General features: G+C 41.3%; 2 protein-coding genes across 3 annotated transcripts; both read right to left on the bottom strand.

The window, feature by feature from the left end:
* Positions 1–2,863: 2,863 nt before the first annotated feature.
* Positions 2,864–35,794, bottom strand: LOC130860539 (cytochrome P450 3A29-like). 2 transcript variants are annotated; one of them, XM_057748875.1, is made up of 13 exons: positions 35,643–35,794; positions 31,996–32,089; positions 30,185–30,237; positions 27,738–27,837; positions 23,305–23,418; positions 22,956–23,044; positions 21,386–21,534; positions 15,318–15,445; positions 14,181–14,247; positions 10,890–11,050; positions 8,469–8,695; positions 5,959–6,121; positions 2,864–3,331 (listed from the first exon to the last, which is right to left on the bottom strand). In XM_057748875.1, exons 1-13 carry the CDS (start codon positions 35,711–35,713, stop codon positions 3,236–3,238), a joined length of 1,512 nt encoding a protein of 503 aa, XP_057604858.1. In that variant the 5' UTR covers positions 35,714–35,794; the 3' UTR covers positions 2,864–3,235. The 2 variants fall into 2 exon arrangements, with proteins under 2 accessions (XP_057604858.1, XP_057604859.1); XM_057748876.1 differs by lacking the exons at positions 30,185–30,237; positions 35,643–35,794 and having other exon boundaries at positions 2,866–3,331; positions 31,996–32,027.
* A 16,985-nt stretch (positions 35,795–52,779) lies between these two features.
* On the bottom strand, positions 52,780–90,077 carry LOC130829395 (cytochrome P450 3A24). The gene is made up of 13 exons (XM_057695897.1): positions 89,890–90,077; positions 85,438–85,531; positions 83,584–83,636; positions 80,910–81,009; positions 74,326–74,439; positions 73,988–74,076; positions 71,198–71,346; positions 64,121–64,248; positions 62,986–63,052; positions 59,332–59,492; positions 58,240–58,466; positions 55,841–56,003; positions 52,780–53,280 (listed from the first exon to the last, which is right to left on the bottom strand). Exons 1-13 carry the CDS (start codon positions 89,958–89,960, stop codon positions 53,185–53,187), a joined length of 1,512 nt encoding a protein of 503 aa, XP_057551880.1. The 5' UTR covers positions 89,961–90,077; the 3' UTR covers positions 52,780–53,184.
* Positions 90,078–117,349: the final 27,272 nt, after the last annotated feature.

Raw genomic sequence — 117,349 nt, 5'->3', positions numbered from 1 at the left:
GGACAAGTGGTGGTCAGCGCAGATGGGTTCTCACTTGCTGACGGGGAACTTTTTATTGGGTAACAACGAGCTGATGCGGAGGTACCAGTTGGTGTCGCGCGTGAGCCCCCTACCCCCGCTGAAGTCCTGATGGGAGAGATATGAGGGCTGAGCGTCGAGAACTTACACAGCTTATTATCAGCGCTCTGAACTATGTTCTGTGTCCACTTGGCCTGAGAAACCATGGATTATGTGAAAAACAAAACCTCAAGGGTTCTTAAAACTCAACAGAGGGGTTTCCCTGGTGGTGCAGTGGTTAAGAATCTGCCTGCCAATGCAGGGGACACGAGTTTGAGCCTTGGTCCAGGAAGATCCCACATGCCGCAGAGAAACTAAGCTTGTGCGCCACAACTACTGAGCCTGCGCTCTGGAGACTGTGCTCCGTAAAAAGAAGAGCCACCACAATGAAGAGTAGCCCGCGATCGCCACAACTAGAGAAAGCGCATGCACAACAACAAACACCCAATGCAGCCGAAAAATAATAAACTTCTCTTAAAAATATTTTTTTAAATTAAATAATAAAAACGATTTTGTTTCATCCTTTTGTATGGATATGTCCCAAGTTCTTTATCCACTCATTTATACAATTGCCTTGTTTTCATCCTTTGGCTTTTGTCAATAGTGCTGCTATGAACATACAGGTACATGTATTTCAGAAATTATTTCAGTTTTCTTACACATTTCCCCAGGAGTGCAATTGCGGAGTCATATGGTAATTTGATGTTTACCTCTCTGAGGATCTACCAAAATGTTCTCCACAGTGGCCACGCCATCTTACATCCCCACCAGCAATGAATAAGTGTTCCAGTTCCCACACATCTCACCATTTGCTTTTTCTCTTTTCTTTTGTGATAGCCACCTAGTGGTTGTGAAGTAGTAAAATTTCTGAAATCTTGACATGGTGCAGCCACAAAGTTAAAATTGTTAAGAACCTCTGAGAATTTGCCAGAGGAAGACAAGCAAATGGCGTGGCTGCAAACCTGGCCCAGGAGAACCCTGAGCTTTCCATGGACTCCCGGGACACCTATGCTCCTGCTGCGTAGACAGCTGGCTGGTAGGGACCCATAGGATGTGACTGATATGCAGCCCAGGTGAGTCATTAGACCCTCTCCGCCTCAGTGGTCTCATCTATAGAGTGTTAACACTTCTGTCTTTTCCTCCTAAAGGAGCTCAGACCACAACAGCCCCTGGTCTGGGACCTGATCTGCAAGTCAGCCTCCTGGTGGCTTTGAGTGAAGAGAACATGTGACCTTGTCCATCAGATACCTGACCCTCAGCAGACCCTCTAGAAATCTTCACTCATGTGAGCTCCTAAACTGTTCAACTAGTGGCTAAAAGGGACAAGAATTATAGAGGAACCACAAATGACAATGTATCCTTTGTCAGCAAGAGGAGGAGACATGAGTTCAAATTGTGGTTGAAAAGTAATTAAAACCTTGGAAGTTTGCTGACTTTGAAAACTTTACTTTTTTCATTCTAATTGATTGTGTCTGAATGGTTCTTTTTACCCCCTGCTGTGTGGGGAGCCACTGAGTCATAAATGTTCAGGACTCAACTTCCCGGATTCTCATTGCGGCTGGGGGTGTCTGTCCAGCAGGGTGAGCTCAGGGCCCTGAGCAGGACCTCCAGCCCCAGGTTTCCCACCCACCACACAGACACATGTTATCTATCTGTATCTATTTGTCATCTACCTACCTATCACTATCTGTCTATCTATATGAACTATTTATCTACAATGTATCATGCAACTAACTAGCAGTCATCTGTCTATAAAGAAAAGCATGGATTTACACCGATGCATTCAGTTCCAAGCTCTGACTCCACAGGGTTTATTCTGGTTTCTCCTTTTCTGAACCCTTGATTCTTCTCCAACAGGGAGAATCCTGGCTTCCATCACCCTTAATATATTACTTACTTGATCAATCCCCCTTTATGTAGCTGTTGCCACTCAATCTCTTTCCACTCACGATGTCCTCGTCAGCCTACTTGCAATCTCCACACCCTATTTTGCCTCTGGCTGCCCTTGCCAGGTCACCCTTCTGAGTGGACACTCTTTTCACCTTGCTTGGTTCCCGCACCCATGCCAGGCTGCTGTCCCTGTGGACACCCTCCCCTCCCTACTCAGTCTCTGACTAGGAGTCACTGTGCCTCCTTCTCTGCCCTGCAGTGTGTGCCTGCCCACCTTCTGTGCCCCACCTACCGGCTTTAGGGCTGGATTATCCAGGAAGGCACTGGCAAGGAAGGGAAAGGGGCAGGAAGGGGCAGAAAGGGGAAAGGAAGAGCCCTGTGCAGCTGCTGATACCAACTGAATCTGACCAGTGCTTGCATCCTTTCCGCCCAATCAACTGACCAATCAGCCATCGTTTAGTCCACGTTCATTGTGTTAAGACAGTTGGGGTTCGAGGATGGAATACAAAGAAGTTTGAAGAAAACCTGTTTCCTGCCTTCCAGAAATATCAGGGGAGAGGAGATGAAAATATTAAGTTAAAACTAATAAGACTGTAGTAAGTGTATCAGTTGAGTGTTACATAAAATATGTGTTCCAAAAAAAGTAGATTTAAACTACAAATATACTTTCTAAGCAATGGGCAAAATTACAGTGGATTAACTTTTACCTATTTAATATATCACATAATAGTTTTGAAAAAGGCCCCACCCACCAGGGCTTGTGATGGTCAAAAGCATTAGTCACTGCCTCTCCCTGATTCAGTTGTACACATTGCCCCTAATGTGCACGATGGTATCAGAGAATTCTTTTGCAAAGAGATGTTTATTGAGTTGCTCAATATAACATCTGACTCGGAATATTTAAAATAAAACCTGTGGTGTAAATGTCAGTGCTTCAGTCACCACAATAATTCTTGTTTTCCTTAATTTGCTGATTAAATTTTTGAGACATTTTCATTCTTGGTCAGTGCTCAGGAGGAGTAAATGGTACTAAGTGGGGGTGGGTGGAGATGGTCCCATGAGAACCAGATAAGCTGCATGTGTGTATCCGGCCCTCGTTAGTCACCTCTCTCATGTTACATTATATGGAACAGGGCATAGACACTGAGAAAGCTAAATCCCTCGTCACACAGCAAGCACAGTAGGTGACGCCCATCTTTATTTCTGGGTTTTATCACAAAGTAATCAAGTTTTCTGAAATTCTGGGTCACAGCTCCTTGCAGAACAAAGCCCAAGGCCTTAGGGAAAGTCAGGCTCCACTTATGGTACCATCTCTGGGCACAACCGTTAGAACAATGGGTTTTTCCGGTTTCAAAAGTCTCTGAGTGTTTAATTTCAGGGGGATCTGCAACAGGTAAACAAACATACGAGAACCAATGAATGAAGCACCGCCAACAAGGGCAGCAAAGTAGACAAGACACATTACAGACAGTAATGCTTTACAACCATATAAAAGCTACTTTTAGCATCATGTATCTTTGATTTTTTAAACTACCAATTAGATGTGTTTAATAGCTACAGGGACACTCAGGCTGTCAATATTTCCTTGATTACATTTTAATAGTTTGTGACTTTCAGAAAATTTAACTTATGTTATAAAATATATGGGCATAAAGTCATTTGTAGTTCTCCCTTACAATTCACTTTTAAAATAAAAAAAATCTACTTTTATTGACATATAAATGACTTACAGCATAAATATTTGACTTACATATATCAAGAAATTACTACTACAAGTTTAGTTAATATCCATCAATTCAAAGAGATAGAAAAAGAAAAAAAAACAATATATTGCTTTCCTCACAAAGGAACTTTTAGGATCTACTCTCTCATAGTACATAGAAATGTCAACTATAATCATTCTGTTTTACATTATATCCCTAATATTTATTTAACTGGAAGTTTGTACCTTTTGGTCCCTTTCATCAAATTTTTCCTCATCTTTGATTCTTTATACTTATTCTCTAATCTTTGTCAAGACTGGATAGTGAAAGCCTTCATCCACAATTCATTCCACAAAATATCAATTGAGCACCTATTCTGTACCAGGCTTGATACAAAATTATGCAGGCCTGTGTTCTTTATGGATTTAAATTTTAAGTATAAAGAGAGGAGTATTTTTTAAGTCACCAGATTCTTAGACATTATGGTAAACTATCTTGAAAAAGGATGTAGAGGTAATTTTGTATATGTTGAAACTGGCAAGGTAATCCTGAGTAGACATTATACATTTAATTTGACATTATGCATGCTCAACTTCTGCAGAGTCCAGTCACCTCTCCCAGTAGAACCCATCCACTTTCATGAAGGGAAGAGGGCTCTGTGAAGCGTTATGCTATTTTTTAACATCTCCTGTCTCCCAAGTGTAGTGCAAATGGTGAGCTTCTGATGACATACAGTGTTTTGTCTGAGACTTTTAGCCCCTTTCTCACGCTGTCATGCCTTCAGTCTTGGGGGAGCCAACAGAATGACTTCTAATCTCAACTGACTGAAGGGCAAGCAAACTGTCGTGGAGGGAGAAGCCCCAGCCTGTGGGTGACTGGGTGGAGCGTGCACAGAGCATCTGCCCTTCCCAGGTGTGCCAGAGGCCCCCTTTCTCCCAGGGCTGAGTCCCCTGTCTGTACACACTTACAGAACGGCCACGCAGATGCCCACAAGTAAAATGGAAACCATCTCTATCCTCCTCTTCCCTGAGAAAGCCTCCTCAAGGGGAGCAGCTTCTTACTCAATGTGTGACTCCTAGAAATAAGACTTATTGTAGGGCCGTGCTTAAAATGAATGAACAATGGTCACTGTTCTTTGTGCTCTGCAGAGGAGAGATTCCAGATCTTTCTATAAATATAACACTTGTAGTTTAAAATTTCAAATGCCATGCATGCATTTTTCTTGCAGACAAACATACCCGGGAAGTACACAAATGTCATTTGTTAACTTTTAAAAGTTAAAATGGTTCATCATTTGTATCCACGAGTTCTAAGTCAACTGCATCACTACTTGAGCATTTACTAGATGACTGTAAGCCACCACTGGGAGGTTATTAAAGAAATAAATTGAGGGGCTAGCATTAAGGACATTCTTAGGTACGAAGAAAACATAAGAACCAAACTGGACAGTTCCATGACAAAGTGCTAAGTTAGGTGGCGGGACCCATGCTGCCACCTTGTGGTAACTGATAGCAGAGAAGAGGGGAGAGTGGGCTCTGGACTGGGTGACGAAGGCTCCAGGGAGGGGCTTGGGACTGAAGTAGAACTTGAAGGGGAGAACAGAATGCAGGGTGTGCAGGAAAAGCACACGTAGTTCTTACTGGAATGTAAATGGAGCCCAGCTTGATGCAGCAGGACCCCTGGAAGGTGAGGGGGCTGTGGGAGTCCTTCACATCTGGCAGAAATGCTTCAATCAGGGAGCTCACCGTGGCTGCACAGGAGAGTCAACTGGGGTGCTTTGAATGCAACACTCTGGGCAAACAGTTTTAGAATAAATGAGATGACCTAGGCATCAGGATTTTTTAAAGCACCACAATAATTTCATTATACAGGCAGGCAGTGGCCGAGGACCGCTGTCAGGAGAGATTTTGTAAGTTCTGATGAAGCAGAACACCATTCAGAAGTCATGTCATGGTCATCACTGCCCTCATGACTGCACACACTCCCCTTCCTCCAGCGGACTTGAAACGAAATTTAAAGCCTTGCTGAGGGTGAAAAGGCTGCAAATATTCACGTCATGCTAACTTCATTGACTCTGGATGACCTTTACAGTTGGGTCTTTGTAAAGCCACAGACTTAGCCCTCCAGAGCTGCAGGACAAGGAATGGTCGCAGATGGCTCCAAATAGGTTCTCTGGCTAATAGAATAAATTATTCTTTGAATAGATCACAGTCTTATATATAGAGAGAGAGGAAGAGAGACAGACCTCCGCTCCTTTTAAAAACACTCTTAGTAAAACATAATTAATGCAGAAAGTTAACTGCCTGACCTGTGTTTCTTTACAAGGCTTGAAGGAGAAGTTCTGCAGGACTTTGACGAGAGCAAGTTTCATGTTCATGATAGCAAATCTCATGCCAATGCAGTTGCGGGGTCCAGTGCCAAAAGGCAGGTAAGTGTAAGGATTTATGCTGTCCTTGTTCTTCTTACTGAACCTGGATCCACAAAAGTAGATGAAACAAGTCAATGACACAGAAAACCTCAGGAGTTCCAGGTCTGAGGTTTTAACTTAACTCCTGGACCAGGAGCATAAGAGATACCTGTGTGGGCTAGTCTTTCATCCTGCTGTGGTGATTTTGCTGTGAGAAAGGTAAGCTCCAGATCCTTCCCATTCCCCTGACCCTACAGGAGCTTCCAGCCTCACTGAGATGAGATAAGATGAATGCTGTGTAAGCAAAATTTTCCTTTAAACAGTAAATTTACATTAAGGTGCAGAGATGTTCATGCCCTGAAAGGCATTTAGGAAATGAGGCTGGTTGAAGCAGACATGGGTTCCTGCCTCCACGCACACTTATGTCACTCGTGTTCATGGGGGAAGGAGCAGGAGAAAACTCTCCGAGTATTCAAATTGTTATTTTCCTTGTTTTCCCTTCCCTTCCACTCCCTTCCCCTTGTGTCACTGTCTGCTGTTTGTCTGTCTCTCTTTCTCTCTCCCACACACGCAGGATGCTTAAGTCAGAATATTTACAGGGGCACATGGCTCCACTCTAATATAATCACTGATTTCCTCATCTGTCTGTTCCACTAGCCTATAAATTCCTTGATGGTCAGACCTATGTTGTATTCAAATTTGACACCTCAATATTTGAATACATTAAGAAAAAAGTGTGGATTTGGGGAAAATGAGAATGGCATTGTGGTTCTGTATATTTTAAGGAGTCCCTATTTTGGAGAACATTCTGGGCTATTTACAGACAATAGGAATTGAAATAATATAGGAAGACGGAGAAGGGCTGCCGTGGCATATTTAGGGCGCAGAGACATGGCTCCATGGTTGCTGGGCAGGGGATGGGCACATACAGAGACATTAAACATGGCCCACAGACTTCCCTGGTGGTGCAGAGAGTAGGACTCCATGCCCCCAGTGCAGGAGGCCAGGTTCGACCCCTGTCAGGGAACGACATCCCACATGCATGCCACAGCTAAGATTCAGTGCAGCCCAAATAAAATTGTTTTCAACCAAAACTCATTTAAAAATTATAAAACATAAATAAACGTATTCCAGAGACTTGTGTCTGTAGAATACACTTGTGTATATTTTTTTAATTCTCCATAATGGGCTTTTTCCCTGACATTGGATTTCTCACTGCCTGTTCCTGTCCCTGACACACAGGTAAGCACTTACTCTCTGCTTGAAGACTGAACGAATCAAAGGGAAGTACATGGAGTGGGCTCTGGTTTTCGGTTCCTGAAGCTGTAGGAGGGGGAGCTGCTGAGCTTGGAGGAAACACAGAGGTTCCCTGGCCCAGAAAACAGAGGACTTGGTCCACTCTGACTTCCGCCTTCAAGAAGTGCTTTGTGCTGACGTCATGCTAGCATTAGGGACACCACAGCAAACAAGACAAAGTCCCTGCCATCAGGGAGGTTATAGTCACGGGCTCATAAAAGTCTAGGTCCCAGCTAGTGCCCTAAAAAGTTCCATCCAAATTTTGCTCAGCATACAATTAAGTGTGAGAACATCAACTCTTTCCTGAGTCCAGACTGTGTCCAAACCAGACCCGGACTCTGAACTCCCAGAAGAAGATGCTCAAGACCCCTCCAAGGAGGAAGTCTCAGACGTCTAGAGAGCAGAGGACTTCTCTTTGGAAGGTCATCAAACACTGAGGTAGAAGTGAGCCGGCCCAGTTCTGCAGCCACAGACAGAACCAGGGCACCTGTGTGCACCTCCCTCCTCAGGGAGGCTGCCTGGACCACCCAGATGAGACCTCTAGGTGCCCAGCCTGCACTCTCACGATAATGCTAGAGGAAATGGAGGATGATGTTTAAAGAAATAGAAATGTGGAAACATGTGGTGAATGCAGAGAGCTGAAGAGAACAGACAGAAAAACTTAAAGGAAATAAAAAGCCTATACACCTAAAATAAGATAGGGGATAGGTTAATTATGGAATGTGTATACAAGCACATAAACATAGAACGTTTTTAGACTTTACTGTTAAATCAAGTAATCAGTACAAAACCAAATTAACTATAATGCCATTCTAAGTATTAAGAATCTATACGTGCATAGAAAAATGTCCGTAAAGACATGCATTACATATTGATGAGGCTTATCTTAAGGTATTAGGAATGGAGACAGCTATAATTTTCTTTTTCTAGTCTACAGTTTGTATAATTTTGACTCAAATGATGAACATGCTTAAAGAGATAAATCCTCGAACAATAAAAAAGACGTAGAAATAAATGACTGCATGACTGTACATTTGTCACCTGTAACAAGGGCTGTAAGTATATGCGAGCTCAAAAAGGATCAGGGAGGGTTTCTATTCCCTGGATTCTCCTACCTTTCGGGGCGGAACTCCTCAGGCTCTGGCCAGAGCTCCGGGTCTCTGTGAATAGCGAAGACTGGCACCATCATCACTGTCCCTTTGGGAATGAACACTCCATGGATGTCCACATCTCTCTTACAGACCCTCTCAAGTCTGCCAATAATCGGGAACAATCTCAGAGATTCATTCAGCACCATGTCAAGATAGTCCATCTGTGCCAGGCCATCGTAGGTGGGAGGTGCCTGGAAGAAAGAAATGGAAGAAGGAAATGGATAAATTGAGATTGGGGGTCAATTTTCAATTCCATCTGCGTAGTAGTACCGAAATGTTAAGAGCTCTAAGGAATAATTTAAACTGGCAAATGACCTTGGCATTTACAGATGTTTTAATATCTATCCTGGCCTCTGACCTGCTCAACTGAGATGTGTGCAATAGAATCACAATGCTAGACCTTTGGAACACACCCTAAAAGTAGCTTGAAATCCTGCGTATTATCATATAGTGTTTTTTTTTTTTTTTCTTATGAAAAAAAAAATGTAACTACTGGATTATGACCCTTACCCTTAAGCGAAATTCAGATCCACAATTTCAGGTCCAGGGAAAGTTACAAAAGGATGAGAACCCCACCCTCAGCCCACCCTCTGCTGCTGGAAGGGTCTCCTATTGTCCCTGCAGGTGTGACTGTAAGGGCTGAAGGTCTAAACAAGCCACCCCAGCCCCAGAGGCCAGGGCTCCTCACGCCGCAAAGAATTCCAGTTTGGGCAGAGATCTGAGACCAGTGGGGGTGACATGTGGTATCACGTGGGGTTATATTTAAGGGGGACATTGCAGAGGGAAAGGGTTGGCTCAGGAGCCAGACACCCTGCGCATAGGCTGGCATTTTCACCACTAGGTACACGACCAGTGTATGAAAGTATTTCATCTCTCTGTAGCTCAGGTTTCTCATACGTTACACAGAGGTGGTTAGAGGTGACACTTCATGGAGTCGTGTGGCAGAGATACTCGCTGCTCACCCAGTATCCACACAGTCCCCGTATTTCCCAGCCCACTTGATGTTACAAGAAACCAGCTTTGCCAATGGGCAGTGAACTGAGGTGATTATGTCAGTTCAGGGACAAATCACTGGAAAAGCCAGTGAGCAACTCTCGCGTCCCTTATTCCCCAGGAAGGCCTCCTGTTCCAGATAAGGCAGCTACAAGGAGGTGGAGACTCTTAGCCCGTATCCCAGAGTAACTGTGTGGAGCAGAGCTGCCCACTCCCGTCCTCCACCAACCATCCATGGTGGACTGTAGATGTGGTTAGAAGTAAGCCTTTGCTCTGTAAAACCACCGAGATTTGAGGGCTCATCTGTTACGGAGGCATAACCTAACCTCTCCTGACTCATACAGAATTCTGTGAAGATTAGGTTCACTTATAAATAGAAAGCATTTAGAGCAAACAACGAAAGCAAGCAGCAAATGCTGGTCATTACCATTGCTGTTATTATAAGTGTTATCATAAAAAGGGCAGAACACAACACTTAGCTAGTCTCTGACTCTTAGTGACCTTCGCATCTTATTGCATCAAAAGAATCCCAATATGAGATTTACCAGAGAAGACAGATCATCTTGAACTTAGGTAGGCCCTACAATCTATCCTTACTTTGTATTTGAAGGACCCAGGGCTCCGAAAGGTCATAAAACTTATCCAAAACCAGAGCCAGGACTCAAATTCATGTCTTCTATCTCCATTCCTTAGGCCCTTTGTTGTCTAAAGGCTCCTCCTAGTCTGCAGTTTACCCTGAGTGGTAGGCTGAGAATGGTCTCAATTCTCCAGCCTACCTGTGGTCCACATGCCTTCCCACCTAACTCTCTGGTGCCCTCCCATTCTGACTCAGGCTGGCCAGGTGGCTCACTTTGAACCAGTGTAATGTTGGCTAAGTGTGATGGGAGCAGAGTTTTGAAAGTCATATGGTTGGGCTTCTTGCTCTAGACACCTACCATTGCCCTGAGCAGCAGACCCACATGTCTGTGGAGATTGAGAGATGTGTGGAGCATGTGGGGAGTTGAGTCAGCCCGGCCAGTTTAGCCAAGGCCAGCCTAGATCAGCCAACACCCAGACCAGATCCACTCCAGTCAAATCAGTGGAGAACTATGCAGACACTGGAGCAATAAATGCTTACTGCCGGATGCCACTGAGGTTTTGTGATTTTTATGAGGCATGTTGTAACATATGATATGCCAGTACCAGCACTTTTCCCACAATACCTACATTGCTGTGCGTAGCATGCATAAGCTATGTTTTCCTCTTTGTTCTGTACATTTTAGACCCTTCCTAAATAGCACAGGTAAAAGAATTGAGGCTCATGCTTTTTGCAAACATCTCCTAAGAAGTGATGAGGAGGCACTCTTGCTAAGGATTCACCTTCCCTCTCCTTCTCCAGGTATCATCACTCACCTTATTGGGGAAAGTGGCATCAATCTCCTCCTGCAGCTTCTGCTGGACATCAGGGTGAGTGGCCAATTCATATATGAGGAAGGAAAGAGAACTGCTAGTGGTCTCGTAGCCAGCAAAAATAAAGATAATACCTTGGGCCACGAGTTCTAAGTCAGACAGAGCTAAAAGGAGAGGAGACATATTTTAGATAAAGGACATCAATATAAAAGAGCGCAGTTTAGATGACTGAATCCAAATGAAACTACCAAATTCCTTAGGGGAAAAAAAGTAAAAGCAATTCAAAGTCATACTGGGAATGATTTTCACTCTCATGTCTTCCTTAGAGAGCCAGAAAAGAAAAAAAAAAAAAAAAAGAATTGTCCCAATCCTGTTTTTCCCAACATCTATACTATACTTAGCCATCTGCTGCTGGCTATGCCACCTCTCTGCCAAAACAGCTGGGTAAATTCAAGATACAGCATTTTTGTCTGACATGCACAGTGCTATTAGTATGTCTCTTGGAGCATCCTACAAGTACTTCAGCTATAAGTAATATGGGGTAACATTCTCTTCTAGAATAATTTACATTATTCTAACTAAAGAAGAGCTTGATTTTTTTGAGAGATTTTATAAGACTAAGGCTGTTTAGGGAAAACTTAAAATATCTTTGATCTAAACATGTTTGTGGGAACTTAAAACAATATTGGGCTACAGATAAACTGTGCTACTCAAAGTGTGGTCCATGCACCAGCAGCATCAGCAGCGTCTGGGAGCTTATTAGAAACGCAGTCTTAAATCCTAAACCAGACTGTGGGATCAGAGTCTGAACTTGCATAAGATGAGGTGATCTGTGAGCAAAACCTGGCCTGAGAAGCATGGATTACACCATTAGGAGGCATCAGGGAATAGGGGACCTGGGGCACGAGTCTGTACTAGGGAATGTTAGATATGCGCAGAAACTACAGAGATCAACAAAAAGCTGGAAGAGGTGCGATTGACCCTGGTCTAATCAATGGTATAAAAATAGCAGAAGAAAGAATGTGTCCTTAGGAGGGCATTGGCCAGAGTGAAATACAGGAAAACAGGGTCCGGGGCGTGGAATTAGCAGTGCTGATTCAATCATGGCCTGAATGTCATCTTCTCAGTACATGCCGCCTCTCTTTTCCTCCTTTAGGCTCAGCAAGCAGCCCTTGTGATTATTAATTGGTCTCTCTTTTTCTTTTCTCCTCAGAAACCAAGCATGGCCAGGTTCTAATGTACTTGATGGGACTTCACTAAGACCTTTAGATACCTATGCACTCAAATCAAAATGGCACCTGCCTCAACCAAGCAATTAAAATAATCATAATCATAATAATAATGATAATAATAAAGACTGTTAAAAAGGTCTACAGGGTTTGATTTCCCAATATGGTTTCTGCGATGGTATTTGGGTAAATTCAACTATCAGATTTGTTCCCCTCGTTATCATAAACCCCAGGTTTGAGATAACCTGGGGTTGAGAGCTGTGCTAAGATGTAGCTATTTAAATTTAAATTGATTAAAATTAAATACAGTGTAACATTCAGTACTTCAGTGGTGCCAGCTACATGTCAAGTGCTCAATAACCACATATGTCTAGTGGTTACTAGATTGAACAGTGCAGATACAGAATATTCCTTCATCACAGAAAGATGTATTATGTACTAGGATATAGAGACAGATTGACGTAGATGTACACACAATTTTAGATAATTTATAGTGATATACTGGCATCGGCTCAACTCTGCTCGAAACAAATTGTTAAAAATTCAAGATTTTTGTGAGATGGCTGTCAAACCACTGGTAGCTTGAAATGTAAAATATTGGAGTCTTCGTGTCATGGAATAAACGACAAATCAGGGCACTCCTGTTCAAAAGAGCGAGGAGAGCCTGTTTATAGCACTGAATGTGGGTAGACATAGCAATATCCATACTTATCAGTCCTGTGTAAATATATTTAATGTGCTGAGCTGTGTCCACTGAGAGGGTCTGGAAGCAAAGAAAGCCTAGTAGCAATGAGCATTCCTAGATCCCAGATTTTGACTTATGAATACCATTTCCCACTGAAGGGAACTAGAGCCCTTTGGAGAAACGGCTGCTTCAGGAGTACGAGGGAAATAGAAGAGAAACCTGGGCTGTCCTTCATCAGAAAATGAGGAAGCTCTCAGAGATGACAGAGGAAAAGGATACAGGATGTCTTGCATGCTGTAATGGTGGACATACCTCATTATACATCTGTCAAAACCACAGAATTTACAACACCATGAATAGCCCTAATGTAATGATGGACTTCAGGTGATAATAATGTATTAATCTATGTTCACTGATTGTAACAAGTGTACCACTCTGCTGTGGACTTTTGATAGTGGGGGAGGCTGTGCATAAGGGAGGCAGCATGTATATTTGAAATCTCTGTACGTTCCCCTCAATTTTGCTGTGAACCTAACAGCTTTAAAAAAATAGTATACTGAAAAAAGTGTTTTAAAGAAGAAATATGAAAAGGAAAAAAGTGTAAGAGCCCACAAGAAAAGGATGCAGTGGACAAACCTGAGAGATTTTGAGAATCAAAATGAAGAATGATGTAAGTTAGTTATACAGAAGATCATACTGATATAAGCAAATAAATGAATGTGGGAGAATGGCGAGCTCTCCCTGCAAAACAACTCATAAATACAGAAGAATGATGGAAGTACAAAGTCATCGTTTGCAACCATCACAGCAATGAACATTTTAGTCGAAAAACCATGCATGGATAATAAAACTAGTAGGTGACAATTTGAGGAGGAACAGTCTAATTACAGCCTCAAAGTCTTCTCCCTCAAGTTACTTCTTAAATACAAAGGCAAAACATAAACTTTACAGTAGAGGAAGCTCATGAACACAACCTCAACCACGTGTTCCAAGTTAAGGTCACCAGCACTGGGGCCATGTGCCTCCTGATGGGATGCAGCCTTGATGCAAATTCCCAGGCAGAGGTTCTGACTCAGTGGGTCTGGAGGAGCCTGAGAATTGACATTGGAAACAAGCTCCCCGGAGGTTCAGCAGCAGGTGATCTGCAGACCATGACTGATTTCTGGGCATGACAGCCTTGTTATACTTGCCCTTTGAGCTATGAAAAAATTGTGCCTGCACACTTGCAGGAAGTATCTCTGCCTACCATTTCTATATGAATATGTGGCTTTCTTTACTTAGCAAAAATTTTCATCTGTCTGGAAGACTTCCAGCACATTTTGAGAATCAGCCCCTACTTCTACACCTCCCCCCAGGCCCCTCAGAAGCTCCCCTTGTTACCATTATGGGTGTCAACTTCCTTGGAATTCTGGGAGTTAATCATCAGCTGCAGAAAGTCCACTCGGTGCTGGAAGCAGAAAGAGAAATTTCAATGATGGAAAGTCACCTGTGAAGTCAGAAATGAATCAGGAGTGCAGTATTTCACCTCTTTCCTGAGAATATGGCCCCTGAATGAGCAGAAGTCTGACTAGTATTGCCTGAGTCCTCAGTGAACAAAACACCCACCTACAGATCTCAGGGAGCATGATGTTTCCCAGAGAGAAACCCAGCCATCACGTCCAACTGCTTTTTAGTCCTCACTCTCTGATCCTCGGTGTCTCTGGCTTTTTAAACTGCTTCTTGGCCAAAGAGTTGTCTACCCCCTCTCCTGTCATACCTGTTTGCTCTGGAGAAGGTCCATGACTCTGATCATTCTCTTCCCTCCAGCTCTAATTCTTAATGAGTGGCCACATAAATGAATCCCCTGACATTTTCAGAGATCATTAGCAGCTTTTGTATAAGCATCTTCAAGAGCCTACCTTTCCAGAATGCTACACAGTGACATCCTGGGTACCCAGCTCTGTCCCCCTGACCTACGGACATCTTTGTGCTGGCCTCCAGGACTCATGAAGGCAAAGCTGGCTTAACCAGCTTGCAGCCTCATAACACAGAGAAGACCTCTGCCCCCTCCAGACTATGGGAGGGCTCAAATTTAACATAGACAAACTCCAACGGATACCTGATGGGGCCTTCAGTGGAGACTGTATAAAACAGGAGGCTTGGAGTTGAAGTGATTCCTTGCCAATCTGATATTTGGCAAAATACCAGTCAAATCATTTTAAATCAGTAACTTTTATCCCTTAACCACTTATTGAAGAAAAGGGGTAAACTTCTGTCTCAATAATCTTCATGCAGTGACATACTAATTGGCACGCCTATCATCGTATTTAAACATTGTTCTCTGGCTCATAGTCTTATTTTCTTCCCCAGCTTTCTCCTTCTTCATCCCCCCACCCCCAGATTTTAGAGCCCTCCTACTCTAAACTCTATAGTTTTCTACCAACCTTTAAAAAATGCAAAGATGTGCATGTCATATGTGTGCAGCTCAATAAATTATCAAAAGATGAACCCCCTCTTGTAACCCCCACCAGACTTTACCATTTGTTTATCTTTGAGGCGACTTTCTTTCATCCTTTTAACAGATTTTGTGAAAAAATTCACAGAACTTTTTGGAAACAGACTAATATTTAATGCTTCAAAGACTGGACCGAGGAATGGAAACAACACTGTAAGGAGAAAGATAAAAGGAAGCCACAGTGAAAATGCAAAGTGTTCCTGGAGCAATCATAAGTTGCTCTACTAATCAAAAAAGTAAAACCACCAGGATACTCAATCACGACCCATTGCATCTAGGACCTTTGCTCAGACTTCCAAGCCAATGGCTGGGTAAGGCCAAGTCCACATATAGGGCCATCACTATAGCAGTGAGATCAGTGGCCCCTTCTGCATCTTTGGATTGACCAAGGAACTGGATCACATTCGGGGGCCTCATGGCCTTTCATTCTTGGACTAGCATCTCTTTGGATAAACCAGACCATAATCTGTTACTTCCATTAATTGTGCAGTTTAAAAAATAATAGTCATAGAAATAATACAGTGCATGTCTTTCTACCATAATGGAATGTAATTAGAAATCAATAACAGAAAGAAATTTAAGAAACACACAAATATGTGGAAATTAAATAACACACTCTTAAATAACCAATAAGTTGCAGAAGATATCAAAAGGGCAATCAGAAATTACTTTTAGATGAATAAAAATGAAGACACAACATACCAAAACTGATGGGACATAGCAAAAGCAATGTTCAGAGAGGAATTTATGACTCTACATGTTTACTTTTTTTAAATTTTTATTTTATATTGTAGTATAGTTTGTTAACAATGTTGTGTTAATTTCAAGTGTATAGCAAGGTGATTAAGTTATACATATACGTGTATCTATTCTTTTTCAAATTCTTTTCCCATTAGGTTATTACAGAATATTGAGCTGAGTTCCCTATGCTATACAGTAGGTCCTTGCTGATTATTTTTAAATATAGCAGTATGTACATGTCAATCCCAAACATATTTATATTTTAACGGAATGAAGATCTCAAATCAAAAACCTAACTTCCTACTGGCACAAAAATAGAAAGGAAGATCAGTGGAACAGAATAGAGAACCCAGAGGTAAACCCAAGCACATATGCGCACCTTATCTTTGACAAAGGAGGCAAGAAAATACAATGGAAAAAAGACAGCCCCTTCAGTAAGTGGTGCTTGGAAAATTGGACAGCCACACGTAAAAAAATGAAATTAGAACAATTCCTAACACCATACACAAAAATAAACTCAAAATGGAGTAAAGACCTACATGTAAGGCCAGACACTATAAAACTCCTAGAGGAAAACATAGGCAGAACACTCTATGACATCCATCAAAGCAAGATCCTTGTGGACCCACCTCCTAGAATCATGGAAATAAAATTAAGAATAAACAAATGGGACCTAATGAGACTTAAAAACCTTTTGCACAGTGAAAGAAACCCTAAACAAGACAAGAAGACAACCCTCAGAATGGGAGAAAATACTCGCCAATGAAGCAATGGACAAAGGATTAACCTCCAAAATATACAAGCAGCTCATGCAGCTTAATACCAAAAATGCAAATAACCCAATCCACAAATGGGCAGAAGACATAAATTGACATTTCTCCAAAGAAGACATACAGATGGCCAACAAACACATGAAAAGATGCTCAGTATCACTAATCATTAGAGAATTGCAAGTCAAAGCCACAATGAGGTATCACCTCAAACCGGTCAGAATGGCCATCATCAAAAATTCTAGAAACAATAAATGTTGGAGAGGGTGTGGAGAAAAGGGAGTTCTCCTGCACTGTTGGTGGGAATGTAAGTTGGTGTAGCCACTATGGAAAACAGTTTGGAGGTTCCTTAAAAAACAAAACTAAAAATAGAACTACCATATGACCCAGTAATCCCACAACTGGGCACATACCCAGAGAACACCATAATCCAAAAAGAAACATGTACTGTAATGTTCATTGCAGCACTGTTTACAATAGCCAGGACATGAAAGCAACTTAAATGCCCATCAACAGATGATTGGATAAAGAAGATGTGGCACATATATACAATGGAATATTACTCAGCTATAAAAAGGGATGAGATGGAGCTATATGTAATAAGGTGGATAGACCTAGAGTCTGTCATACAGAGTAAAATAGGACAGAAAGAGAAAAACAAATATTGTATGCTAACTCATATATACGCAATCTAAAAATAAAAATGGTACTGATGAACCCAGTGACAGGGTAAGAATAAGGGGATGAAGTGAGAGAGTAGCATAGACATATTTACACTACCAACTATAAAATAGATAGCTAGTGGGAAGTTGCTGTATAACAAACAAAGGGAGATCAACTCGATGATGGGTGATGCCTTAGAGGACCAGGATAGGGAGGGCGGGAGGGAGTCCTGCGAGGGAAGGGATATGAGGATATATGTATAAATACAGCTGATTCACTTTGGTGTACCTCATAAGCTGATACAAGAGTGTAAAGCAATTATATTCCAATAAAGAGCTTAAAAAAATCTAACTTTCTACTTTAACACACTGAAAAAATGAAGAGCAAACAAAACCTAAAGTAGGTATACAGAAGAAAATAATATAGAGAAAAAAATAAAATGAACAGGATGATCAAAAACAATGAAGAAAATCAATGAAACCAAAAGCCAAAACTTTGAAAAGGTTTATTTTTTTAGCTAAACTGTCCAAGAAAAAAAGAGAAAACACTCAAGTTGCTAGCATCAGAAATGAAAGAAGCGAGATTACTACTGACATTTTATAAATGAGAAGGGCTATAAGGAAATCTTTGCATAATAGTATAGCAATAAATTAGATAACTTAGATAAAATGGACAGATTCCTAGAAAGACAGGAACTACAGAACTACAGAAACTACAGAACTACAGAAACTGAATCAAAGAAATGGACAGTCTGATACACCTATAAGAAGTACAAAGTTTAAGTTACTAATCAAGAAACCACCCACAGTTTGGAAAAAAAAAAAGCTCAGCTCCAGGTGGTTTCAATAATGAATAGTACCAAATATTTAAAGAAGTAATACCATTCTTAACAAACTCTTCCAAAAAATAGATGTTGGAACACTTTCAAGTTGTATGAGTCTGATACTAAAACCAGGCAAAAATAGCACAAGCAAAGAAGGCTACAGACCAACATACCTTATACCATGGATGCACAAATCCTCAACAAAATACTAGCAAATTGAAACCAGCAATATATTAAAAGTGACACAATATATAAAAAGTGAATATATAAAGCAACATATAAAAAGTGAAACCCAAGTGGGGTTTATCTCAGGAATGCAAAGTTGTATAATAAACTGTATCAAAGGAATAAAAAACAACGACCACATGATTATCTAATATTAACTAGAGGTTTTAGCCAGGGTAATTAGGCCACAAAAAGAAATTAAATGTATTAATATAGGTAATGAAGAAATAAAACTCTTCTACGATCAGATAACGTGATCTTGTACACAAACAATCCTAAAGAATCCACTGAAATCCTATTAGAAATAACAAAAAGCTCAACAGGGTTTCAGAATACAAGAGCAATATGCAAAATCAGCTATATTTCTATACACTGTAATAAATAACCCAAAAGGAAAATTAAGAAAATAACCCCATTTACAATAATATCAAAATATAGAATACTTAGGAGTAAGTTAACAAAAGAAGTGCAAAACTTCTACCTGAAAAACTGCAACATTGTTGAAATAAAGAAGATCTAAGTAAATGAAAAACATCCCATGTTCATATATCAGGACACCTAACATTGTCAAGACAGCAAATCTACGGATTTAACACAGTCCCTATCAGAATCCTAGCCGGCTTCTTTGTAGAAATTGACAAGCTGAATTTAAAATTCATATGCAATTGCAAGAGGCCCACAGGGGCAAAAACAATCTTGAAAAAAAAAAAGCATAAAGTTGAGGACTAACATTCCCTGTTCAAAACTTATCACAGGGAGGGTGGGAGGGAGTCACAGGATGGAGGGGATATGGGGATATATGTATAAATACAGCTGATTCACTTTGTTGTACAGCAGAAACTGGCACAACAGTGTAAAGCAATTATATTCCAATAAAGAGTGTAAAAAAATCACAAATTTATAATACACAAGGCAATGTCATACTGGTATAAGGATGGACATATAGATCAGTGGAATAGAATTTAGAGTGGAAATAAATCCACTTGTCTGTGGTAAACTGAATATTGAGAAGTGTCCCAAGACCATTCGATGGGGATGAAATCATCTTTAATAAAACGTTCTGGGACAACTGGATAGCTACATGCAAAAGAATGAAGCAGACTCTTACCTCTCACCATATACAAAAACAAACTCAAAATAAATCAAAGACCTAAACATACAAGCTAAAACGATACAACTCTTCAAAGAAAACCAAGGGTAAATCTTCATGACCTCAGATTTGGCAATGGATTCATAGATATGACACCAACAGCACAGGAAATAAAAGGAAAACTACGGAAATTATACATCATCAAAATTTAAAAATTTTCATTTCAATGTACACTATCAACAAAGTGAAAAGACACTTACAGAAAGGGAAAAATCTTTTTAAATCACAGATCTGATAAAGGACTCTTACCTAGAATATATAAAGAACTCTTACAACTCAACAACAGAAATAAAATCCAACTATAAATGTGCAAAGGATTTGAATAGATATTTACCCAAAAAAGACTGTGGGAAACAATTTGGCCGTTACTTAATAACTTAAACCCAGAATTACTATATAAATTAGCAATTTCACCTGAGTTCTACCCAAAGAACTGAAAACAGGTATTTAAACAAAAACTCGTACGTGAATGTGCAGAGCAGCTCTATTCACAGTGGCCAAAAGGTGGAAATGACCCAAATGCCCATCAACTGATGAATGGGTCAGCAAACTGCAGAACGCCCATATGATGGAATGTTACTTGGCCATACAAAGAAACAAAGTACTGATATACACTACAAGAACCTTGAAAACATCATGATAACTGATGGAAGCCAGCCACAAAAGACTACATATTGTATGATTCCGTCTACACGAAGTGCCCTGAATAGGCAAATCTATAGAGACAGGAAGTAGACTAGTGGTTGCTTAGGGCTAAGGGGAGTGGGAGGTGAGAGTTCTCAGGTACGGGGTTTGTGAGTTGACAAAAATGTGCAACAACTGACTTTAGTGATGGTTGCACATATCTTTGAATGTACTAAAAAATCTTATTTAAAAAATTTTATTGAGTTGAGATGCAGCACTGCATTAGTTTGTGTACAGCACAATGACTTAACATACATATATTGTGAAATTGTTAACACCATAAGTTTAGTTAACATTCCTCATGTTATATAGTTACAAAGAGATTTTATTTCCCTTGTGATGAGAAATTTTAGAATCTACTTTCTTGGCAATATAAAAATATATTATACAGCAGTGTTAATTATACTCTCACTGTACATACACTGCCAGTATTTTTATGTTATAACTGAAAGTCTATGTCTTTTGAATACCTTTATCTAATTCCCCCACCACTGAACCCACGCTTCAGGTAACCAAAAATCTGATCCTGTTTTTCCAGGAGTCTGGTTTTCTTCTTCTCCTTCTTTTTTTGCTTTTTGTTTTGCTTTGTTTTGTTTTGTTTTTGATTCTACATGGAAGTATTTTCCTTTCTCTGTCTGACTTATTTCACTTAATGTAACACTCTCAAGGTCCTTCCACTTTGTTGTAAATGGCAGGATTTCCTTCCTTTTTGGCTGAATAATATCCAATTGTGTGCTTGTGTGTGCGTGCATTGTGCATGTGTGTACACACACATTTGAATTTTGAGTATATACATATATATCACTTTTTCACTATCCATTTCATCTGTTGATGGACATGTAGGATATAAAAACCAATGAATTACATTTTTAAAGGGGTAAATTATATCATACATGAATTATATCTCAAATAAGCTGTTATGAAAAAAGGAAGAGGAAGGAAGGAAGGAAGGAAAGGAGGCAGGCAGGGATGGAGGGACGATGGAAGGAAGGGAAGAAGGAATTAAAAAAAAAAGAAATACACTAGTTCACATACCAAATGAGAGAGTCAATAGATTGAAGAAATCAATTGTTGAGATTTTCCTGCCATATTCCACAAAGGGATCTTGTGGGTTGTTGAGGGAATCAACGTTCACTCCAAATGATGTGCTAGTAATCACATCCATGCTGTAGGCCCCGAAGATGCTGAGTAGAGAGAGATATGAACAACGAAAATCAACACCTCTTTATATCCTTTCCCAACACATACTAATGCAACAAGAAGCATATGTAAAATCAGATGCCCAGACATGACAAGTAAAGAGCCACATCCTTTCAGAACCACCTGCTGGATCCTCTGAAGAATCTATGCTACTAACTCACTGGTGAGATGTTTATAAGGTTCCAATGATGTAGCTGGCCCTGTGCTGGGGGATGGGGATGCTAAGGCAGGTTAGACACCCCCCACCATGAACTCAAGGAGCTCAGTCATAGAAGGATAGACACCCCTAATCAGACAAAGTAGAGCAGTGTGTTTTGACTACAGGCAATAGTAGGTGTATAAGGACTGTGTCTGAGCAGAACAAAGGGGGTAAAATTAACTCATCCTGGGGAGCCAAGAAAGGGAACATCGATCTGGGTGTTGCCTCCCCACAGAGCCTGTGCTCAGGGCTGATCCCTCCTTAGTGCATTACAGAACAGCAGCCCCGGTTCTGAGTCACCAGGAACATCCCCCTCACTGTATTACACCGCTGCTAAGGCTCCCGAAAGACCCACTCTTCCTCAGCTCCAGTGGTCTGGGCTTGCCCTGAGGGCAGAATCATTTCAGTGAAATGTAAGAACTAAAAATCTTTCTAGTTTCAAAATAAACAAATATTATTGAAAAAATAAAAAACAGTGAGTGAATAAACCTGGTCAGCCAACCTTCAAAATAAATTATGGATGGAGAGAGAAATAAATAAACACTCCAAAATTGACTTAGGGGATCCTATAGTAGGTGATCATATGTCCCCAGCTTTGCCAGGACATTCTCCAGGTATGCCTGTTGTTCCTGGATAACTTGTTTTTAAATCTCAGTTTAGACAACAAATGCTATGATCACCCTACCCATAGCCTACACAGGACCTTCTCTCTTTGAGGCCGAAAGAAAAACAAATGTTGGTAAAAAGTAATATTTATTATTTGCAGGTATCCTCAGAAAAACTGTGAAGCGATTTAAGTTGTTTGAAGTTCCATGCTGTAACATCCTGCCTAACACACTGCCTGCCGATATGTGGGAAGAGCCTCCCCACCTCCATTCCACACCCTCTACACTCAAAACGTTGGCACCATAATGTTTCTCCTGTCTACACTATGTGTTTTTGTCTTCCAGAATATCCAAAGTGATGGTTCAGCGGATGAGTCCATCCTGGCTCGTGTACACAGGAGAAGGTCCTTTCTCTCCCGGCTGCCCTGCTCTCTTTGAGGAGCCACCACTCCTTCTTGGGTGGAAGGGCCGGTGGAGCTGTGCCACCACACACCTACTTCTGTCTGTCACTAGAGGAACTCAGCAGCGGAATCTGGCTCCCTGGCAGGCAGCTGGAGGCTCTCAGCATAGCTCAGGTATCAGCAGGTTCAGCCCTACTTACTCTTTCATGTTGATGGGCTTGCCTTTCTCTGCTTCCTTCTTCAGGTTCCTCACCAACACATCTCCATACTGGCCAAGAATGGGGAACATCTACACACAAAATACAACATCACCCGAAGTTAAAGGCAGACTCAAGTCCTAGAAGGACCTGGCTTTCCCAAGCATGGAGCTGTAAGTGACGTTTTATAAGGAATTTTAAAAGGTCTCTTCCAGGATGTAAAGATAAAAGACTATTTTAAGGAAACTCAAATTCAGCAGATTCCTCCTTGAGAGGGAGTATGATCTGATTTCCTACCTGTCCCTACAGTCATTCCTTAAGTTTCTCACTGAAAGTCCTCTTCTTTTCTTACCTCCTTGAGCTTCCCACTGGTGAAGGTTGGAGACAGTAGCGTCCGTATTCTCTTCCATTGTTCATCCTCAGCTAGAGTGATGGCTGTTTTCAGAACTCCCACTGGACCAGGGGGCTAGAGTCAAAAGCAAAACACATTTACCCTACATAAGTTTCGGAATTCTCAACAGTTGGCGAAAATTTCTTAAGTGGGAACAAATTATTCAACAAATATTTACTGTCTACTTAGGAGCAGGTCCCATGCTGGATGCTCAGTAAATATTTATCTCAAATGTTTAGTTACCTGTGAGGGCAGAGGAGACATCCAGTCAGTGATGTGGTTTCCAGCCTATATAGTCATTCTCTTTTTTATTATTAAAGTATAGTTGAATAATCGATTTACAATATTGTGTTAGTTACAGGTGTACTGCAAAGTGATTCAGATGATTTTCCATAATAGGTTATTACAAGATATGGGATATAGTTCCCTGGGTTATATAGTAAGCTTCTTGCTTATGTATTTCACGTGTAGTACTTTGTATCTGTTAATACCATACTCTTCAATGACCCAAGCGGTAGGGAAACTGTTCTTCCAGGGAAATAAACAGGAAGAAGGCCTCATTCATCCTCCTGGGCTGTGCAGAGTACAAGGGAACTGGCAAAAGACAGCCAGAGAGCGTTGGCAAGTGTATGTTCCCTCAGAACAGTTCTGTCTTTACATATATCTACAGCATGAGCATCAGAAATGGATGTCTCGATAGCGTGATTTAAAAAAAATAGCAGTTAATTATGTGGACATAATTATGTGACAATTATATGGAAATCTTTTTCCTTTCCGTTTTTCCCCTAACGAAAGGAGGAAAAGGAAAGAGTTCACTCTGTTTGGGATTGATCTATGGAGCCAACCTACTTGATACTTTCTTTCATCGTCCAAAATGGTATTTTGTTTTAAAACAGATGCCTCCAGCACACTCATTCATGATAGTAACTCACAAACTAGATAAAGAAGGAAACTTCCACAACACAAGAAAGAGCATCTACAAAATAACCTACAGCTAACACCGCACTTAATGATGAGATACTGAAGTGGTGTCACCAAGACGGTGGAGCAGGAGACGCCAGCCTCCTTCCCCCTACAAAGAACAACAATTAGCTCACAACAAATGGAAGGCAGTGTGGGAGACCTCAGGACTCCACTGAAGAAGCTTCCAAAACACAGCAGTGCAAGAAACGTAAGAATAACTCACAAAAAGGGGAAGGGAAAAGTTTCATTTTGCCTGCATCATCCCATTCCCCAGGCCGGCACTGCTCAGTGCCAAGAGGGACCTCCCCAGCCTGAGACAGTTCCCTTTGCTGGAAAGAGCACAGCAGCGTAAGTGACCGGTTTCCACAGCCTTGCTGAGCATTGCACAATTGAAGTGCTTGGGTTTCACCCCACTAACGGACTGGGGTACTCTGTCTTGCCCTGCAGGAGACCCCAGAGTCCAACTGCCTGCACAGTCTTGTGAACCCTCTGGAGATTTTGCTGTGTATAGCCCCCCAAGATTCTACATTAGCACATTCCACCTGCCTGAGCCATGCCTCGCCCCCTCCCACCCCAATGGAGCTGCTCCAGCCAGTGCCACCACTGATGCCCTGAGACCCAGGACCCACCCCAACAGGTGAACGTGTGCAAAACACCACCACAGGCCCTGCAGCTGCTCAGGTGCTGGGGGCCAGTCCTGACTCCTGCCGCTGGACTGCGCATGCAGCTACTCCCTGCGGCCACATGAGTCCTCTCTACCAATGAGCACTTTAAATGTAGACGGACAGATGGATGGATAAAGAAAGGTGATGTCCACCTTTAAAAAACAAGAAAATCCTGCCATTGGAGACACACGGATGGCCCTTGAGGACAATGTGCTAATTGATTTAAGCCAGACACAGAAGGACAAATATTGCATGATCCCCCCATACGTGGAATCTAAAAAAAAAACCGGCAAACTGATAGTAACAAAGTGTAGATGGTGGTCCTCGGAGGTTAATGGGGGCGAGGGAACAATGGCGAGGAAAGCTAGTGATCAAAGCTATCCAACAATTTTTCAGTTGTAAGGTGAATAAGTGCTGGAAACCTAATGTACAGCATGGTGACCGTAGTTAATAATACTGCACTGCATACCTGAAAGCTGTTAAGAGAGGAGATCTTAAATGTTCATATGATACGCACAAAAAAAGGTAACGATGGGAGGGTATGCTATTAGTTTCTGGTAATCATTTCATAACGTGTACATATATCAAATATCACGTTGCACACATTAAATACACACAATTTTATATGTCCAATTAAAAATGTTTAAATGGTGAAAGACTGAATGCTTCCCCCTAAGATCAGGAACAAGGCAAAGATGTCTCTCTCCTTCTCATCTGGCAGCATAAGAACTCTGAACTAGTGCAGTATGTCCTAGCTGGTGCAGCAAGATACCCCCAAAAAGAGACGAAAGACATACAGATTGGAAAGGAAAATGTAGAACTGTTCCTATTTTCAGGTGACATCATTGCCAACAAAGAAAATCTCAAGGAAAATGAAAAGAAAACCTCTAGAAATAACCATCGACCTCAGCAAGGTTGAGAATACAAGATCAATAAACAAAAATCAATCACATCTTCATATAATAACAATGAATATGTGACAACACATTAAAAGCACAGTACCACCTACAGTCACGCCAAAGAAAGTGACACCATTTATAAAACGTCTATGTTAACAAAATATGGCCAGGATCTCTATGCTGAGAACTATGCGATTTTATAAAAGGATGAAAGAAACTGTAAATAAACAGACACACTGTGCTCATGATCAAAAGATCTGACCTAGTAAAAGGAAAGACTTTCCCCAAATTGATCTATAGGTTCAATTCAATTCCTATCGAAATCTCAGACATTTTTTATAATTATTTGTAATTTTTTTACTTTTTGGCCACGGCATGCAGCATGAGGGATCTTAGTTCTCTAGCCAGGGATCTAACCTGCGCCCCCTGCAGTGGAAGCTCCCAGTCTTAACCACTGGACCACCAGGGAAGTCCCTCAGCAATCTTTGAGCTAAATCTAAATTGTATGGAAAGGAAAAGGACTTAAAAGAGCTAAAACAATTCTGAAAAAATAGTAAAGTGGGAGGAATGTTCTACATGGTAACATATTATACAGCTACAGGAATCAAGATTGTGTGGTACTGGTGTAGCAATTGATATATAGATCAAGGAACTCAACAGAGAGTAAGAAATAACTCACATAAACAGGTCCAAGTGATTTTCTTTTCCCTAAATGTCGTTTTATTGTAAAACCGTAAATACAACATCGACATGAAATCATTTAAGCAACTGATCCTCTCTAACCATTAAAAGGATGTCTTTTTGCCTTGGCATCAACCAACCAGGAAATAATGTTGCAAGAATTCGGGGGATGGGGTTGCTGCATTCTGGGCTGGGGCTTTTGGTGATTTAAGGAACCAAGTGGAACCTTCCTCTTCTCCCTAGCAATGTCCCACTTTTGGACAAGAACAGACAGGTAAAAAACAGCAACATTTAAACAGTTCAGTTTTAAATTTTATTACTTTGTAAAAATCTTTTTTTTTTTTTTTTTTTTCTGTTTCTTTCCTCCATTTGACATCAGTAAAAGTTTTAAACACCACATAATTGATTTTGGCTGTAAATGGAGAAATGGTCCAAGTGATTTTTGACAATGGTGCAAAAGCTATTTAATGAAGGAAGAGTGATCCTTCCACAAAGAATGGTGGGGCAATTTAGACACATAGGGAAAACAAACAAAAAAAAAACCATGACCTAATCTCACATCTTATACAAAAATTAACACAAAATGGGTCATAGACTTAAACATAAAACATAACATTACATAATATTTAGGAAAAAATAGGAGAAAATCTTCAGGACCGCAGGCTAGAAAAAGTTTTCGGGCTTAACATCAAAGACACAACCCACAAGAGGGAAAATGGATAAATTGGCTTCATCAAAATAAAAAACATATTTACTCTGCTAAAGACCCTTATCAGAGGAAAACATGAGCTACTCACCACGACTGTAAAAGAATAGTAAGAAGGAGCATTAAGGGGATGCAACATTTCTGTATATTGATTCTGGTGCTAGTTACACAAATCTACATGTTTGATAAATTTTCAAAGAGCATCACACACACACACACACACACTCCAATGAGTGCACATAAAACTGATGAAATCTGAATAAGCCCTGTGGATAGTATCAATGCCAATTTCCTGCTTTGATATTATACTACAAGTATGCAAGATATTGACCACTGGAGGAAATAGGATGAAGAGTACATAACATGAAACCTCTCTGTGTTTTCCTCTTTTGACAACATCTTGTGAATTTATAATTATTACAGAATAAATAATGAATAAATAAATAAAATTTTAAATTTAAAAAAAAAATCACTGCTTACCTTCCGGTTTGTGAAGACAGAATAACATTCTTTCACTAGCACAGTTTTGATCATCTCTGGATCTGTGAGAGCCAGCAAACACCGGCGACCTTCATAAAACCTGTGTAGGGAAAACAGAGCTGATTAGATTTAACGAGCCAGTTTCAGCAGCTGGAGCCACACTTGGGCGTCCAGACGCTCATCCTGACAGTAGATAATCCTTACTCCTAGAGATCATGGTTAGAAATACCATGAGGACATCTGTTAAGTCTAGGTGGTGTGTAGGTATTTCCCATACCATTCTCCATCATTTTATATGTGTAAAATATTTCATTATCAAAAAGGACACAAGCTTAGTAACTACTTAAAGGCAAGTAAATTAACAAAGAAGGAAAAAATAATTAATTTGGGAGAGTCCACCCATTCAGTCATTTTTAAAAATACATCAAAAGCATGAAATGTATATAAAACTTTAGACACACTGATCATAAATAAATATGTAACAATGTGTCTACAAGTGGAAGAAGATTTTGAATGCTCCACAAGTGAGAGTAGAATTATGAAAGATTGCTTTGCTCTATTTTCTAAAACTTGCTTTCTGGTTTATAACTTTTTAAGGAAATATTATTTTAACTAATAAAGACATATCCTTGGTAGCATCAAGTTTAGGACACTTTGAAAGAAAAGGACAAAGAGAGTAAAATAATTCAAAAGAGCACGTATAATTATTTTCAAAATATATTCTTTTCATAACTTATATTTATTCTTCGACATGGGTCCCACGGGCCTCGGGCTGCATGTAGGTGACATCCATTAGCATTAGGGCAGGCCCACGTTTGACCCACCTACCACACAAAGCCCACTCCTCAGATGTGACACATCCCAGTTTGGCCTGTCAGGATGCCCGCTCCTGGGAATGGATCACTGGTGTGAGGTTTACTCTGAGTTAATCACACTGTATTCTGGCATTTTATATCTTCTATCTATCGTTTGCAATTGCTAGAAAATAATGGAAGATTTTCTACAAGTCACCTACTCTTTCTTTAACTTCACAGAGGAATTTCAAGTGGTTTTGTGATCACGTATAAAAATGGATGAGAATCATGGCACTTGCTGCCACTTCCTAAAGTATTCTAAAACTCAGAGGGTTTGAGTGTCAAGTGCATTTAGGGTTGAAACAGTGACAGCAGTGATTGAGGAGGCACTTAATCTGCTCTTCCATCTAACTGACCATATTTCTAGACAATACCCTGCCTTCCATCACGTTTTATCCAAAACAAACACACACACACCTGGGTGGAGAAGGGATAGTGGTTTGGATGACCCTTTATAATCACGATGTCACTCCCGCCTTAGTATTTCTTACAATACCAGTTGAAATTCACAGTCTTGGGCCCCACCCTAGATCCTCTAGATTTGGTGTTACTGGTGGGTGGGGCCCAAGTCTTCAGTCATAACACACTCTCCCTGGGGCTCTTATTTACACCCAAGCATAAGAGCCATTTTCTAAAAAGAGAACTGGAATCCACCATGAGAAAGTGACTCCATCCAGAGCTCGGAAGTACCAAATGCTGGAGGGGCAGCTGGAGCTGGTCCAGTAGTGATCCAGGGCTATGTGTTCTTTCCACTCAATCATGTTACCCTTTTGGGGCCATGGAGACTCAGCAGGGTTCCTATGGTTATTGAGGACTTGATCAGAGAAGATGAAGAGGCACAGAGAGGTAGAGCCTTCTCCCACTTGTTTTTGGCAAATAGTCACCACATGACACCTCTCCTGCTGCTCTCACTAAAGCTCCAACAGCTCCTAAAGCCCATCAGCCCACCTGACACACTCTGGGTTAGATATATCCCACATGTTCTCAAAGTCAGAGGAAAAGAGTAGATAAAACAATAATTCAATACAATTTTATTGGAAAGTCTTGGCTTCAAATGTTAAAAACATTCCATACGTTTGGAGAAAGGAAAACACTGAGCAGAAATCGTTTCCCATTCTGTTTCCCTAACCTCCAGCCCTTTTTCCAAAAGGACATATTAAATCCAAAATTTACATAAAGGATTTTTGGCTTTTAATTAAAAGTGAATCGGGTGGGAAAGGGCAATAATGTGCACTTATGGGCACGTATTAGCATGTTCTGCAATAATACATTTTATGCAATTAAAGCTGACCTAATGAAAGAAAAATGGAGAAAAGAGCAAGGAGAGAGACACCAGACAGAAAGTGATGCTAGGAGTCCCTGGGCCTCAGGGTCTGGAGAAAAGGGATGATGACCTGAGACTCTCCAGGCCTGGTTCAGACTGTGCACCTGGATGCCTGGCGACATCTGGGATCCCTGGTAGAACACGCTTCCCTCGAAAGCTTTACAATAGATGGCTTCATGCCAACAAGCTCTGGACTGAGACTGTCCTCCACACCACAGGGGCGCCACATCATAACAAGTCTATCCAATGGACAGTTCCAGAATACTCACCCCCACATTTTTCCATACTTTTTAAAACATTCATTGTCAAAATCCCAAACACCCTGGAAGGAGAAACAAAATTCGATTATTAAACTAAATGTATTGAACCCCACCTCTAACTGGAACAAAAATGTCCTGAAGCCCATGAAATCAGGCTTACTATTTTCACTGACAGCTGGAGGGAAGTTCCTATGCAGAGACGTCTCAGGAGAAATTGGAGATAATAGAGGAGATACTTGACATGGAGAATTTATAATTGCTCTTGCATTTCCTCCAACTACTGTAGACACTAAATGCTTACCTCTGTCTGTGAATACTAAGTAACTCTTTGTCCCTCAGGAAATAACTGAAACTGAGGGAAAGTTAGAGCAGCCTGCACATACTTTCATCTCCTAGTTTAGCAGCCTTTTCATTTATCTCATGAGTCCTGTCTAGAATTCTAGCAGAATTAGGAAGTTAAAACACCAGTGACCTCTGTTAGTCAGGAAAATGTAAGTATGTCTAAGCCTTGGGAATTGAGTAAGAAAGTGACTGATTGAATGAACCACAAAGTAGACCTGCTTCTAATTTTCTAGCTCAATATGAAAAAGATGAGGAGATGCCACAACTCCACAAAGACAATAGGAATTGAAACACATGACCTGAGTTTTCTCTTCTGTAAGTTAAAAACGAAACAAAACAAACACACACACACAGCAAAACCACTTTGTGTCGCTAAGTTTCTGCTGTGATACTTGAGGGTTTAACTATGCAAATGAAGGTCCCAGAAATGTGGGTATTGGGGTCAGACTACTAAGGAGTTCATCTTGGGAAAGTGGAAAGGAAATTATTGCTTTTTCAGAAGGAAGAAACTTCAGGAAGATCTTAGGCCATGAGACAATGAATGCCTCAGTTGGGAAAATCAGGATCTGAGAAACAAGCCTCATGTCTTCAGGAAAGGATATCTGAGCCAGAGAGTAGCCTGCACACAAGGCTCTGCCCCTGGACATCTGGACGTAGCTCATGACCTCAGATCAGGGACCAGGCCATGGATGAGACATCAGAGCTGGATTAATATCAAGGCTCAGGCAGAAGTCATAGTCCATGTGTCACCTAGCACATTCTGTTCACTTCAATTAAATTTAGAATAAATTTTTCAAATCACTCGCTCCCTGCTCAAATGCACCCATAAGGTGCCTCCACTGAAGGCAAAGAAGTAAAGCAGAAAGTTCTTGTTCTATCTCTCAAATCCCAAAAGATGTCATGGGTAGCAAGAGGTGGAGTAGAACATGCAAAAAAACCTGCAGAGATGAGTAGTTCTTGAGAGAATCCAAGTATGTGCAAACTACCTGATGGTGACCACTCAGGCTGCCTTAGAAACTGAAGTGTCCAAGCAATTCAGAAGGAAGGAAAAAAAAAGGGTACCCAGAGCTCATGCCACCAACAGAAAAGTCTGACTCTAGTGTACGCAGCTGACTGAGCCATTACGGGGATCCCCTTTGTGCTTTTCTCCTGATACTTAGCAGGATTGTGCCTTCCTGGGAATCTGCACCTGGCAGAAAGAAGATCCTCTTCACAGTGTCTACAAGTTGGAACTTCAGGTTCTGTGCTGAATCAGCCAAAGACCTGGGCTGTCTGACCGAGGCAAAACCTGAGGCTCCTAACAGTTGGCATTAGAGCCCTGCAGTAAACATGGTCATGTGTTGAGTGGGGCCTAGGATGCCCTTTCTGGAAAGTGAGAAACCTCAGAACTTCCTCCTGAGGAGGAGAATTTTTACTGTGGAACTCAGCTGGGATTTGCAGCCAGAAGAAGCAAAAGAAGGAGCTCAAACAACACGTACCTTCCGGTAGGACAGAACATTTCCAAAATAAGGCAGAGGTGATGGCCCGGGAATCCCCAGCTTCTTAAAACGTCCATGGGAATAAGTCCCATATCTATAAAGTGAGAGAGAAAACCAGGTCACAGGGATTACGGAATAGGTGCTGGGGCTGGCCAGTCACTGACTCAGAGCTGGAACAGGCGACCTAGGGAGAAAGCACGTAGGTGATAAATAACAACACCAGTTCCCAAAGCAATGATTACATTCATTCATCATTTTTTCCCACCTCCATGGTGAGACCCACAGAGAGTAATGATGATTAGCGAAAAGCAGCAGAAGTCTTCATTGCCCCAATCCTAGAGTGGATACTTGATCAATATTTCCAATTTGAGTGCTCCTGAGACATTCAAGCTGCATTTCTTCCAGGGAATTCACCCATGTTTATTTAGTAACTTGACCCTTCCATGATTTAGAGATTCTCATTGTGGTAAAAGGAGGAATTTTTTTTCTGTTTCAATAATGAGATTTAGCTTAACCGCAACTACATACTAACAGAGAGTTTTTAAGGGCCTACTATGACACTGTTCTGCAGTTGGCTTGGAGATTGTGGCGCTTTTCTTCCTCTCTATGCCTGACCCCATTTTAGGATTTAATTCTTCTTAAGTCTATCTTCATAATAAGGCCTTGCAGAACAATAATCTTTTTACTTCTATAAAATGTAATATGTGGTTTAATCGGCATCATAGAAATGTGAGCTACACCCCAGTCTCTGTCATCAGGCAATTTGCTTGTCTTGAGCTACAGAGAAGGGTGATTAACCATGAATATGTTCCATGGATGAAACTGCACAAAGGAACCAATGACTAAAGCATGCATTTCCAGGCCATTCCTCCTCTCCTGGCATCTGGGCCTCCACCCTGACCTCACCTCCTAAGCACAGTGCCAGGCACGCCCATTTTGTTCAAGATGCTCACTCAACAAAGCAGTTAGTTTACTGCCTCTGTTTAAGGCTCGTGCTCCCTATGGCAAGCCTGCCTGCAACTCATCTTTCATGTATTGCCTGTGAAATACCACAACCCGAGGTTCTGAATCCTTGCAAATTTTCTCTGGTGTTACTGAGAAATGCCAGAGTAGAGGAGAAGAAAGGCTGAGGAAACAGGCTGCAAGCAAATATTTTAACCATGAACTTGCTGGGCCTCTGCAAAGGCAAATTAGGAAAGCATGCCTAAAGTGTATGATGTGTATAAATGGTTCAACATGCCCTACAGGTGCTTTCAGCGAAAAGACATGGGTCTTCCAAACTTCACGTACCTTCCTGTGAAGAGCAAAAGACACATCGTGCAACATAAATTGAATCTGATGTGCCCGATTGGTGGATTAAGACTTTGACTCTTCTTCTTCAGAGGTTAGATTTTAAAGTAGGACAGGATTCAAATATTCAATACAAATTCAGCAAATGTTATAACATGTGATAAAATAAACCCGAAAAATTGCAAAAGAACTTGTGCTTGAAGGATGCAGCAGAGGCACCTTGGCCAAGCCCAGCTGGGTGTTTGGATACTTCCTCCAGGACAGCTGGTGGAGGTGTGGCCACCAACTGCCAAACGGGGGTGACCGGGGCTATTCCCACCTCAGTTCCTTCCTTTGCCATCACAACCAGGGCACATGAATTTCTGCTTCTGAACTTTCAGTGTGTTACATGAACTTTCAAGTGATGCCCAGTAACTGAGTGAGTGTAGCAGAACATTGGTCCCAAGGAAAGATGTGATCTAGTGTCTAAACTCACATGGTTCCATATCAAGGCTGAGGGTGGGCTGGGTGAAATCTTTGGTTTCTTTCCAGCTTCCCTCTTTTTTAGAGTAATCATTCTTATTGTGTTTATATTATGTCAACATAAGGAGAACACTGTCTGCAGCTACTGACTCTCGGCTGCACCAGTATCTTCTAAGGCTACAGTGTTGTTTGTCTGGTGGTGACACTATCCAGTGCCAGCCCCACTGCCAGCCAGACCACACAGTGTGATTTAGGTGGTGTCCCCGTCCCCAGGCTTCAAGCAGATGAGATACTAAACCTGCTGACCTCTTGAGAGACCAGGTCGGAGGAGTATCTCTGGGAGGTCTGCTCTGAGGGATGAGGAATATTCTCCCCCTCCACCCTGACCCCACCTGGATGCCTCTCACATCATCACTGGCTCCAAGGCACGTATACTCACCTGCCCTCAGAGACAATATTGCACAGCAGCCCTCTTTTATCCTTCGAAAAAACATGCTGGAAATAGCCTCGTATCATAACAAATACTGTATTATGGAGAGTGAAATTAAACCACATAAATTAATTTTAAAATGTCATCAGGGAGATTGGGATTGCCATATACACATTATTAATAGGAAAAAAATCAAACTGTACACTTTAAATATATGCAGTTTATTTATGTCTATTACATCTCAATAAAAGTCCTTAAAATTTTAAAATAAAAAATAAAAATAAAATAAAATGTCATCAGACAGAAAATATGTTGCCACAATACCTGATTCCTAGCAGGACTTTCAAAAAATTAAAATAAGGTGTATGTTTTCTATGTTCTTGTCATTATATTTCCTACTCTGGATGAAAGTGAAATTGAGATAGAGGTCAAATGTGACATGGAGGCAGCCTTCCTTACCTACACATTGAAAATAACTCCTCTCCCAGCCTGCTCCATGATGCCAGGAATCACCATTGAAAGGAATTCCTCTGGTACATGGTTTTGATTCATCCTCCTCTACTGAACTTAAAGGGAAAAAATACTAAACTCCAAATTTGGGGAGTTTGGGATCTGGGGACTTGTGCCTTTACAGGCTTAGCAAATTTCATTTCATGGGGAAAATAATTTCTATGTTGATGCTAAAGCTCCCAGAGACTGGAAGAAACGGTATAAGAAATGAATGTAATTTCAAGATATCTGCCAAGTCTCCTCTCCTCTAAAGACGTCTCATTACGGGGTAGATAGTTCTACACAGTACAGGGTGGGGGAATTGAGTCTTGGAAGGGGGTACCATGGAGGGGCACAGGAAAGAGGGGAGGGCTGATCTGAAGTGAGGAGGGATCAGTCTCCAGCCCCTGGGTGACCAGGTGCCTTGTGTAAACGATACCTGGGGAGGGAGGGAAGAGAGCAGGAAACCCCAAGTGACACAGTGACACAGGGGCCAATCCTCCTACACATCTCTTGCAGCAGATACAGAACCCAGAAGGTGAAGATAATGAGACCAAAACCCAAGTTACTTCCTCCTCCCACCAGGATCCCACAGCTTGAGAAGGGGTGAGGAGTCCACTGCATGGGGACCAGTTGTTTCTAATCTGCCTCTGCTGGGTTCTGGTTGGTTAGTCTAGGTCCACGCAAATTGTATTCCCATTCGCAGCTATGGTTTTTAATAGGTGCCTCCTAGAGAAGGTCTGAACCAAAAGTTGACAAAATATGATGGTAGAAATTTTGTGCTACATGACAAACTCCGAAGGAAATAAAAGAGGGCAGGTTGGCTGGGACTTACCGCTTTTTACCAATGAGACATCCACCCACTCAGGCCAGTGTTGGGCAACCCTGGGGAATTTCAGGCCAGAGGGATGGAAAGAGGTGAGTCTCACTTTCTAGCTCAAGGTTACAGAGGAGATGAGCCTGAACAGTTACTCACAGGTAGAGGAGCACCAGGCTGGTAGCCAGGAGAACCCAGGTTTCCACGGAAAAGCTTGGGATCAGGTCCATGGCCCCTTGCCTCTAGGATTCTTTCCTCAGGGATTCCCTGCAGGCCTGTGATCATGGAGCTTCCCTTCACTCCCAGTGACTATTCAGTGAGGCTGAAGGGTTTATGTGCTGGGAAAGGGGGAGGAGCTGGAGCTGCAGCCAATAGAGGGGCCACCTGTGCTCCACCTGCAGGTGCCCTGTCTGCCTTGATAGCTGGCAAAGCATTACAGACACTCCATTTTGACCTCCCTGGACTTCATATTCTGTAGGAAAACAACAAAAATCCAAAGGTTACAGAAACTCAAATAAAGCCACTGGCCGTAAATCTACAGACCACCTTTATTGCCTGCACTCCAAAAAACACGGAATCCTTCCAACAAGCTAGGTCTACAGATCTTTATCCATGCAGTTTCCCCTGCCTAGAAATGCCCCTTTTCCCTCCATAAATCCCCTACTCACCCTTCTAATGCCAACTCAGACAGAACCTTATGTGTTAGAGTCTTTCCTAACCAACTTCCTTGAGCAGATAAAACTATTTTCTCTTCTGGGCAACTTCTACCTTCTGCACCCAACCCTACTGTCTCCAGGATTGCTGGTTTCCACACCTGTTTCCTGTGAGATTGAGAGCATGGGCACAGCCTGGGTGTTAGTCACCCTTTAGTCCCTGGTACCTAGCACAGTGCTTTATGCAGAGTGGGAATGAGAAAGGTTTGTGCATCCCGTGCAAACTGTCAACTGGGGGAGGACCCACCTGCGGGTCCTCTAGGTGCTTTGGCAGGATTCAGATCCTCACAAGCTCGTGGACTCAGTTTCTCGCTGGCTGTGGCCCAGAAGCCCCCTCAGATCTCTGCCCCCTGGGTTTCCCCACAGGGCAGCTCACAACACGGCGGCCGCTTCCCTCAGAGTGAGGGGGTGGGGACGGCACCCAAGGTGGAAGCCACAGTCTTTTTATAACCTAACCTCAGAAGTGGCATCCCATCTCTTTGGCCATATTCTGCTCCTTAGAAGCAAGTCTCCTGTCGCAGCCACAGCAGTGAGAGGAGGTTAAACAGGGCGTAACCACCAGGAGGCAGCGCCATTGGTACCGCTGTAGAGGATGCGCCCACAGGGGTGGAGCCAAGGGATTCTGAGTCGTCACATAAATAAATCCAATCATGCCCAGCTCATCCCAGGAGGACCCTATGAACTTGACTCGAAGCAGACAAGGAACAGGACACAAAAGGAAGACCACATGGGGGACACATAGATTTTTGAGGCAGAAGCCCGATGTGTTCCCCTTTGCCTGGCAAAGCAATAAAGCTATCCTTTTCTACTTGAAGCAAAGCTCTGTCTCCAGGATTTGATTTGGCACTGGCATACAGAGAGGCCGAGCTTTCAGTAGCAAAACGAAGAAGCATAAAGATAACATGGTATGCCTCCGATCTCACAGTTAGTAAATGCAAGGAATGTGCGTGAACACAGGACTGTTGAGCTTCAAAATCCTCATATCACGCTGGGCAATTGAGGTGTTTATCATCCACTATGAATGAGACAATATGGCCTGAACATATTCATAACTTTATTTTCCTGCAAACTCAACAAATCAAACAAAATACCAGTCTTTAGCAAAAGTGTCATAGAAATTTCTGTGGTTGAAGTGATAGACTCCAACACTGATGAAGATCTGTTGTGTACAGAACTGGCTACAAATAGAAAAAGACCTAGTAGCAAAGAAGAAAGGTGGAAAAATTTCTACCTGATTCATGTTTAAATAGAGAGATGGATAAAGAGAAATATGTGTTTAATGCTTTTCTGATTTTAAGATAGCTTTGCAAATAATTTTCATTAGTTGCATTTAGCTGCTGAGAACTTTTTTTATTCTAAATTTGTTTCCAAATTTTCTAAATTTTCACTTTAAATATAAAAATTCATTTAGAAATATTAACTAGGTCCCTGAAGTATCCAGACTGACTCGTGATACACTCAGCCACTTCAGAGAGCACTGTGGAGTTGGTATCCTGGACATTTTTGGCAATAGAATCTGGATTTTTTTTCCTTGCAAACAATAAAAACAAACTCTGACTGTAATAAGCAAAATGGAATTTACTGGAAGAGCTTAGAGAATTCCTGAAAAGCTGGGTCCCCCAACCTGGACAAAGAATAGGAACCAAGTTGCCCTCAAGGGTCAAGAAGCAAGTTATTAGCAAAGTTCTTGCAGCAGTAACAACATTTTGTCAATTTGCAACTGTCTTCATATCAGTGCTTCACTGATTCAAAATGCAAAGCCTCAAAGAGGGTCTAAATGTCCAATCCGCAATCACAGGCTCAACACCTCTCTCCCTGCTATTCCCCCCACCGCCCCCCGGCCCCTACAGCCCTTTGTTCCCATAAAGGAAAGAAGCCACTTCCTCCAAAAAAGACACACAATAAAGAGTCCTCAGAAAAGAGATTGCGATGTCAATAGGACAGCCAAACAAGAACTAACTGCCTCCACTATAACCAGCTGTCCTGCAGCTCACTGACACAAGGCGCTTTGTGTATCAACTTTTAGAAAAGCAAATTGAAAAGTGAAATGTCTTAGTCAAATTTCTTAGTTTAGTTACCTCTGCTAAATGAAAATGTAATAAATGTATTCTATAAAATAATACATTACTTTGGGAATATCACTCATCTCTTAATCACTGCTGTTTCTGTCCCAATACTTATCAGAGGAACAAAAACTGAGTAGAGATCAGTCTTTTAAAAGAATAGTATTGAAATGCCCTGGTGGTCACAGGTCAGGACACGGCTCTTTCACTGCTGTTGCCCAGGTTCAATCACTGGTTGGGTAACTAAGATCCCGCAAGCCATGCATGCACCCAAAAAAACAAAAGAGACTTCATGCCAGTCTCACCCACGGGCTTCAATGCAAAACTCAGGAACAAAATAAAGAAAGCCAAATCCAGCAGTGGTGATACACCATGGCCAACTTGGGGTTCACCCTGGAACTCAAGGGTGGTTAACAGAGAATAACTATAAATATCAGTAACCATGTGAACTGATCGAAAGAGAAAAGCCATACCATCCCAACAGTTTCAGGAAAAGCATTCGATAACATGTAATTCCCATTTATGATATACAAAGATCTTAAACTACTCATAGAAGGCAAGTTCCTTAATCTGATAAAAAGTCACTACCAAAAAAAACCTAAGATAACATCATTCTTCACAGTATAAAACCATTCTCTGCTTCTACCATTTAATGTTTACCATGTGACATATCACCTTTCAAAATTGGTAACATTATTTAAAATTAATAAAATCCCATCAATGAACTTTTGGCTGTCAATGGAAAGAACGTCATTTCTTGTTTTTACACAAAATTCAGCTTATGGATCCCAATGTGAACAATTTCTTTAAATCACTGAATAAATTAAATATGTTTTGACCTTGTGAGGCTGTTTGAACTGACCAGCAAGGGTTCATTCTGCGGGTTCACTCAGCCAAGGTCAACTAGGTTCAAAAGCTGAGTCTTCACCTTTAGTCAGAACATCTGCTCCTGTTTTGATCATAGGGCAGTAATAAACGATGTTTCCAGAAAATAAACAAATTCTCACCTTTGTGCATGCAGTTCCAAGAGGTTCCTAAGGAGAGAAATCACCATGGTGCCTGCTTGTGGACCCCAATGTGAACAATTTTTTTTTTTTGAAAATGAGCCCTCTTCTCCTTAGGAGAAGCACTTGGGGTTTTTTGGTTTTAATTTTATTTATTTATTTAGTTAGTTAGTCAGTTAGTTAGTTATTGGCTGTGTTGGGTCTTCAATCCTGCGTGTGGGCTTTCTCTAGTTGCGGCGAGTGGGGGCTACTCTTCATTGCGGTGCTCAGGCTTCTCATTATGGTGGCTTCTCTTGTTGCAGAGCACGGGCCATAGGTGCGCAGGCTTCAGTAGTTGTGGCACATGGGTTCAATAGCTGTGGCTTATGGGCTCTAGAGCACAGGCTCAGTAGTTGTGGTGCACAGGCTTAGCTGCTCCACGGCATGTGGGATCTTCCCGGACCAGGGATTGAACCTGTGTCCCCTGCATTAGCAGGTGGCTACTTAACCTCTGCGCCAACAGGGAAGTCCAATAATTTTTAAAAATCACTGAATAGGGACTTCCCTGGTGGCCCAGTGGTTAAGACTTCGCCTTCCAATGCAGGGGGTACAGATTCCATCCCTGGTCAGGGAGTCAAGATCCCACATGCTTTGGGGTCAAAAAACAAAGACAGACTGTAGTTCTGTCCACCTCATTACATATAGCGCCATCTCATCCCATGAACTCAGTGACAAGAACAAGGACGCAGATACAGAGAATGGACTGGAGAACTCGAGGTTTGGGAGGGGGTGGGGGGTGAAGGGGAAACTGAGACGAAGCGAGAGAGTAGCATAGACATATATATACTACCAACTCTAAAACAGATAGTCAGTGGGACGTTGTTGTATAACAAAGGGAGTCCAACTCGAGGATGGAAGATGCCTTAGAGGACTGGGGTGGGGAGGGTGGGGGGGACTCGAGGGGGGGGAGTCAAGGAAGGGAGGGAATACGGGGATATGTGTATAAAAGCAGATGATTGAACTTGGTGTACCCCCCAAAAAATAATAAATAAAACAAAAACAAAAACAAAAAAAAACAAAGACATAAAACAGAAGAAATATTGTAACAAATTCAATAAAGCCTTTAAAAAATGGTCCACATGAAAAAATAAAAAAGAATCACTGAATAAATTAAATATGTTTTGAACTTGTGAGGCTGTTCAAACTCACTGGCAAGGGTTCTTTCAGCCGAGATCAACTAGGTTAAAAAGCTGAGTGCTTCAGTTTTAGTTAGAACATTGGCTCCTGTGATAATTACAGGGTAATAATAAATCATGTTCCCAGAAAATAAACACTCATCACTTGTGCATGCAGGTGCAAGAGATTCCCAAGGACACATGTCACCACAGTGCCTGCCAAGCCCAGTGACATTTGCCAGGGGCCCTGCACAGCCAGGTTCAGCCCACACCTGGATTCCAACACAAGATGCCCTATTCCCATCAGTCACACAGTCATCTCCAGGGTAATAGGGCCTCTCTCTCAGTCTGAACTAGTCCTCGCCGTGCCTGGTGCTACGATGCACCATGGGGACAATGTGTGAACAAGACTGTCACAAAGGGTGCATACCTAGGTGGGGTGCTCCATGCAAGCAGACACCTCCAGAGGCAGCAGTGGTTTGGGGAAAACAGAGGTAAGTGGAATCTGGAGCCACTGTGGGGATGGATGGGCTTCCCAGAGGGGGTGGCCCTGCCTGCACTACCAGGGACAGAGCAGTGTTTGCCAGAAGGAAAGAAGGACGCAGGGTACTGCGGGCTGTGAGACTGGCCCAGCTTTCCGTCATTAGCATTGCTGAATATGTTTGCCATTTCTTGATGGCAAAACAGTGTCTAAATCAAGCCAACTTCATTATTGCTAATAAGGAAGTGATCAGATCATAGGTCCTGTACTTCTAGGTCCTAGATTCCAAAGGAGACAGGTCAGCAGGGAACTAAAGTCTGTGCAGGGTCTCTGGAAAAAGCCACTGGGCTTGGCAGGCACCATAGTGACTTCTGGTGTATGTGTTAGGATATATTCCTGGGATTTTAACTTTCTTACTGAGATAAAATTCACATGACATAAAGTGAACCATTTTCAAGTGAACAATTCGGTGTCATGTAGCACATTCACAATGTTGTGCCACCGCCTCCTCTCTCTGGTTCCAAAACACTCCCATTATACCAGAGTAAACGCCTGTGTCCAGTAAGCAGTTTCCCCCCACTCACTCCTCGCCCCAACCCCCGGCAGCCACCAATCTACATTCTGTATTTATACATTTACCCATTCTAGATGTTTCATAGAAATGAATTTTAATGATATAATAAGATGGTTCATGTAAGTGGATAATTTGTGTCCGGAGTCTTCCATGTAGCATATTTTCCAGGTTCATCCCTCTTGTACCAGGTATCAGTACTGCCCTCCTTTGACGGCTGAATAGTACTATATTGCATGGATACACCATGATTTGCTTACCCATTCATCCACTGATTTTCCTTCTTTCCACCCTTTTGCTTTTGTGAATAGCGCTGCTATGAACATGCAGGTACTGTACACATATTTGTTTGAGAAACTCTTTTCTATTCTCTTAGGTCTCTCCCTAGGAGAGCTTCGCTGGGTCATATGGTAAGTGCTGGGTCATACGGTAATTTCTATGCTTACCTTTCTGAGGAGCTGCTCAACTCTTCTCCACAGTGGCTGCACCATTTTACATAAAGATAAATAGGGGAGGTTTGGGGAGTGGTAAATAAGAATTGGTGGGCACTGAATTGTTTCTGGAGCCACACTTCTGGTCCTGGAAAAACTAGATTTCTAAAATAATAACAGCTCTTTTTAATTCCTGAAAGAATCCAGTTGCCACCTAAATGATATCAAAGTACCCACAGAAAAAAAGGATGGCAGCAAAATAGAAGGACATGGAGGGCATCTCTCTCCACAGATGCATCAGGAACACATCAAAAGACGCAATAATGCCCACAGAAAACCAGCTGAACACCAGCAGAAGACCTTGGACACCAGAAAGGACTGCAAAGATCCCCACATAACTGGGTAGGACGGGGGGGGGGGGGTGGGAAGGAGAAAGAGGAGGAGAAGAAAGGAAAGGGACGGGTCCTACACCCCGGGGTGGGGGGAGCTGAAACAGAGGAGAGATTGCTGAATTTGGGAGAAACCCCCCCTTACCTGATGGGGAAACCCCCTCTCCAACGGGGAATTTGATTGGGTCAGAAGGGAGGCACTTGGGACTGTCCAAAGAGGGTGAAGTGGCCGATCCCTGGCAGACGGGAAAGAGTGAGAAACACACAGAGGGTCCATACCACGGCTCTGCATGTCCTGGACTGAGACGTGGGTTCACAGCTGTACATGGGGTCTGGGAGCTGGAACGTGGGAACCAGAGAACTGCTTCAGGGTGAGAAACATTGTTGCCTGTGGGAAGACAGACTGAGGGGACAGGAGGGAAGAAACCCACAGCAGAGAATGCCTACCGCGGAAAGCTGGGCGGCCATGGTGGCAGGATGATACTGCTGACTCACATGCAGGGGGGAGGAGCCACTGTTGTAGCCTCTCTTTCTGCACCTGTGACAAACAAAGGGAGGTCCCCTCTGGGCCTGGCTATTGCAGTTGACAAAGGATAGGTAAAGCCCCCTGGGGGGAGCTGGCCTGGTGTGCCTGCTGCCAAGAGTCAGAAGTCCGCGGAGAAGGACATCCCTGGAGACATTCCTATTACACCCAGGCCCACCAGCTTCCCTTTGCAATTGGCACCGCCACTGCCACCAGGGCTCCCGCGACACAGCCAGGGTGCTACTGCTGGCTCACACGCAGGGGAAGGAGTCACTATTGTACTCTCTCTCTCCCCACACACTGGCGCCTATAGATGAACAATAAAGGAAGCTCTGCTGGTTGGAGAGGAATACAAAAAGCCCCCAAGGGCTGCCCATCAGGTGCCTTGTGCCAGGCACCAGTAAAGAAGCAGACCGAGGCCAGATTTCCTATACTGACAGCCGCTGGCATCCCTGCTCATTCAACATCACCCCCAGAGTTCCCATGATCCAAGTAGGGCACTACTGTTGAGTCACATGCAGGGAGAGGAGCCACTATCAAAGCCTCTCTCTCCCCACACACCTGCATCTGCAGATGAACAATAAAGGAAGCCCTCACTGAGGCAGACCCACAGAGCTCCAAGGTAGCCTCAGGATCAGACTCTGGCGGTTAGATCACACACAGAAGCAAGGACAAAACCAAAGCAGAACACCAGGGACAGGGGACTAAGGAAGAGGGTCTAAAATCTTTCCATCAGATATATACACTGCAGACTAAAGCCCTGGGATCGGCTAGGTAGATCCTATGTCTTTGGAATATCTGAGTAGACAGTGAATGTTCCCACAAATGAAAAAGGTCTAGCTCTGGTAGCTGTGGACGGAGGGAGCAAGCACACACAGGAATTGGGCCAGATCAGAGCCTAAGTGGACCCCATAGGACCCACAGCAGGTCCAGAGTCCAACCCAGAGGCAGAAGAGGGCCTCTTGGGGAGGTGAAGGTGGCCTGAGGCTCAAGGTGTGTACAAGGATACTTACAGCTGAGACCCCAAGGAAACATTATTATTATTAATTCTATTGATCTGATCCGTTCTGCGGTCAGTTCTAGCTCTTTGTTTGTTTTTTTATGATCTTAGATGTAAGGGATCTTCACATTTTATACCATATTTATAATTCTATTTTTTACTTTTATTTTTATGTGTATGCTAGCTTTTTTGTAGCACTGAGTTGATCTCCCTTTTCTTTTCTTCTTTATCTTTAATACATTTATATTTTATTTTTTGTCTTTTTATATTTCCAGTCATACTACTCTCTTCTGTTGCTCTGTGTTCTATCCCTTTTTATTTTATTTTATCTTATACTTCTCATCAATATTATTGGTCTGATCTGTTTCCTTGCTTTATTCCTAAAGTGACACACTGATTTGGTTTCTGTTATTAGGTTTTGTCTTTATCTTAGTTCTAATTATAATTGTTTGATTTATTTTGGGGGATCTTCAGTCTATCTGGTTGTTCTCTTGCTCTTTGTTATATTTGTTCCCTGTTTCTATTTGGTCCCTGTTACATTTGGTCCCCATTTTCACAATTTCCCTGGTTTGTTTCTTTGTTTGTTTGGCTTGGTTTTGAATTTTTGTTACTTTTCTCTCTCTTTAATTGTCTGATTGTGTTCTGGGGTTCCTCTATCACGTTGTTCTAGTGCTTTATGTTCTACTGGGTTCTGTTTCTCTGTTTCTCACGCACGTACATGTTTCGTTGATTCAGTACTTGTTTGTCTGATTTAACCTTTTACCATTAGTCTGGGGCTTGGACAGTCTTTTTTAACCCCCTTTATTGCCAGGACGAGAGAGCTCTGGAGTCTGGATTCCTCCATCATAAGTCAAGTCAGAGGCTCTGGGGAGGGAGCACCAAATCCAGGATGATAGACCACTAGAGAGTCCTCAGCCACAGGGAAGATTAACTGCAGAGAATTCTCACAGAGCCCTCTATCAGAGTCTTAAGACCTGGCTTCACCCTACTGCCTGCAACTGCCAGTGCTGGACACCTCACACCAAACTACAAACAAGATGGGAAAAAAACCCAACCATCAGCACATAGACTACCTAAAGTCATATTAACCTCACAGATACCCTAAAACAGGCCACCTGACATGGCCCTGCACATCAGAGGGAAAAGACTCAGATCCACACACCAGAAAGCAGGCACCAGACCCTCCTATCAGGAAGCCTACACAAGACACTGGAACAACCTCACAACCTCAGAGAACACAGGGGGCAGAGAACAGAAACAAGAAGAATTACTACTAGGCAGCATGGGGAAAGGAGACAGCAAATGCTATAAATTAGACAACATGAGAAAACAAAACACCTTGCAGGCAAAGGAGCAAGATAAAAACCCACAAGACCAAATAAATGAAGAGGAAATAGGAAAACTGTTTGAAAAAGAATTCACAATAATGTTAGTAAAGACGTCCCGAACTCTTAAAACAAAATAGAGAAAATACAAGAAATGGTTAATAACGGCCTAGAAGAACTAAAGAGCAAACAAACAGTAATGAACAACACAATAACTGAAATTAAAAATACTCTCAATGGTATAAACAGCAGAATAACAGAGGCAGGAGAACGAATAAGTGAGTTGGAAGATAGAATGGTAGAAATAACTGCTACAGAGCAGAAAAAAAGAAAAAAGAATAAAAAGAAGGAATAAACTCTCAGAGACCTCAGTGACAACATTAAGTGCACCAAGACTCGAATCATAGGCATCCCAGAAGAAGGAACAAAGAAAGGGTCTGAGAAAATATTTGAAGAGGTTATAGGGGAACACTTCCTCAACATGGGAAAGGAAATAGTTAATCAAGTCCAAGAAGCTCAGAGACTCCAACACAGAATAAACCCAAGGTGAAACACACCAAGGCACATATTAATCAAACTAATGAAAACTAAACACAAAGAAAAAATATTAAAAGCAGCAAGAGAAAAGCAACAAATAACAGATAAGGGAAAACCCATAATGATAACAGCTGATCTTTCTGCAGAATCTCTGCAGGCTAGAATAGAGTGGCAGGATATAATGAAAGTCTTGGAAGAGAAAAACCTACAGCCAAGAATACTCTACCCAGCAAAAATCTCAGTCAGATTCGATGGAGAAATCAAAAGCTTTACAGACAAGGAACAGCTAAGAGAATTCAACACCACCAAACCAGCCTTACAACAATTGCTAAAGGAACTTTTCTAAGCAAGAAACACAAGACAAGGAAAAGACCTACAGAAGCAAACCTAAAACAATTTAAAAAATGGCAATTGGAACACACATGTCAATAATCACCTTAAATGTAAATGGATTAAATGCTCCAACCAAAAGACACAGACTGGCTGAATGGATACAAATACAGGACCCTTCTATATGCTCCCTACAAGAAACTCATTTCAGACCTAGGGACACACACAGACTGAAAGTAAGGGGATGGAAAAAGATATTCCATGCAAATGGAAGTCAAAAGAAAGCTGGAGCAGCAATACTCATATCAGACACATTAGACTTTAAAGACTATCACAAGAGACAAGGAAAGACACTCCATAATGATCAAGGGATCCATCCAAGAAGACATAACAATTGTAAATATCTATGCACCCAACATAGGAGCACCTCAATACATAAGGCAAATGTTAACAGCCATATAAGGGGAAATCGACAGTAACACAATAATAGTAGGAGACTTTCACACCCCACTTACACCAATGGACAGATCATCCAAACAGAAAATAAATAAGGACACACAAGCTTTAAATGACACATTGGATCATTGCGACATAATTGATATTTATAGGACATTCCATCCAAAAAGGACAGAATACACTTTCCTCTCAAGTGCACATGCAACATTCTCCAGGATACATCACATCTTGGGTCACAAATCAAGCCTCAGTAAATTCAACAAAATTGAAATTGTATCAAGCATCTTCTCTGAACACAATGCCATGAGACTAGATATCAATCACAGAAAAAAACTGTAAAAAAATACAAACACATGGAGGCTAAACAATACGCTATTAAACAACCAAGAAATCACTAAAGAAATCAAAGAGGAAATCAAAAAATATCTAGAAACAAATGATGATGAAAACACAACGACCCAAAACCTACGGGACACAGCAAAAGCAGTTCTAAGAGGGAAGTTTATAGCAATACAATCCTACCTCAAGAAACAAGAAAAATCTCGAATGAGCAACCTAACCTTACACCTAAAACAAGCAGAGAGAGAAGAACTAAAAAACCCCAAAGTGAGCAGAAGGAAAGAAATCATAAAGATCAGAGCAGAAATAAATGAAAAAGAAAGGAAGGAAATATAGCAACGATCAATAAAACTAAAAGCTGATTCTTTGAGAAGAGAAACAAAATTGATAAACCCTTAGCCAGACTCATCAGGAAAAAAAAGGGAGAAGACGCAAATCAAAAGAATTAGAAATGAAAAAGGAGAAGTAACAGCTGACAACACAGAAATATAAAAGATCATCAGAGACTACTACAAGCAACTATATGGCAATAAATTGGATAACCTGGAAGAAATGGAAAAATTCTTAGAAAAGTACAATCTTCCAAGACTGAACCAGGAAGAAATAGAAAATATGAACAGACCAATCACAAGTACAGAAATTGAGACTGTGATTAAAAATCTCCCAACAAACAAAAGCCCAGGGCCACATGGCTTCACAGGAAAATTCTATCAAACACTTAGAAAAGAGCTAACACCTATCCTTCTCAAATTCTTCCAAAATAGAGCAGAAGGAGGAACACTCCCAAACTCATTCTGTGTGGCCACCATCACCCTGATACAAAAACTAGGCAAAGATGTCACAAAAAAAGAACATTACAGGCCAATATCACTGATGAATATAATGCAAAAATCCTCAACAAAATACTAGCTAACAGAATCCAACAGCACATTAAAAAAATCATATGCCATGATCAAGTGGAGTTTATGCCTAGGATGCAAGGATTCTTCAATATATGCAAATCAATCAATGTGATACATCATATCAACAAATTGAAGGATAAAACCCATACGATAATCTCAATAGAAGCAGAAAAAGCTTTTGACAAAATTCAACATCCATTTATGAGAAAAACTCTGCAGAAAATGGGCACAGAAGGAAATTACCTCAACATAATAAAACCCATATATGACAAACCAAAAGCCAACATCATTCTAAACGGTGAAAAACTGTAAGAATCCCCTCTAAGAACAGGAACAAGACAAGGGGGCACACGCTCACCATTATTATTCAACACACTTTTGGGGGCTTCCTAGGTGGCGCAGTGGTTGAGAATCCGCCTGCTAATGCAGGGGACACAGGTTCGATCCCTGCTCCAGGAAGATCCCACATGCCGCGGAGCAACTAAGCCCGTGTGCCACAACTACTGAGCCTGTGCTTTACAGCCCTTGAGCCACAACTATTGAGCCCATGTGCAGCAACTACTGAAGCCCACATGCCTAGAGTGCGTGCTCCGAAACAAGAGAAGCCATGGCAATGAGGAGCCTGTGCACCACAATGAAGAGTAGCCCCCACTGACCGCAACTAAAAAAGAAAGCCCATACACAGCAAAAAAGACCCAACGCAGCCAATAAAATAAATTAAAACAAACAAACAAACAAACAAAAACATACTTTTGGAAGTTTTAGTCAGAGCAATCAGAGAAGAAAAAGAAATAAAAGGAATCCAAGTTGGAAAAGAAGTAAAATTGTCACTCTTTGCAGCTGACATGATATTATACATAGAAAACCCTAAAGATGCTACCAGAAAAGTGCTAGCACTAATAGCTGAATTTAGGAAAGTAGCAGGATACAAAATTAATGCACAGAAATCTCTTGCATTCCTACACACTAACAACAAAAGAGCAGAGAGAAAATAAGGAAACACTCCCATTTGCCACTGCAACAAAAAGAATAAAATACCTAGGAATACACCTGCCTAAGGAGGCAAAAGACCTGTATGGAGAAAAGTATAAGAGACTGATGAAAGAAATCAAAGATGATACAAACAGATGGAGAGACATACCAGGCTCCTGGATTGGAAGAATCAACATTGTGAAAATGACTATCCTACCCAAAGCAATTTACAGATTCAACACAATCCCTATCAAATTATAAATGGCATTTTTCACAGAACTAGAACAAGAAATTTTATGACCTGTATGGAAATGCAAAAGGCCCCGAATAGCCAAAGCAATCTTGAGAAGGAAAGACAGAGCTGGAGGAAACAGGCTCTCTGATTCAAACTGGACTACAAGGCTACAGTGATCAAGACAGTATGGTACTGGCACAAAAATAGAAAGGAAGATCAATGGAATAGAATAGAGAGCCCAGAGGTAAACCCAAGCACATATGCGCACCTTATCTTTGACAAAGGAGGCAAGAATATACAATGAAAAAAAGACAGCCTCTTCAATAAGTGGTGCTGGGAAAATTGGACAGCTGCATGTAAAAGAAGGAAATTAGGACACTTCCTAACACCATACACAAAAATAAACTCCAAATGGAGTAAAGACCTATATGTAAGGCCAGACATTATAAAATTCTGAGAGGAAAACATAGGCAGAACACTCTATGACATACATCAAAGCAAGATCCTTGTTGACCCACCTCCTAGAATCATGGAAATAAAATTAAGAATAAACAAATGGGAACTAATGAGACTTGAAAGCTTTTGCACAGCGAAAGAAACCATAAACAAGACAAGAAGACAACCCTCAGAATGGGAAAAAATATTTGCCAACGAAACAACGGACGAAGGATTAACCTCCAAAATATACAAGCAGCTCATGCATCTTAATACCAAAAAACCAAATAACCCAATCCACAAATGGATGGAAGACCTAAATAGACATTTCTCCAAAGAAGACACACAGATGGCCAACAAATACATGAAAATATGTTCAACATCACTAATCATCAGAGAAATGCGAGTCAAAGCCACAATGAAGTATCACCTCACAACGATCAGAATGGCCATCATCACAAAATCTGGAAACAACAAATGTTGGAGAGGGTGTGGAGAAAAGGGAACTCTCCTGCACTGTTGGTGGGAATGTAAGTAGGTACAGCTCCTATGGAAAACATTTTGGAGGTTCCTTAAAAAACTACAAATAGAATTACCATATGATCCAGTAATCCCACTACTGGGCATATACCCAGAGAAAACCATAATCCCAAAAGAAACATGTACCGTAATGTTTATTGCAGCACTATTTACAATAGCCAGGACATGGAAGCAACCTAAATGCCCATCAACAAATGAATGGATACAGAAGATGTGGCATATATATAGAATGGAATATTACTCAGCTATAAAAAGGAATGAGATGGAGCTATATGTCATGAGGTGGATAGACCTAGAGTCTGTCATACAGAGTGAAGTCAGTCAGAAAAAGAAAGACAAATATTGTATGCTAACTCACATATACGGAATCTAAAAATGGTACTGATGAACTCAGTGACAAGACAAGAACAAGGATGCAGATGCAGAGAATGGACTGGAGAACTCGAGGTTTGGGGGGGCGGGGGGTGAAGGGAAAGTTGAGACAAAGTGAGAGAGTAGCACAGACAAATATATACTACCAACTGTAAAATAGATAGCCAGTGGGAATTTGCTGTATAACAAAGGGAGATCAACTCGAGGATGGATGATGCCTTAGAGGACTGGGACGGGGACGGTGTGGGGGAGTCGAGGGAGGGAGGGAATATGGGGATATGTGTATAAATACAGATGATTGACCTTGGTGTACCTCAAAAACTGGTACAAGAGTGTAAAGCAACTATATTCCAATAAAAAAAAAAGATTTGGCATATCTATAGAATGGAATATTAGTCATAAAAAGCAATGAAATTGAGTTATTTGTAGTGAGGTGGATGGACCTAGAGTCTGTCATACAGAGTGAAGTAAGCCAGAAAGAGAAAAACATATACTGTATGCTAACTCATATATATGGATTCTAAAAAAATTGTACCGATGAACCCAGTGACAGGGCAAGAATAAAGATGCAGATATAGAGAACAGAATTGAGGACATGGGGTGGGGGGCAAAGGGGAAGCTGGGACAAAGTGAGAGAGTAGCACTGACATATATACACTACCAAACGTAAAACAGATAACTGCATAACACAGGGAGATCAACTCGATGATGGGTGATGACTTAGATGGCTGGGATAGGGAGGGTGCAAAGGAGTCCCGGGAGGGAGGGGATATGGGGATACATATATAAATACAGCTGATTCACTTTGTTGTACAGCAAAAACTGGCACAGCAGTGTGCAGCAATTATATTCCAATAAAGAGCTTAAAAACAATAATTATGTCTTTCCCTCCTAAAGGAGCCCAGACCACACTAGCCCTTGGTCTATAACCTCAGGGGTTTGGGGCCTGGATCTGCAAGTTGGCCTCCTGGTGACTTTGAGTGAAAACTACATGTGACCTTGCCCATCAGATACCTGACCCTCAGCAGACCCTCTAGAAATCTTCACTCATGTGAGCTCCTAAACTGTTCAACTAATGGCTAAAAGGGACAAGAATTATAGCGTAATCACAAATGACGGACTGTATTTTTTGTCAGCAAGAGGAGGAGACGAGTTCAAGTTGTGGTTGAAAAGTAATTAAAACCTTGGAAGTTTGCTGACTTTGAAAACTTTACTTTTTTCATTCTAATTGATTGTGTCTGAATGGTTCTTTTTACCCCCTGCTGTGTGGGGAGCCACTGAGTCATAAATAATCAGGACTCAACTTCCTGGATTCTCATTGTGGCTGGGGGTGTCTGTCCAGCAGGGTGAGCTCAGGGCCCTGAGCAGGACCTCCAGCCCCAGGTTTCCCACCCACCACACAGACACATGTTATCTATCTGTATCTATTTGTCATCTACCTACCTATCTATAACTACCTATCTATCTATATGAACTATTTATCTACAATGTATCATGCAACTAACTAGCAGTCATCTGTCTATAAAGAAAAGCATGGATTTACACTGATACATTCAGTTCCAAGCTCTGACTCCACAGGGTTTATTCTGGTTTCTCCTTTTCTGAACCCTTGATTCTTCTCCAACAGGGAGAATCCTGGCTTCCATCACCCTTAATATATTACTTACTTGATCAATCCCCCTTTATGTAGCTGTTGCCACTCAATCCCTTTCCACTCACGATGTCCTCGTCAGCCTACTTGCAATCTCCACGCCCTATTTCGCCTCTGGCTGCCCTTGCCAGGTCACCCTTCTGAGTGGACACTCTTTTCACCTTGCTTGGTTCCCGCACCCATGCCAGGCTGCTGTCCCTGTGGACACCCTCCCCTCCCTACTCAGTCTCTGACTAGGAGTCACTGTGCCTCCTTCTCTGCCCTGCAGTGTGTGCCTCCCCACCTTCTGTGCCCCACCTACCGGCTTTAGGGCTGGATTATCCAGGAAAGCACTGACAGGGAAGGGAAAGGGGCAGGAAGGGGCAGAAAGGGGAAAGGAAGAGCCCTGTGCAGCTGCTGATACCAACTGAAACTGACCAGTACTTGCATCCTTTCTGCCCAATCAACTGACCAATCAGCCATCGTTTAGTCCACGTTCATTGTGTTAAGACAGTTGGGGTTCGAGGATGGAATACAAAGAAGTTTCTTCAGAAACATCAGGGGAGATGAGATGAAAATATTAAGTTAAAACTAATAAGACTGTAATAAGTGTATCAGTTGAGTGTTACATAAAATATGTGTTCCAAAAAAAGTAGATTTAAACTACTAATATACTTTCTAAGCAATGGGCAAAATTACAATGGATTAACTCTTACCTATTTAATATATCACATAATAGTTTTGAAAAAGGCCCCTTGACCACCAGGGCTTATGATGGTCAAAAGCATTAGTCATTGCCTCTCCCTGATTCAGTTGTACACATTGCCCCTAATGTGCACGATGGTATCAGAGAATTCTTTTGCAAAGAGATGTTTATTGAGTTGCTCAATATAATATCTGACTCGGAATATTTAAAATAAAACCTGTGGAGTAAATGTCAGTACTTCAGTCACCACAATAATTCTTGTTTTCCTTAATTTGCTGATTAAATTTTTGAGACATTTTCATTCTTGGTCAGTGCTCAGGAGGAGTAAATGGTACTAAGTGGGGGTGGGTGGAGATGGTCCCATGAGAACCAGATAAGCTGCGTGTGCGTATCCAGCCCTCGTTAGTCACCTCTCTCATGTTACACAATATGGAACAGGGTGTAGACACTGAGAAAGCTAAATCCCTCGTCACACAGCAAGCTCAGTAGGTGATGCCCATCTTTATTTCTGGGTTTTATCACAAAGTAATCATGTTCTCTGAAATTCTGGGTCACAGCTCCTTGCAGAACAAAGCCCAAGGCCTTAGGGAAAGTCAGGCTCCACTTATGGTACCATCTCTGGGCACAACCTTTAGAACAACAGGTTTTTCCGGTTGCAAAATTCCTTGAGTGTTTAATTTCAGGGGGATCTGCAACAGGTAAACAAACATACGAGACCCAATGAATGAAGCACCGCCAACAAGAGAAGCAAGGTAGACAAGACACATTACAGAGTGTAATGTTTAACTACCAATTCAATGTGTATAATAGCTATAGGGAGAGTCAAGCTGTCAATATTTCCTTGATTAAATTTTAATATTGTGACTTTCAGAAAATTGGTCTATTTAACTTATAAAATATATGGGCATAAAGTAATCTGCAGTACTCGCTTACTATTCACATTAAAATTTTTTTTAAATTCCCCATTTATTGAGATATAAATGACTTACAGCATAAACATTTGATTTATATATATCATGAAATTACTACTACAAGTTTAGTTAACATCCATCAATTGAAAGAGATGAAAAGAAAAGAAAGGAAAAGTAAAGAAAAAGAAAAATACTGCTTTCCTCGCATGAGAACTTTTAGGATCTACTCTCTTATACTACATAGAAATGTCAACTATAATCATCATGTTTTATATTATATCCCTAGTACTTATTTATCTATAAGTGGAAGTTTGTACCTTTTGATCCCTTTCATCCAACATGCCTCCTCCCCTTTATGTTTGATTCTTTATACTTATTCTATAAGCTTTGTCAAGATTGGATAGTGAAAGCCTTCATCCATCATTCATTCCACAAAATATCAACTAAGCACCTATTCTGTACCGGGCTTGATACAAAATTATGCAGGCCTGTGTTCTTTATGGATTTAAATTTTAAGTAAAAATGATGAGTTTTTTTTAAGTCAGCAGATTCTTAGACATTATGGTAAACTATCTTGAAAAAGGATGTAGAGGTAATTTTGTATATGTTGAAACTGGCAAGGTAATCCTGAGTGGACATTATACATTTAATTTGATATTATGCATGCTCAACTTCTACAGAGTCCAGTCACCTCTCCCAGTAGAACCTATCCACTTTCGTGAAAGGAAGAGGTCTCTGTGAAGTGTCATGCCTGTTTTTTAACATCCCCTGTCTCCCAAGTGTAGTGCAAATGGTGAGCTACAGTGTTTTCTCTGAGACTTTTAGCCCTTCTTACCCCGTCACACCTTCAGTCTTGGGGGAGCCAAGAGAGTGACCTTGTAATCTTAGTTGACTGAAGGGCAAGCAAACTGTCATGGAGGGAGAAGCCCCAGCCTGTGGGTGACTGGGTGGAGCGTGCACAGAGCATCTGCCCTTCCCAGGTGTGCCAGAGGCCCCCTTTCTCCCAGGGCTGAGTACCCTGTCTGTACACACTTACAGGACGGCCACACAGATGCCCACAAGTAAAATGGAAACTGTCTCTATCCTCCTCCTCCCTGAGAAAGCCTCCTCAAGGGGAGCAGCTGCTTATTCAATGTGTGACTCCTAGAAGTAAGCCTTATTATAGGGCTGTGCTTGAGATGAGTCAATGGTAAATGTTCTTTGTGCTCTGCAGAGGAGAGATTCCAGATCTTTCTATAAATATAACTCTTATTATTTTAAAATTTCAAATGACAAGCATATATTTCCCCTACAGACAGACACACACACACAATAAGCACGTACACAAATGCCGTTTTTTAAATTTCAAAAGTTCAAATTGTTCAAAATTTGTGTCCAAGAACTCTAGTCAACTGCAAATCACTTCTTAAGTGTTTACTGGATGATGGCAAGGCACCACTGGGAGGTTATTAAAGAAATAAATTGAGGGGCTAGCGTTAAGGACATTCTTAGGTACGAAGAAAACATAAGAACCAAACTGGACGGTTCCATGACAAAGTGTTAAGTTAGGTGGTGGGACCCATGCTGCCAGCTTGTGGTAACTGATAGCTGAGAAGAGGGGAGAGTGGGCTCTGGACTGGGTGACGAAGGCTCCAGGGAGGGGCTTGGGACTGAAGTAGAACTTGAAGGGGGAGAACAGAAATGCAAGGTGTATAGGAAGAGCACACGTAGTTCTTATTGGAGTGTAAAGGGAGCCCAGCTTGATGCAGCAGGACCCATGGAAGGTGAGGAGGCTGTGGGAGTCCTTCACATCTGGCAGAAATGCTTTCAATCAGGGGTTGTCGCTGTGGTTGCACAGGAGAATCAGTGGGGGTGCTTTGAATGCAACACTCTGGGCAAATTATTTTACAATCTCTGCTTAGGCATGATGATAATTTTAAAACTCCCCTGTATTATACAAGACGTGGCTGAGAACCACCGTCAGAAAAGCATCTATATCTGGTAGAGAAGTACATCACTGAAAAGCCATGACATGGTAATCACTGCACTCACAATTTTGCACTACATTTCCCTAGTGGACATGAAACCAAATTTTAAAAGTTGCTCAAGTTCACTGGACTGCATATAGTCATGTCATGCTAACTGCATTGACTCTGGGTGACCTTTACAGTTGGGTCTTTATAAAGTCACAGACTTAGCCCTCCAGAGCTGCAGGACAATTAAAGGTCACAGATGGCTCCAAATAGATTCTCTAATAGACTAAATTATTATTTGAATAGATCACATTCTTATATAGAGAGATACTCCTTGGTTTAAAAATTTCCCAGTAAAACATTATTAGTGCATATAGGTAACTGACCTGTGTTTCTTTACAAGGTTTGAAGGAGAAGGTCTGCAGGACTCTGACAACAGCAAGTTTCATGTTCATGATGGCAAACCTCATGCCAAGGCAGTTGCGGGGTCCAGTTCCAAAAGGCAGGTATGTGTAAGGATTTATGCTGTCCTTGTTCTTCTTACTGAACCTGGTTCCACAACAGCAGAAGAAACAAATTAATGAAACAAAAAAAGCACAAGAGCTCCTAGTTTGAGGTTTTGACTTAAATCCTCAACCAGTAGCATAAGGGATGCCTGTGTGGGCTTGCCGTTGAAAACTGCTGTGGTGATTTTGCTGTGAGAAAGGTAAGCTCCAGATTCTTCCCATTCCCTTGACCCTATGGGAGCTTTAAGTCCTGTCGAGGAGATAAGATGAAGGCTGTTAAAAAAAAGAAAATGTTTTTTATCTTTAAACGCTAAATTTACACTCAGGGTGGCGAGATGGTCACGCTCTGAAAGGCAGTTAGGAAAGGAGACTGATTGAAGGAAACATGGGTTTCAACCTCCACGCACACTTACATTGGTCACGTAAGTAGGAGAAATGCTCCCAGTATTAAATGGTTATCTTTCCCTTGTCTTCTCTTCCCCTCCCTTTGTGTCTCTGTCTCTCTCTTTCTTTCACTCCCACACACAGATGATGCTTAGGTTGGAAGATTTACATGGGCATATCATTCTACTCTACTCTAGTATAATCAATGATTTCCTTGTCTATCAATTCCACTAGCCTATACGTCCCTTGATGGTTAGACCTCTGTTTTATTCAAATATGATTCCTCAATATTTGAATATGTTAAGGAAAAATGTGGATTTTGGGAAAGTGATAATGGCATTGTGGTTATGTATATTTTAAAGAGTCCCTATTTTAGAGAACATTCTGGAATATTTTCAGACAATGTGACCTCAAATATTGGGTTGGCCAAAAAGTTCATTTGGGTTTTTCTATACTATCTTACAGAAAAAAATCAAACAAACTTTTTGGCCAAGCCAATACATGGGGAAGTAGTGGAAGGGTAGCACATGAGTGGTGCAGACATGGGCTGATGCTTGTTGGGCAGGGAACAGACACATACAGATACACTAACCATGGTTCACAGACTTGTGCCTATAGAACACGTTGTGTATTATGTCAAAAACTCTCCATAATGAGCTTGTTTTCACACTTGGATTTCTCACTGCCTGTTCCAGTCCCTGACACACAGGTAAGCACTTACTCTCTGCTTGAAGACTGAACGAATTAAAGGGAAGTACATGGAGTGGGCTCTGGTTTTAGGTTCCTGAAGCTGCAGGAGGGGGAGCTGCTGAGCTTGGAGGAAACACAGAGGTTCCCTGGCCCAGAAAACAGAGGACTTGGCCCACTCTGACTTCCTCTTTCAAGAAGCACTTTGTGCTGACGTCATGCTAGCACTCGGGACACCAGGGCAAACAAGACAAAGTCCCTGCCATCAGGGAAGTTATAGTCACGGGCTCATAAAAGTCTAGGTCCCAGCTAGTGCCCTAAAAAATTCAAGCCAAATTTTGCTCAGCATACAATTAAGTGTGAGAGCATCAACTCTTTCCTGAGTTAAGACTGTGCCCAAACCAGACCCGGACTCTGAACTCCCAGAAGAAGATGCTCAAGACCCCTCCAAGGAGGAAGTCTCAGATGTCTAGAGAGCAGAGGACTTCTCTTTGGAAGGTCACCAAACACTGAAGTGGGAGGGAGCCAGCCCAGGTCTGTAGCCACAGACAGAACCAGGGCAGCTGTGTGCACCTCCCTCCTCAGGGAGGCTGCCTGGACCACCCAGATGAGACCTTTAGGTCCCCAGCCTCCACTCTCACAATAATGCTAGAGGAAATGGAGGATGATGTTTAAAGAAACAGAAATGTGGGAACATGTGGTGAATGCAGAGAGCTGAAGAGAACAGACGGAAAAACTTAAAGGAAATAAAAAGCCTATACACCTAAAATAAGATAGTAGTTAAGTAAATTATTGCATATGTAACTATCATAGATATATATATTTAGACATAGAATGTTGTTTATAGTTTACTGTTAAATTAACATAAGCACTTCAAAACCAAATTATATATAATGCCATTTGGAGTTTTAAAAATCTATATACACATAGAAAAATGTCCAAAAGAACTTACATCGTATTATTAATGATGCCTATCTTAAGGTATTGGGAATGTAACACGGCTAAAATTTTCTTTTTTCTAGTCTATAGTTGGTAAAATTTTGAATCAAACAATGATCACTCTCAGCATAAGAAAAGACTTCTAACAATAAAAAGATGTAAAATAAATGACTGTACATTCACACATTTTTCTGCCATAATAAGAGTCATCAGAATATGCTCTAAACAACCTGGATCAGAGAGGGTTCCCTTCCCCTGAGGTTTTGTACCTTTCAGGACGGAACTCCTCAGGCTCTGGCCAGAGCTCTGGGTCTTTGTGAAGAACAAAGATTGGCACTGTCACTGCTGTTCCTTTGGGAATGAACACCCCGTGGATTTCCACGTCTTTCTTACAGACCCTGTCAAGTCTAACAGCAATCGGGTATAATCTGAGAGCTTCATTCAGCACCATGTCAAGGTACTCCATCTGTGCCAGGGCATCGTAGGTGGGAGATGCCTGGAAGAAAGACATGGATTCTGATAAATTGAGATTGGGGGTCAACCTTCAACGCCTTCTACACAGTCCTACTGAAATGGTAGGAGCTCCAGAGAATAATGTAAATCGGTAAAGGACCTCAGCATTTATAGACGTTTTAATACCTACCATGTGCTTTGACCTGCTCAGTGGCCTGTTGAGATGTGTGGAGTGGTGGTGACTACATGAGAACATGGGGACCCTCCCCTACACAGGGCCTGAAGTCCCGCCCATTATTATGCAGTGATTTTTCTTTCTCATGAAAACAAACGTGACAGACTATGACCCTTACTCTGAAGTGAAATAGGCTGAAGTCACTGTTTCCTTCTGAAAGTGGGGCAGAGTTCTGAAAGTACCCACATGACTGGGTCTCTTCTTGCCATCTACCTCTGCCCTGAGCAGCAGCCGTGTGGGGGTGAGACATGTGTGAAAACAGGTTTGGGGTTGAGTCAGTGCAGCCGCTTAGCCAAGGTCACCCTGGGTCACCCAACAGCCAGACCCAAGCAAGGGCAGCCACATCGACAGATAACTGTGCAGACACCAGAGCGGTAAAGGCTCGCTGTTAGATGTCACTGAGCTGTTGTGACTTTTACTTGGCATTGTCCTGATAACTGATACAGGACCAGTGCTGGCAGGACCAGCACTTTTCCACAATACCTATATTGCTGTGAGTAGCAGGAAGTACCTATGTTTTTCCCTTTGTTTTGTACACTTTAGATCCTTCCTAGATAGCAGAGGTAAATGATTTGATGCTTATGCTTTTTGCAAAAATCTCCTAAGTAGTGGTGAGGAGACATTCATGCTAAGGCTTCACCTTCCCCCTCCCTCTCCAGGTATCATCGCTCACTTTATTGGGGAAAGTGGCATCGATCTCCTCCTGCAGCTTCTGCTGGACATCAGGGTAAGTGGCCAAAATATACATAAGAAGGGAAAAAGTATTGCTAGTAGCCTCATAGCCAGCAAAAATAAAGATAACACTTTGGGCCACGAGTTCTTCGTCAGAAAGAGCTAAAAAGAATATAAAGACATTTTAGGTAAAGCATGTCAATGCAAAGATCACAGTTTAGAATGATGAGACATTCACAAGAAACTCCCAAATCCCTACAGGAAATCATGTAAAAGTAATTCAGACTCAAACTGAGAGGGGTTTTCCCTCTTACATCTGCTTCACAGAAGCAGAAAAAAGGAAGAATTGTCTTAATCCAGTTCTTCCTAGGTCTATTCCATTCTTGGCCCTCTGTTCCTGGCTATGCCACCTCCCCACCAACACAGCTGGGTAATTTCAAGAGACAGCATTCCTGTCTAACCTACACAGTGTTATCAGTATGTCTCTTGGAGAATCCTAAAAGCACTTTAGCTCCAAGTAAAGTGGAGCAGCATTCCCTTCCAGAATAATTTAAATTGTTCTAGTTAAGGTACAGCTTGATATTTTTGGATCTATAATACTAAGGATATATTGTAGGGAAAATTAAATGATATTTTATCAAAACTTGTTTGCAAGAACATGAGAGTACAATATTGGGCTACAGATAAACTCTTGCTACTCACAGTGTTGTCCACAGACCAGCACATGAGCAGGATCTGGGAGCCTATTACAACTATGGAAACAAAAGCTGAACTTCCGGGCTTCCTAGGTGGCACAATGGTTGCAAATCCGCCTGCCAACGCAGGGGAAACGGGTTCGATCCCTGCCCCAGGAAGATCCCACATGCCGCGGAGCAACTAAGCCTGTGCGCCACAACTACTGAGCCTGCGCTTTAGAGCCCATGAGCCACAACTATTGAGCCCATGTGCTGCAACTACTGAAGTCCATGCGCCTAGAGCCAGTGCTCTGCAACAAGAGAAGCCACAGCAATGAGGAGCCCGCGCACCACAACGAAGAGTAGCCCCCACTCACCGCAACTAAAAAGAAAGCCCGTGCACAGCAAAAAAGACTCAACACAGCCAATAAAATAAATACATAAATTAATTAATTAAAAAAAAAAGCTGAACTTCCATGAGATGTGGAGATTTGTGTACACAATGTAGCCTGAGAAGCATGGGTTATACCTTTGAGAGGAACCAGGGAACAGAAGACCTCAGGCACAAGCTATCACTGGGGGATCTCAGATATGTACAGAAGCTAAAGAAATCAACAGAAAGCTGGAAGAGTTGTGACTGACCCTAGTCTAATCAATGGTATTAAAATAGCAGAAGAAAGAATGTGTCCATAGAAGGACATAAGCCAGCGTGAAATACAGAAAAATGGGGTCCAGGGAGTGGAATTAGCAATGCTGATGCAATCAGCCTGAATGTCATCTTCTCAGTACAAGTCCCCTCTCTTTGTCTCCTTTATGCTCAGCAAACAGCAATTTGTGATTATAAATTGGTCTCCATTTTTATATCCTCCTGAGAGACCTAGCATGATCAGGCTCTAATCTTTTTGTTGGAATTGAATTAGGACCTTTGGATACTTGGAGCACTCAAATCAACATGGTACCTGCCCTAACCAAGCGATTTACAACAAAAAATGTATATAAAATAAGTGCAAGAAAGATATACAGAGTTCTGATTTCCCAGTGATGATTTCTGTGATGCTATTGTGGGTAAATTCAACCATCAAATTCTTTCTCCAGTTACCATAATCCCCATGATACTCAAAGTTGAGAGCTGCACTATATGTAATATTTAAATTTTAATTTTGAATGATTAAAATTAAATACAATTCAGCATTCAGGTTCCATTGCCACTAGCCGCATGTCAAGTGCTCAGTAAACACATGTCTAGTGGTTACTGTATTGAACAGAGCAGATATAGAATATTTCCTTCATCATAGAAAGTTGTATTGAATCATGTACTTAGAAAAATGACAGATGATGGATAGATAGATAGATAGATAGATAGAATTAGGTGTACACACAGTCACAGATATATTTAGAGTGTGCTGGAGTCAGCTCATCCCTGCTCTCAAGAACCAATTTTTAAAAATCCAAAAATTCTGTGAGATGGTTATCAATCCATTGGTAGCTTCAAGTTAACCATATGGGAATATTCACATCATGGAAATAAAACACACCAGGGCCTTTTGTTTGAAAGAGAAAGAGAGCCTGTTTACATAACTGATTTGCACTAGATATAGAAATCTTTATCACTCCAGTGAAAAAATATTTGATGTTCTGGGAGTTGTTGACTGAGAAGATCTAGAAGCAAAGAAACCTGGCAGCAATGAGCATCCTAGAACCCAGATTTTGGTTTATAAACATCATTTCTCACTAAAGGGAACCAGAACTCCTTGGAGAAATGGCTGATTCCAGGGGAACTAGAAGAGAAACCTGGAATTCCTGCATCAGGAAGTGAGGAAGTTCTCAGAAAATGATAGATGAAAAGGATACAGGATACTCTGTATACTACAGTGGTGGACACACGTCATTATACACTTTTCAAAACCCATAGACAATACTACACCAAGAATGAACCCAGGTGTAAACTGTAGACTTGCGGTGATAATAATGTATCAGTGTAGGTTCATTGACTGTAACAAGTGTACCACTCTCGTGTGGTCTTTTGATATTGGGAGAGGCCATGTGTAGGGGGAGCAGAATGAATACTGGAAAACTCTGTACTCTTTAATCAGTTCTGCTTTTTTAATTTTTGCTAAAATAAAATAGCCTGGTGAAAAAAAATTTAAGAAGAAAAAAGTAAAATACATATAAGAGCGCAGTTGAAAGGGCTCCAGTGGACAAACGTGAGAGAATCTGAGAATCAAAATGAAGACTGATGTAAGAGAGTAAATTAGTTATACATGAGATCATACTACATAAATAAATGAACAAATAAATGAAGGAAGGAGAATTGAGAGCCCTCGCTACCAAAGAAAATCAACTTATAAATACAGAAGAATGATGGAATTATTGTAGAAAGTCATCATGTTGCAACCATCATAGTAACAATGGTTTCAGTGAAAAACCATCCATGCATAATAAAACTGTCCATAGGAGGTGACAATTTGAAGAGGAAGAGAATATCTACAGCCTCAAAGGCTTCCCCCACAAGTTACTCATTAATGACAAAGGGAAAAATTAAACTTTACAGTAGAGTAAGCTAGTGAACACAACCTTAACCACATGTTCTAAGTTAAGGTCACCAACACTGGGGCCGTGTGCCTCCTGATGGGATGCAGCCTTGATGCAAATTCCCAGGCAGAGGTTCTGACTCAGTGGGTCTGGAGGAGCCTGAGAACTGACATTGGAAACAAGCTCCCTGGAGGTTCAGCAGCAGGTGATCCGCAGACCATGGCTGACTTCTGGGCATGACAGCCTTGTTACACGTGCCCTTCCAGCTCTGAGCAAAGTTGTGCCTGCACACTTCTAGGAAGTACCTCTGTCTACTCTTTCTTTCTGAACATGCGTTTCTTCAATTTGGCAGAAATTCTCATCTGCCTGGGAAACCTCCTGCACATTTTCAGAACCACCCCCTCCCTCTGCGCCTCCCCACAGAGGCCCCTCTGAACCTCCTTGGTTACCTTTATGAGTGTCAATTTCTTTGGCATTCTGGGAGTTAATCATCAGCTGAAGTAAATCCACTCGATGCTGGAAACAGAAAGAGAAATCTCAATGACAGAAATTACTTGTGAAGTCAGAAAGAAATCAGCAGTGCAGTAATTGACCTCTTTCCTGAGAAGATGGCCCCTCAAAGAGTGGAAGCCTGACTAGTACTGCCTGGGGCCTCCGTGAACATTGACACCCACCTACAGATCTCGGGCAGCGTGATGTCCCCTGAGAGAAACCCAGCCATCACCTCCAACTGCTTTTGGGTCCTCGTGCTCTCTGATCTTTGGTTTCTGTGGCTTCTGAACAGCCTCTTTGCCAAAGAGTTACCGGCTCTCTCTCCTGTCATACCTGTTTGCTCAGGAGAAAGTCCATGACACCAGTCCTTTTTTCTCCCTCCAACTTTAATTTTTAATTAATCTCCTCACGTTTGCAGAGTTCATGGGCAGCTTTTGTAGAAGCATCTTCAAGCCCTTGAGCCTTCCAGAACTCTATACAATCTTCAGTGACATCCTAGGGTATAGAGCCCTGTGCCCCTGACCCTCAGACACCCTTATGCTGGCCTCCAGGCCTCATGAAGGCAAAGCTGGGTTAACCAACTTGCAGCCCATTGCCAGGGAAGACTGTTGCCCCCTCCAGACTATGAGAGGGTTCAAATTTAACACAGAATACACTCCACCTGGTGGAGTGCCTGGTGGGGCTTTCCACTGAACAATCTGTAAAATAGGAGTCTTGGAATTGATTATTTGCCAGTGTAATATGTGGGGAAATTATAATACCAATAAAATCATCTTTAAATAGTAATTATTACCCTTTGACAGTTTATTGAAGGGAAGTGGTAAAGTTTTTATCTCAACAATATTTATGTAGTGACATACTAACAGGTATGCCAATTATTAAATTTAAACATTGCTCTCTGACTCACTTTCTTATTTCTTCCCCAACCTCCACCTTCCTCTTCCCTCCAAAATGTTATATAACTCCCCTGTTCTAAAATCTATAGTATCTACCTATCTTTTTAAAAATGCAGAGAAGTGCACAAATCATGTGTGTTCAGCTTAATAAATTTTCAAAAACTGAACACCTCATGTAACCACCACCAGATTTTACCATTTGTTTATCGTTGAGGCGACTTTCTTTCATCCTTTTTATGGATTTTGTGAAAAAATTCACAGAACTTCTTGGAAACATGGAGATATTTAATAGTTCAAAGACTGGGGTAAGGAATGGAAAGAGTACTGTAGGGAAAAGATAAAAGGAAAGCACAGTGAAAATTCAGATTTACCCAGAGCAAATATAATTTGCTCTACCAATCAGAGAGTAAAAGATACCAGGGTTCTTAACCAGGATCATTCATTCCCTCTATAACCCTTGCTCAGACTTCCAAGTCAGTTACTGAGCAAGGCCAAGTTCATCTACAGGGGCCATCATTATAGTAGTGAGATCAGTGGCTCCTTCTGCCTTTTGGAATGATCAAGGAAACAGGATTACATTTCTGGACCTCATAGTGTTTTATCTATCAGACTAGAATCTCTTTGAATAAACCACATGATAGTCTGCTACTCTAATTATTCTGTTCAAAAATCAGTTGTCAAGATAGAAATAATACAGTGTGTGTCTTTCAACCACAATGGAATTAAATTAAAAATCAATAACAAAAAAGTGGGAAAATCACAAATATGTGGAAATTAAACAATACACTCCTAAATAACCAATGAGTTGTATAATATATCAAAAATGCAATCAGGAATTACTTTGAGATAAATAAAAATGAAGACATTACTTACCAAAGTGAATGGATGTATGAAAAACAGTGCTCATGGAGCTGTTAAATGTCTACTTTTAAAAAGAACAAAAATCACAAGTCATGAACCTAACTTTCCACCCTAACTCACTGAAAAAAGAAGAGCAAACTAAATCTAAAGATAGAAAAGGGAAGAAAGTAATAAACAAGAGCAGAAACGAATGAAATAGAGAATAAAAACAATAGAGAAAATCGACGACACCAAAAGCTGATTCTTTGAAAAGAATTTTTTAGCCAGATTGACCAATAAAAAAGAGAAAAGACTTAAATACCTAGCATCACAATGAAAGAGGGGAGATTACTATTGACATTAAAAGTGAGAAGGACCATAGAGGAATATCATGAACAAAGTACATCAATAAATTAGATAATTTAGATGAACTGGACAGATTCCTAGAAAGGCACGAAGTATAGAAACTGACTCAAAAAGAAAGAGATAATCTGAATAGACCTATAAGAAATACAAAGTTTGATTTGGTAATCAAGAAACCACCCACAATTTGACAAAGAAAAGCTCAGGTCCAGATGGTTTCAGTGGTGAATACTACCAAATAATTAAAGAACTAACACCAATTTTTCACAAACTCATCCAAAAAATAGATGACAGAACACTTTGAAAGTCATTCTGTGGGGCCAGTAGTAACCTGATATGAAAACCAGACTAAGATAGTACAGGAAAAGGAAACTACAAACCAATGTGTCTTATGACCACAGATGCACAAATCCTCAACAAAATACTAGCAAACTGAATCCACTAGCACATAAAAAGATGTATGTACCATATCTAAGTGTGGTTTATCCCAGGAATTTAAGGTTGTATAATACACCATTCCAAGAGAATAAAAACAATGACCATACGAGTATCTAATAGATACATAACAGGCATGGGACAAAATCCAACACTCTCTTGTGATAAAAGCTCTCAACAAACAAGAACAGAAGGGAATTTCATCAACCTGTAAAAGGGAATCTATGAAAAACCCATAGTTAATAACATACTTAACAGTGAAAGACTACAGATGCCTTTCTCACCACTTCTACTCAAAACTGTACTAGATGTTCTAACCAGAAGAATTAGGCAAGAAAATGAAATTAAATATATCCATATAGGACATGAAGACTAAAACTATCTCTATCATCAGATAACATGATCTTGTGTATAGGGAATCCTAGAGAATCCACTAAAAACCTATTAGAACTAATAAACAAGTTCAGCAGGGCTTCAAGATACAAGATCAAATTGCATTTCTATACTTTGCAATAAACAATCTAAAAGTGAAATTAAGAAAACAGCTCCATTTACAATAACATCAAAAAGAATAGAATACTTAGGAATAAAATTAACAAACAATATGCAAAACTTACACTCTGAAAACTACAAAACATTGTTAAACTGAATTAAAGAAGATCTAACTAAATGAAAAACATGCCACGTTCACGGATTCAGAATACTTACATTGTCAAGACGGCAGATCTACAGATATAACACGTCCCCTGTCAGAACCCTAGCTGGCTTCTTTGTAGAAATTGACAACCTGAGCTTAAATTCATATGAAATTGCAAGGGGCTCAGAAAACACAAAACATTCTTGAAAAAAAAAAGTTATAAGACACACTTCCTGATTTCAAAGCTTACCACAAAGCTACATTAATCAAGGCAATGTAGTGCTGGCATAAGGATGGACATATAGATCCATGGACTAGAATTTTGAGTCCAGAAATAAACCCACATGTCTACAGTCAACTGAATATTGAGAGGGCTTTCAATACCATTCAATGGAGAAAAAATAGTCTTTTCAATAACTCTTCCTGGGACAACTGGATAGCTACAAGCGAAAGAATGAAGTGGACTGTTAACCTTACATCATGTAAGAAAACAAACTCAAAATTGATCAAAGACCTAAACTTAAGAGCTAAAACTATACAACCCTTAGAAAAAAACCAACGGGTAAATCTTCATGACCTCAGATTTGGCAATGGATTCTTAGATATGACAACAAAAGTACAGGGAATAAGAGGAAAAATACAGAAATTATGCATAATTAAAAAGTTTGCACTTCAAAGTACACTATCAATAAAGTGAGAGACTTCCCTAGTGGTGCAATGGTTAAGAATCCACCTGCCAATGCAGGGGACACAGGTTCAATCCCTGGTCCGGGAAGATCCCACATGCCACAGAGCAACTAAGCCTGTGCTCCACAACTACTGAGCCTGCACTCTGGAGCCCATGAGCCACAATTACTGAGCCTGTGGGCCTACAGCCCATGCTCCTCAATAAGAGAAGCCACTGCAATGAGAAGTCTGGGCACCGCAATGAACAGCAATACAGCCAAAAAATAAAAATAAATTTAAAAAATTTTTTAATTTAAAATTTAAAAAAAAGTGAAAAGACACCTACATGGGGGGGGGGGGGGGATCTTTTCAAATCATGTGTCTGATATGGGACTTTTATCCAGAATACATAAAGAACTCTTACAACTCAACAACAACAACAACAACAACAACAAAAGACAATCCAACTATAAACAGGCAAAGGGGAACTTCCCTGGTGGCTCAGTGGTTAAGAATCCACCTGCCAAAGCAGGGAACATGGGTTCCACCCCTGGTCAAGGGAAGATCCCATATGCCACAGAGCAACTAAGCCCATGTGCCACAATTACTGAGGCTGCATTCTTGAGCCCAAGAGCCACAACTACTGAGCCCACGTGCTGCAACTACTGAAGCCTGCGCACCTAGAGCCCATGCTCTGCAACAAGAGAAGCCACTGCAACGAGCACCACAACAAAGAGTAGCCCCTGCTCACCACAGCTAGAGAAAGCCCGTGCATAGCAACGAAGACCCAACGCAGCCAAAAAATAGATAAATAAATTTTTTTTTAAAAAAAGGCAAAGGGATAGCTTTCTCCACAAAAGGGCAGACAGCAGTATCAAGCTGTATCAGCAGTATTTCATCTTGTGGAACTGAAAACCACAGCCACAGAGAGACAGAGAAAATGAAAAAGCAGAGGACTTTGGACCAGATGAAGGGACAGGATAAAACCCCGGAAAAACAACTAAATGAAGAGGAGATAGGCACCCTTACAGAAAAAGAATTCAGAATAACGATGGTGAAGATGATCCAGGACTTTGAAAAAAGACTGGATGCAAAGATCGAAAAGTTTACCAAAGATCTAAAAGAATTAAAGAACAAACAAACAGAGATATGCAACACAATCACTGAAATGAAAAATACACTAGAAGGAACCAACAGCAGATTAACTGAGGCAGAAGCACGAATAAGTGACCTGGAAGACAGAATGGTGAAAATCACTGATGCAGAAAAGAATAAGGAAAAAAGAATGAAAAGAACTGAAGACAGCCTAAGAAACCTCTGGGACAATGTTAAATGCACCAACATTCGCATTATAGGGGTCCCAGAAGGAGAAGAGAGAGAGAAAGGACCTGAGAAAATATTGGAAGAGATTCTAGTTGAAAACTTCCCTCACATGGGAAAGGAAATAGCTACTCAAGTCCAGGAAGTGCAGAGAGTCCCAGGCAGGATAAACCTAAGGAGAAACATACCAAGACATATCGTAGTCAAATTGACAAAAATTAAAGACAGAGAAAAGTTATTAAAAGCAACAAGGGAAAAACGACAAATAACATACAAGGGAACTTCCATGAGGTTAACAGCTGATTTCTCAGCAAAAGCTCTGCAAGCCAGAAGGGAGTGGCATGATATATTTCAAGTGATGAAAGGGAAGAACCTACAACCAAGAATACTCTACCCAGTAAGGATCTCATTCAGATTTGACAGAGAAATCAAAAGCTTTTCAGACAAGCAACAGCTAAGAGAATTCAGCACCACAAAACCAGCCCTATAACAAATGCTAAAGGAACTTCTCTAAGCGGGAAACTTAAGAGAAGAGGACCTACAAAAACAAAAACAAAACAATTAAGACAATGGTACTAGGAACATACATATCGATAATTACCTTGAATGTAAATGGACTAAATGAACCAACCAAAAGACACAGACTGGCTGAATGGATACAAAAACAAGACCCATATATATGCTGTCTACAAGAGACCCACTTCAGACCTAGGGACACATACAGACAGAAAGTGAGGGGATGGAAAAAGATATTCCATGCAAATGAAAATTAAAAGAAAGCTGGAGTAGCAATAGTCATATCAGATAAAACAGACTTTAAAATAAAAAATGTTATGAATCAAGAAAGGACATTACATAAAGATCAAGGGATCCATCCAAGAAGAGGAGATAACAATTATAAATATATATGCACCCAATATGGGCACACCTCAATACATAAGGCAAATGCTAACAACTATGAAAGAGGAAATGCAAGGCAGAAATAGAGACACAGATGTAGAGAACAAACACATGGACACCAAGTGGGGAAAGCAGGGAGGGTTGGGGGTGAATGAATTGGGAGATTGGGATACCAAATTGTACACTCTAAATATATGCTGTTTATTGTCTGTTAACTGTATCTCAATAAAAGTACTTAAAAAAAAAACAGGCAAAGGATTTGAATAAACATCTATCTAAAGAAGATATTAAAATGGCCTACAAACATATACAAAAATTTTCAACATCACTAGCCATTTGGGAAATGCAAATCAAAATCACATGAGATACCACTTCACACCCAGTGGATGGCCGTAACCCAAAAGACAGAAAAATGTTGACCATGTGTTTGCAAGAACATGGGGAAATTGGAACATTCATACATTACTGGAGGGAATATAAAATGGTGTGGCTATTGTGGGAAATAGGTTGGCGGGTCTTTAATAAGTTGAACACAGAGTTACTATATAACTCAGCAATTCCACCTCTGAGTACATACCCAAAGAAACGAAAATAGGCATTCAAACAAAAACCAGCAAATGAATGTTCGTAACAGTGCTATTCACAGTAGCCAAGAAGTGGAAACCACCCCAATGTTCATCAACCTCTAAACGGACAAACAAAATGCAGAAGGTCCCTACAATGGGGTATTGTTTGGCCGTACAAAGAAATGAAGTGCTGATATATGCTACAAATGAATGACCCTTGAAAACATCATGCTAAGTGAAAGAAGCCAGCCACCAAAGACCACATATTATATGATTCCATCTATATGAAGTGTCCAGAGTAGATAAATCTATACTTAGAAAGTAGATTAGTGTTTGCTTAGGGCTAAGGGAGTGTGGGTGAGAGTTAAAAGGTATAGGGTTTCTGAGCTGACAAAAATGCTCTACAGTTGAACATAGTGATAGCTGCATATATCTTTGTTTTTGGTTTTTTTTTTCATATCTTTATTGGAATATAATTGCTTTACAATGTTGTGTTAGTTTCTGCTGAACATCAAAGTGAATCAGCTATATGTATACATATATCCCCATATCCCCTCCCTCTTGAGCCTCCCTCCAACTCTCCCTATCCCACCCCTCTAGGTCGTCAAGTTGATCTCCCTGTGTTATGCAGCAGCTTCCCACTAGCCATCCATTTTACAGTTGGTAGTGTACATATGTCAGTGCTACTCTCTCACTTCATCCCAGCTTCCCCTTCCCACCATCCCCATGTCCTCAAGTCCATTCTCTAAGTCTGCATCTTTATTCTTGCCCTGACACTAGGTTCATCAGTACTGCTTTTTTTAGACTCCATATGTACTAAAAACTTTCCTAGTTTTATTTAGTTATAATTTACATTATATGTATTAGCTTAGGGTGTACAGCATAATGACCTGACATACATATATTGTGAAACGATTAACACCATAAGTGTAGTTAACATCCTTCACGTTAGACAGTTACAAAAAAAACCCATTTTTTCCCTTGTGAGGAGAACTTTTAGGATCTGCTGTTAGCAATGTCCAACTATATCATACAGCAGTGTTAATTATAGTGACATTGTACATTACAGTGCAAGTACTGACCTATGTAATAACTGAAATTTGTACCTTTTGACCACCGTCACCCAACTCTCCTACCTCCCAAGCCCTCCCTCTGGTAACCGAAAATCTGATCTCATTTTTCTAGGAGTTTTGATTTCTTCTTTTGATTCAACATATGAATATTTGCCTTTCTCTGTCTGACTTATTTCACTTAGCATAATACCCTCAATTGAGGTCCAGCCACATTGTTGCAAATGGCAGAATTTCCTTCCTTTTCATGGCTGAATAGTATTCCATTGTGTATATATACACCACATTTTCACTATCCATTCATCCGTCGATGGACACTTAGGTTGTAAAAACCGTTGAATTGTAAAAAACCATTGAATTGTGCATTTTAAATGGGTGAATTGATGGTATGTGAATTATACTTCAATGAAGCTGTGAAGAAAGAAGGAATGAAGGGAGGGAGGAAGGGAGGAAAAGAAATGCAGTAGGACACTTACTTATTGAGAGAAGAAACGGATCGAGGATATCAAATCTTAAGAGCTTCCTCGCATATTCCACAAAGGGATCTTGTGGGTTGTTGAGGGAATCAACGTTCACTCCAAATGATGTGCTAGTAATCACATCCATGCTGTAGGCCCCAAAGATGCTGAGTAGAGAGAGAAAGATATAAACAACTAAAATCTACACCTCTTTACTATCCTTCCCCAACACGTGCAACAAGAAAATCACGTAAAATCAGATGCCCAGACAAGACAGGTAAAGAGCCACACTCTTTCAGAACCACCTGCAGGATCATGGAAGGGTCTATGCTGCTATCACTCACTCATGAGGTGTGTATGAGGTGCCAATGATGCAGCTGGCTCTGTACTGGGGGGGGATGGGGACACTAAAGCAGGTTAGACACCCCCCACCATGAACTCAAGGAGCTCAGTCATAGAAGGACAGACACCCCTAATCGGACAAAGTACAGCAATGTATTTTGTGTATTCAGGCAATATTGGTGTATAAGGACTGTGTCTGAGCAGAACAAAGGGAGTAAAATTAACTCATCCTGGGGAGTCAAGAAAGGGGACATCGATCTGGGTCTCGCCTCCCCACAGAGCCTGTGCTCAGGGCTGATCCCCCTTTAGCGCATTACAGAACAGCTGCCTCCAGTTCTGAGTCACCAGAAACATCCCCCTCACTGTCTTACACCTCTGCTAAGGCTCCTGAAAGACCCACTCTTCCTCAGCTCCAGTGGTCTGGGGTTGCCCTGAGGGCAGAATCATTTCTGTGAAATGTGAGAACTAAAAATGTTTCTAGTTTAAAAAACAATAATAAATCACTTCAAAATTGACTTATAGGATCCCATAGCTAAGTCATCACATGTCCCAAGTTTTCCCAGGACAGTCCCAGCTTATACCTGTTGTTCCTGCCTCATTTTTCAAAAATCCCAGTATAGACAATACATGCTATGGTCACCCTACCCATAGCCTGTACAGAGTCTTTTCCCTTTAGAGACTAAAGAAAGAAGAAATGGTGACAAGATTTAATATTGGTATTTGCAGGTATCCTCAGCAAAACTGTGAAGGGGTTGAAGTTGTTCCAAGTTTGATGTTGTAATGTTCCTACCCCACGCACTGCCCACCAATAAGCACCAAGTGCCTTCTGCTGCCACCATCCCATATACTCAAAACTCTGGTACAGTCATGTTTCTTCTTTCTCAACTGTGTATTTTTACTGGAGCATAGTTGATTTACGACACTACATTTGTTTCAGGTGTCTAACATAGTGATTTTAAATCTGTATAGATTACACTCCAGTTAAATTATTATTAAATATTGGCTATATTCTCTGCTCTGTACAATCTATCCTTGTAGCATAATTAGTTGATACATTGTAGTTTGTACCTTTTAATCCAGCAGTTCCACCCTGGGTATATATCTGATGCAAATGAAAACATGATTTTTAAAAGATATATGCACCCTAATGTAAAAGGATGAAATGCTGCCATTTACAACAACATTGCTCTTGTTTCCTTTGCCTTAAGGGTCAAATCCAAAAACATATTGCTATGATTTATCTCAAAGAGCATTCTGCCTACTGTTACTTCTAGTTTTTTATGGTTCCCAGTCTTATGTTTAGGTCTTTAATCCACTTTGAGTTTGGTTTTGTGTGTGGTGTGAGAAAATGTTCTAATTTCATTCTTTTACAAGTAGTTATCCAGTTTTCCCAGCACACTTATTGAAGAGGCTTTCTGTTCTCCATTTTATATTCTTGCCTCCTTTGTCATGCACTAATTGACTATAAGTACATGGGTTTCTTTTCAGGCTCTCTATTTTATTCCATTGATCTATGTGTCTGTTTTCATGCCAGTACTCTCTAAAATCAGAAACAAAACAAGTATGCCTATTCTCACTGCTTCTATTCAGCATAGTGTTGGAAGTCCTAGCCACAGGAATCAGACAAGCAAAAGAAATAATAGGCATCCAAACTGGAAGGGAACATGTAAAACTATCACTATTTGCAGATAACATGATACTTTATAGAGGAAACCCTGAAGCCTCCACCAAAAAACAGGAACTAATAAATCAATTCAGTAAAGTAGCAGGTATGTGATTAATATGCAGAAATCTGTTGTTTTTCTATACAACAATACAGAACTATCAGAAAGAGAAAACAATCCCATTTAAAATCACATCAAAAAGAATTAAATACCTAGAAATAAACTTAGAGAGGTGAAAGACCTATATTACAAAAACTATACAACACTGATGAAGGAAATTAAAGATGATACAAAGAAATGGAAAGATATCCCATGTTCATGGACAGGAAGAATTAATATTGTTAAAATATCCATACTACCCAAAGCAATCTATAGATTTAGTGCAATCCCTATCATAATACCCATGACATGTTTCACAGAACTAGAACAAATAATCCTCAAATTTACATGGAACCATAAAAGACCTCAAATAGCCAAAGCAATCTTGAGAAAAAAGAACAAACATGGAGGTATCATGCTCCCTGACTTCAGACGAAATTATATATTTTTGTCTTCCAGAATATCCAAGGTGACAATTAAGCAAATAAGGTAATCCTGGTTCATGTACACAGGAGAAGACACTTTCTGATTTTTTCAAGAGCCACCACCATTCATTCTTGGGTGACCAATTGGAGCGGTAATGCTATACAACGACTTCTGTTCAGTCACTAGAGTAACTCAACCGTGGGAATTTCGGCTCCCTGGCAGGCAGCTGGAGGGTCTCAACAGAGCTCAGGACACCAGCAGCTTCACCCCTACTTACTCTTTCATGTTGATGGGCTTGCCCTTCTCTGCTTCCTTCCTCAGGTTCCTCACCAACACATCTCCATACTGCCCAATGATGGGGAACATCTAGACACAAAATAAATACCATCTGGAGTTAAATGCAGAGACTTAAGTCCTAGAAGGACATAGTTTTCACAGGCATGGAACAGTAAGTGACATTTTATAATGAATCTGACAATGTCTCTTCTATGATGTAAAGATTAAGAACATTTTAGGAAACCCAAATTTGGCAGACCACTCCTTGGAAAAAGACTGTGAACTTATTTTCTACCTTATTCTTTAAGTTTCTAATTGAAAGTCCTCTTCTTTTCTTACCTCCTTGAGCTTCCCACTGGTGAAGGTTGGAGACAGCAGCGTTCGTAATCTCTTCCATTGTTCATCCTCAGCCACAGAGACGGCATTTTTCATAACTCCCATTGGACCAAAACGCTAGAGTTGAAAGTAAAACACATTTTACTCTACCTAAGTTTTGGAGGTCTCAACAATGGTGGAAAATTTGTTAAGTGGGAACAAATTACTCAACAAATATTTAGTGACTGTCTACTTAGTACCAAGACCTATGCTAGATGCTCAATAAATATCTATCCCAAATGCCTAAGTTCCTGTGAGGATGGAAGAGCCAACCAGCCACTTGATGTAGTTTCCTGCCTTCATATTCCAATCTCCTTTTAAATCTCCGACCCATGTAGTACGGAAATGGTTCTTCCAGGGGAATAGAAAGGATTAAGACCTAATTCATTCTCCTGGGCTGTGCAGAGAAGAAACGGATTGGTAACAAATAGCCAGATAGCCCTGGTAAGCTGTATTTTGCCTCAGACTAGTTCTGTCTTTATATATATTTACAGCCTGAGCAACTGGAAAAAGGAATGTGCTGATATGGGATGGGGGTGGGGTGTTTAAGTAGTACTTAATACACAAAAGATTAGGAATCTATTTGCTATTCTGAAAAAATTATGCAATGACATGGAAAACATTTTCACCCACATTTTTCCCCCATGAATAGAAGGAGGAAAAGATAATTCCATTTCTCAGCTTGGGACCAGCTTATTAAGTCAACCTGTTTGAAAATGTCTTCAATCTTTCAAAATTATATTTCATTTTAAGATGGGTATCTCCAACATTCATTTATGATAAAGCTCACAAACTAGGAAGACAGAAAAGTCTCCTCAACTTAATGAAGAGCATCTACAAAAAGACCTACAGTCAACATCACCTTAATGATGAAATACTAAAGTGACATCACCAAGGTGGCAGAGTAGGCGACTCCAGCCTCTGTTGTAACACAAAGAACAACAATTAGACAGCTGACAATAAATGAAAATGGGTCTAGGAGACTTCATAAATCCACTTAAGAAACTTTAGCAATACAACAGAGCACACTTGAAAATAATTCACAAAAAGAGTAAGGAGAATAGTTTCATTTTGTTTGCACCATCCCACCCCCTAGGCCAGCACTGCTCAGTGCCAAGAAGGAACTCCCCAGCCTCAGACAGTTTCCCTTGCTGGAAAAAAAGACTAAAAAAGACAACAAGGTGGGTGACCAGTTTCCCCAGCCTTTCAGAACACTGCACAAATGACCTGCTTTGGTTTCCTTGCACTCAGAGACTAGCAGAGCTGAAACATCTTGAGACAACTAGGAACACAGAAGAAGGGCAGGGACTGCCAGTGTCAACCATATGGCAGGAGTAACTGTGGTTCTCTGTGTCCTGCTCTGCAGAAAACCCCAGAGCCTTTGCTATCAAGAAACCAACTGCCAGCACAGCAGTTGCAGACCCCCTGTAAGTTTTGCTGCTGATAGCTCCCCAAAGTTTTACATTAGCACACTCCATTTGCCTGAGACCTGCCTTGTACCCTCTACCCCTGCTGGAGATGCCCCAGCCAATGCTGACACAATGAGATCCAAGATCCACACCAGCTGCCAGCCCCAATCTTTTTGGCTGGGCATGTGCAAAACACCACCCCAGACCCCTGCAGCTGCTCAAGTGCCTACAGCCAGTCCAGTGCACTCCCTGAAGATTCTGCTGCTGATAGTCTCGCAAGATTTCACATTAGCACACTCCAGTTGCATGAGTCCTACCCTATGCCCTCCAATCCCACTGGAGCTGCCCAGCCAGTGTCACCGCTGATGCTATAAGACCCAGGATCCACACCAGCAGCCAGTCTTTTTGGATGGGTACGTGCAAAACACCATCCCAGGCCCCTGCAGCCACTCAGATGCCTGAAGCCAGTCCTTACTCCTGTCACTCAACTGCACTGCCACATCAGACCATGGCTAACCTCTGCAGCCACACACCTGCACACTGCCAGGCTCAATTTCAGTCACCAGCCCCCACTGCAACGCATATGCCTCAAACTAGCCCCTGCAGCCACAAGAAGCACACCAACAGCTCAGCACTAGAAGCTACTTGTGTGCCCATGGTTGGCCCAGCCCCTGCCACTGGCCCCATACCTCATATTTGGAATATGCCTGCAATCAGCCACCACACATCAACGTGTGCACACCAACAACTCTGGCCACAACTTCTGCCTGTCATGGTCCCTTGACACTGGACCTGGAGCTGCTGCAAAAGAACCCACAGCCCCTGAAGCCACCGTGGACCCTACAGATCCTGATGCCAAAGATCATGCAGTTGGTGGTGTTCTGGAGTCCACCTGCCTGAGCCAACCATGCTCCCCTGGACCTGGAGTTATCAAACACTCCCACACTTGGCAACCCCCACCACCAGACTGAGGGCCACAACACACTCCAGAATGCCCCAACCTGCAAGTGAAGGTCTTCCTTACCAAAGTTAGTTCATTAAGCCTGGGAGAGGCGACTGCCTCTTCAAATGCATACCACTGCAAGACTACAGGGATCACAAAGAATCAGGGGAACATGATATTTCCAATGGAACACGATAAATGTCCAGTAACTCACCCAGAAAATAAAAAAAAGGGGATCTACAAATTTCCTGACAAAGTACTGGAAATAATTATTCTAAACATGTTCAGAGAGCTACAAGAGAACACACATTAATAATTTATCAAAATTTTTTTAAAACTTACAAAGACAAAATGAGAAGTTCAACAGAGATATTAAACATAAAAAATTGAAAATCTAAAACTGAGGAATACAATGCCTGAACTAAAAATGCAACAGAGAGCTATGATAGCAGACTCATTGAAGTCAAAAAAGAATCAGTGATCAACTATACTCCAATATAAAATAAAAATTTCTTAAAAAAGAAAAAGAATCAATGAACTCAAAGACAAATTATTTGAAATTATCCAGTCACAGGAGAAAGACAGAAAAGAAAAATGAATGAAAAGAAATGAAGAACGCCTACAGGACTTATGGGATACCATCAAGTGAAAGAATATTCACATTATGGCAGTCTCAGAAGAAGAGAAAGAGAAACGGGAAGAAAGCATATTTAATGAAACAAATAATGGCCAAAAACTTCTCAAACCTAGGGAAATAGATGGAAATCCTGGAATATTATGCTCAAAGGTCCTCAGTCAGGTTGACCCTAAAGCAGACTTCATGAAAACACATTATAGTAAAACTGTCAGCAATCAAAGACACAGAGACAATCTTGAAAACATCAAGAAAAAAAGGAGTTCATTACATACAAGGGAACCCCAGAATGCCATCAAGGGATTTCTCAGCTGAAATCTTGAAGGCCAGGAGAGAATGATATGATATATTCAAAGTGCTGAAAGAAAAAAAAACTAGCAGCCTAGAATACTTTACCCAGAAAAGCAAGCCTTCAGAAATGAGGGAGAAATAAGGACATTTTCAGACAAATAAAAGCAGAAAGAATTCATCACCACTAGAACAGCCCTACAAAAAATGCTAAAGGGAGGCCCTTCAAGCTAAAAAGAAAGAACGTTAATTAGTAACATGAAATCATATAAAATTATAAAATGCATGTAAATGTGAATATAGAGCCAAATTCAGAATGCACTGATATTGTAATTGTGTGTGCAAATCACTTATAACTCTTGCATAAAGGTTAAAATACAAAAGAATTTTAAATAACTATAGCTAAAATTATTGTTAATGAATACAAAATATAAAAAGATGTAGTTTACCTTTTTTTAATAAATTTATTTATTTATTTATTTATTTATTTATTTATTTATTGGCTGCTTTGGGTCTTCGTTGCTGTGCGGGCTTTCTCTAGTTGCCGTGAGCAGGGGCTACTCTTCGTTGTGGTGTGCAGGCTTCTTATTGCGGTCGCTTCTCTTGTTGCAGAGTAAGGCTCTAGGCACACGGGCTTCAGTAGTTGTGGCACTTGGGCTTAATAGTTGTGGCTGGTGGATCTAGAGCACAGCCTCAGCAGTTGTGGTACATGGGCTTAGCTGCTTCAAGGCATGTGGGATCTTCCCGGACCAGGGACTGAACCTGTGTCCCCTGTATTGGCAGGCAGATTCTTAAACACTGTGCCACCAGGGAAGCCCTCTACAGTTTACCTTTGAACACAATGGGTTTGGACTGCGTGGGTCCACTTACAAGCACATTTTTTTCAATGGTATATACTACGGTAGTAGTATACAACCTGTGATTGGTTGAATCCATGGATGTGAAACCACAGACACAGAGCAACCACGAAATGGAGGGCCAACTATAAGTTATAGGCAAATTTTTGATGGCACAGAGGGTCACTGCCCCAACTCACTCATTATTAAAGGGTCAAGTGTAAACTGTGACACCAAACACATAAAATGAGTTTGTTGGGGGTGGGGGGGAGTAAAAGTATTGAGCTTTGAATGAGAACAAAGTAAAGTTTTATAAGCTTAAAATAGACTTCTGTATATTTAGGATGTTTTATGTAAGCTTCAAGATAACCACTAAGCAAAACCTATACTACTGATAGATACAGAAAACAAAAAGAGAAAGAAATCAAGAATACCACTATAAAAAAACCATGAAATCACAACGGAGACAAGAAGAAGAGAAAAAGTAGGAACCAATAATCTGTAAAACACCTGAATTAACAAAACAGAAAGTAAATCCTACCTATCATTAATTACATTAACTATATATGGACAGATGAATGGCAAAGAATGTATATATATATTTATTATGCGCACACACACGGGAGTATTATTGAGTCTTGAAAAAGAAGAAAAGTCTGCCATTTGCAACAACATGGATAAATCTTAAGGACAACACACCAAATGAATTAAGCCAGAAACAGAATGATAAATGTCACATAACGCCACTTACACGTAAAATCTAAAAAAAAAGAAAAAGTCAAACTGATAGTAACAGAGGTAGAGCAGTGGCTATTGGAGGCTAGTGCGAAGCATGGGTGAAGAATACAGCGGGGATGGGGGGGAAGATATTGATCAAGGGGTACAAATTTTCAGTTAAAAGATGAAAATAAGTAAAAACATTTTAATGGTGAAAGACTGAATCCACCCCCTAAGATCAGGAACAAGGCACAGATGTGCACTCTCACACTCTTATTCAACATCATAAGTCCTCCCTAGTGCAGGAAGTCCTAGCTGGTACAGCAAGACAAGAAAAGATCAAAGAGATTAGAAAAGAAAAAATAGAAGTGTCCCTATTTTTGGTTGACATAATTGTCAACATAGAAAATCTCAAGGGATATAAAAAAGAAAAAGTCTAGAACTAATAAATGATCTCAGCAGGGTTGTAGAATATGAGATCAACACAAACAATCAACCACATTTCTACATAGTAACAAAAATATGTGACAATACATTAAAATACAATATCATTTACAATCACTCCAAAGAAAATGAAATCATTTAGGAGTAAATGTAACAAAAGATGTACAGAATCTCTATGCTGAAAATTACAAATGTTGTGAAAGGTATCAAAGAAAACCTAAATAAGTAGACATTCTGTGTTCATGGATTGAAAGATTTGATCTAGTAAAAATGTAGATTTTTCCCCAAATTGATCTATAGGTTTAATTCAATTCTTATAGAAATCTCAGCAATTTTTTGTAAACATACATAATCTTATTCAAACTTTGTATGGAAAGGTAAAGGACCCAGAATAGCTAAAACAATTCTGAAAAAAATAAAGTAGGAGGAATCATTCTACATGCTAAGACACAGCATACAGCTACACTAATCAAGATTGTGTGGTTTTAGTGGAAGACGAGATACACAGATCAATAAACAGAATAGAGGGTGAGAAATCAACCCACATAAACAGGGACAACTAATTTTTGAAAATGGTGCAAAAGCTGTTCAAGGAAAGAAGGACCGTCTTTCCAAAAATGGTGCTGGAGCAATTTAGACACTCAGAGGCAAAAAAAGACTTAACCTCACATGTTATACAAAAACTAACACAAAATTGATCATAGATGCAAATATAAAACATAAAATTATTTAATGTTTAGAAAAAATAGGAGAAAATCTTCAGGACCTAGGGCTATCTGAAGAGTTTTCAGACTTGACAACAAAAGCAAAACTCATAAAAGGAAAAAGTGATAAATCAGCTCATCAAAATTTAAAAAACAATGTTTGCTCTGCTAACGACCCTGATAAGAGGAAAAAACATGCTACATGAAAGAATAGTGAGAGGGAGCCTTATGGGGAAGAAACAGTTCTGTACATTGTGGTGGTAGTTACACAAATCTACATCTAGGATACATTTTCATACAGCAAAACATACAAAACATACACAAATGAGTGCGCATAAAACTGGTGAAACCAGAATAAGCTCTGTGGATAGTATCAAAGTCAATCTCCTGATTTGAAATTGTACTATAAGTATTCAATGTATTGCCATTGGAAGAATCAGAATGAAGGGTACATGACATGCAGCCTCCCTGTATTTTTCTCCTTTGACAACACCTGTGAATTTATAATTATTTCAAAATGGATACTTAATAAACAAACAAATAAACTTTAAATTTAAAAAAGTGGATGCCTACCCGCCGGTTTGTGAAGACAGAATAACATTCTTTCACTAGCACTGTTTTGATCACGTCTGGATCTGTGACAGCCAACACATGCTGCTGACCTTCATAAATCCTGTTGGGGGAAAACAGAGCTGATTAAACTTAATGAGCCATTTTCTGCAGCTGGAGCCACACCTGGACGCCCAGATGTTCATCCTAGCATTACACAATCCATCCTTCTAAGGTCATGGTTAAAAATTCCATTAAAACATTGTTAAGGCTAGGTGTTGTATACATGGGTATTTCCTATTCCAGTCTCCATAATTTTTATAGGTTTAATATATTCCATTATCAAAAAGGAAGTTAGGTTAGTAAGTAACTGAAGGAAGTAAATTACCTGAAAATTAAAAAATAATTAAGGAGAGTCCATCTACTCAGTCATTTTTGAAGACACAGCCAAAGCATGAAAAATGCATATGATGTAAAATTAGATGAAAATTGTAGACACACTGAGCATAAAAATTAACAATGGACCTACAAATGGAAGAAGATATGAAATGCTCCACAAGTGAGTGGGATTACAAAAGATTTTTTTGCCCTATTTTCTAAAATTTGTTTACTAGTTTATAATTTTTAAAGGAAATATTTTAAATAATAAGGATATATCCTCGGTAGCATCAAGTTTAGAACAATTTGAGCAAAAGGACAAAGAGAATAAAGAAATTCAGAGGAGCATGTATAAAAAATAAAAAATATTTTTTAAATAGTTTCTTTTCATTACTTATATTTATTCTCCGACATGGGTCCCAAGTGGGCTTCAGCTCTATGTAGGTGACAGCCATTAGCAGCAGGGCAGGCTCACATTTGACTCATCTACCACACAAAGCTGACTCCCCAGATGTGATACCTCCCAATTTGGGCTGATGTCCTGACTGTCAGGATGCCCATTCATGGGAATGGACCACTGTCATGAGGTTTACTCTAAGTTAATCACACTGTATTCTGGCATTTTGTTTCCCACTACCAATCATTTGCAACGGCTAGAACACAATGAAAGATTTTCTACAAGTCCCCTATTTCTTCTTTGACTTCACAGAGGCAATTCAAATGTTCTGTGATCACATATAAAAACTGAGAAGAAAGAAACAAAAAGAAAATAAAAAATAAAAAATTTTAAAACGGGAATTCCCCAGCAGTCCAGTGGATAGGATTCAGTGCTTTCACTGCCAGGGTGTGGATCTGATCCCTGGTCAGTGAACTAAGATTCCTCAAGCTGCATGGTGCAGCCAAAAAAAAAAAAAAAAAAAATCGCTGAGAATCACTGCACTTATTGCTGCCACTTCCTAAAACTATTCTAAAACTCAGAAGGTTTAAGTGAATGTCAAGTGCATTTAGTGTTGAAGTAGTGACAGCAGGGATTGAGGAGGCAATTAATCTGCTCTTCCACCTGATTGACCATATTTCTTGGGTGATTCCCTTCTCACCACCACATTTTTTTCAAAAACACCTGAGTGGAGAAGGGTTAGTGGTTTGGGGTGAATGTTTATATTCACGACGTAACTCCAGCCTTAGTATTTCTTACACTATGAGTTAAAATTCAGATTCTTGGGCTCCACGCCAGATTCTCCAGGTTCAGTGTTGCTGGTGGGTGGGGTCAAAGTTTGTATTTATAACAAGCTCTTGCAGGTGGTTTTTATTTACAACCAAGCATGAGAACCATTTTCTAAAGAGAGAACTGAGATCCATCATGAGAAAGTGACTTCATTCAGAGCTCGCAAGTACTAACTGTTGGAGGGGCAGCTGGAGCTGGTCCAGTAGTGATGCAGGGCTATGTGTTCTTTGCACTCAGTCACGTTGCCTTTTGGGGCCATGGAGACTCAGCAAGGCCCTATGGTTTCTGAGGACCTGATCAGAGAACATGAAGAGGGACAGAGAGGTAGAGCCTTCTCCCACCTGCTTTTAGCAAACAAGCACCACGTGACACCTCTGCTGCTGCTCTCACCAAATCTCCAACAGCTCTGAAAGGGAACTCCTGCTGCAATCAATCCTGGCCACTCTATAAGATCACCAAGTCCATTAGCCCACCAGGAAACAGTCTGAGTTAGAAATATCCCATATCCCTTCAAAGTCGTAGGAATAGAGTAGATAAAGCAGTAAGCGTGTGCACTTCTGTTGAGAAATCTAGGCTTAAAATGTAAAATAAACCAAACTCCATATTTGTGGAGAAAATTTTTTTAAAAGCTCAGAAATGGCTTCTCATTTGGTTTACCAATACCCCTCAGACCTTTTCCAAGAGGACATAATAAATCCAAAATTTAAATAAAGGTTTTTTAGTTTTAATTAAACGTGAGTCTTGCGGGAAAGGGCCAATGATATGCATTTATAAGCACATATCTGAAGGATCCAGAATTATGCGTTTTATGCAATTAAAGGCAACCTAATGGATAAAAGACACTGGAAAGAAAGTGATGCTAGGAGTCCCTGGGCCTCAAGAGTCTGGAGAAAAGTGATGACCTGCGACTCTCCAGGCCTGGTTCAGACTGTGGACCTGGATACCTGGTGACATCTGGGATCCCTGGTAGAACAAACCTCCAAAGCTTTACAATAGATGGTTTCATCCAAAGTGCTGGACTGAGATTGTCCTCCACACCACATAGGGTGCCACATCATAACAAGTCTATCCAATGGAAGGTTCCAGAATACTCACCCCCACATTTTCCCATACTTTTTAAAACATTCATTGTCAAACTCCCAAACACCCTGTAAGGAGAAACAATATTAGATTATTAATATAATGTATTGAACCGTACCTCTAATTCACAAAACAGTGAATACTATTTTTTTCACTGGCAATCGGAGGGAAGTTCTTATTCACAAACGTCTTAAGGGAAAGAAGAGAAAATAGGGGAGATATCTGAAACTGATCATTTAAAATCAACTTGATTTTCTTTGAATATGGTATTGGGTTGGCCAAAAAGTTCATTTGTGTTTTTCTGTAGCATATTACGGGATACCAAAAACTCACCCTTGTCAATGAATACTAATTAATCCTTGTTTTCCTGAAGGTTTTTTGCTTAAGCATATGTTGTCTCTAAAACCTCATAACCCTCTGAGTTAAACCTCCATGGACACGTGAGCAAAATGAAGGTGAGGGAAGGTTAACAGTTTTCTGCACACACTTTCATCCCCTAGTTTAGCAGCCTTTTCATTTATCTCATGAGCCCTTTCTAGAATTCTAGCAGAATAAGGAAGTTAAAGCACCCACGACCTCTTTTAATCTAGCAGATTTAAATAAGTCTAAGAGGTGTGTGTTGAATGAGAAAGTGAGTGATGGAATGAATGAGAAAGTGAACTCATCTCCTCATTTTGCAGCTCAACATAGAAAAGATGGGGAGATGCCCCACTACACAAAGACAGTGTGGATTTAAACATTTGCCCTGCGTTTTTACTGCAATAACTTAAAAAAAATAGCTGTCACTAAGTTTCTAGGTGATATTTGATGGTTTAACCAGCAAATGAAGGTCTCAGAAATGTGGTTTTCAGAGTGCATCTACTAAGGAGTTCAACTGGGACAGGTGGAGAGGAAATTATTGCTTCTTCAGAGGGAAAAAAGTTCAGCAAGTTCTTAGGAGGTAATGAGACAATGAAGACCTCATTTGGGAGAAACAGGATCTGAGAAATAAGCTTCAGTTCTGCAGAAAGGAAATCTGAGCCAGAGAGCAGCCTGAACACAAGGCTCTGCCCCTGGATGTCTGGACATAGCTCATGACCTTCAGTTCAGGGGCCAGGCCCTGGGTGAGGGATCAGAGCTGGATTAATATCAAGGCTTGGCCAGAATTCACAGTCCATGTGCCACCTAGTACATTCCATTCAGTTAAATTAAATTTTTAATAACTTTTTAAATCATATCCTTTCTAGTGACTTTGTGTAAGTGATCCTGCCTTGCTTAAAAAAAAACCTCACAACTCATTTAGTGGTTAAATATCTGAAATAGACAACCACCATCTTCTTTCAGTTACACTCACTCCTGCTCAAACTCACCCATAAGGTGCCTGCTTTGAAAGCAGAGAAGTAAAGCAGAAAGCTCTTGTTCCACCTCTCAAATCCTGAAAGATTAGAAACTGAACTGTCCAAGCAATTCAGGAGGAAGGAAAAAAACCATACCCAGAGCTTATGCTACCAACAGGAAAGTCTGACTCTAGTGTACGCAGCTGACTGAGCCACGACCAGGCACCCTCTTTGTGCTTTTCTCCTAATAATTAGCAGGATTGTGCCTTCCTGGGAATTTGCACCTGGCAGAAAGAAGATCCTCTTCATGATGCTTACAAGTTGGAACTTCAAGTCCTGTGCTGGGCTGTCTGACTGAGGCAAAACCTGAGGCTCCTAACAGCTGGCAATAGAGGCCTGGGGTAAAGAGGGCCATGTGCTGGATGGGGCCTATGATGCCATTTCTGGAAAGTATGGAAACTGAGAACTTCCTTCTGAGGAGAATTTTTACTATGGAGCTCAGCTGGGATTTGCAACCAGAAGAAGCAAAAGAGACAGCTCAAACAACACGTACCTTTCGGTAGGACAGAACATTTCCAAAATAAGGCAGAGGTGTTGGCCCAGGAATCCCCAGCTTCTTAAAAAATCCATGTGAATAAGTCCCAGATCTATAAAGTGAAAGAGAAAACCAGGTCACAGGAATTGTATACACAGTGCTGGAAGTGGCCAGTCACTGACTCAGAACTGGAACAGTCAACCTAGGGAGGTAACATGTAGGCGATAAATAATATCAGCAACTCCAAAAGCAATAACTACTTTCACTCATCATCTCCTTTCCCGCCTCCACAGTGAGACCCACAAAAGGTAGTAAGGATTAGCTAATAGCACCTGAAGTCTTCACGGTCCCAATTGTAGAGTGGATATTTGATAAATGTTTACAATTTGAGAGCTCCTGAGAGGTTAAAGCTATAATTCCTCCATGATCTGACTCCATTTTAAAATCTTCTTCTTCTTCTCCTCCTCCTTCTTGTCCTTCTCCTCCTCCTTTCCCTCCCCCTCCTTCTTCTTTTTACAAATTTATTTATTTATTGGCTGCATTGGGTCTTCCTTGCTGTGCACAGGCTTTCTGTAGCTGTGGTGAGTAGAGGCTACTCTTTGTTCTGGTGCATGGGCTTCTCATTGTGGTGGCTTCTCTTGTTGTGCAGCATGGGCTCTAGGCACACGGGCTTCAGTAGTTGCAGCACTCGGGCTCAGTAGTTGTGGCACATGGGCTTAGTGGGATCTTCAAGGCCCAGGGATCGAACCTGTGCCCCCTGAATTGGCAGGCGGATTCTTAAACACTGCACCACTAGGGAAGTCCCAGGATCTGATTCTACTTAACTCTATCTTCACAAACAGGCTTTAGAGCAAGCAGTGTTCTTATCTGTAGAATGAAAACTCTGTTCAAGGCTGCATTGCCATTGTAGAAATTAAGCACTTTTCAGCTACACCCAAGTCTCTGTTGTCAGGCAATCTGGTTGACTTGAGCTACAGGGAAGAGTGACTGACCCCTATGTTCCCTGAGTGAAACTGTATAAATGAACCATGACTAAAGGATCTATTTCCAGACCATTCCACCCCTCATGGCATCTGGTCCTCCAACCAGTGATACTCACCTGCTAAGCACAGTGCTGCAGCTACACTCATTTTCCTGAAGATGCTCAATCACAAAGCAGTTAGATTACTGCCTCTGTGCTTCCACTACCTCAAAAGACAATTAAGGCTGGTGCCCCCTATGGCAGGCCTGCCTGCAGGATATCTTTCATGTATTATGTGTGCAACCCCACAGCTCGAGGCTCTGGATCTTTGCAAGCCTGCTCTCTCTGGTGTTACTGAGAGACGACAGAGTGGAGGAAAAGAGAGGCTGCGGGAAGAGGCTGCCGTCGACGGTTTAAACGTGAAGTTCCTGGGCCCCCAAGGCTAACTCTGTAGAGGCAAATTAGGAAAGCATGGCTGAAAAGTATGACGTGTATAAACGGTTCAATATGCCCTACAGGCACTTTCAGCTAAAAGATATTGAGCTTCCAAAGCTCTAGGTATCTTTCTGTGGGTAGCAAAAGATGCTTTGTGTGACCAAAAATGAGTAAGCATAAGATGTTCCAGATTGGTGGATTAAGACTTTGTCTCTCCTTCTTTGGAGGTTAACCTTTAAGGTAGTACAGATTCAAATTTTCTGTACAAATCCAGCAATCTTACAATATGTGATAAAAGAAATCCCCAAAATTGCATGGAAGGACCTATGTTGGAAGGGCCCACAGAGGCACCTCGGCCAAGCCCAGCTGAGTATTTCTGTCTTTCCTCCAGAAAAGTTGGTGGAGGTGTGGGCACCAACTGCCAAAAAGGGGGTGACCTGGGCCATTCCCAACCCAGGTCCTTCCTTTGCCTTCACAATGAGGGCAAATCAATTTCTGCTTCTGAACTTTCAATGTGTTACATGAACTCAAAAGTATTGTCTAGCAACTGAGTGACTGTGTCAGCAACACTGGTCCCACAGAAAGACCTGGTCTAGTGTCTAAACTCATATGGTTCCATCGCAAGGCAGAGGGTGGGCTGAGTGAATTCCTTGTTTTTTTTCCAGCTCCCCACTTTTTGGTAGAGTAACGCTGCTTTAGGTTAAAAGGAAAGGGCTAACAATAAAGCCAACAATTTCCAATGTGTTTACATTGTGTTGGCATAAGGAGAGCTTTGCCTGCAGCTACTGACTCTTGGCTGCACCAGTATCTTCTAAGGCTACAGGGATGTTTGTCTCATGGTGATACTGTCTAGTGCTAGACCCACTCCAGATGGACCACACGTAGTATGACTCAGACGGTGTAACTGTCCCCAGATTTCAAGCAGATGAGATGCCAAACCTGTTGCCCTTCTGTGGGACCAGGTCTCTGGAGTATCTCTGGGAGGTCTGCTCTAAGGAATGAGGAATTTCTACCCTCTCCATCCTGATTCCTACCTGGCTGCCTCTCACATCATCACTGGCTCCCTGGCTCACTTACTCACCTGCACTGAAGATTAAAATAACCTGCTACGTATGTACATTTAAAGAGATACATTGTAGAAATATATTTGTACACTAGATGCATATTCCAGACATTATTCTAAAGGTTGAATTTATTTACATACCTTTGTAAGTACTGAACAACAGCCCTTTTTCATCCTTCAGAAAAAAACATGCTGGAAATACTCTTACATCAATTTTTTAAAATCTGGTACTACATACGAGGGTTAGGGTGAGTCAAAACTTATCCACGCTGTGGCTGTAGGATTTATAGAAGTTTTAATACAACCGGAGTGTGGATAATTTTTTACTCACCCTCGTAGAATGAAATTAAACCATATCAATTAATTTTACAATGTAATCAGACAGAAAATACGTCGCTGCAAATGCCTTGAATTCCTAATATTTCTTTCAAAGAATTAAAATGACTCATATTACCTATATGCATGTCATGATGATTTCCTACACTTAACGAAAGTGAACTTGAGATAGGGGTCACATGTGATCTGGAGGGCGTATCTCTACCCACTCGTTGAAAATAACTCCTCTCCCAGCCTATTCCATGATACCAGGAATCCCGCCACTGGAAGGAGTCCTTCTGCTGGATGGTTTTGATTCATCCCCCTGTGCCATTCTTTTTTGTTTGTTTTGTTTTTGTTTTGTTTTGTTTTTATTATTAATTTTATTTATTTATTATTTTTGGGGGGTACACCAAGTTCAATCATCTGTTTTTATACACATATCCCCATATTCCTTCCCTCCCTCGACTCCCCCCCCACCCTCCCTTGAGTCCCCCCCACCCTCCCCTTCCCAGTCCTCTAAAGCATCTTCCATCCTCAAGTTGAACTCCCTTTGTTATACAACAACTTGGTTTTGATTCATCCCCCTGTGCCATTCTTTTTTTTTTTTTTTAAATTTTATTTATTTATTTATTATTTTTGGGGGGTATACCAAGTTCAATCATCTGTTTTTATACACATATCCCACTATTCTCTCCCTTCCTTGACTCCCCCCCACCTCGAGTCCCCCCCACCCTCCCCGCCCCAGTCCTCTAAGGCATCTTCCATCCTCGAGTTGGACTCCCTTTGTTATACAACAACTTGGTTTTGATTCATCCCCCTGTGCCATTCTTAAAGAGAAAACCACTTAAAATCCAAATTGGATTTGGGGGCTTGTGACTTTCTACAGTTTAACAGATTTCAAATCACAGGGAAAATAAATTTGTACACTGATGCTAACCCTTCCAGAGACTGAAGGAAAAGGTGAAAGAAGTGAATATAATTTCAAGATTTCTGCCAAGTCTCCCCAGATCTACAGATTTCTCATTTGGGGCTAAATAGTTCTGCATACTACAGGGTGGGGGAAAGAAGTCTCAGGATGGGAGTGCCAGGGTGAGGGGTACAGAAAGGGGGGAAGCTGAGTGTGAAGAGAAGGGTGATCAGTCTCCAGCCCCACCCCCAACAGAGTCTGAGTGCCCCAGGTGCCTTGAGTAAATGATACCTGGGATGGGAGGGAAGGGAGCAGGAAGCCCTGGTGACAAAGGGGCCAATCCTTCTGCACGTCCCTTGCAGCAGATACAGAAGCCAGGAGTTGAAGATAACGAAACAAAAACCCAAGTTTCTTCTTCCTGCCTCCAGGATGCCCAGGGGTGGGAAGGAGTGAGGACTCCACTGCACATGGACCAGCTGTTTTCAGTCTGCCTTTGCTGGATTCTGGTTGACTAGTCTAGGTCCATGTAGTCATCAGAAGGTCATCCACAGAAGCAAATAATGTCACTTAACCCTCCTAACTATGCTAATAGGAACTTGGGAGTGGAGTTAACTCCTTCAACACATCTGGGTAAGATCAATAATAACCCCTTTGGTGTTTGTAGCACCCAATGCTTAAGCAACTTCCCCTCCATTTACTTTGAACTTCAAACAGCTAAGGGAAAGGGGACCTGATTAGCACCCCAAGACCCAGGTTACAGAGGAGACAAGCTGGATGGTTACTCACAGATAGAGCAGCACCAGGCTGGTTGCCAGGAGAACCCAGGTTTCCACGGAAAAACTGGGGATCAAGTCCATGGCCCCTTTCCCCGGTGATTCCCTCCTCTGAGTTTCTCTTCAGCTCTGTATGCTACTCTTTGCAGGCCTCTGAGTGTGGAGCTTCTGTTCACGTCAAGTGGAGATTCAGTGAGGCTGGAAGGTTTATGTGCCGGAAAAGGAGGTGGGGCTGGAGCTGCAGCCAATAGAAGGGCCACCTGTGCTCCACCTGCAGGAGCCCCCCTGCCTTGATAGTTGGCAAAGCATCACGGACACTCCAGCTTGATCTCCCTGAACTTCATATTCTGTAGGAAAACAACAAAAAATTCAAAGGTTACAGAAACTCAAATAAAGCCACTGACCTTACATCTCCTCTAAACTGCCCTGTCTCCACAGCTGCCTACAGTCCAAAATACATGAAATCCTTCAAACATACAGCTGTGCTGATTGCTACTCATACAATTCTTTTCTGCCTAGAAATGCCCCTGTGCCGCTTGGAGGCTCCTAATTATCCTCCAAAACGAAACTTAGACAGAATACCTGTGTTAGAATCTCTCCTAACCAACCTCCTTGAGCAGATGTAAGCATTTCCTCCTCTGGGGACTCCTGCACCCTGCACACAATTGTACTATCCCCAGCACCACTGTTGGTTTCCACACCAAGTTCCCTCACCGGATTGAGAGCTTGGGCACAGGCTGAGTGTTAGCCACAGTCATGTTCCTGGTACGTAGCAGAGTGCTTTCTGCAGAGCAGGCAGATGGCTGATGGAATTGAGTTGGTGGAGGTAAGACCACTGGGCAACTGTGTGTCCTTTCCCTCTGGCTCTTTGGTGACCAAACCATCTTTCTGAATTGTTAATACAACAAGAGGGCCTGGCTGGGCCTTGGTCACCGTCACTGCACATTCAGGATGATCCATCAGGGTTCTGCTGACAAGAGGGCTGCTGAAGGAGAGGCAGGACGTGGAGGGGATGGTGATGGCTGCCCCAAGGAATCAGGCTGATTCCTGTGCTGCCCTCAGAGGGTCTGCAGTAGAAAGTAAGTTAGACAGATTCTAGACCAAAGGATGGTCCCCTCTCTCAGAATAGGTCACAATCCAAGATCAATGGTTGTAAAGAGAGTTAAGAAGAAAAATCAGCCTGATGGCCAAGAGGACCCCAACCTCCTTAGCTACCAGTGATGTGGCACACATAGCACACAGGACTCCAAAAAGATCACATGTGGACATGTTATCTTTGGGGCAAGGGGTAGTCAGAGCAGATGGGTTCTCACTTGCTGACGGGGAATATTTTATTGGGTAACGAGAAGCTGATACAGAGGTACCAGTTGGTGTCGCATGTGAGCTCCCTACCCCCACTGAAGTCCTGATGGGAGAGATATGAGGGCTGAGCGTCGAGAAATTACACAGCTTATTATCAGCACTCTGAACTATGTTCTGTGTCCGCTTGGCCCGAGAAACCATGGATTATGTGAAAAACAAAACCTCAAAGTTCTTAAAACTTAATAGAAACCTAAGACATTTAAGCTGTGTTTGTGCACTTCCTTCTCCCTTTATCCTTTCTCACTTTCAGTCCTTCTGTAGGAAGTGATACTCATCTCTTGCTATCTCTTTCCCTCCCTCTGGCCTGAAAGTCCCAAGTGCCACCTGATACTGTCTTGAGCGGGTGGATTTCTCATTAGTAAAATGCAGTAAGTCCCAACTATGTCACCTGCCCTCTTTTATTTCCTTGGGTTTCTGTCATGGAGCATGAAATTTCTACCATCATAGTTTGTCATCTTTGGGTTCAGGCTTCCTCCAGGAGGCACCTGCTAAAATCCACAGCTGCCACTGAAAATTGTAACATTTGAATACATCTATTTATCTGTCCATTGATTCAAGTGGGTGAACATCAGGTGCAGGCACTGTGCTAGGCTGTGGGCTACAAGACATACAGTCCCCTTCTCCTTGAGAGCAGTGTCCCAAAGGAGGGAGTGAGACATACAACCAGGCTCAGTATGGGGCACCTCTGGGATGATGGGGCCTACAGAGAGGTAGCGAAGGAGAGAAATGGACGTAAGCTTGAATACCTACAAAAAATACCTACAAAACCAGGGAAGCTGGAAGATGATCCCTAGAAAAAGTAGGATAGGAAGTCCCAAGGATTTTGATACATTTCTGCCCCCTTTTGGTGCCTTCCCTGGGCACCTTTAAACAGGGTCATGCTACAACCCCCAGTTTACAGATGTAGAAACTGAGGCTCAGTGACTGCAAGCAGCATCCCAACAGCTACTGATCATGTCATACATAAGCTAACATGAAGATAGATTGGTCTTCTGCTCTGAAATGCCAGCATTCAGTGTTTGCTGTTTCATGATAAGGGTCAGTATAGGAAATAGTGAGACTCGAGGCAGAAGCAGCAACTTGGTCACAATTCTGGCTCCTGTCTCCATGGCTACCCCTGCCCAGCAGCTCCCCAAGGGGTCTCCAGAACCAAAGACTCCAGCTCATCTCAGCAGGAACAAGGATGGGTGCAGGTCGTGAGGACACTAAGGGTCTTGTGTGTAGGATCAACCTCTCCATGTTCCCGACTGAGAGGAACACAAAATACATCCCACACGGGATGACTGGGGTGTAGTCCGTTGCTGACAACTTAATTCACTCAAACCCAAAGGCTTTCTTATTCTTCTTAGAAACAAAACCCTCGTGGAAAGTATATACTTTCACCTTCCTCCAAAACACATACGCTGATATGATGATTTTCTCACCAAGCCTTATATGACCATCACCTGCCCTATTCACCTCAGGGCGGTCCAGCTGGTTGGAACTATCCCAATGGCGACAGGCTAGTCATTTCCTGGGAATAAAATGTAGACAACACCACATTCTAGCAAATGCAAATGGCATTGCTCTGCAAGAGGAAATAATAGAAGGCATGATTTTTGTGTCTCCTCATTCCACAGCTGGGAACACCTAACAGGAAGAGACTCACCTACTCAGATTGTGAAGGGAGATGTGTGTGTCTGAAGATCTCCCCGCACCCCAGGTCTCTCATCTGCTCATTTGTGCACTAATGGGCTTGGCGTGTACTTTCAAAGTATTTAGGGTCAGATATGACTAAGACTCAGACAAAAATCAAGTTGAAGACAGAGACAAATAGATGATTATAGTACAGCCAAGGTCAACTAAGCATAAAAGTTTTAGAAACACAGTGTCCTCATCAACTACAAATGGTTTACCTTCTCAGTCCTGAGCAATCAGTATGAGTTGAAAATCAAATAACACTCAGGGAAGCATTTGGCTCACTTATAGGTGAACATGGTGTCAGGGGCTCAGTGATGCAAGAGGCATTGCCAGTCTGCTACTCCTGTCCTTTCAGAGGTGGATCCTCTACCAGGAAGCCTGTCCTGACTTCCACTAGCTGAGAGAATTGCTCATAGTATGGGGAGGCAGTTGTTGCTTTGGAGTGATTTTTGTGTTAAATTTCAAATTTCACAGGTCACAGGTCTGTGACCAGTGCTCTGCCCCAACACAGAGACAAGGTGAGGGCCCCCAGCAAGCCCGTCAATGATTGACCAAAAGCAACTAAAGAAGAAAAGAGAGCTAAACAGTCCAAAAACTCCTGTAAAAGTAAGTGGAAGTCAAAATCTTCTCACAAGGAAAATATCATGTCCAGAGAGTTTTACAGTAACAGGTATGTCCTACGCTGCTTTCCCAAGAAAGGAGAGCCTGAGATACAGGCTATTATGCTACTATTTTATTAGGGAATTTGCACCCAGGGGAGCAAGAGTGAAGGAAAATAGGACCAAAACATAGAAGGAAGGAGAATCTATACCAGGTTCCTTAACCAACCTGGCCAACACTTAGTATGGAAAGCAACCAACTCCTTGACCAACAGAGACCATCTTCTGAGAGGCCATATGACCACTACCATCCAGAACAGCCCATCCAAGGGAAGAAAGGGGGAAGGGGGTATCCAATGACTTCCTTCTCCCTTTGGGAAAATGTTCCTCTCACGGGTAGTAATTCTCTAAAACTTCTGTATTACAGGTGATCTGTTAGGTTAGGAGGCGCGGTCAAGCTTCGTCTGCACGAACTAAGTAGGAATCCATGCAAAGATAGTGCCTGCCGGTGTGGCTGAACAGAGACCAGGACAGGTACACTAGTTCTCAATGCTGTCTAACAGATTATCCCCACATACAACTGCTTGAAACAACAACCATTTATTATGTCACAGTTCCTTGGCTTGGGAGTCCAGGTATGGCTTAGCTGGGTACCTGTGGCTCAAGATCTCTCATGAGGTTACCATCCTGCTGTCAGGCTGGGCTGCATCCCATCCAAAGTCTCCACTGGGGGAGGACCCACCTGCGGGTCCTCTAGGTGCTTTGGCAGGATTCAGACCCTCACAAGCTCGTGGACTCAGTTTCTCGCTGGCTGTGGCCAGAAGCCCCCTCAGATCTCTGCCCCCTGGGTCTCCCCACAGGGCAGCTCACAACATGGCAGCCGCTTCCCTCAGAGTGAGGGGGTGGGAGATGGCACCCAAGATGGAAGCCACAGTCTTTTTATAACCTAACCTCAGAAGTGGCATCCCATCTCTTTGGCCATATTCTGCTCCTTAGAAGCAAGTCACCTGTCACAGTGACACCAGTGAGAGGGGGTTAAACAGGGCATAACCACCAGGAGGCAGCGCCATTGGTGCCGCCGTAGAGGATGCGCCCACAGGGGTGGAGCCAAGGGATTCTGAGTCGTCACATAAAACCAACCCAACCACGCCCAGCTCATCCTAGGAGGACAGCATGAACTTGACCCAAATCAGACAAAAGACGGGACAAGAAAGGAAAACTGCATGCCAGTCTCACTCATGGGCTTCAGTGAAAAAATCCTGAACAAAATAAAAGCAAGCCAAGTCCAGCAGTGGAGATACATCATGACCAAGTTGGATTTGACCCTGGAACTCAAGGGTGGTTAACAGAGTATAAATATCAGTATCAGGTTAACTGATTTATAGAGAAAAGTCATATCATCTCAATAGCTTCAGAAAATGCATTTGTTAATATTCAATATATCATTTAAGATATAAGAAGAACTTGGGACTTCCCTGGTGGCACAGTGGTTAAGAATCCGCCTGCCAATGCAGGAGATATGGGTTCCATCCCTGGTCCAGGAAGATTCCACATGCTGCGGAGCAACTAAGCCTGCGAGCCACAACTACTGAGCCCATGTGCCACAACTACTGAAGCCTGCACAAGTAGAGCCTATGCTCCGCAACAAGAGAAGCCACAGCAATGAGAAACCAGCCCACAGCAACAAAGAATGGCCCTCGCTCGCCACAGCTAGAGAAAGCCCACGCGCAGCAATGGAGACCCAATGCCACCAAATATTAGATAAATAAATAAAATAAAATTCTTTAAAAAAGATATAAGAATAACTCAAACTACTAGTAGCAAGGAATTTCTTTAATCTGATGAAAGTATCTATGAATAAAAACTAAGAAAACGTTCTTCATAGTATAAAATCATTATCTGTTTATACCATTTTAATGTTTTATCACACCCACATATAGCCTTTTCAGAATTTGTAACTTTTTTTAAATAAATAAAATCCCATCAATTAACATTTTGCTGTAAATAAAAAAGAGTCATTACTTGTTTTTGTCAGAAATGCAGTGTGTGGATCCCAGGTGAACAATTTGAAAAATCACTGAATAAATTAAATATGTTTTGACCTAGTGAGGCTGTTTGAACTGACCAACAGGGGTTCATTCAGCCAAGATCAACTAGGTTCAAAAGCTGAGTTCTTCACCTTTAGTTAGAACATCGGCTACTGTGATGATCACAGGGCAGTAATAAACCACGTTCCCAGAAAATAAACAAGTATTCATCATTTGTGCACAGAGTTCTAAGAGGTTCCTAAGGAGACATGTCACCATAGTGCCTGCCAAACCCAGTGACATTTGCCAGGGCCCCTGCCCAGCCAAGTTCAGCCCACTCCTGGACTCCAACACAAGATACCCTATTCCCATCAGTCACACAGTCATCCCCAGGGTCACAGGGCCTCTCTATCAGTCTGAACTGGTCCCTGCTGTGCCCAGTGCTATGATGCACCATGGGGACAATGTGTGAACAAGACCGTCACAAAGGGTACATACCTAGGTGGGGTGCTCTGTGCAAGCAGACACCTCCAGAGGCAGCAGGGGTCTGGGGAAAACAGATAAATGGGATGTGGAGCCACTGTGGGGATGGATGGGCTTCCCAGAGGAGGTGGCCCTGCCTGCACTACCAGGGACAGATCAGTGTTTGCCAGGAGGAGAGGGGGCCACAGGGCACTGCGGGCTGTGAGAATGGCCCAGCTTCCCATCATTATCATTGTTGAGTATGTTTCTCATTTCTTGGCTGCAAAGCACAGTGTCTAAATCAAGCCAATTTTTATTACTGCTAATAAGGAAGTAATCAGATCACAGGCCAAGCTAGGGCTCCTTTAATTCTAGGACCAAGGTTCCACCCTGGACAGCTCAGCAGCGGGCTGAAGTCTTGCAAGGCCTTTGGAAAAAGCCACTGGGCTTTGCAGCCACCATAGTGACCTGTCTTGTACTTCTTAGGGTACATTCCTGGGATTTTAAATTTTTACTGAGATGACATCAATATGGCATAAAATTAGCCATTTACTGTCATTTAGCACATTCACAATTGTTGTGCCACCACCTCCTCTATCTGGTTCCAAAACACTCCCATTACACTAGAGTAAACACCTGTGTCCAATAAGCAGTTTCTCCCCATGCACTCCTCTCCCCAGCCCCTGGCAGCCACCAATCCACATTTTGTCTTCATGGATTTGCCCACTGTGGATGTTTCATATAAATGGAATCATCTAATGTGTGGCCTCGAGTCTGGATTCTTTCATTTACACGTTTTTGAGGTTCATCTCTCTTGCAACAGGTATCAGTACTTCACTCCTCTGATGGCTGAATAATACGCGATTGCATGGCTACACCATGACGTGTTTATCCACTCATCCGCTGATTTGCCTTGTTTCTACCCTTTAGCTATTGTCAGTAGCGCTGCTGTGAACATGCAGGTGCACGTATTTGTTTGAGAAACTGTGTTCAGTTCGCTCAGGTGTTTCCCCAGGGGTGCAATTGCTGGGTCATATGGTAGTTCTATGCTTAACGACCTGAGGAGCTGCCAAACTGTCCTCCACAGCGGCTGCACCTTTTACATCCCCACCAGCTACGGATGTGGGTCCTGATTTCTCTATGTCCTCACCATCATCTGTTCTTTCCCCCCCCTTTTTTTAAAATAGACATTCTAGTTTTTGTGAAATAGTAAAACTGCTGGGATTTTGATTTTGTGCAACCACATTAGTTAAGAATCTGTGAGAATTAGCCTGAAATAGAGGGTGACAAGCAAAGGGTGTGGTTGGGAACCTGCCTTCCATGGACTCCCAGGACCCCTATTCTCCTGCTGGGTAGAGAGCTGGCTGGTAGGGACCCACAGGATGTGACTGATATGCAGCCCAGGTGAGTCATTTAAACCCTCTCTGCCTCAGTGGCCTCATCTGTAGAATGAGTGTTAATAGCTCTGTCTTTCCCTCCTAAAGGAGCACAGACCACACCAGCCCCTGATCTGTGACCTGAAGGGTTCAGGCCCTGAATCTGCAAGTCGACCTCCTGGTGGCTTTGAGTGAAGAGAACATGTGACCTTGCTCATCAGATACCTGACCCTCAGCAGACCTCTAGAAATGTTCACTCATGTGAGCTCCTAAACTGTTCAATTAGTGGCTACAGAGTAACCATTACAGAGTAACCACAAATTACGGAATGTATTTTTTATCAGCACGAGGCAGAGACATGAATTCAAGCTGTAGTTTAAAAATAATTAAAAGGTTGGGAGTTAGCTGACTCAAAACTCTATGTTTTTCTTTCTTTATTAATCATGTTTAAATGGCTCCTCTTACCCCCTGCTGTGTGGGGAGCCACTGACTCATAACTGTTCAGGACTCAATTTCCTGGATTCTCATTGCGGCTGGGAGTGTCTGTCCAGCTGGGTGAGCTCAGGGCCCTGAGCAGGACCTCCAGCCCCACCTTCCCCACCCCTGTAGGACCCCAAAACCCCCTGAGTTGAAAACCTTTCCACTCTCCTCCTCCTACTCTGTGGTAGAAATTATTTCTAAAAAGTATTCAAAGTGAGTGCATTGTTAGCAGAGAAAAGACAAATCCCAAAGGAACCAACAACAAGAGTAAGAAGAGCTCAATCCCTCCTCACAGACTCATTGTATTTATAAAATTCACCCAGGACTTCCAGGCAGGGCAGGGAATACGGAGAGGAAAGTAAGGCATTCCACTTGAGCAGAAAATTGCCAAAAATCTGTGATCAAGACAAATTATACTCCAACTCACTATTTAAAAAATCAATATTAATGCAAAAAAATCTAGGAAGAACAAATATCAAAGTTTTAAAGAAAGACAGTATCAGTAGATCAGTTTTATATACTCACCATAGTTCACCTAATTAATGACATGCGTGCTGCAGTGTTCGGGGGTAAAGTGTCCTCATTCTGCATCTACACTGAATTGAGTCAAAAAGTGAAATGGGTTGATGGATGGATAGAGGGGTGGGGAGATGGGGGATGAAAGAGAGAAAGCAAAATGCTAATTCTTTAGTCCAGAAGGTGGTACATGGCTGTTTATTATAAGGTTTTTTCCATCTTTCTGTTCAAATTTTCGGCATTTGAAAATTTCTGTTACAAAATTTTCGGAAGGAATAACTGACAATATTTTTAGGAGTTTCAATATCTTTCAAAAAATTTCCTCTCTTCCCACTCCCCTCTCCCTTGCAGATCCTCACCACCTTGACCTAGACAATGACCACAGCCTCCTGTCTGATCACCTATCACAGGACAACCTTTGCACATATAATCAGGGTGCCCCCGACTGACCCCTCCCACAGTCCTGCATGGCCTGTGCCTCATCCAGGTAACAGGTGACACCCCAGCTGTGTTCCCAACCTCCCGCCCCGACCTCTTGCTGCGTCAGACTGGAGTCTTTGCAGGTCCCTGCACAGCCCGTCTACCTCACACCTCCCACCTCTGCTCCGCCTGCTCGTTCCCTTCTGAATGCCTCTTCATCTGCAAGATTCCGCTCAGAAGCGTAAACACAATGGGTTTCACACATGCATCTACGTCTGAAGCTGCCTGAAGCCCCCATAAAACACACTAAAAAGCTTTCGTAAAAGGCATAAGGGACATAGGGACGGAGACAACCAGACAGGAGACCACAGCCACCAAATGGCTGAACTTACAATAGATGCAGCCAGGAGTCATCGAGAGCTCTTCGTGCAAGACGCCTTCCTAAGTCCTCTCCTCAGTCCCCAGAATAACAGTCCGTGGGAGGTTCTCTCATTATCACCCCCTTTTACAGGCACAGAGGAGTTAGGTCACTTGGACAAGGTCACACAGCCACAGAGCCAAGATTTAACCCAGGTGGTCTGGCCACAGAATCTATGCCCATGACCACTGTGTGTCTGCCATGAAAGGCCACTCACCCCGCAGAGAAGAGACAGCAGAAGCTGAGCCCACAGCACTCGGGAGACCAGAAATAAACAGAACCACGCCGCTGGGGGCCAGAAAGACTCGGGAACTGAATGCACCAGGTACCTCTGTAAGTGGAAATGTTATGTGAGGGTGAAAACAGAGGACTGTTTAAAGTCTGTGTAATAAAGTGTTAGACTTCCCTCCTGTACTTGGTTGAATAATGTTTCCCCAAAACTCATGTCCCCCAGCAATTTCAGAATATGACCTGATTTGGAAACAGGGCTTTCAGATATGACTAGGTAATTAAGATGAGGTGAAACTGGAGTAGGGTAAGCCCTAATTCAATGGTTGAAGAGATACACAGACACACACAGAGGGAAGGAAGCAATATGAAGGTGGAGGCAGAGACTGAAGTGATGCTGCCACGAGCCAAGGACACCAAGGATTTCCAGCAGCCCCCAGAAGCTAGGAAGAGGCATGGAGCAGATTCCCCCCAGAGCCTCCTGGAAGAACCAACCCTGCCAACACCTTGACCCTGGCTTCTGGCCTCCAGAACTGTGAGACAATAAATTTCCATTGTTTTCAGCCACCCAGGTTGTGGTACTTTATTATAGCCACCTCTCCTGTCCTGTAGAAGACTGGGGGATATTTTCCACACATGTTGAACTGCAAGTACTCTGGACTTGGGAGACGCCTGGCAGAGAGGAGGTCAGGATGCATTACTGAAAGCAGAAGGAATCATGAGATTTCTATCACCCTCTGTCTCCTGGGCAGAAGACCAGGGAGCTCTTTGCTGGGAAGCTGAACAGCCCAAAGGATCTACAGATCCTGATATTCAGGGATCCTCCAGCCAGATAGCTCTACACTGAAGCCCACCATTGATAACTCCCACACACTCTCATATACAAGCTGACAGGCAAGGACTCGTTAGCATTCAATGCAAAGATCCAAGCAAAGAGAAAAAGGAGCTCAAAGGAACAGAAGTGATGCAGGAGGAGGAAGGGATCTTTGGAAAACAGTCACAGTGGCCTGACTGCCGTGCTGATGTGAAATCAGAACAGAGAGCAGAAAGGCACTCATAGAAATAAAAATAACAGAAGATGTAGCATTCTATCGAAAGGTATGAAGGCGAAGTTAAATGATTCACTCCAAAAGAAAAATAGAGACAAAAGATGGAAATGGGAGAGAAAAGATAAGAAAAATAAAGAATCATTGCAGGAGTTTCATCATCTCACCAACAGGGGTTTCAGAGCAAAGAACTTTTTTTTAAATGAAAGAAATAATTCAAGAAAACTTTCCAGAACCAAAGGGCAAGAGTCTCCAGACTGAAAGGTCATTGAAGTGCACTATCCAATATGGTAGCCCCTAGTCACATGTGGCTAATTCAATTTAAGTATAAATTACTTAAAATTAGATAAAACCAGACAAGCGCTCCCTTGGTCACACCAGTCACATTTCAAGTGCTCTGTAGCCTCAAGCAGCTGGAGGCCACCATATTGAACAGCACAGGTAAGAAGCATTTGCATCACTGCAGAAAGATGGATTGGAAAGCTCTGGCCTAGAATAATAGATGAAAGCAGATCCACCAGGACACAGAGTCATGACATTTCAGAAGGCCATAGACAAAAAGAAAATCCCAAAAGGGGATGGGGACAAAAAACAGGCCACACACAGAAGAACAGAAATGAGAAAGGCAGAACTTCCCAACAACAATACCGGAAGCAAGACTCTGTGTTTTCAAATTCAGAGAGAAAATTCTGCCCTGCCTAGAATTCTACACTACCATCCATCAAGCATGAATGTAAAACAGAACATTATTCAGATACGCAGGTTCTTTTTTTTTTTTTAACCACACCACGTGGCTTATGGGATCTTAGTTCCCTGACCAGGGATCGAACCCAGGCCCCAGCAGTGAAAGTGCCAAGACCTAACCAGTGGACCACCAGGGAATTCCCCAGACATGCAAGTTCTTTAAAAAAAAAAAAACGTACTCCTATGCATCATTCCTCAGAAAGTAACAAGATGATGCCCTCTACCAACACAGAGACAAAAGCAAGAGAGCGATCCAGAAACAGGTAAGTCAGTACAGGATGATGGCCGGGAAGAAGCAGGAGCAAGCAGCCCAGGCCTAAGCAAGGAGAGAGCCTAGGCAGGGCCCGAACGTCCTGAGAGGGGAGCTACACTTCTGGTGGAAAATGGATGATAGCCTGGGACACAGAAAACTCATCATTACTAGAGGAATCATTGATTCCAAGGAAAATGAAAAGAGGTCAAGAACAGAAACAGAAGCATAGAACTGTGGTTGGCTCCAGCATGAATAATGAGAACTTAGGTCATAATGAGGCAAAAAGCAAATAAGAATCCCATTCCTACCCCTATTTTGGGAAGGTGGGAAGTGGGTGTGAGGCAAGGATACCAGAAACCTGAACTCTCATCTCCCACTGTAGGCAACAAACAGTAAGATAAGCATGTCATTTAATGACATGGCAACAAACCCCAGAAGAAACTTCTAAGTGGGGTGAAAACGGACACTGCAGGGAAAAACCAGGGTGGGGGTCAGGTAGAGCAAGCCAGCACTAATTTTGTTGTAAACTGTGTTGGATTGTTCCACTTTTTAAAGCATATATATCTATGAATTTGGTTTTTAAAAATAAATTTTAAAAGCCCCAGCTCAAGTGTCACCTCCTCCCAAACCCCTCTGCAACTAAATACCTTCTCTTGCTCCCAGAGCACCAGGGCCAACCTCCCACCATATTGGTCTGTTCATGGGCCTGACATTTCCCCACCAAACTGGGAGCATCTCATGCCTGACCCAGAGAGGTACCCAGGAAATCTTTGTAAATCCAAACAGAAGCCGAGACAAGCACCCCCTGCTGACCTCCCAGGCATGTTTGCGGTTCAGGTGAACCTCCTGATAGGGAGTGTTGGGAAATCCAAAAATGGCATAAGGATGAACGGTGCCCATGGGCATCCACCAGGTGTTTCACAAACAACCAGGAGATGTTTTTACAGAGGGTCCGCGAGGACACCAATGTGCTGGGCCCTGCAGGACACTAATGGGGCCAACAGATACGCAGGTTCAAAGCCCCCCTGCCCTTTGGGCGGTCCATCCCAGCAGGGGAACTAATGAGGTTGTTTGGAATCAGCACAGATTAATGATTAAGGTCACAGGTCTGGTTGTATCAGGTCTGAGAGTCACCTCTGCTAACCTGAGCCCTTCCCATTGGCACCCGGGTCCCAATCCCACCCTCCACCCAGCCTTGATGACAGTGCACGTTCACTGCTGCAGGTCCCCTTCGCTCTCCTGTGACACCCACGTGCAGGCCCACAGGCTATCTCCTGGTATCCTGTTATGGCTGAATTGTGCCCCTTCCAAATGTGACTGTAGTTGGAAATGGGGCCTTTAAAGAGGCAATTAAGGCTTAATCAGGTCATATGGGTGTCTTTACAAGATGAGGAAATTAGGACAGACAAGCAGAAAGGGAGACCAAGTAAAGACACAGGGAGAAGATTGAAGGAACCAGCCCTGCTGACACCTTGATCTTGGACTTCCAGCCTCCAGAACTGTCATACACTGTTATGGCAGCCCTGGGAAACTAAGGGGCTCAAAAACGATTGGCTTCCACTGGGCATCTTCTGAACTTCCTGCTGGAGTGAAGTCATCAGAGAGCCATAGCTCTTAAGGGAGAGACATGCTTGTCATCTCAGGAAGTGCCAGCTTATTACCAAAGAGCCCCAAATAACGGGAGAAACCACAGGTGAGGTCAGCAGCCTGATTCACAAGACATATTAGCAAAATGGGGGATGAGGAAGGAAGGCGGGGAAGGGGAAACCCTGGGAGAGTGTGGGGGTATTGGACATTCAGGAGGAAAGAGTCAGGCTTTCAACAAGCACTTCTCAGCACCTGCTCTTGCCTAACCCTTGAGAACATTCAGGTAGAAAAATTATGGGAAAAAGTCTTTCTTTATAAGAACTCAAAATCTAGTTTAAAAAATATGGATAAATTAACTTGATTAATGGTCATTTAAAGCTAGGGAAGGTATTAGAAATCAGCCCATGGTGGTCTAGACTCCTTCATTCATAAGAAAGTGTTTATTACCTGCCTGTTCTTTGCTGTTCTCTATTCTTGGTATTTGAAATACAACATGATTAACAAAATCTCCACCCTCAAAGAATTTGTATTCTAGAGGGAGGAGGTAGACGATAAACAAATAAGAAAACAGATGGCAAAGAGCAATGATGACAACACACCAAGGCAGAACAGTAAGACATGATGAGGGTAGTTCAGGGTGGTCGGTTAGCAAGAGCCTCTAAGGAGGTCGTGTTTGTGCTGGGTCTCGAATGACAAGAAAGAGCTATGCAAGTATACAATAAAGGGTTAACTCAGCAGACCTGAGTTGTCCAAACCCTGCACATTCCAAAGAAAGGTCTGATCCTGTCCAGCTCCAGGGAGATAACCTTTAAAGATGCAAATGAGACTTAGTCCAAGAACAACCAGGGGGTCTGCCCAAGGTCACACATTGATGTGGAGGAAGAACTGAACCCAGAGCTTAGGTCTGCTGACTCTGATTCAGGGGTTTTTCCCTGAAGCGGTAGAAATGGACAGGCTTAGGAGTCACACAGACATAGTTTCAAACCCTGGTTCTACTCTTATTAGCTAAGTGACCCTGCGGAATTTTTTAACCTCTCTGAACCTCAGCATCTGCATCTCTAAAAAGGATTCAATTCATATTCCATGGCTTACAAGAAAAGTATATAAGGAAATGGGTGTAAAACCCCAGGTATGTAACAGAGTTCTTAATTTCCCCCAAAGCAGACCCTGAGATAAATATTTGGATAGAAATAGTTAATTTAGAGGGTGATCCCAAGAAGCATTTTGAAAGGATAAAGAAGTGACTCAAGGAAGGTAGGATTGCAAATACACTACAGTCATATCTCAGAGGTGCTGCAGGTTCGGTACCTGACCACTGCCATAAAGTAAATATCACAGTAAAGCGAGTCACAGATTTTTTTGTTTCCCCATGCATATGTTATGTTTACACTCTATTGTAGTCTATTAAGTGTGCAATAGCATTATGTCTAAAGAAAACAATGTACATACCTTAATTTTAAAATACTTTATTGCTAAAAACTGCTAACCACCATCTGAGCCTTCGGCAAGTCATAATCTTTTTGCTGGGTAGAGGGTTTGAAATATTGTGACAATTACCAAAATGTGACAGACACGAAGTGAGCAAATGCTGTTGGAAAAAAATGATGCTGACAGACTTGCTCCACACAGGGAAATAAGTTTGTTTTTACTTCCCCACCATCAAACATCATGCCTGGCAAGAGAGCTTAGGAAGACACACTTATCCAACTGAATGATGAGGGCCTTTAGATGCCCAGCCTTTCCCTCCTGCCCTGCCAAGTGCTGATGCTGGCCTCACCTCTTGTTCCAGAGCCTTCTACAAGCTGCTCTCAAGTGCCTACAGCTCTCCCCATGGAGTCCAGCACAGTCCTGGAAGGCAAAGTCTCTTCAGGGAGACAACACACAGAATTGCGGGTTGGAACAGAGGACATGTCTAAGGGATGGGAAATGGAGCAGAAAGGAACAAGGCAGCAGCTCAGGTGAGCACTGCAAGATCAGCCAGAGAGTCAAGTGTTACCCTCTGGATCAGCTCTTTTCAAGCAAGGACCACCTCCAAAGGTGGAAAACAGATGTCAGAAGACGATGATGCCAAGTGGACAAGGGCCAGGCCTCCCATCAGCCTTACCCAGGACAGCTTTGTAAACTGAAGCCAATCATTCCTTCTGAGAATGTAGTCAAGGTCCACAGAGGGTCTCTGAAGCACAGAGTGACCTATGGAAGGGAGCATCGGAGAAGACAAGGAGTGGAAAGCAGGAATCATCCGGATCTGACCAGACATGAGATTACAGAAGAAATGAAGGAATTATTTGGAACAGTGTTGTTGGGAGGAAATCATCGTGACAGTTCATACCCCAAGGTCCCACTCCACTCTGTCATTCACTTACTTGATGGACAAGACCCTTTCACTCTCAACTCCCTGTCTGTCACATATGGAGGTTGTTCTCAGTGCCCAAGTACTAGGATTCCATGAGCTAAGTTCAAAACTTCCAAGGTTAGCCCACGAGCCACAACTACTGAGGCTGAGTGCCACAGCTGCTGAAGCCCACATGCCTAGAGTCCATGCTCTGCAACAAGAGAAGCCACCACAATGAGAAGCCTATACACCACAAAAAAGAGTAGCCCTCACTCGTAGCAACTGGAGAAAGCCCATGCACAGAGGCAGAGACCCAACACAGCCAAAAATAAATAAATAAATAAATTTATTTTAAAAAGGAAAAGAAAAGAAAGAAAGAAAACAAATCTGGAGTACCTACCAGCCCTTGAAAAAAATGTCCTTAAAAAAAATTTGGGGGTGGGGTGGTTGGGGTGGGATGAATTGGGAGATTGGGATTGCCATATATACATTACTAATAAGAAAAAAATATCAAATTGTACACTCTAAATATATGCTGTTTTTTGTATGTCAATTATATCTCAATAAAAGTTCTTAAAAAAAAATACTTCCAAGGTTGCAGACATAGAAGCCAGAGATAGAAGGCAAGGGTGGTGACTTTGATCAGCAGCCACACAGAATATATTGCAACATAAATCAAATCACACTGATGACAACAGATAACTGATGTTGCCTTCAGCACTACCTCGCTGGCATAATCCTTGTTGAATATTAAACAATGACCTCAGTGTGGCACATGAACCTTACAAGTTCAGATTATAATCGGACTAGTTCAGGAAAGTTGAGAATATAAATTCAGCTCACTCCAAGAACACACTATTATGGGAGAACTCTGGTGCCTGCCACTAAAAGTCAAGATTTCTTTGACAGTTTCAATTCTCTAAGAATATATACATTGAAAGAGAACCTAAAGTTTGTTACCTGCATGCCCAGAAATTAAATTCATCCAAAAAAGTCTTATGTATATTGACAAATATAATAGGCTCATACTCATTAAATTATTTGGAGGACTTTAATCAATAAATCAATGCTTCTGAAGTTACTTTAGCAGTAACCGAAGCCAGAAATTTTCAAATACCTCTCAAGAAGGTAGTCTCTGATAGGCTGGTAGAAATAGTCACTTTTTTTTCCTACAAAGTAACTCAAAACCATACAAAAATAGTTCTACAGTAAACTAACTTTGATTTCTAACTCCACTTTTTATTCTATTATAGGATTTAAAAGAAAAATGCATAAAAAATAACTATAACTCTATATTAATGGGTATACAACATAAAAAGATGTAATTTATGACAGCAATGACAAAGTGGGAGGGTGCAGATCTGTAAAAAAAATAGTTTTTATGCAATTGAAGTTAAGTTTAAAATAGATTGTTATAATGTTAGGATGTTTTATGTAATCCCCATGGTAACCACAAAGAAAACATCTATAGAATACACACAAATATAGAATACACACAAATATAGAATACACACAAATAAGAAATGAGAACAAAATCAAAACATGTCACTACAAAAAAAATCAACCAAACACAAAGCAAGGCAATAAGGGAGGAAATGAGGGGCAAAAAAGCTAAAAGACATACAGAAGACAAATATCAAAATGGTAATAGCAAGTCTTTCCCCACTTGTAATCACTTGAAATGTAAATATAATAAATGGATTAAACTACCCAATCAACAGACAGAGATTGTCAGAATGGGTAAAACAAGTAGAATCCAACGATACTGTGTCTATGTGAGGTTTATTTTATATCTAATGACATGCATGGGTTGAAAGTGAAAGGTTAGAAAAAGATACTCAATGTAAATTATAACCAAAAGAAAGTAGGGATGGCTATTCTAATATCAGGCAAAATAGATTCTAATTTAAAAACTGCAGGCTCCCACAGATATCTTAGTGGAGGATCATACAGTGTTCATTAGCATGGATCCCAATGGCCTGCTTTGCAGAGGATACAGGCAGTTTTTGCCACTGAGGTAACTAACAACCATTGCCACTGCAGACTACCTGAAGAGGGAGACACCACTCCACACCCCTCCCCAGAAGGAGCTGCTCTTGCATCACTCCAGGATGAAGGCTCCCAGCCCTCCTTAACCTTGTGCATGCCTCAGACCCCAGATCCATGGCTGCTCTGCCTGCACCCACACTTCAGACCCTGACTTCATGACCACTCTGCATGCATAGAGTGGCTGAATGGATTAAAAAATAAGACCCAATTCTATGCTGCCTATATGAGACTCACTTTAGCTTTAAGGACACCCATAAGATGAAAGTAAAAGAGTAGAAAAAGATATTCCATGAAAATGGAAACCAAAAAAGAGCAAAGTAGTTATATTTGAATCAGATAAAATAGACTTTAGTCAAAAACTGTAATAAGAGACAAAGAAGGTCATTATATAACAATAAAGGGGTCATTTAATCAAAAAGATATAACAAGTGTAAATATGCATGCACCCAACCTTGGAATACGTATATATATTAAGCAAATATTAACAGATCTGAAAGCATATAGTGATATACCCCACTTTCAACAATGGGTAGGTCATCCAAACAGAAAATTAATAAGGAAGTATTGGACTTAAATTACACTTTAGACCAAACAGAACTAACAGACATATCCAGAACATTCCATCCAACAGCAGTGGAATAGACATTCTTCTTTAGTGCACACAAAACATTCTCCAGAATAGATCATAGGTTATGCCACAAAACAAGCATTAACCAACATAAGAAGACCAAAGTCACATCGAGCATCCTTTGTGACCACAATGCCATGTAACTAGAAATCAGTAACAGGAGGAAAGCTGGAAAATTCACTAATATGTGGAAATTAAATGACACATTCCTGAACAATCAATGGGTCAAAGAAGAAATCATAGGGAAATCAAAAAATACCTTGAGACAAATGTAAACGGAAACACAACATACCAAAACTTAGGAGATGCAGCAAAAGCAATTCTAAGAGAGAATTTTATAGTAGTAGATGCCTACATTAAAAAGAAAGAAGAATGATCTCAAATAAACAACCTAAATTTACACCTCAGGAACTAGAAAAATAACAAGCTAAGCCCAAAATTAGGAGAGGGAAGGAAAGAACAAAGACAATAGCAAAAATAAATTAAATAGGGACTAAGAGGACAACAGAAAAAAATCTGGTTTTTTGAAAAAATAAAACTGACAAATCGTTAGCAAGACTAAGAAAAAGAAAGAAAAGACTCAAAAAATAAAATCAGAAATGAAAGAGGAGGCATCACAACTGACACTGCAGAAATGCAGAAGTTCATGAGAGACTACTACGAATAGCTATACATCAAAAATTTGGAAAACCTAGAAGAAACTGGTAAACTCCTGGAAACATACAACCTACCAAGACTAAATTGTGAAGAAACTGAAAATCTGAACAGACCTATAACTAGTAAAGAGATTGAGTAAGTAATCAAAAATCTCTCAGAAAACTCCAGGAACAGATGGTTTCACTGGTGAAACTTCACCAAACATTTAAAGAATTAATGCCAATCTTTCTCAAACTCTTCCAAAAAATCAAAGAGAAAGGAAGACTTCCAACATTTTTATGATGTCAGCATTACACTGATACCAAAGCCAGCCAAAGACACTACAAGAAAGGAAACCATAGACCACTGTGCCTAATGAATATTGATGCAAAAATTCTAAACAAAATACTAGCAAACAGAATTCAGAAAAGCATTATAAGGATCATATACCATGACCAAGTAGGATTTTAACAGAACACATTAACAGAATGAAGGGGGAAAAATCAATCATCTCAATTGATAAAGAAGAATTCTTTTATAAAATTCAATATCCTTTCATGATGAAAACACTTCACAGATTAGAAACAGAAAGAAATTACCTCAACATAATAAAGGTCATATATGAAAGCCCACAGCTAACATCATACTTAATGATCAAAAGCTAAATGCTTTACCTCTAAGATCAGAAACAAGACAAGGGCCTTCATCACTTCTGTTCAACATAATACTAGAAATCCAAGCCAGAACAATTAGTCAAGGAAAAGAAATAAAAGGCATCCAAATTGGAAAGAAAAAAGTAAAATTATCTCTGTTCACAGATGAAAGGATCTTATATGTTGTAAACCCTAAAGATCCCACATACACAAAATGTTAAAACTAATAAACAAATTCAACAAACTTACAGGATATAAAAGTATATGAATATCAGTTGTGTTTCTATACATTAACAATGAAGAGTATGAAAAGGAAACCTTAAACACAATTCCATTTACAATCACATCAAAAAGGATAAAATACTTAGAAGTAAATTCAACCAAGGAGGCAAAAGACTTGTATCCTGAAAGCTATAAAAATGTCCTGAAAGAAATTAAAAATACCAATAAATGGAAAGACACTCCATGGTCATGATTGGAAGAATTAATGTTTTTAAGATGTCAGTACTACCCAAAGCAATCTACAGGTTTAATACAATTTGTATCAAATTCCAAACAGCATGTTTTTTTTCTAGAAATAGAAAAATCCATCCTTAAATTCATATGGAATCTCAAGCAACCCTGAGTAGCCAAAACAATCTTTAAGAACAAAGTTGAACATTTCACACTTCCTGATTTTGAAACATATTACAAAGCTACAGTAATCAAAGTAGTGTGGTACTGGTACAAAGACAGATATACAGACTAATGGAACAGAGTAGAGAGCCCAGAGATAAACCCTCATAAAAATGGCTAGGTGATTTTTAACAGGAGTGTCAAGACCATTCAGCAGGAAAATAGTCTTTTCAACAAATGGTGCTGGGAAATGTGAATATCCACATGCAAAAGAATGAAGTGGGGCCCTTACCTTATACCACATACAAAAATTAACTGAAAATGGATAAAAGACCTAAATGTAACATCTAAAACATAAAACAGAAGAAAACATAGGGGTAAAACTTCATAACATTGGTTTTGGGAATAATTTCTTGGATATGACACCAAAAGCACAGGAAACAAAGGAAAAAATTGATAATCTGATCATCAAAATTAAAAATGACTGTGCATCAAAGGACACAATCAACAGAGTGAAAAAGCAACCTATGAAATGGTAGAACATATTTACACATCTTATATCTTATAAGCAGCTAACATGCAGAATACATAAAGAACTCTTACAACTTAACAATAAAAAAAAGATTTGATTTAAAAATTGGCAAAGGATTTGAATAGACATTTCTCCAAAGATATATAAATGGCCAACAAGCCATGTGTTTATTCAAACGTGAAAAAAAATATTCAACAGCACTAATCTTTAAGGAAGTGCAAATCAAAATGAGATACCACCTCACACTCACTAGGATGGCTACTATTTTATACACACACACATACACACACACACAAGCACACCTCAGAGAGATTGCACATTCAGTATCAGATCACCACAATAAAGCAAGTCACACAAATTTTTTCGTTTCCTAGTGCACATAAAAGTTATTTTACATTATACTGTACTCTATTAATTATACAATAGCATTATGTTTATATATATGAATATGTGTGTGTATATATATACATATATATATCTGAATCATTTTGCTATACACCTGAAACTAACAAAACATTGTAAACTATACTTCAGTTTTTAAAATCACAATTTTTAAAAAGTGACCATCAACATGAACACTGGAGTCCTGATCTGATTGAATAAACACGATGAATTCTCTGGACTGAAGATTAAAAAGTAAGAAAATATTAAGATATCCCCTGTAGACAAAAGTTACAAATTAAACCACTTAAAGCAATAACTTTCCAGTAGAAAAACCCTAAGGAGATGATGCGGAGCCCAGGAGAACTGGGCTCAGCCAGACCCAAGGTAATTACTGCACATTTATTTTTAACAATGTCCATTAGGCACTGCTCCCTAGATGCCACGAGTAGCTCCACAAATAATCCAAGTGTGAGACCCACACACCTCTCTGAGGCCCAAGAATCAGGGACTGGTGCCTCCTTGGTCACCCTGCCCTCCAAGCACAGATGCACTTCTCACCCTGTTTTCCATGGGACCCAGGGTTGTGTCTCTGCCTCTAGGCTGCTTCTGAGCTGTCTGCCCCTCTTTAGAAAAAGGAGCAACTCAGGAGGAGGCAGATTCCTCAGGCGGGGTTGGCAGAAATCAGAACAACTTGACAGGTCAATGCCAGTGAGGGGGCAAGAGGAGACACTCCTCTCTCAATGCCCCAAAACATATAAGCCCAAAGGCATTTCCTCTTCCACTTCTCAAAGTAGGACGAGAGACCAGCAGGGGACCTTGGAAACCATCAGGAATCTAACTCCATCACTTTACAGAGAAGAAACCAGAGTGCAGAATTCCTAAAATCACACAGGATTCAATTCCTGGACCTCACTCGGCCCCTGCCCTCATTCCCGACAATGGAGGCCTATCCAGTAATTCCATTCACTTCTAATGCTTATCCTTGGCAGATACATTTGAAAATGTTTGCTGACATTAAGACAGGCTCAGAAGCAGAGTAGATGACTGCCCACAATGGCCTATTTCACATCATGTTGAATGTAAGCAACTTAACAAGGAAAGAACTAGTAGAAATTAAACCTTAAACTGTTCCTATTACCCTCCAAATTAACAACTTATTTTTGTTCGCAGGTGTACAAACATTCTGACACAGATGTCATCTGTATGTACATGCTATCTTATGTTCTGCTTTCAAAGTCTGTATTATAGACAATATCCAGGTATTGACACATTCCTTCATTTTTAATATCTGTAGAATATTCCACTGCATCGATACATCACAGCTGCAAAGCTATTCTCTTATTATTTTGAGCATTTGGTTGTTCCAATTTTTTTTTTTAATTTAGGAATAATGTTTCAACAAATATCTGAACAAATTACCTTATTTTTCCATAGGATTTGTTTCCTGATGTATAGTCCCAAATGTAAAATTCCTACATTTATTACATTTACTTAATCTCTGTAACCTCGGTAAGTTAGATAATAGTACCTATCTGTAGAGTTTGGGGTAGAATTTTAAAGCTAATATTTAAGTACTTAATACAGTGCCTGCTATAGACCATGTATTTATTATTAATTTCTTAGTAATAGTAATATGTCTATATACTTACTTGGAAAGCATGATCACCTAAATATACCTAAACCTTTCCATTAAAATCTATTTATAGCATATATATACCTTTACTTTATCCATTACAACATTCTTTGAACAAATATTTCATTTTCAAGTTGAATTAAAATCTAAATAATCAATTTTATCAATTGTGGGAATGAAATCACCTTTTCGTGCTTTTATTATTGACATATCGATAAGCAATTTACTGATTTCTGTGTGATATTATAGCCTACAACTTTACTCAACTTTATTTTTAGCAATGACTTCATTTCTATTAAGACTTTAGTTATAAGAGATATTGTGTAAAAAAGTTATGTGTTTATCTTTTTTTTCTTTTCAGATAACCATCACCAGCATTTCTAGGGAAACATCATATAAAGAAAGGTAACAGAGAACATCCATTTCCTATTCTTTTGAGGGAAAAGGTTTACATCTTCAATAAACAAGATGTTGAATCTTGATTTTAAATACACAGTTTATCATATTAAGAAAAAACACTCCTTATGTCTTCAGAGTTTTAATTTATAAGGCAATGATACATTTACCTGGATGCTTTATCCAGGTCTAATTACTCATACATTATTTTCACATTTTGTTCATGATGAACTAGGTTAATGGATTTCCTTGAGTCTAAACAGTTAATTCTTTTAATGTGTTAATTTCTTAGTTTGCAGATATTTTATCTGGGGAGTTTATATCTATATCTATGAACAAAATTGACCTAAAATATTCCTTTCACTGTCTTTGTTTAGCTTGAGTTTAAAATATTTGCCTCTAAAAGTGAATTGAATAATAATAATAGTAATAGTAATAGCCAGGTTAACTGCCTACTATGCACTGTCCTATAGAAGCTATGGGTATTTTCTCATTTAACCCTCACAACAACCCCTTTAAGCAAATGTTATTACTCCATCCATTTCACAGATTATTAATATGCTATAATTTTCTATATTTTTAAATTTTTTATCACTGAATGAATTATTGGTTTTTAGAAGATTTTGAAGACACTGGAATCAGATGCCCCTTTAGAAACTATTTAATAACTTTATTTTTCTTTCTCTATTAGCATTATATTCACGTCCTCCAATTCATTTTTGCATCTCTGGGGATATTTCACACATTTGTAAGTAGCCATCTATTTTTTATTTCATAAGATGTATTAGCCCACGATTGAAAAGAATATTCAACTTAAATATGAATCTTTTGTATTGTGTGTTTTCCAAATCCTGACTTCATTTTAATTTTCATTCTCATTTATCAAAATTGATATTGTTTATCAATTATTTTTCAAATAATCAATTATCAGATTTCCACTTTATTTTTCTTCTTCTATGTGGTTTGCTTCCATTTTTAGTTTTATTATCTATATTTTGCCAGATCCTTTAATTTCTTGTTTCCCCCTCTAAATTATTTAAGCAGTTAATTATGGCTCAATCATTAGAGAAAATTAAACACGTAGAATCTCAAAGTCAAAGACAAGCATTCTCCACCCCTTAGGCTTTTATAATAGGTCCCGTGTTCAGGCCAACACAAACCCCAGAGCTGCAGTGCTCACCAGAGAGATGCAGAACTGCCGTTGAAGCAAAAAAACAAAGTCAACTCATGTGCTGGCTGCCCAAGGATCAGGAAAAGAAATCAGACCTGAACAAACAGGTGTCTGAGTCCAGGTATGTGTGGGTTAGCACAATGTTTCCCACAGTGTGGAGCCCGTATCTACAGGGGTCTCAAGGTGGCATCTGGTGGCTTACAGAGATGGAGACAAACAGCACCAAACAGCCTGGTGAGAAAGTGATTCCCTTTTGAGTTCGAGTTCTCTCCCAACCCTTCTGTCTACCTCTCAGAGAAACACTCAGATTGCTGCTATTTCCCTAACTCCTCTCTACAACTTTACGTTCTCCTTTTTAACCACCAAAGAGTGGGTTTCAGACTCAGAACTCTCTGCAGGTAATGGTACTGGCTAAAATTCAATAAGCGATATTGCTTTCTTATGTTACCATGGTGTACAAACTTTCTTTTCTAATAAATGAATTTCAATCAACAAAATTAGTAAATTAACTATTAAGGAAACAAAACACAGGTGATAAGTAAATATGATTGACATTTGGGAGACACTAGGTTGATATCAGGTGAAGGAGGACTATCTTTAAGGTCTCACACAATCTCAAAGGCATGAGGTCACAAAGGGGGACATTAAGAACAGCTGCCCATTCGTTCAACAACACTGAATGTCTCCTATAGTCCAGGCACAATTCCATAAACTGGGAATATGGTAATACATAAAAATAAAGTTCCTGCTCTAGTGAGCTTATATTCTAGAGAAACATAATGACAGACAGACAGACAGATAGACAGAGCTGATCTGACTGAGTGCTCAGTACCACCCAGAGGCAGCAATATCCCCTCAGTATCATGCGGAGCCTGGGAATGTTCTAAGACAATGGATCTGGTCCCCTCCTGCTCCCCTATATTGAATCTTTCGAATCAGATGCCATTATCCCATGAGAAAATGATCTCCTACAGTCAAGCCGCACGTGATCTAGTTACCTGCCCCACTGCTCCCGAGTTCCCCAAAATATAAAGTACTTCAACATAGAGATGTGATCAGCACCAGATGGGATTTACCAGGGAGGTATGTGGGGCACTTCTGGGGCGGGGAAGGGCAGAGAAGCTAGGGAACAGTGTGGACTCTGGAATGTTGCAGGCTCTAGGTGTGGCAGCTCCTGCTGACCTGACAGCCCAAAAGGCTACTGTATGTGGGCTGGGCTGAGCCCCTTCGAGGTTTCTTAGGGCCTGATGTTAGGGAGGCTTCCAGATGTACCCCCCCAGTCACTGGGTGGTACATAAACTCCATCACACACTGGAAGTATGGACCTAATGCTTTCTGCGTGCTGAATTCCCAGCCAGTTAGCTGAATTTAAGAAAACAAAAACTGGACCTTCAATCCTGACTTGCCTTCTGGACTGGTTCCCAACATCTAACCACCTGTTATTTCAGACTCAACAATTCTAAAATTAGACTAACTTTTCCCTTTTAACTCACTGCTGCTCAAACCAGTTACCTTTCCAGATTTCATTTATTTGACCATCAGTTTTGTCCTGTTGTAGAGGTCTGTCATGAGCACCAAGTAAATCACAAATTGTGAGATAATTTCCAAACACTGTGAGATTCAATGTCCACAGGGACACCTGCGTATATGCATGAACCAGAACGCACACTACAAAAGAGGCTCACTGAAGCAATGGCCTAAAACAAGCAGTTTTTGGAAAAACAGTCTCTAATGTGGGGCAGGAGGTGTAACATAGGTGAGATCACCTATAGAGACCACAAAGCCTTAAGCAAATGATGTCTAAGCACTGGTGAAAGTCTTCTGTGAGGATACCAACACAAAACCAAGAGCAAGGATGAAGAGAGACACTGAAAATGAGACTTTCCATAAAGAAAGAAAGCTGCCGGCACCAGAGGTCCTCCTGCAGTCACCATGTGAACAAGCCCTGGCCAAGCAGGCACACGGTGAAAACAGGAATCTGCCGCTGTGGTGTAAGACAAGGTGTGATATAACCGGCACGCCTCATTACCTATATGTTGCCCCGCCCTCCCACTCCCACCTGGGGCAATTATCATCTGACCACGCTTAGAACCCTTTTCCTCCCACACTAACTAGTAAATCCTGTTTTTTGTTTGTTTGTTTACCCTTAAAGTTCTTATATGAAAATAATTCCAAGCTTACATAAAAGTTGCAATAAGAATGGTGCAAAATATCCATATATCCTTTACCCAGATCCACTTATCATTAACTTTTTTACCCCATTTCCTGTCTTCTCCTTCCCCTTTCTCCCTCCCCATCTCCCTCTCCCCCTCCTTCTTCCTCTCTCTCCACTCCCACCTCTCTACCACACCCCGCACACACAGACACACAACGGTCCTTTATCCCTAAATACTCCCGTAATTTCCTAATAGCGATATTCTCTTACGTAACCACAGCACAGTTCTCAGCGTTATTGCCTTTAACCTTGACACAATAATGTAATCTAGATCCATATTTCAATTTTCTCAAATGACCCAATAATGTTGTTTTTTTAAGCTGCCTAATACTCCATCACGTGGATGTGCCGTTGTTCTTCCAACTACCTGTCTTGCCTGTTTAGGCAGTTTCTGATATTTTTGCAGTTACAGAGAATGCGGCAATGAACAATCCTGGGCAGATGTATTTTCACATTGTGAGGGGCGTGTCTTCAGAGTTAATTCACACACAGCTTTGTCAGATACAGCATTGCTAAGTTCCCTTCTACATGAGGCTGCACCATTTTGCAATGCATCAGCAGTGCAGAAGAATTCCTGTTTCCCCACAAACTTAAAAGCATGTATTGTCAGGCTTTCAAATTTTGACCTTTTGATGGGATAAGAAATAATATCTCAGGGTAGTTTAACTGGCATTTATTTCGAGTGATGAAAACCTTTTCTTATGTTTAAGAGCCGTTTTTATCTTTTTAGTAAATTCAAGTTTGTCAATTTTTCCATAGGATTTTAGGTCTTTTTGTTTCTTGGTATATTAGGAATATTAGATCTCTGCATTATGTTGCAATTATTTCTTCTGACGTGTCATTTGTCTTTGCTTATTGTTTTTGCCATTCAGAAGTTTTTGATTTTTTTATGTAGGAATTCATCAATCTTTTCTTTTATGACATCTGGAATTTGAATCATACTTTAAAAGCCTTTTTTCTAAACCCGTGTTTTAGAGGAATTCGTCCACATTGTCTTCTAGTCTTGTACAGTTTCATTTTTTCACATTTAG

The sequence above is a fragment of the Hippopotamus amphibius genome, chromosome 9 (genome assembly GCF_030028045.1).
Source record: "Hippopotamus amphibius kiboko isolate mHipAmp2 chromosome 9, mHipAmp2.hap2, whole genome shotgun sequence".
Taxonomy (NCBI): Eukaryota; Metazoa; Chordata; class Mammalia; order Artiodactyla; family Hippopotamidae; genus Hippopotamus; species Hippopotamus amphibius.
This window is presented reverse-complemented; position numbering and strand designations above follow the sequence as displayed.

Excerpts from the sequence above, each read along its gene's own strand:
- LOC130860539 (XM_057748875.1), bottom strand. The coding sequence starts at position 35,713 with ATGGACCTGATCCCAAGCTTTTCCGTGGAAACCTGGGTTCTCCTGGCT. Across the intron at positions 32,090-35,642 it reads AGCCTGGTGCTCCTCTACCT|ATATGGGACTTATTCCCATG; the intron begins GTGAGTAACTGT and ends CTCACTTTATAG. Across the intron at positions 21,535-22,955 it reads AAGCCCATCAACATGAAAGA|CATCTTCGGGGCCTACAGCA; the intron begins GTAAGTAGGGCT and ends CTCTCTACTCAG.
- LOC130829395 (XM_057695897.1), bottom strand. The coding sequence starts at position 89,960 with ATGGACTTGATCCCCAGTTTTTCCGTGGAAACCTGGGTTCTCCTGGCA. Across the intron at positions 64,249-71,197 it reads TCCGTTTCTTCTCTCAATAA|TACTCTTTCCATTCCTTACC; the intron begins GTAAGTGTCCTA and ends TTTTCCCTACAG. Across the intron at positions 56,004-58,239 it reads GAGGAGTTCCGTCCTGAAAG|GTTCAGTAAGAAGAACAAGG; the intron begins GTACAAAACCTC and ends TTGTGGAACCAG.